General features: G+C 53.9%; 2 protein-coding genes and 1 pseudogene across 3 annotated transcripts; 1 reads left to right on the forward strand and 2 right to left on the reverse strand.

Annotated features, from left to right (window-relative positions):
- Window positions 1-880: 880 nt before the first annotated feature.
- On the reverse strand, window positions 881-30,935 carry FGD3 (FYVE, RhoGEF and PH domain containing 3). The gene is made up of 18 exons (XM_055311605.1): window positions 30,901-30,935; window positions 24,861-25,010; window positions 23,702-24,239; window positions 19,556-19,645; window positions 18,929-19,065; window positions 17,263-17,419; window positions 15,257-15,395; window positions 14,711-14,769; window positions 12,786-12,932; window positions 12,539-12,631; window positions 11,153-11,232; window positions 9,949-9,979; window positions 9,010-9,117; window positions 8,117-8,179; window positions 3,818-3,940; window positions 2,572-2,715; window positions 1,952-2,098; window positions 881-1,708 (listed from the first exon to the last, which is right to left on the reverse strand). Exons 3-18 carry the CDS (start codon window positions 24,179-24,181, stop codon window positions 1,499-1,501), a joined length of 2,208 nt encoding a protein of 735 aa, XP_055167580.1. The 5' UTR covers window positions 24,182-24,239; window positions 24,861-25,010; window positions 30,901-30,935; the 3' UTR covers window positions 881-1,498.
- Window positions 30,936-33,041: 2,106 nt separating this feature from the next.
- LOC129500032 (40S ribosomal protein S15-like) lies at window positions 33,042-55,001 on the reverse strand (annotated as a pseudogene).
- Window positions 55,002-73,976: 18,975 nt separating this feature from the next.
- On the forward strand, window positions 73,977-112,660 carry BICD2 (BICD cargo adaptor 2). Of its 2 annotated transcripts, XM_055309709.1 has the most exons (8): window positions 73,977-74,332; window positions 99,838-100,050; window positions 104,194-104,346; window positions 105,562-105,996; window positions 106,460-107,467; window positions 107,586-107,737; window positions 108,764-108,974; window positions 110,592-112,660. In XM_055309709.1, the coding sequence occupies exons 1-8, from the start codon at window positions 74,093-74,095 to the stop codon at window positions 110,595-110,597; spliced, it is 2,418 nt and encodes an 805-aa protein (XP_055165684.1). In that variant the 5' UTR covers window positions 73,977-74,092; the 3' UTR covers window positions 110,598-112,660. The 2 variants fall into 2 exon arrangements, with proteins under 2 accessions (XP_055165684.1, XP_055165683.1); XM_055309708.1 differs by having other exon boundaries at window positions 108,764-112,660.
- The last annotated feature ends 4,085 nt before the right edge of the window (window positions 112,661-116,745 follow it).

Here is a 116,745-nt window from a genome sequence, read left to right on the forward strand (position 1 = left end):
AGAGGCTGCAGCCCCAAACTGACCATCATGGGGCTCTTCCTGGAGGCCCTCTGGGGCCCCAGGGCCCTATCCCCACATGCACCCACAGGCCCCCCTGCAGCCAGCCCACTCTGTGGCCCCCACCTCTTAGACCACTGCCGAGGGAGACCCTGCCCCAGGCCTAGACACTCTTCCTGTGATACCTGCCCTGGGTGTCCTCAGGAAGGCAGTGGCCCTGGGACCCCATCCAACTGCTTCCCCCTCCCCCAGGCCTTGCTCCCCCTCCCCACAGGAGGGACTTCTTCCCCGCAGCCTCAGTCCAGGTCCACAAGGGTAGGGGGTTGTGCCTCCAGCCCTGCTGCAGCCACACAGCCTGTGGACCCGCGGCTGCCCGACACTCTCCCAAGGATGGCAGGGGACTCTGCTGGGGGCAGCAGGTCACCATGGAAACCTGTGTGCAGGGACGCCAGGCTGCAGGGCCCAGAGAACTCCTGGGGGCCAGCTGGGAAGACCAAGTGGGCACCTGCTGGAGGGCCTAGTTTCACTCCCTGCTCCACCAGAGCACCACCACACACCAGCCAGTCAGTCCCAGCTGTTCCCTCAGTCTGGAGTTATGGGACCCGAGGGACCTCCTGTGACTCAGTTTCCTTAGCTATCAAGTAGGAACATCCCGGACAGGGTGCCCTGAGGAGTCCCCTAGGCCTGCGGAGGCAGTGGGTGCTCAGTGAATGCAGAAGGAGCAGAGGTCTTCGGAGAAGCAACTGAACTAGGGGGCGGGGGGTCTGGGTGCTTCACTGCCCGCCCACCCTTGGGCGGGGACCTGCTCCCCGCAGGCCTCACTGTGCCTTCGCCCGGCTCCCCCAGACCGCCCTAACCCCAACCCCGAGGCTGTTCCCGCTGCTGGCTGCCAGCATTTATTTCCACAGACAAGCACTGCCTGCTGCCAGCGGGGGGAGACAGACACAGATGTCGGGCCCCACATGAGGCAGGGGCAGGCCCAAGGGCCTCCGCTGGGCTTCTCAGGTACACCCCACAGGGATGCCCCACGTGACCAATGACCCCCCCAAATGGGGAGGTGGGTTTCAGGGCCAGGAGTGGACAGGAGGGAGGTGGAGTCCGGGGTCAGTCAGTCCAGCTTGCACAGTACAGATGGTATGGGGGGGCAGGCATGACCGCAGACCTCCACCTCAAAGGGGGTCCCCAGGCACCCCCAGGATGCTCCTTCTGCCTCTGGAGCTGGGTGCCCCACACCTGACAGGCCATACCCTGGCCAGGCCACACTGCTGGGGCTCGGGGCAGAGCTGGGCTCCTCGCGGACACATGCTGGGTGGCTGGGCCCATTTCCTCCTCTTCAGAGGTCCCTCCAGGGTCAAGTGCCTTGTGGCCTGTCTGCCCCCAGGGGGCCGGGAGCCCCCCACACCTGTACAAAGCCTGTACGTAGTCTCAGACACCACCTCCCAGGTGAGCACAGGCCCTGCTGGGGTGGCTTCAGAGCTGGGACACCTGCCGGAGGCTCAGCTCACAGGGCCACCAGGCCCGGGTCCCCGCGGGCAGCTGCACTCAGGGCCTCCAGCCACCGCTGCTGCAGGTCCGCTGACGGGGTGCTCAGGTACAAGGACTGCTGGCCCCGCTGCAGCCGCCACACATGCCTGGAGTCTGGCCTCTCCGTGGGGTCCAACACACTCACTGTGCAGCCAGAGAGGGGGATGGTGCGTGGTGGCCAGCCATCCTGAAGCAAAGGAGAGCTGGGTGAGCACCCTGGCCTCAGCACTCCTGGCACCACAGAACTCTTCCCCATGGGGGGGGGGAGCAGAGGGGTGACCTTGAGCAACCAGGGAAACTGAGGCCCGAGGATCACAGGAGCCTGAACAGCATTGGTCCCAGGCCCCTCTGGGCACTGTGGGCCTGGGGCACTGGGCTGCAAGAATCAGGGCATCCGCCCAGCACCACTGGAGGGCAGGTGGGGACATACCTGGCTGTCTTCCTGCAGGTGCAGCACCAGCTCCAGGGGGTCTGAGGCTGGGATGGTGGCCCACACCTCGCTCCAGGCTGCACCACTGTCCGACACCTGCAGGTGGCCGCAGAGCAGGCTGGGCTGGGGGTCAACAGCCGCTGGCCCCTGGAGTCACAAAGGATGGGGTCATGTACAGCCTCGCAGTAGGTGTCATTCTCATGGGGGCGGGGGCCAGGCCTGGCCTCCTAAGAAACAGGCTGCACCAGGGCCCAGGCCAGCCTGACCCACCCCGGGGTCACCACGAGGCCTCCTGGTACAGTCTGGACCCCAAAGGACTGAGAGCACGGGCAGCACCACACCAGAAACAGAGATAAAACAGGGGCAAGATGGAATCACAGGAGGCAGGGCATGGCTCACAGGGAAGGGCTGCACACGCGCGCCACACACACACACCATACGCGTGTATCACAAACATGTACACCACCTGCACATGAACACATACACTGCACATATGCACACACGTACACACACTATCTCTCCTGGCACAGGGGACACCAAAAGCCCTGGGGGCACAGTCCACAGAGGCTGCCAGGGGCAGGGCTCCCATCCAGGACAGTCACAGGACCTGGCCTGCCTACCTCTGTGCTGTGCTTGGGCTCCTCAGGTGCCACCTCGGGGCTGGGGCTCTCAGGTACCGCCCGCTGCGTCAGGAAACACCCTCGGCAGACCCGGCTCTGCCTGCCATTCTCAGCCTTGAACTCAGAGCACTTCCCACAGATGACCTGTAAGGCAGAGGGCACCTGTGACCCCGGCCCCTGGGGACAGAGCACGTGCAGGGGAGCCTCATCAGAGGGCAGGGATCCCAGTGCTGGCCCTTGCTGGCCATCCGGGACTTGTTTCCTTTCCTGGAGGGTCCCAGCATCTGTGTGCATTGTAGGAGACTGGGAAGGGGCACCAGGTACATGGAAGGATCACTAACCACCAGGGAAACGCAAATCAAAGGGACGAGGAGGAACCAGATATGTCATGCCTGTCAGGATGGCTAGGACCCAAAACAGTGTTTGTGAGGATGCTGCTGAGGGCGTGGAGAAACCTACCCCTTGTGCGTTGTTTGTGGGAATGCAAGATGGCAGAGCTTCTGAGGAAAACAGAGATCCACCTCCAAAAAACTGAACATAGAGTTACCCTATATTAAGCAATTTCCATGATTTCTACTGGATTTGTTTCTATTTCTCTGGATGGTTGGATTAGTGAGTGGATAGACAGATGATGACACATGCATCCATCCATCCATCCATCCATCCACCCACCTATCCATCCATCCACCTTTCCATCCTTTCACCCATCCACCCATCCATCCATCCATCCCCCCACAATTCACACATCCATCACTCATCTGTCCTTCATGTGAGGATTCATACATTTCTCTCTCCTTTCCCCAGGGTTTCAAGGTTTCACACGAAGGCATGACAATAAATACCATGCCCAGCACAGTCTGCGGGGCCCCGTGGAAAACCAGTTCTAACACAGCTCTGTGCTAAGACCCACTTGCTAACACGTGTGCCATTTTAATAACTTAGCCTGGAAGTACTTGAATCAACAATCCTTTTACCAGGAAAAACCCTCCCTTTCAACACCAAGTTCAGAAGCCCATCCTCAGGAAAAAGGGCTCTGGCCTCTGTGAGGAGAACAGGGGAGATGATCACTGCGGGGGTGGGTGGCAGTGGGAGGCCACCTAGCTACAAGCTGTGCTTCCAAATCTGGCACTTTTTCACCCACAAGACTGTCGGTCCGACACCAGAGCTGAACAGGCCACAGGTGGGTCTCCCTGTCTGCTGCAGGGTGCTGTCCCTGGTCGTGGGAGAACTGCCGGCCTGGACTCACCACCCCACACAGCTTGCACCGGTGCTTCCTCTTGGTGATGGAGTTGAAGGCCTCGCCGCAGCTCCTGCAGCCCAGCTTCTCCTTGTCGCGCCCGGTCTTAGCAGACCCTCTCCTGGACTCGAGCTACAGGAGGCAAGTGTGCAGGGAAGCCCAGTGAATGTGGGCAGTGCATGTGCGGGGCAAAATGCAGAAGGGAATGAAGCCAAGGAATCATGGCCTTAGCCCCTGCCCAGCCCTGCCCCCAGGCTGCCCTGGGGTAACCGTCGCGCATCAGGAGGGTCTCAGGGGCCTGGAACTCGGCCTACACAGAGGCCAGTGGCAACCTGGTGGGTCTGAAAGGATGGTGCCCAGCATCCATACTGGGGAGGGGGCTCATGTGCCCAGCGTGGCCTGAGGCTCTGGGGATGCACCCCCCCCCCATCTCCACCAAGCTGTCTGATCCTCCCACCCAGCAGCTGACAGGGGCAACAACAGGAAGTCAGGAAACTCAATGTGGTTTGTGTTCAGAGAGCTTAAAAAAGCCTTAGACAAGTCATGAAAACACCATAACATGCATTTCAACAAGTTGTGCCACGTCTGCAGGGACATCCAACCCCACAGAGGGTGGGGAGGGAAGAGGGGGTCTCACTTCGTTCCACCTCCTCCATCTCTACAAACAACCCTGTATCTTCTTCATTGTCAAACATGTATTTTTTTAACCCTGATGTTGTCCAAAAGTAAGGAAGCAGTGCCCTGCCCATGAGGGGGTCCAGGCCACAGAGGGACGCAGATCACAGTTGCCGGCATGGCACGGCTCAGGAGAAGACCCCCCCCAGAGGGGCACACCTAGAGAACCCGGTGCCTACCAGAAGGGGTACTACCGAGTGAGCAAGTGTGGAGGCCTCCGGGGCAGGGGGGCACACCCAGACACTCTCAGGGCCACATGGGGCCCAGACCTTCCCAGCCTTGCTGACTGTGCCCTCTCAGTTGTTTTCTGGGAACATCCCGTAGAAGAGGAAGAAACACAGTAAACAAGCAGAAAGCAAAGCAGCCCACATCCAACCAGCCCCTGCCCCCTTGCCGCCCAGGCACGGGGCTCCCCCTGCACTGCGGGCAGCCATGTGGGACGGGACGCAGGGCTCTCACAGCAGCAGGTACAGCATGAGGCTTTGGTGGGGGCTCTGCGGGGTCGCCTGGCTGAGCCTCAGTTTCTCCATCTGGGTAGGACCTGTACAAGGTGGGGGATGGGCCCCAGTCCCTGCCCTGACCTCCAGTAGCCACAAGACCGTGGACAAGTCCCCTCCTCTCTGAGCCTCAGTGTCTCCATCTGTACAGCAGAGTTGGCAACCGATCCTGAAGCCCATCACAGCGCCGGGACCCTGACTGACCACCCATTTCCCCTCATATTCCCACATCTCCCTACCCCACTTGCAGCTCCTTTCCTGAGACCATCTGGGGACCGCTCAGGGCCAGACACAGGAGGGGTGCTACCTGGGGGCCAGGGCACAGGGCAGGGGAGACAAGGATCCTCCACCGTCCCTCAGGGTGGCTCCAGTGTCCCTGTTTGCCAGGTGAGGACGCCAAGGGCCCGGGAGGCAGGTGTGGTCAGAGGTCAGCTGGACCCAAGGGCATGGCTATGGGGGCTTCCAGGGCATCCTGAGGGCAAAGGGGCCAGAGGGGAGGGCTGGCCCGAGGGATGGAGGCAGTGAGGGTGCTGGGGCTGGGGGGAGGCCAGAGCCCCGAGGCTGGCAGACAGAAGGCAGTCTGCTGCAAGGCGGCTCCGAGTGTGGGTGGGGGAAGCATCCACAAATGAGGGGCTGTAGCCCAGCCCACCCACTGTGCCACCCCTGCCACATGGGCTCCCGACACAGGGGATAGGCGCCCACCTGCACAGCCCAGGGCGGGTCTTCCCAGCACTCTGGCCGGGTTATTGTTCTTGTGGATGCTGGGGCATTGAAAGGCCTAGGCTGTGTCTTCCATGGGTACAGATCGTGGCATCTGCTAGTGTCCACCCAAAGTACCCAACATGCCAACATGGGCACAGGAGGTGCCCAGGGCAGAGGGTCTGGTTCACTCGAGCGTTTTCGGACCCACAACCCAGAAGTAGGAGGCACACTCAGGTAAGAACTGGGCCCCACAAGAGGCTGGACAATGGGCCTCTGATGCCCTCCTGGTGGTCCCTGGTCTTGCAGGCTGGACACAGGCCCCACCTGGCCCCCTGGCTCCTGGTGGACAGCTCTGTCCAAAGCTCCGGAGCTGGGCTCGGGGTGGAAGGGCAGCACTAGCTTTGTGAATCCCCAGGTCCCAGCCGGGTGGTGGGGGCGGGGCCTGGCTCGGCTGTGGAGGTGTGCAAACGTCACCCTGGGTCTGAGCCCTGGGGCACTGATCTGTGAAGCACAATGTGACTTCTGCAGGACACAGGGCTGTAGCTACCTTGCAAAACTTCTGGGCTCTGGGCTGAGCTCCTCCTAGGAAGGCGCTTGCCGAACCACGCGTCTGAGGACACCAGCGCTGGGGAATGGGGCCAGCCGCCACACGGGCTTCACCTTCCTCTCTAAGTGTGTTGGGAAAAGGCCTAAATCTGTGGCAAGGATCACACTTTTGGCATCAGAATGAAACCTCATTTTTGAGCCCCGTCCATAAACGTACCCTGAACAGGTCCAGGTCAGGCCCTATAGGGCCCAACCCTCACCCCCCGCTGAGCTGCCCCACACCCACCAACACCTCTGCTCACAGGACACACCAGTGAGGAAAGCATGGGGACAGGTACTCTGTTCATCTGCTGAGGGTCCTGGGCAGGTGCAAAGGCCCTGGGGCAGGGTGGAGTAAGAGCAGGGAGGGCAAGAGGGTGAGGAAGTCCCTCATCAGGGGGCTCATGGGCTGTGATAAGGCCACCATCCCCCACTGCCCATGCCACTTTCATGCTGCCTGACTCAGTGATGCTACTTACTTGTGACCTCATTCTGCTCTCCAGTACCCATGGCAACAGGGCCCCACTTGAATAAGGGGCTTTCTCTTGTCATTGGCCCCTACCCCCATCTTGTCCCCCAACGCTCCATCCTTCTGTGAGGCCCACACTTCTCAAGCCCCCAGGAGCCGGAGGGACATGGTGGGGGCCCGAGTTCTGCTCTCATAAGGAATGGGGGCTGTCCCTGGCCCAGCCTCCCAGCGTGAGCCAAGATGGGAGACAGGTTCTTACCAACATTCAGCTCCTGACAGGAACCTCACTCCTTGTGGCCACAGAGACCACTGCCGCCCCCAGGATGCTGCATCCAGCATCCCCTTCCCCTGGCTCGACCAGACTGGACGAGCTCTGGGCCTCCACTAGATTCAGGGGACTCTCCAGCAGCTCTGGGCTGCCCAAGGGGCAGCACCCGTGGAGGCTGGAGGCCTGGAGGGCAGAGCATGGGAGGAGGAGGGAGAGGCTGGCAGGTGGGAGACTAGGGGGCCTCAGACCCAGGGGTCAGGCTGGGGCTTGGGCGGACAGCCTCAGGGTGGGACCCAGCCCTGCTCCGCCTGCCTACCCAAGAGTGCCCTTCAGCAGCCTGAAGGTGCCACACCCCCCTGGTGTCTTGGGGCACGACTGTCACTGGGGTCCATGACCAGTAGACCAGGGGTCAGTAACCATGCTCCCCTGCCCTGGATGCTCACAATGGGCCAGGCACACACCCTCACCCTTCTACCTAATCCCCCAAACCACTGGCAGGGGGCGGTCAGCATGTCCACCAGGGAGGACATGGCACAGGCTGCCCAGCCCCTTCCCCACTTGTGCTGCCCCAGGTGGACAGGTGAGCAGATGTGGAGTGGGGTCCTGGGTACCCCTGCCTTCCTGGGCTGGAGGTGCGGGTGGGACATCCCCCCTGAGAAGTCTTCCCTGGGAGTGCCAACCCCTCGCCCAGCGTCCTGCCAAACCCCACAGCCAGGGGCTGGCCTTTCCCTGGGGACAGCCAAGCTGCCTAAGGAGGAGGCACCACTGAGTCACATTTCCTCCACATACTTTTCACACGCGGTAAAAAGCACGCCTGTGTGACCACCACCCAACTGATGCAACGACACATGGGCCCCTCTCTGAGCCTCTCCCAGCAGGGCCAGAGCCTGTCCCAGGGGGACTCAGGACACATGCGGGTGGCTTACCCCTGGACCTCAGTCCGGAGGGCTACCCAACCCTCGTGCCGGAGGGCATCCCCATCCAATTACACCCCAGAGGGCACCCTGACCCTCACCCCAGAGGGCACCCCCATCCAACATTGCCCCAGAGGGCACCCCGGGCCAACCTCATCCTCTACCTCCTGCCCCTGCTGAAGCCGGAGTGTCACTCACCCCTGCAACACCCCCTCCACCACTGGCTGCCAGGGCAGGCTCCTCAGGGCTGGCACTCACCACCTGGAAGGAACAGAGACAGCCAGCATGAGCAGGGGTTCCCCAGCCACAGACTGAGACCCAGTGCAGCATGAACCACAGAGAGCACCCCGGCCCTCCCGTTTGACCACAAGGGCCCAGTGTGGGACACTCCCGGAGGCCTGCCCAGCCCACCCGGCTATAACAGCCCCCCCTCTTCATCCTCAGGCCTGCTAGGCCAGAGGGCAGCTTGGCTCCTCCTGTATCACTTTAACCACAGGGATATTGCTGAATCCACGATGCCTCTATTCAAGGCAGCTGGGGAGGAATGCAAACTTTTCTTCAAAAATATTCCCAGAAAGCAAAAAAAAAAAAAAAAAAAAAAGAGAGAGATTTGACGTGAATATTAAGTGGCCTGACATGCAGCCTGGAAAGGCCGTGGGGAGGGCCAGCTAGGCCTGGTGCTGGGGACTTGGAACAGTTGGGCATCCTTGGTTTCATGACTGCCTCTGGCAGGAGATGGGAGTGAGGGACCTTTCCTCTGAAGGTGGCTGTGCCCTCAGGAGGTGGCTGTGACCCAGAGTGCCCCCAATGAGCAGCTGCAGCTGTCGTCCCCTACCTGGCCCTGGGTGGGTACCCTGCCTCCTGGTCCCCCTTGGCCCCAGGGTGCTCCATATGGGGACAAGCGAGCTGCCCCCACTGATAAGATCACAGCCCCACCTCATGAGGCCTGGCTGCACCCATGGGCACTCAGTGAAGGACAGGCGGTGAGCATGGTCAGGGAGAGTGCAGGGACCAGCGTCCCTCCGAGATGCCGCTCTTCCACAAGGGGCCTCATCCCAACCCTCCCCCAGCCCTGGGGCACTGGTGCTCACAGAAGGATTTGGAGGGAGGGATGGGTCCTCATCCTGGCCAAAGGAGCTACTGAAGGCCTTGAAGGTCTGGCTGTTCTGCTTGTGCCTCTCTATGGTGTCCTCGATGACCTGAGACAGACCCCCAGAGAACGAGGGCCCTCAGTGAGCACATCAAGGAGGGCAAGACCAGCATACCCGTCCCCACAGACAGGTCATCTGTGGCCGACCCAGACCCCACTCCCCATGCACAGGTCCCAGGCCTGCCCTGCATGTGGTCGGGTGCCCTCCCAGCATTCCAGGCTGCTGCGGACACTTCCCGGACATTCTGTGTGGATTTTTGGATATATTTCCATGTCCTATGTCAGTATGTCCCCCTCATTTCCGTTTGAATTTCCTTTTTCTCTTCCCACCTAAATTTCTATGAACTCTGGAAGCCACAAGGCCTTCCCAGTTAGCACTCCACCGGGCTCCCTGCTCAGCCTCTGCTTTGACCTTTGCCTTCAGGGGCTTTGGTCTCCGTCCAGAGTACCCACTGTGGCTGGTCCCAAGGCAAGTGTGCTCTCGCTGCCCCAGGACACTATCAGTTGCCTCTGGAAGCACAGCACCCCCCCCAAGTCCAGCTGCTCGTCCCACTAACCCACTGTTCCTGCAGGCTGGCTGTGGGGACCCCTCGGGCCCCCCAGCAGCACAGACTCAGCCCCAGGGTGAGGGCCCCTCCCTGCTTGCCCGCCTCTAGCCCTTCATTTTTGCTTATCTACTGTGGTGCTAAACAAGTGAAAGGGCTGAAAGGCTGGTGGTGTCTGAAGGTACTTAAAGAGAGCACTTTGTCATTTCGAGGAGGATGGACAGGTGGGCAACGTGGGGAGTCAGGGGGCCGCTCCATCACTCGCTCCAACGTGAAATGGCCACACTGCACAAGAATTTGGTCATCTGATTACTTTAAAATTTTAGGAGCTTCACCTGAATCCATTCTTTTTTCTCCTCTTCTGTCCTATAAATACAAACACAGCATCTTATTAACCCTGTCTTAGATGCTGCTAACCCCCATTCCTCTCAGTCTTGTGGCACACCCCTGAGCTGCTCACAGCCTCACAATGCAGCTCAGGGCCTTGGAAGACCGTCCTTGAGTGCCCTGTACACTGTGGGCAAGAGGGGCTAGATGCAACCAGGTAGACAAGGTGTGCCCAGGTGGACTCAGGTGCAATCAGGAGACCAGGTGTAATCAAGTGTGTCCAGGTGGGGTCAAGTGTAGCCAGGTGGGATCAGGTGTAGTCAAGTGTGTCCAGGTGAGGTTAAGTGTGGCCAGGTGGACTCAGGTGCAGTCACACGAGATTTGGTAGGATCAGGTGCAGCCAGGTGGGGCAAGTGGGGTCAGATTCAGAGTCAAGTATGGCCACATATTGTCAGGTATGTTCAGGTATATCCAGGCAGAGTCAGATGCACCTACATAGGGTCAGGTGTAGTCAGGTGTGGTCTGCAGACTCCTCTGCACTGGATATATACCAACACATCCCTGGACCAGAACAGGTCATTACAAAGACCTCACATTGCTGGCAGAAATGAGATGGGATCTCCCGCACACGCCCCCAAAACAGAGCATAAGCCTGCACCAATCCCAGGGGAGTGTGGCAGTAGCCACCACAACTTAAAGCAGATGTGCTATCCTCAGACCAATGATTCTCCTTCAGGAACCTCTCTGATGGAATAAAGACAAGCATGCACAAATCTAGTGCGAGGATGCTGCTTGCAGCACCTGCCACAGTGAGACCTGGACTGAGCACAGGTGATCATGATGGAAAATTATGCTGCTTCTGGAAACGGGGCTCAGATCTGGGATGGTGCCTGGTAAACTAAATGAACAAGAAGCAGAACGGGCCGTATGGTAAACAGCTGTGTGTGATTTGAAAACCCGGGACACCTTCATGCCCAGTTCGGGAAGATCAGCTCAGAGGTAATTAAGAATGTCTGCTGGTGGGGGAAGAGGAAGCCAGGGGCTCAATTCTCATCAACTTCCCTTTAGACCTGTTACATTTTAAGTCACAAGTGAATAAAATGAACGAAAAGAACGAGTTGCAAAGTTATTCCGTTTAGAAAAGGAAGCCGTCTGCTAAAATCTCAGGTCATAGACATTTACAGCAGCAGCTTCTGGGATGGCTACCCGTACCGGGTCTGCAGCTCCAGGGACCGTTTCCTTCCCTTTATGATGAACGTGTGCGCTGCATTTGGCTTGACGATATCCTGCACCTGGAGGCACAAGGGTCAAAGGACAAAATAAAACCGCTGATGGCTTAGCTGGCCCTGAGCGACAGCCTCAAGCTGTCCTGCAGGAGGGGCACAGGTGACCTGGCAGATGGGACACCAGGGGAGCTGGTCCATGGAGGAGGGCTAGGGCCTCTCATCCTCTGCACTGGCAGCTGTGCCGGCCAAACCCTCCCACCTGCAGGGCTTCTCAGCAAGTAGGGACCAGCCCCCAGACATGGAAGCTTTCCCACCAAAGCACCTGAAGGCACGGCCCCTGAGAGAGGAAGGGAAATCTTCAAAGGGCCAGGAGGCTCTGTCCCCCTGTGCTGGGTCTGTGCTCCACCAGCCTCTGTGACGGGAAGCCACCCCTCATCCCCAATTCCCCACCCCAAAGATACTAGGCTGGATGTAGCCCACTGTCAGCCCAGCTGGGGGGAGATGCAGGCCCACCCAGGAGCTGGGATCGAGTCTCATAGCAGGAATTCCCAGACGCCTCAAAGGTGAGAGTGTCTGCCTTCGCACATCTAGTTAACCACCCACCACTGATTTCTCACACAGAAACACCTACAAAAATGATTTCTTCTAATGATGAGAAAAAATTTTTTTTCTGTAGCTTTTACTTTTGATGGTGTTTCTTAGACTTGGGTTCAAAGAATTTCAAAGTAAGAAGTATTTTTTCTTGTATCACTAAGGCAAATCTTCATATTTTAAAACTGATTTAGCGCTCAGTATTTCTGGAGAAATTCACAGCCCTCCCAGGTGAGGGGAGGCCCAGCTCCTGTGGCCCCTATGCCAGGAGACATGGAGAGGTGGAGAGGCTCAGAAGATAGGGAAGGCAGACAACATGTCGTCTGGACCCCGGGCCTGCAGAACCTCATGTGAACTCCAAGGCAGTGCAGCAGGAGAGAAGCACACACAGGACCACGGGACCAGGGTTGGGCAGGGAGGGCAGCCCGTCCACATTCACTCAGACTTTGCCTTTGGGTCTGTAAATGGGGCTCTGAGCACCAAGCCCGCAGGGACACAGGCTCGCCCAGACTGGTGCTGTCCTTCGTCCTGCAAGCACAGGGCAGCAATCCCTGGAAGGCAGGCCAGTGGAGGGACGGATCCTGCTCACACCACCCACGGTGCCAGGCTGAGTGGGCCTCAGAAACACCTAGGCCACATGTTGGCACAGAGCCGAAGCTCGAAAAGTGGGTGGGAGGCCAGGTGCAGCGGTGACCCTCCAGCAGCCAGGGCTCAGTGACCCTCCCTGTCCTGAGCCCTGCCAGGAGAGCAGGGAAGAGGGAAGAGGGAGGGCCTCACCCACCTGGAGGCCTGAAATGTCCATCTTCTCCCGGACACTGAACTTCTGGCCCATGAGCCGCAGTTTGGGCACACAGTAAAGGATCATGCTGTTGAACTGCAACAGGGACAGGCACGGGGTGAGAGGTACCTGCACCTCCACAATGGAAGGGCGACAGAGGAGGGAGGCAGGGCTCTGCAGCTGGGCTGGGCAAGGCGGTGCTCAGGGTGAGGGGGTGTGGCAGTCAGGACAGGGAAGGGCGGGGCCTGACCAGGAAGAGGTGGCGGTCCTGTGCTGAGCCACTCTTGGCTGACAACTTCTGGATGGGGCCCTCCTTGATCAGCTCGTTGGCGGGATTGACGATGTCCTCCTCCCCACCCAGTCGCTCGTACACCTCCAGGAGCTTGTGCATTTTCTCCTGTGAGAGACACAGGGCTCAGGCCTGCTGGGGTGGGGGATGGTCCAGAGGTGAGAAGAACCCCACCCTGTAAGCTGGGCCAGGAACCAGGTCACCAGGTCAGGGCAGGGAGCCCACAAGGCCGGTATCAGCTCCTGTAATTCCAGCACTCACCCGGGAGGTATAGGCCATTTTATCCCTAATTTACAGACCAGGAAACTAGGGCATGGACAAATCACATGAGCTGCTGGGGTTGTTCCTGCAAAGAACCGGGTGGGCCCTTCTATGTCAGAGAAGAGATTTAGCCCCCATCACTGCCTGTGACAACCCGGCCTGGTTTCCTGTTCCACACTCAGACCACGTGGCCAGGGCCCTCATGACACCAGACCAGTCTGCAGGTCCTTTCCCTCTGGCCTCAAGACTGGCTCTGTGGTCAGTGGCCAACCAGTGCCCCTGGGGTGTGACAGCAAAGGGGCAGCAGCCTGTGACCCCTGCTCTGAGCGCACAGACTATGGGCCCTCACCTGTCACTGCCAGCACCCAGGGCAGGAGTTGGGACCCAGGAATGAACACAGCTGAAGGCACAGCTGAGCCCACAGTAACATCAGCTCAGTGACACAGAACCTGAGCCTGCCATGTCCCAGAAGCAGGCTGGTTTGGCTAGCCCTTCTGTTTCTGGTCCAGACACAGGCAGTCAATGAGCGTGGGGTGGGGGTGGGGGGCAGAAGGGACAGCTGTGGACAGTGAGAAGAAGCAGGCAGGGAGGCCTCAGGCTGTGTCCATACCCCTCAGAGATGGAAACCCATAGGGGCTCCCTGTGAGCTCACGACCACAGACTCTGAGAAGCACCTCTTCTGCCTCCGCCAGATTTAGTTGTCGGGAGGTAGAAAGGGAAGTTAGAAAGGACCCAGAGTGAGATCTGACCTGTTTGGGTTGCAGTGGATGCCCCCAGGGGGCCTGATCTCAGGCTGGCCTGTCCCAGGGGCCCCAGAACAAACCCATGACAGGCAGTTGCAGAGGACACTGCACCGGACTGCACACAGCAACAGCCACGAGGAAATAAGTGGCTGTCTCTTGTATCTCACATTTGAGAGACATTAGGTCAAACAAATATTTCGCTTTTTTTCCTCTCAAAAAACAGCAGTGCCCATGTGAAAAGAAACAGGTCTCAAGATTGGGACTGTGGTGACCTGGAGAACTGCCGGCGAGGGCACAGGCTGGGGCGGGGCTTATGGGGCTTCCTAGCAAAGCCAGAAGTTTGGATTCTCCTGTGAACCCCCTCATCTGGAATTCTAGGCAAGGACTTAGAAATTCTGTGCCGGCACCGTGCAGACCAAACAAGGGACAAGGCCACCTGGGTCACAATAGGGTGTGGGCATGGGCTCCAGGAGAGCCTCCGAATCAGACCCCAGGCCTCAGAGGTGTGACATCAACAAGGGGATGCCTTCCCCTCCACCTCTGGACTGTCTGGAGGTGGGGCCCTCGGGAGGTGGAAGTATAGGGGAGGTCATAGTCTTGGGGCTGGGGGCTCCACGATGGGGTCAAGCCCTGACACGAGACACCAGAGAGCATGCTCTGCTTTTCCCACGCAGATATGGGAGGAGACCACCACCCACCAGCCAGGGACAGGGACAAGGGGGCCGGGACCCAGAGCTTGAGATATTCACTGTGGTGTGAGCCTGTCATAGCAGCCGTACTGGCTGAGACTGAGCTATGGGCCAGTAAGGGGCAGGCCTGTCTAGCACAGGAGGCATGCACGCTGTGGGGCCCTGACGCATCCTCCAGGAGCGCCACACTCACCATTTTCCGAATGGCGGCATTGGAGTGGTTGGCAGCGGTAGAGATGAGCTCCAAGGACCCTGTAGCAGGAGGAAGACGCCGAGTCAGGCTGCAGGGTACCCGCGGGCATCACCAGGGGTTGCCCTGCTCCCATCCTTCCCTGTGGATGTCGGGAGCTGCCCCAAGCCTGGGCCAGGCAGGGGTGGAGCCCTGCAGACATACTGTGTTTGGTGGGGAGGGGGGGGTCTGCTGGGGCTGGCACCCCACTTCCCAGGAGCTGCCCCCCTGGCCCCACAAGGCTCTTCCTGCGGCCTGAGCTCTGCCAGATGTAGCAGCCCCCTCCCCAGAACCACCGTCTGCCCATCACACAGCAATGGGGGCAGGGCGGTTTTCCTCTGCCCTCAAAGGTTCACAGTTACTTCCTGAGATGAGCTTGGGGGACACTTGGCCATCTGCCCTGCTCTGTGCTTGTGTCTGTTTCTCTCTCTCTCCTCTGTCTGCGGTTTTCAACAGAGGCCCCGGCTCCCACTGCCCAGGAGCCCTGAGGCCTGGCAGCTGGGGGCTTACTTTCTGCATCCTTCCAGTCAGGGGCGTCTCTCGGGAGCCTCTTCAGATAGTCCTTGAGCAGCAGCTCGTAGCGTGGGACCCTCTGCACGGGCTCCAGCATGTGGTGCTGCAGCGTCAGGTTCCCACACACGTCCTGCTTCTGTGGGGCAGACAGGCAGCACGTGGCACCTGCAGACACCGTGTGGGCCTCCCCTGCCCCCGCCCACTTCTGGCTGCCATTCTGCTGACTGGAGAACACATTTACAGTGAGCTGAATGAGGCTGGGAGAGACTGAACCCAAGGACCCAGACCCCCAGCACTGATTGTTATGCTCATCCTCGCAGGAGAAAAACAAGTCCTTGCAATGCCCCCTTCCCTCAGGGTACCCCCCACCCCATGTTCCCTTGCTTGCTCCCTTATTCTGGTGCTTGAGGCTGGGCCTCTTCCCTCCCTGGAAATGTGTTCTCCCGACAGGGGGACCCGCGGTCCTGCCTAGAGGCTCCAAGAGCTGCTGGGTGCTCTGATATCAATGCAACCCTGAGTGCAGGGGTGGGCGCTCAGGCCTCACATCCTGTCCCTGCCCCACGCTGCTCCCAGCACTGCCACCGTGCCACCTCTGTACTGTCCCACGTGGGCGCCCTGTCCTTGCTGCTGCTCCTCCTGCAGATGCCCTGGCACATGCTCCTTGGCTGAGAGCCTGCCTGCCTCTTCCAGAGTTCCTCTTCCCCCCTGCACCTGCTCAAGGAGGTGCACCCTTCTCCTGCTTCTCCTCTGCTTCTTCCCACCTGCCATGGCCCCTCAGTGCCCACAGCAGAGCGGCTTCCAGCTCAAAGGAGCTCCAAGTGCCTTAGACCCTCCAGGGCTAGAGCAGCACAGTCTGCAACTATCACAAAAACAGTCCTTCCTGGGGGAGAACTATCAGGAGTGATGAGGAAGCAGATGGCCACAGAATTTCAAAGTATCTCCCTGCAAGAAACTTCCTGCAAGAAACTTCCTGCGACCATGGGGGGGAACACATGCTTCCTGGGAGAGGAAACCATGGTGCAACTTGCCCTAGTGGAGTGCACAACCATCACACCTACGCCTGCCTGCACCTCCCACCTCCCGACGCTCCTGCCAATGGTGCTGGCCCACCACCTGGCCGCAGACCCCGCACACGGAGCAGTACGAGCTCCCAGTTCCTGTTGGTCACTCAGGGCTGGGGGGGTGGGGCGGCTGCGGGCACAGCCTGGAAGGCTAGAGAGGCCCAGACTAGGGGTGAGGGTGCTGCAGGGAGGAAGGGATCAGCGTCAGAACTGTCCTCTCTGGGTAGGGATAGGGTGCTGAGGAATGCAGGGGGCATCTAGGACTCCACACTAGGAAGTCACAGTGACCCAATGGCCACAGGATCTGGGGAAAACACAGACAGTCATGGAGGAACATGCGTGAACGTGTGCACAGAGGCACTGTGTGATGTTCACATGCCATGCTCAGGGTAAACAGGATTCCTACCTCATCCCACAACCCACCTGGAGACTGTTCTGAAACACCAATTCTAATCTTTTAACATGAAGCCTTAACATTAAAAAATGCATTTATAAGCATTATTTTGAAGATTTTTTAAAGCACTATTTTACAAAAAAACTGGCAAATGTTTCTGCTTAAAAACCAAAAACTCTGGCCAATATCATAAATAAAATAAAAAAAATAAAAGACTGATAAGGAAGATAACTCATAAGGTACAGGACAGGTGACAGAAGGCATTCCTAACATACAAGAACCTGGCAAACGGATAAGAAAGAGTAAGAGAAGGGGCTGTTTGCAGGAAGAGAGAAAGAAGGGGGATGAGGCCAGCTCGGCCTCCCGGGGTCCCTGGCACTGGAGGGAGGAGGGAGGCAGGGCGTTGGAATCCAGACACCACCCGACAACAGTGTGGCCCAGACCACATACCCTCCTGTGCAATGACCCTGAGGGACTAGGCAGAGCCTATCCTCAGCCTCTAGGATACAACCCAAGCGCATCCCGTGCAGCCAGTGGGGCTGCCCTACCTGGATGCTCTGCACAATGTCCTTAAACAGTGGTGAGCGCTGGGTCCAGGTGCTAACCAGCTCCACGGCCCGGTCAAAGTTCTTGACATACTCGCCATACATCTTGAGGAATGGGGCCAGCTTCTGCAGGATGTCCCCGAGCCGGGGGTTTGTGTCCCTTCGGGGGAGGAGAGGTCATCAGAGAAATGGCTTGGGCCAGTGGCCTCGAAGTCCGGGCTTTGTGTGGGACAGGGACTTCACCCTGAGTCTGTGGGGCAAGTGCACAAGTCCCAGCCCTGTGTGATGGTGGGCACACTGGTCACCCTCTCTGAGCCTTCCTTTCCTCCCCTCTACTGTGCAGGGTGGGACACTGCATGTGACATGGGGATAAACCAGAAGATCACGTGGCCCTCCAACCACACAGGCATAGGACTGCTCCTCCAGACCAGGGGTGCCAGTGGGGAGGGGAATGCTCAAATGACAGGCCACTCATCAGAGAGAGTCCATGAGACCCCATGTGCCCTTAGATGAGCAAATTTCAGGAAGAATGGGACAAGTGGACACTGGCAATGTCATGGGAAAGCAGCTGTGTTGTACCAAAAACAGTGCAGAAAGGAATTTGAAAATAAATTTCAAGAAGCATAAAAATGGTAAACCAATAGTTTCTGACCTTAAGCACAGTTCAAAGGGGAAGTGACCCTAGAGAAATCATCAAAAAGCAAGCAAGTGCACAAAGCCATTGCGCTGGTGGATATCCCTGGAAGATGGGTGGGCATCCCTCCCTGGCTCCTTCCCTGGGGGACGGGAGCAGCCCCATGGGCGTCTGTGCACCAGGAGCCTCTCTTAGGCCTTGAGGACAAAACTCATTTTCAGCAAGTGTGGACAGTGGTCTGTCTGGCTGTGGCTTTACTCCGACGGCCTTTAGGACACTGGGTAACTGGCTCTGCGGGTGGAGTGTGCTCCTCACTAAGATCCACAACCTGACAGGGATGCCTGCGGAGCCTCGCAAGCCCCTGGCCTCTGTGCTCTACTGGCCTGGCTGCAGCTGGAGACCCCAATGGGCTGAGTTCCCAATGCTCCCAACACCCCAGCTCAAGCCAGGCTGGAGATGAGAGGTTCCAGCAGAGACCCCGAAGCAAAGCCGCAGCACCAGCAATTACGGGAGAAGTGCATGGGGTGAACAGCAGGGCAAGGGCCATGTCCATGAGGTCTTACTATCCTGACTCAGTCAAGTTGGCCCTCTGCTAAGAATAAATGACCACGGCAGAGGGACAGAAGGATAGCCCCCTGGGGGCAGCCCAAGGAGCCAAGGTGCCCTGAGAAGGGGAGCATGTCATTTTTTAAAGCAAAAGAGGAGAATACATGAGGAGAGAAGAGGAGCCTGCCAGCACAGTTTCCCTGCTGTTTGGAGTTCACAGATCCCATAGAGCCTGAGTGGGTATTGAAGTCACTTTGAAGTGCAGGTGGAAGAAGCGAAAGCACGGGGACAGGAGATACGGGTCAGGGCTGGCCCAGGACTGCACAGGGAAGGCCGGGGCATGGCGAGACCGGCCTCACACGCCCGCCTGTCTCTCAGGCACACAAAGCCCAGACTTCGAGGCCGCTGGCCCTGAGAGTCCCACACGGTTGCTGGGACAAGGTCACCGGGACCCTCGGCCTGTTCCTGGGGACCAGGAGCCACACTCACCATTCCTGCGTTATCCGTGTCTGCAGCTCGGGCAGGAGGAAGTGCCCATGGAAGCGATAGATGGAGGAGATGTTGGAGAAGATGCCTGTGGTGACCTCCGATGGAATGCCTGCTTCCACCAGCTGGGCGCAGAAAACCTGGGTATGCAGAGGCCCGCAGAGAGGCGCTAAGAGGGGAGCCGCCACAGCTGCCGTCGCTGGGGTGAGGGGCTCAGCAGAGGCTGCGAGTTCGTTTTCTTAACGAACCTCTGCCTCATCAAACTGGCTCACAGCTACGGTTTTACAGCGAGCGCACTTATGTCTATACACGCGGTCCTCGCTGACCTGACTGGGACAGCCCAGCTGCCTCCGCCCACTGCTCACAGGAACCGGAGGGTCCTGATTTCCTTTCTTCCATTCTGTGAGCTACAGACAGAAGCAACGCCTCGCAGAACTCGGCTCATGAACCCCAGACTGCTAGGGGACAGGGAGACTCTAGCCCAAGACTTTGCCCAGCCCCGGGCTCAGACAGCAAAGGGGGGTGGTTCTGGAAGAGACGCATGGCTGCATGACAAGTCATCCATCCTCCAGCTCTAAGGCCCAGGCAGTGCTACACATGCACAAAGGTGAGAACCCCCATACGGGCTACCTGGTCCAGCAGGTGTAGCCGCTTCACGTACGTCTCCTCGGTGTGCAGGAGCTCCTGGGCAATGTGGAGCAGCTTCTGGGACTTGGGGCACTGTAGAGACAGGAACCACAGGTCCCCAGGGAGGTGGGGTTGGTACCAGGGCGACCAGGGGGCCTGCAGGGCAGAGCAGGCCACACGCCCTGGAGCAGGGGCTCAGTTCACACAGCTCCCACTAATCCCCCCAAAGCCTCTGCATTCCAGAGACAACCCTGCCCTCCTGAGACCTTGACCACAGAGCAGCTGCAGCAGCCACATCAAAAAAAAAAAAAAGTGGTTTGTGGCCTGTCAGCAAGACAGCCACTCAGAAAGCTACAGGCCCTCCCCTAGAGACGTGGCACTAACAACATATGGACCAGAGCACCCCAGTGAGAACTCCAGAGACAGCTGAGAAGCCACTGATCCATGTCACTGTAAAATGGGAAAACCAACAGCAACGGGTATGTCTCTGTGTTCCCCCCACCCCGGGCAGCACCACATGGCACATGCTGAAGTCCTCGCGTGGAGGTCCCATTCTGGATGGACATGAGGCTGTGAGCCATGCATCCTGCACCCCAGCACATCGAGTGACAGCCCAAGGGGCCATCAGCTTCTATGTGGCCTGTGGCCCAACTGGGAGCGCCTGACCTGAGCCCGAGTTTGAAAGCCATGGAAACAGGCCTGCTGCGAGTGAGAGCAGACATTATGCAGGTACGGTATAGAGTAGGATGTTCCACCTTTAAGGTGTTTTAAGTAATTTCAATGGTAACCATTAGGAAAATATCTATAGGATACACACAACAGGCAACGAGAAGGGAATCAAAATGTAGCTTCACAAAAACAGTGATAACTAAGAAACAGCCAAAAAAAAAAAAAAAAACCCACGAGACACGCAGAAAACAATGATCAAAATGGCAATGGTCTCCCCAACAGTCATTACTTTAAATGTAAATGGATCAAACTCTCTCATCAAGAGGTAAGGACTGGCTGGACGGATTGAAAGAACAGCAGCCAACGGTGTGCTGTCCACAAGACACTCACTTTAGACTTAGGGACACACAGGCTGGAAGTGGGAGGGTGGGAAGACCCACCATGCGAAGGGAGACCAGGAGAGAGGCACCAGGCAGCACGGACTACCAGATGCAAGGAGCATCACACAATGATAAAAGGACCAGCTCTCTGAGAAGGTAGAACAGTTACAGATACAAACACACCAGGGCTGCCTGCTGGCTCTGTCAGAAGAGTGCAGGACTCTTGATCTCAGGGTTGTGAGTTTGAGCCCCATGTTGAGTGTAGAGATGACTTAAATTAATAAAAAGCTTTTTAAAAAGTTTAAACCAATATTCTATGCACCAAAGCTCACAGTTCCTAAATATGTGAAGTGAATTTTGATAGAGTTGAAGGGAGGCCCAGGAGACCTCAGTCCTGTACTTCCAAGCCTGGACAGGTCCTGCAGACAGAATCCTAAGGAAACAGGGTGTAAGTGGCACCATCCACCACACAGACCAGCACCCTCTGCCCAACCACAGAAGGCACACAGGGTATATTCTCCACGACCCTCTTCATATGAGGCTACAAAACAAACACCAATGAACCTAAGACCGAAATCATATAAAATATCTTTTCCAATCACTGAGAATGAAATTAGAAATTAACAGCCCCCCCCCCCAAAAAGAAAGAAATTAACAGCCCAAGAAAAACCAGGAAAGCCACACAGAGGTAGAAATCAAACAACACGGTCTTAAATAAGTGGCAAAGAAGTCACAAAGGAAAACAGAAAACAGCCTGAAGTGAAAATGAAAACACAAACACCACAACTTGTGGAATGCAGCAAAGGCTGGAGGAGGAGGGATTTGTTTGTTTGTAGCTGTAAATGTGTGTGTGAAAAAGGAAGAGAGATCTCAAACCAACACCCTAACTTTACACTTCAAGAGAACACACCAGACCTAAAGCAGGCAGAAGGAAGGAAACAACAGAGATCAGATCACAGATAAATGAAACAGAGAACAGAAAAACAATGAAAAAATAATCAAAACTAAGGGTCATTTCTCGAAAAGACCAACAGAATTCACAAACCCTTAGCTAAATTAACTAAGAAATAGAAAAGCCTCAAATAAGTAGTGTTAGAAATAAAAAACGAAACATTACAAGCGACACCACAGAAATAAAAAGGGTCACGAGAGACCAACGTGAACAAGTACACTCCAACAAATCAGACAGTCCAAATGGATAAATTCCTAGAAAGGCACCAAGATGAAGATGTGAAGAAACAGGAAATCTGAAGGAGCAACAATAAGTGGATTGAATAAGCAATAAAAAACTTTCCAACACAGAAAAGCCCAGGACTACGTGGCTTCACGGGAAAATACCAATCTTTCTCTAATGTTCCAAAACATCAAAGAGGAGAGACATGTCTGAGCTCGGTGAGGCCAGTGGGCAGATGGCTCACAGAGAAACTGGGGACAGGCGACCCTGACACTCACTGACGTGGATGTCCTGACACGATGGGACCCCACGCCCCAGGGAGGTTTATTCCAGGACTCGACACACAGTGAGAAACCCTCATGACAACCTGAATCTATGCCGAAGCAGCATCTGACAAGACTCAGTGTCCTTCTGCAACAGAAACAGCAGTGGCCGGGACCTCCTCACATGACGAGGGCTGACTTCCCACAGGAGCACGATCTCACACCGCTGGGTGGGGGACAGCAGGCACAGGATCCCCGAGGACGAGGACGGGCCAGCATGTGATGGGGAAGACAGACGAACCCACAGTGCAGGCATCTCCGTGTCTCAGACGTGGAGACCGGGCCTTCCGCAGAGCCCATGTGGGCAGGATGGGAGGTGGGCCTGGGTGTGCACCGGCCCCCACCACCTGGAGATCAGGGTGGCCCGCGGAACCCCCAGGGCCACACCTTGAGCGTCACAAGTGGTGTGGCCTGTAGAAGCCACATCAACTGGCTTCCGTGTTGCAGGATGTCTGCACATCTTAGGACTTCGCTGACGCTGGAGGGAGGGTGCCCCCAGGGTCGGCTGAGTCCTAGAGATGTAAAGGACCACGTACTGTGCCTCTTATGCTACCAGCCCCAAAGAGCATGGCGGGCACCTCCATGGGCTCGCCCAGGTCCCCTGCCTTGGTCACCCAGCCCCAGGCATCACACCTGGGATGGCTCCCTGCAGCTCAAGTCATTCAAGCCGATCCTAAACCTGATCACCCTGCTTTGCCTGCTCCTTCCCCCAGAAACCATGAGACAGACTCTCGCTAACAATTCCCACCCCCTCTACCCCCTGACCCACTGGTCCTCCCCGTGTGGCCCTGGGTCCAGGCCCACCTCTCTTCCTGCGGGCTGTAAGTCAGAAACTACCCCTTCGCTGGCCTTCATCTCATCTGTTGGTGTTACTGCACCCGGATATAACAAAGCCACGGCTTTAGGACATGGCTCCCGCCTGCCCCCCAACAGTGTGCCCTCCAGGCCTGTCTTCTGCCCCATGCACTTTAGCAAGGACCATCTCACCAGGGCCAGCAGGTCTGGTGTCTCCTGTGCCCCTCATGGGAGCTGGTCACTTACCCATGCTCCCTGTGCACAGGGGGTGTCTGGGCCGCAGCCCTCTGCCTCGTTTCCATCCCCACGTGTCCCAGGGCAGAGCCCAGATGCTGCTGGGATGCACACGGGCTCTCCCACAACAGACCTGCCATGCTGTGGGTACACCTACTTCCTGGGCCTTCTGCTCAGGGCTCACCCCTGCCCAGGCTCCCTTCCTGCCCGTCACGCCCCCTAGCGACCCTGTGGATCCGTGTCCCTGACACAGGTGACACTCATGCTGCCTTCCTCACAGGGGCTCTGTGAGGTGGGTGGCCAGCACCGTGGAGCACGTGGTGGTGGCTCTGTGAGCACTGACCTCTACCCCCACAGCCGCCAGGGCTGGGGCGCCGTGGGTACAGTCACCCAGGCTTGGGAGTGAGGTCGTTGCCTGAGGGGCCAAGGCCCTGCCCTCTCCGCCACCCAGCTGCCAGGCCTCTCCAGTGTGCTGATGTGTACCTGTTACTGAAACCAGGTGCAGCTGATGCAACCACGACATCACAACCCCTGAGAGGAGCCCAGGCCACCCCAGGACAGGAGGGCGGCCTACCTTGACTGGGTCCACAGGGGCCCTCAGGGGGCTGCTCTTGGGGTCAGGCTCCTCACTGTTACCTTCGCCCACATCGCTATTGGCCGCCTCCTGCACGGCCTCGCCTTCTGGGGATGCCTCCAGGTGGCCCAGGACTGCGGGGCCCCGGCTGGCCTCGACACCCTCCTCACAGGGGAACTGCTCACTGACCACACTGCACGACGGGCTGTCAATCCCGCTGTCCCGGTTAGGGAGCTTAGCACCACCGTTGGGCCCCCCCAAGGGCCCTAGGTCCAGGGGGCCATCCCCTGAGGTGGTTGGGGTGCCAGGGCTCCCAAGGTCAGGGTCCTTGCCATGGGCTCTCGGCCCGAGTGGCAGTCCTTGGAGCTTCCCTGGGTCGGCCCTCGAGAGCTCCAGGGATGCGCAGCCAGGCCCAGCATCTGGCTCCCCCAGGACAGCACCGGGAGCATGGGTTGTTGAGGATGTCCCTTCTGACTCCATCCTCAGAGCTGAGCTCCTAGGGCCCCGTGGGGAGCTGGCAGGGCGGGGGGCAGGCTTCCTGTGGGGAGGAATGAGCAGAGTCAGGGCCAGGCTGGGACCAGTCCCCCAAAACATGCCCCCCAGGGAAGGGTGGAGGTGGGAGGGGCTGTGCATGGAGGGAACAGCCCACAGGGCTCCAGGGAGTCCTGCCCAGACAGGCTCTTGGGGAAGGACAAATGAAAAGCATCTTATTTGAAAAATAAATTTCTTCCATGTTAAATTAAAAACAAAAAAAGGAAAAAAAGTCAAGAGACAAAAAGAAAGGAACGAGCAAGGGAAGGAATCCCATAATGTGAAGCCACCTGCTGCTCAACACATTTAAACTATATACACAACAACTGCTGTGAGCACAGTGGGTCAGGTCACTGGGGGCTCCGCACCATCACTGTGACCTGCCACCGTCCACAGACCTGGAGCAGGGAGGCCAGGGCTGTGCCCCAGATTACTACCCCCCTCCAAAAAGCCCTGGAGCCCCTTGCTGCTTCCACTGCCCTCTCCCCCTCCCCCGGCTCTGCCCAAGGAGAGGAGAGTGGAGGAGAGGTGAGGAGAGGGGAGAGGAGTCTAGTCAGGAGTCAGGATGGGGGGAGGGGGCACCCGGCCAGGAGAGATGGACATTCCCCGGAATCTCCCTTTGGCCCACCTGATGCCCAGATCTCCAGGGAGGGCTCTGCCTGGCTCCCCACTGGCTCTGTCCGGAGTGTGGGTTGGCCGCCTTGGGCCGTGAGCGTCAGCCGGGCTGGGAGGTTGGCTGAAAATCTCCTTCCTGCCCAGCAGGTGTGCAACAGGGGTCCTGAAACAACACGGCAGGAGCTCGAAAGCTGCCTCCACCGCAGTGCCAGGCGCCAGGCCAGCTCTCAAGGCGGGGGTGGAAGGCAGCTCTGCGGCCCCGCCCAGCACGGCCAGTCCCGCACAGGCGACCGTGAGGGCAGACAGGGCAGCAGGGCAGCAGCCATGCCCGAACCTCCGGGCCACCACTGACCGCCCCACCTGAGGCACCCACACTGGGAGGCCAGGTCTCACCAGGGTGCAGAGAGCCAGCGGTCACCACCCAGCCACGCCAAGCACCCACCTGACACCTCCCAACATGGGTGCCCAGGGCTCACATCCACAATCGCCCCGCAGCCAGCAGCCTCTCCACACACACCCCTCCTCCCTCGAGAAACAGGCTAAAGCAGCATTGATGGGGACACAGCCCCTCACGCTCCCACACAAAACCTTAAAGGTGTCGTGGGCAGGACACTCTGGGCCCCTGCTCCGCCCATGACACCTGCCACACCACTCGCATCTCATGTGGTCAAGCTGCTCTGGGCCAACCTGGCAGGGGGATGTTCCCCAGGTGCCACATTTACAAAAGGGACAGGTCCAGGCAGAGCCCAGGTGGCAGGCACACAGCCTGGGGAGGTCTAGCAGCGCGGATGCCCCCTGGGCATTCCCATCCCGAGCGGGTGCAGCCTGCCCCTGGAGACTGTGCACCATGACCACTGTCCTTCCCAGGACAGCAGAACCTACTCAGCCAGAAGGGAAAGCCCAAGGCTGCACATGAAGACGTCCCCGGGGAGCGGAGTGTGGGGGCAGCAGCAGAGACCACTGCCCTGGTCTGATTCAGGAAGCCACAGGATGCAGCCCGTGGCCTTGTCTTCCCACTGCCCTTCAAAGCCAAGGTCAGCAGCAGGGAAGGCCAGCCCCATTCCTGCTCACCCTCCACATGGCTCAGAGGAGCAGGGGGCTTCTGGGAGGAAACGCACATATGCACACGCACCCACACATGTGCTTCTATAACACAGGGACGCACGCATGTGCACACATACACCCCACATGCCAGGAGCTGTGCTCAACACACTGTATGCTTGCTCACAGGTACCAAGGTGGGTGATGTGTTTCAGAGAAGGGAGCCAAGGCTGCCCTGGACCACGTGGGCCTGCAGAATGCCAGCACCTGTGAGCCAGACCCGCCAGACACTGCAGGCTCATTCTGACACGTCCAGATCCTGGGGTTGAGGGTGTGTGTGACCATGGAGCCACAGAGCTGCCCTCAGTCACCTCTACTGGCCCTGGCTCCTGCCTTACAAGCGCTGAGTTGCCCCAGATGAGTGAGGCTGGCTCCTGCCACCCCCTGGTGAGCGGCAACCGTGGTACAACCTGGGCCCCTGACACCAAGGCTGCTGCCACCCAGCATCAGCAGCCCCAACACTGAGGCTGTGAGAGGCTCAGAAAGATGGAGAAATCAAATGCACCCCAACACAGGGTGCCATGGACCATCTAAGGGGCTCCATGTGCAGCAGCCCCCAGATGGGACAGCAGGAATGCTCGGTCCCCGACCTGGAGCCCAGCCCCGCCCAGTGGCTGCCAAAGACAGAAAGGGATGGTCCTGCAGATGGACCCCGAGGGTGGCCAGTGCCCAACTCCACCTATTGCCAGCTGTGCCCTCCTCAGGAACAACACAGAAACCCCTGCTGGAACCACCACCATCCCCGTCTCTTGCCGCCTGGCACCCAGCACCCTGTGTGTGGTCCCTGCAGACTGAGGCCACCAGAGGCATGAGCCTGAGCAAAGACACCTTGGACACCATGACCCTCTGACCGGCAACAGCCCCGGAGAAACCTGCCAGCCCCTGTATTGTGCTAGACGATGACACTCGGCAGGCTTGCTGGTCTGTGCGGTGGCGGGTTACGCACAGCCAGCCATCTGAACAAGCCTAAAGATACACAGGGTGACATCAGGGAGCGTCCCAGCTGGGAGCCTAGGCTGCAGCAACCTGGAAGCTGCAGCACAGTGAGAAAGGCCTGAATCCCAGGGCTACTTGGCCCCAGGGTCAGGCTCCAGAAGCACAGCTCTCACCCTGAGGCCTCAGCCCGGGGTCTCTGTCCTGTCTGCCGAGTTCATGGGAGCACACGGAGATGGCGGGGTGGGGCGCAGGGCTAGCTGAGCACAGGAAAGGAGGTGCCACCCCGCATCGGCTCATACCAGCACCCGAAGTTACGTGCTCTCAAAAGCTGCATGAGTGACATGTCCCTTTCAGAAAGCTTAGAAATTACGGAAAAACAAAAAGGAAAGAAAGTGACCATCACCGTGGCATGGGATGCCTATGCAGCAGCAGCCTGCAGGCTGAGTTGTCCCGGGGGCTCCTAGGTGAGCCACAGCTTTCCTTAGAGACGCTGCTTTCATTCCATGACTGAATTCTGACACTTGGTCCTCAAGAACACCTTCTTCCCAGGAGAACTGAAAGCAGAGAGCTGAACAGGTACCTGCGCCCCCGTGGTCCCAGCACCACTATTCACGGCAGCAGGCAGCAGGCACGGCCCATGGCCATGGCGGGCACATGGACACAGCCCTCAGGAGGATGGACACCCTGACAGCAGTCACAGCATGGTCAGCCTTGAGGACGTGATGCTGCGTGCCTGTTGCAGACACACATGCCACGAGGGGTGCCTGAGTCGTCCAATCACAGAGACAGGAAGTGGATGGGGGGTCGGGGAGTTAGTGCTTCATGAGGATGCGGCCTTAGTTATGAAGATGGAACATTCTGGACATGGATGGTGAGGATGGCTGCACCATCACGCAAACACACTTCATGCCAACAAACTGGATGCTTCTAAGTGGCTTAGACGACAAATTTTATGTCCTGTGTGCTTTACCACAAAAAAAAGCAGCTTAAAAAAAATGGGTCTTACAAAATTCTCGTCAGAAGTTGTGTGAATGACACCCAAGACAACAGTGACTCAAAAATGCCCAGAACTCACCTCCGTGGGGACCCTACCTTTCCCCACACACCCCCAGAAGCGCCTGGACCCTGCCAGAAACACGCTCTGTGGCTGAGGCTTGGCCGACAGCCAGCGCTGCCTGGAAACCTCTAGACCTGCTGCTCTACACATGCCCCCCACCCTGCTGCCTGCCCCTCCAGAAATCTGGCCCTGACACAGACCTGGGTGGTCCTGATGCAGACCTGGAGGAGGGGGGGTTCTGACACAGACCTGGGGGGGGTTCCTGACACAGACCCCAAGAGGACAGATCGCAGCCCACACCCATGTGCCCCGCTTTGTGTCCCTCCCGTGCGCCCTGACCCCCCCATCACCTCCAACCCCCAACCCCCCCCACACCCAGGCAGTGAACGACACCGCGGTGGGTCCTCCCATGCGGATCTGGGGAGGTGGTTGTGCCGCTGGGCTGAGCGGCCAGCACTTACCAGCTGGACCACCACGGGCCAGTTGCATTGGCAGACCCTCAGTTTCCTCCTCTGTAAAATGGACACACCTTCCTGAAGCCCGAGGTGGAGCACAGCCTGCAGACCCACTGGCCACGTCCTGCGTGTCCCACAGCCCAGCACACAGACACGGCCAGGCTGATGGGCATTGGCCACGGGCGGGCCTCGAGCTCCCAGGCCCCTGTCACCAGCTCCATTGTGAAGGCCTCAGGGAGCCACGCCAGGGCACAGCGGGACCACCAGCCCAGAAACGTACCCGCTCCAGCACAAGGAGTCATGACGGCGGAGCCGGCTCAGGCGCACCGGCCGCCCGGCGCACAAGTGCACAGCACACAGGGTGCAGGGTATGAAGGCCGCAGAGTACAAAGGCTGCATGGCACCGAGGCCACATGCGCACAGGCCTGGGGGGCCTGCAAAACCGAGTACATGCACTGCTTCCCCTTTACCGTCTCCCACAGAGGTGTGCTCCCCGCTCCCCCCCCCCCATCTGTTTTCTCACTGTAAACTCGCACACTCCTGAGCGTCATTGTACCTCGCTCTGGGGCAGAAATATACCTACAGGCACCACAGTCACCAGCACAGTGGCCCACCAAGACAGGGGACCTGGTGTTCGGCCCAAGTGCATGGGGGAGGGGTGCTCGGGGGCCAGGGTTCGAGGCTGACTGCTGGCTCCCCAGGGACTCCCCCTGTGCTTACCGTCCACTATAATATCTAGAGAAGCGAGTGGACGAGAGCCCAACAACAGCTCCCAGCGGACATGCTGCGAGCACAGGCAGCGCTGCCCAGGGTTCCGGGTGTGTAGCCTGGCCCCCACCCCCAGGGTCAGCGCCGCAGCCGTGCAGGGGAGGGGGGTCCGCTCTCACTGCCCCTGGGGGAGGACCCACATACACACACGGACCCTGCCCGGGGTCACTCTCACTCTATGCAGCCTCACCTGACTGCAGTGACCTTCCAGGTTATTGCGGGACAGGGACACCAGGCAGCAGGTTCACCCTCCCAAAGCCACACTGGCAGGGGGCTAGTGTTCTGCGTCCTGGGCAAGCTGGGCTTCATGGGGGCCCATGAGAGCCCCCAGGGCCCACCTCTGAGATGACCAATCATTACCACCATACATGGGACCCCAGACAGATGGATGTGTCCCAGGTGGAGGGAACAGTGTCCCAGGCAGAGAGAACAGACAAGGATCAGGGCCAATGAGAATCAGCCAGGCCATGTGGGAAGGGGCTGTGTGCCCAGGGATGAAGGCGGTAGAACACTGGGGTTGGTGGCAGGGGGTCTCCCAGCCATGGGCAGCTGGGGGACCATGTAGGTGAGTGATGCCCCACTTAGGACTGGGCTTCACATGTGTCCTAGGGTCTGACCTCTACACTCACCCCCATTTCTCAGGTGCCTAACTCTCCTCATGGGTCATTGGGGGTCATGAGAGCCCACCTGGGACAGGTGTGGAGGATGGGGGGGCACTCCCAGTTGGTGCATTACAGTCACTGTTCTGAGTCCAGGGACATCTCCACCCCTGGGCTCTTGAGGGGCTCAAGGCAGCAAGGGCCCAGGTGTCCTCAAGGCCTCTGTCAGCACCCCCATCTGAAATGTGGCCACTGAGACCAACTGAGAGTCAGAGCACATGGTCCCATGCAGCTTCAGGGGCCCCTAGTCGTTGTGGGGAGACAGACAATAAGCCGGAGGAGCGGAACCAGGGCCTCTGGCCTCCTGCAAACCCCCAGCTGGAAACAAACCACTTCCTCCCTGTGCACCGCCCTGCCCGGCCCCAGTAAGCTGTCAGGCTCTGGAGGTTGGTATTGGGTGTAGTGGGGCAGTTCATAGGTCAAGACCCAGGGCTCCTGGGTCTCGTCTTCTTCAGGCCTGGCCCAGGAGTTGGCCGGGCAACTGCAGGCCCCGAGGGTCGAGGGAGCCAGGTGCTCCGGGGCCCAGAACACAGCCCTGCTCTGCACAAGCACAGCGGCATCCGGCTCCCCACACTGCCACCGTGGCGTCCCCCCATCCCCTGCCCGGAGTCGCGGCACCGGGATCCCACTCCCCAGTAGCACCACCACATCCCAGCCCCGCCAGTGTCCAAACTGCAGATTTCAGGGGAACCTTCCAGAGCCACATTCTGTGGGAAGGCCTGGCCCCCCAGGAACTGTGCAGACCAGTCACCCTTCCTCCCCAGGACAACACCCAGGGATTCGGTGGCAGGTGCGTGGGCTGGGCCCCTCCCAACCTCAATTCACTTTAGCAGGAGTCTCAGGTGCCCTAGACAACATCCAGCGCTGTCCCGGCAGATGGCATGCCTGCCGCTGGATGTGGCCCACCAGGTGCCGGCAGGGGCACCTGAGAGGCAAAGGACAGACCCACCGCCATGCAGCAGCACATGCTTCCCACCATGGAGCAGCCACCCGCAAGCCGCACCTGCTCTGAATGCCCCCCACGCGAGCGGGGACCCTGGCAGGGCCGGCAGAGACCCCGGGGCCAGCTCCACTCACCTGCCCTCTGAGGGCGTGCTTCTGCTCCGTGCGGACTTCAGGCAGCAGCAAAACACAACTTCCTTTTGCTGGTTTTGCAAGACGGGCCACCAAGGACTGTGCCTTCGCATTTCCGCAGCGTCACACGCCCCAGCTCACTGGTTCCCCAAGCTGCCTCCTTTGCGAAAACACAGCCCAGAGCAGCCGGAAAGCCGTCTGGGCCCCGCTGGTCCTCAGCATCACAGCCTGTGCTGTTGGACCCAGGCAGTGAGCCGTCAGGGGTGTAGGCGATGGAGGCCACGGCCTTCCTGCCTCCCCTCGCCTTTTGGGCTCCTCCACACAGACCTGCAACCCCACGACCCCGGGAACCTCCAGAGGTCCCGTGGGCCTGAGCCCCAGGGGCCACTCACTGCAAGGAGGCCTGTGGGCCATCAGAGGAGCAGGGACAGGGCCAACCCTGGTCACAGGGCAGCTCGTGACCTCCTGAGAAAGTAAGTGCACAGATGAGCAATCTTCTGAGCCCAGGCCCGGTCCCACTGGTGGCTTCTTCCTGCCTTGCATGCTGCTTAGAAACAAAGTGATTTCTCTGAGTCCTAGTGTCCTTGTTGCTGGCAGGGTCACTAGGGAGCCCCCCAAGGCAGTGCCTCATGCACAGGAACTCATGAATGTGAGGATATCACCCGGGTCCGTGAGCCAGGGCATCCCTGCAGCTCCTGTGGGCCTGCCTTACACGTCCCAAGAGTGCACCTTGGGGGCGCTGGTCCACGCACTTCCACGTGGTGTCCGCACCGTGAACCCGCTCCCTGGGGCCGTCAGGCTGCAGGAGCATGCTCGCCCTCCCGGTGGCCCAGGTTTTGAGGGTCTGAGGACCAGCCACAGGACGAGGATGTGATGACCTGGGCGAGCATGCAGGCTGCAGAGGACTCAGAGGTGCCGAGGCTCACATCCCGGCTTGTGCGCTGAGAGCTCTGTGCCCCAGGCCCCCAGCCATGGGATGGGGAGGATTCGGAGTGCACAGAGCTTTTAGGAGGACCAGGGTCCTTGGGCGCCTTCCCACAGCACCACCCTTGCCCACTGATGTCCCTGAGGCAGGAGACCTGCAGTGAGACCCCCATGGGGCCTGAGGACCCAGGCCCAGAGCCTGCTGCACGCAAATGGCCCAAGGATGTGGGACTGCATGAGGGCAGTTGCCCAGGTGTAACACCCAAAAGGCGATGGACAAAATGCCAAGTGGCGTGCGGCCTGGGAGGTGGCACCGTCTCCCAAGGAACCCCCGCGGCAGCCAGCTCCCTAGATAACGCAGGGCCAGTCACAGCCAGGTGTGCCCTGGGCATGGGGCTGACCCACCAACATGGCCCCTGGGTAACCAGAAACATGGAGGTGACCTCCAAGGTCCCTCCCGGGCCACCTGCTCCGGGGGCACCATGGAGACCCCCATGTGGGCAGGCATGGACACCCCCAGCCAACAGCCAGCACCAGTGAGGGAGGGAATCTTCTGGAAGTGGGTGCCCACCCTGTTGAGCCTCCAAGTGAGACCCCGAGCCAGAGCCAAGCTGCACCCAAATTCCTGAACCACCCAAACCAACAGAATCGGTATGTTTATGGTCATTTTAAGCCACCAAGTTTCCGTTATTTGTTATGCAGTAATAGTTGACAAAATGTGCTCATGGGGAACAGGGGCAAGGGGTGACCTGAGATCAGGGGTGCCAGCTATGCTAGAGAGATGTCTGAAGGGAGTTAAGGCACCGTTTTCCTCTCTAGTTATTTAATTAATGATCCAACAGACCAAACTGGGTCTTCAGCCCCGAAGGGAGAAGTGGGGGAGACCCCATGTGGGCTGCTCAGTCTCGTGACTCTGAGGACTTCCCAGGGCCAAGGCTCCTGGGGGAAGGCCGCAGGCCCCCTCCCATCGTCCCACAGCCGCCCTCCCTGCAGGCTGCCCACGCCTCCCTCAGCAGCTCCCAGGACAGGGCTCTAACTTGCTTTCACACCATCAGCTCAAGCCAAGTGAGGCACATCCTGGACGCCTTAGCCGCATGTCCAGGTTCTGGAAATGTCTGTCGTGTACTCATGACCGGGGCTGTGAGAGGCTCCAACCTCAAACAGTGTCGCCATGTCTGGTGTCCTTTTAGCGAATGCTGCTGTGCTTTCTTGAGCCCAGCTCACAGGGTGCCCACGGACCCTAGGGCCTCAGACAGAGGCAAGAGGTGAAGGCAGGTGTGGACAGGTGCCTTGGAAACACATCAAGACAATGTATGTTATAACCCGCAATGATGGTTTGAACACACTCTTCCAAAAACAGGTGTTGGGGGGATGCCTGGGGGGCTCAGCGGTTGAGCATCTGCCTTCGGCTCAGGTCATGGTCCCCGGGTCCTGGGATTGGGTCCCACTTTGGGCTCCCCGCATGGAGCCTGCTTCTCCCTCTGCCTGTGTCTCTGCTTCTCTGTGTCTCTCATGAATATTTAAATAAAATCTTTAAAAAAAAAAAACGGGTGTTTTTATAGTATAAAATATCAAGCAGCATATCATGGCCTCTTGGGATTTTTGTTTTTGAGATGTTATTTATTTGAGAGACAGAAAGAGAGAGCATGAACAGAGGGAGGGGCAGACGTCCTGCTGAGCAGGGAACCCGATGGGGGACTGGATCTCAAGACCCTGGGATCATGACCTGAGCCCAAGGCAGAAGCTCAACCACTGAGCCACCCAGGTGCCCCCCTGGTTGTTTTTCATCTGCATTTCTTTGAATGCAAGAGCGAGAGGCAGTGTTGCTGCTTCCACTTTCTTCTTTCTGGGGAGTGCGGTGACCATGTGGCAGTGGCTGAGGCCACAGGACCCAGCCCAGGATGACGGGAGCCACGTGTCCCCTCCATGCTGAGAATTAAAGTGTTTATTTCTTTATAAAAAAAATGTATCAAAAAGATGTATCCAGATAACGAAATTCTCTCTCCTCTCTTTAACAGAATCCTGGGCACAAATGACATTAACATTCGGTGTTTACCGAGCCCCATGGTGCTCTGATTGGGCAAGGGGTGCAGTGAGTGGGGGGCTGGCAGGTGTGGGGATGTGGAGGAACCGGCTCCGGCTGTACTGTCTCCACGACGTGTCTGCTTGGCCAGGGTTATTACAGGGTCAATGGCTTCTCAGTTCCACGTCTCATGCCCCCGAGGCTGGAGCCGTCGTGCAGGGACCACAGGCCCCAGAGCTGCGCACAGAATCTCATTTCTTCTAGCATTCATGTCCTCCAAGCTCCCTGGCTCCTTGTCACCCAGTGAGGTGGCACGAGGGCGGAGGACGGCGGTCACCAGACGCAAAACAGTTGGTCTGATGTTTACATGTATGGAGCTGCCTCCACTCAGCCCAAAGTTGGTTTTGTTGCAAAACGGCCCAGTTTTGTGTTTTTACGATTCAGACGTTGGCCCCCGTCGGGTGAGTCATCTCCATCATTGAGTCTGGCGGGCTAGGGGGCCATGGAATGATCCGGAAATGGGCCAAGGTCAGGAGCCGGTAGCTCACGCAGATGTGCTGAGGCTGCCACAGCCGACGCCCGGTGGAGCACCCACCGGATCAGGACAGACCCCGCCACAGGATGGGGGATGGAGGGGCCTTTGCCCTTGGAGCCAGCGCCCACCCGCCAAAGCCATGCCAGGCATACCTGCACAGGTGACCAGGCCAGTCAGCACAGGGCCGGAAACAACCAAGACCCTGCTCGAGGGCACCAGCCGGTTGGCCGTTTGCCTGCTGCTCAGAAACACCTGCCTGACAGGAGGAGCGGCAACACCTCTGGGGGCAGACACCCCGGTACCAGATATCTTGGTTGGGAGCTCTGCAAACTCTTAAATATGGTTCTGGGGAAACACGCCCACCTCTGCATGTGGGCGACACACAAACAATGAAACACTTGTGCTTGATATGTGAATTCCTGCATCTTTTATGCAAGTTTGAAAAACTTAAAAACTGCTCAAACTGTTTAAAAAGTATCCAATGCCTGTCTTATGAATGGAGCCAGGTGAGAGTGAGAGCTCTCTGGGGTCTTTTTATAATTACATAACCATATTGTCTATTTCTCAATTTAATAATTTTTATACAAGGATGAGAACAAACACAAATTTTAAAATTCCCCTTCTTCTCATGCCTCTTCCTCATGGCAGAGCACTGGATGATGCTGCACAAGCACAACACAGGGGTGGCATGCGGGGTTTGGGGCAGTGGGGCACGGGATTCCCCCACAGGGGACCAGGGGGAGGGTGAGGAGAGGACAGAGCAGGAGGGAGCCCAGGAGCCTAGGGTGGAGCACTGCCACTCCAGAGGAGAAGGGAGGCCTGAAAAGGAGCCAACAGTTCTTGAGAAGCATGTTCCCCCGCACCTGACAGGAGGCTGTCTGGAGTTGAGGTAACAGAGAAACCCTCCAGCTCACAGCCCTGCCCCCGCCACAGCCTCTCACACTGCAATCCTTCATCCCACAGATGAGCAAGGACATGCAATACAGCGTATTTGTAATGAGGAGAACTGGAGGTGTGAGTGTCCAACTACGGGGAGCTGCTCCAGTACATTAGCCCGGGACAGGGGCCCAGGGGTTCTGATGGGGAAGTGTCTGCCTTGGGCTCAGGGTGTGACGCTGAGGTCGTGGGATCGAGTCCTGCATCGGGCTCTCTGGAGGGAGCCTGCTTCTCCCTCTGCCTGCTTCTCTGCTGTGTCTCTCATGCATAAATAAACAAAATCTTAAAAAAACAAATCCATAGAAGCAACAGAGGAAATGCATTCTGTCCTGTCCCGGAGGTGGGAAGTCTGAGGTCCCGGCGTGGGCAGGGCTGGTTCCCCCGAGACCTCTGTCCTGGGCTGGGAGATGGCCACCTCCTCGTGGCCGAGCTTCTGTGTCTGTCTGTGTCCTCACCTCCGCTTCTTACACGGACACCAGTCACGCTGGATGAGGGCCACACGTATGACCTCCTTGAGGGCTTGGTCCCTAAATGAGGTTGTGTCCTGAGGCACCTGGGTTTTCAGCATAAAACCCAGTTTCCCCCCAGTTTCTCTGGGGACATGGTTGGTCCCATGACATTGGTTAAGGGTGGGGCCATGCAAGGGCATCCCCATTCTTGCTCAGAGTGGCCAGTGTTCCAGCCACGCAAGGAGGCGAGGCCAAGGATGAAAACACATTCAGAAGAGGCGGAAGGAATAACAGTGTCCCTGTGTGAGAGGACATGAAATCCTGAGAATCCACACACACACTGCTAGAGTGACCAGGTGAGTTTAGAGGGTCACTGATGCAAGATCAATCCACAAATTCACTTGAATGTCTGCGCTGGTGGCGAACAACACACAGACACCAAAACCTGAAAAGTGCGATGCCATTCACACTAAAAGAAGAAAACACCTCAAATGCAAATACCACAAAACATTTACTGAGCCTGCATGCTGAAAACTATAGCATGCTGATGAAAGAAAGGGAAGTCTAGAAAAAAGAGGCATGTTGTGTTCATGGACCAACGAAGTGGCATAGAAAGATGTTGTTTCTCCATGGATACTATGCAAGTTTCATTCAGTTTCTTTAAAGTCCCAGAAAGGTTTTTTGTGGGTCTGAGACGAGCTCATTCTGGAACCTCCCTGGATGGGCCTCCTGGCAACCATGACCATGAGGGACCCTCTCCCGACAGTAGAGGGTCCCTCTGTCCCCACAGCAAAGGGAATGAGGTGGTGCCAGGGGGACAGACAGGACACAGGGATCCACAGGACACACAGGGTGACCCCACAGGAGCCTCACAAGGGCGCAGGTCGCTGCCCAAGGCACAAAGCGAGGACAGACAGCCTTCCCATGAGCACCACTGCAGGAATGGGAGGTCCTCAGCAAACCAGGAGCCTCGACCCAAACTGCATGCCCACTAAGATCTCCAGCTCAAGATGGATCGTAGATCCAAACGTAAAATGGAAACTACGAAACTTCAAGAAAAAAAAACATAGGAAACAACTTTTGGGACATGGGGCCAGGTGGAGTTTCTAGAATGGACACAAAGAGCATGAGCCCCTGGTGGTGGGGACGTAGCCCTCACACCTGCCCCGTGGCCCAGGGAAGGCAGGACTGCGCCACCGGTGCAGTCAGGGCCGGGCCAGTCGTCCACGCCCGCAGACGGTAGGGCCACCTGGGAACAGCTGGGCAGGATCGCAGGAGGACCTGCCGGGACACCCCGGACACTGCTAGGGCCCCGGCGTCCCATAGAAGTGCCCCCTGTGCTCCCACGGGATCTCACCCGTGGGCCCCACGCCACCCAACATGGCCACACCCAGCGTGGAGCAGCCACAGCTCCCGACAATCCGGGTGAGCCTCCGACATGAGCACCACCTGAAAAGTCCCAGATTCCACTTCAGAGCCTTTCCCGAACGCCAGCCATGTATGTGCTCCTGGCACAGATGAGCAGGATGGGGCAGGGGATCGTGGGGATGTGTGGGGTGTCACCGCAGGGAGGGGCAGGGCTCCTCAGCCTCCATACAGCTGCATGCAACCCCCAGCACTCACAGCAACAGTAAAAGCTCAATGTTTAACAAAGGGCCGAGGGGGTCCCTAGACTCTGAAGAGCAATGAGTCATCCAGGGAAACGCAGCAGTTCCAGGGACCCTCGGCATAACCAGGAGGGAAGGTGGGGGCCCCAGGCCTCGAGGGCACAGGCCTCTGGGGGCAGCAGAGGCTGAAGGAGCCCTGTCCCAACGCCACCCCAGGGTTCAACCGATTCAGTCGATCAAGGCCTTGCTGGGCACAGCTCCCAGGAGGGGAGATCCTGGGCTGCCCCTCCTCCTCCCTGCCCAGTGCTCCTTCCCCTCATGGGTCCCAGGGCTCCCGTGCACAGGGGTGGGAGGGTGGGGGGCAGGACCCCACGGGCTTCAGATGGGGCCCCTGACACCCTGCCACAGACCAGACCCCAGACTCAGGAAAGGGGTGCCCCCCAACACCCCCCCCCCAGACTGCTGACCTTCCAGCTCTGGGCACGGAGCCTCTGGGGCCTTGCAGTTTTCTCTCCACGCTTCTCAGTAATACATTTTTGCAAAGAACATTGATTACATTTGCAACTGGGAGAAAATGTAAGACGGTCACATCTCCTCTGCTGCTCATTTGAGACTCCAAACCTCCAGCATCTGCCCTCAGAGCCAGCTGTCTCCGTGTCTGTTTATATGTGGAAAACTTAATTTCTACTTAGCTGTCCTAAATTTCTCTGAGGAAAAATGTGGTTAAGAAACCCAAAAGGAAGGGAGGCAGAGTCTAATCTTGCTTTCTGAAAACACTTTTTTTGCAAAAAGTTCTCTGGTTCCTTTAAACCAACACTGCATTTTGTTCAAAGACAGAAAATGCTCTGTCATTTGGGTCAGGCAGCTCCAAGGACAGCCAGGTGGGCCGGGTGACCCAGGGGACGGCCCGCGCGGACAGCCATCCATGCCACACCTGGCTCGGGGAGCCTCGGAGGCCAGCGTGAGAGCAGTGAGGGTCTGACTGGGGAGCACTCACTTTACCTCCTTATTTAAACAAAAGAGAAGGAGAATTGCTCTAAAAATACCTGACGGGGGCAGCCCCGGTGGCGCAGCAGTTTGGCGCTGCCTGTGGCCCAGGGCGTGATCCTGGACCCTGGATGAGTTCCATGTCAGGCTCTCTGCATGGAGCCTGCTTCTCCCTCTGCCTGTGTCTGCCTCTCATTCTCTCTCTGTGTCTCTATGAATGAATGGATAAAATCTTAAAATAAATAAATAAATAAATAAATAAATAAATAAATAAATAAATAAATATACCTGACGGTGTAGACATCTCAGCCCAAAGGAGCCTTTGTGGTTGCTCTGGAGGAGCACTGCGGGCCTCTAGCCCTCAGAGGGGGTAGTGTTTGAGGGCTTTGCACACCACACAGGACAGGAAGTGGCCCCTGACCTGTAACAAGGCGCCAAAGGGGGTGCTGTGTCTGCAGTGCTTTTTTTTAAAATCCTGTAAGAAAAAAAAATCACTGTGTATATACACTCCGCACCCCCTGTTTTACTCAACTCTGCAGACACTGCATTTTTTTTTTTTTTACACAAATTGAAGGTTTATGGCGACCCTGCGTGGAATCAGTCTACTGGCACCATTTTTCCAACACCATTTGCTCACTTCATGCCTCTGTGTAACACTTTGGGAACTCTCAAAATATTTCAACCTTGTCCATTATTATTATATTGGTTATGGTGATCTGTGATCTTTGATGTCAACACCGTAATGTTGGGGTACCATGAGCCGTGCCCATAGAAGACTGGCAACATGACTGATAAATGTTGTGTGTGCTCTGACTGCTCCAGGGACCGGCCATCCCCCCCATCTCTCTCCTCCTCTTGGAGCCCCTCTAGGCCCTGAGACATGACCCTATTGACATTAAGACAATGGATAACCCTACTGTGGCCTCCAAGTGTTCAAGTGAAAGGGAGAGTTGCACATCTCTCACTTTCCATCAAAAGTTAGAAACGATGAAGCTTCCCCAGGAACGCCTGTTGAAACCCAAGACAGGCCAGAACCAAGGCCTCTTGTGCCAAATGAGGAGCCCAAGTCTGAAGGCAAAGGAAATGTTCTTGAAGGACATTCCAAGGGCTACTCCCTTGAACACTCGAATGATAAGAAAGTGAAACAGCCTCACTGCTGACATGGAGAGTCTGGTCTGGATGGAAGCTCAAACCAGTAACAACATTCCCTTCCGCCAAAGCCTCACCCAGAGCCAGGCCCTGACTCTTCAGTTGTGCACAGGCTGAGCAGCTGTGAGGAAGCTGCAGAAGGAAAGCTGGAAGCTGGCAGAAGGTGGCGGGGGTAAGGACAGAAGCTGTCTCCATCACGTAAACGTGCAAGGTGAAGCAGCGAGTGCTGACAGAAAAGCTGCAGCCAGTGATCCCGAAGATCCAGTGAAGAGAGTACACGTTGGTGCTCACACTCAACTACAGATTTTCCATACAGATGAAACAGTCTTCTGTGGGAAGATGCCATCTAGGACTTTCACAGCTAGAAAGAAGGCAATGTCTGCTGCAAAGCTTCAAAGGACAGGTAGACTTTGTTAGGGGCTAATGCAGCTGGTGACTTTAAGTGGAAGCCAATGCTCATTGACCCTTCTGAAAAGCAGCCCTTGGCAATCATGCTAAATCTCCTCCACCGATGCACTTCACATGGAACAACAAAGCCGGGGACAGCACATCTGTTTACAACATGGGTGATGGAATATTTTAAGCCCATGGTGGAGATTTACTGCTCAGGAAAAAACGTTTCTTGCAAAACATTACTGCTGGATGGCACTGCACCTGGTTACCCATGAGCTCTGAGGCAGATGGAGAAGATTCACATCACTTTTGTGCCTGCTAACGCAAAGTCCATCCTAGCCCATGGAGCAACAGGAAATTTTTTTTTTAAGATTTTATTTATTTATTCATCAGAGACACAGAGAGAGGCAGAGGGAGAAGCAGGCTCCCTGTGGGGAGCCTGATGTGGGACTCGATCCCAGGATCCTGGGATCATGACCTGAGCTGAAGGCAGATGCTCAACCACTGAGCCACCCAGATGCTCCTAAATCTGACTTTCAACTCTCGTGATTGAAGAAAGACTTTTGGTAAAACGACAGCTGCCATAGATACTGATTTCCTCTGATGGATCTGGGCAGAGTCCATCAAAAACATCCTGGAGGGCAGACCCAGTGGCGCAGCGGTTCAGCGCCGCCTGCAGCCCAGGGTGTGAGCCTGGAGACCCTGGATCAAGTCCCACATCAGGCTCCCTGGATGGAGCCTGCTTCTCCCTCTGCCTGTGTCTCTGCCTTCCACCCCCCCCACCCCCTGTCGCTCATGAATAAATAAAATCTTAAAAAAAAGAAAACATCCTGGAAAGGATCCACCATCCTAAATAGCATTAAGAACATTCGTCAGTTATAGGAAAAGGTCAAACTATCACATGAGCAGGAGTTTGGAAGAAGTTGATTCCAGCTCATGGACGGCTTTGAGAGGTTCAGGACTTCAGTGGAGGAAGTCACTGCAGATGTGGGAACAGCAAAAGAACCAGAATCACAAGGATGGTTTGAAGATGGGACTGAACTTCCCCTATCTTGTGATAAAACTTGGACAAGTAGTTGCTTCTTATGGCTGAGCAAACAAAGTGAATTCTTGGGATGGGACCTACTCCTGGTGAAGATGCCGTGAAGACTGTTGAAATGACAATGAAGGATTTAGAATATCACATGAACTGAACTGTAAAGCAGCGGCGGGGTTTGCGAGGAGGGACTCCAGTTTTAAAAGAAGTTCTATTGTGGGTAAAATGCTCTCAAACAGCAGCCCAGGCTACAGAGAGGGTGTTTTTGAAAGAAGTGTCAATCCATACAGCCAACGTCAGGTTGTCTTATTTTCAGAAATGGCCACAGTCACCCAGCCTTCAGCACCAGCACCCTCAGGGGTCAGCAGATGAACATCAGGCAAGACCCTCCACCAGCAAAAAGATCAAGGTTCGCTGAAAGCTCAGATGAGGGTTGGCATTTTACAACAATATTTTTAATGAAGGCGTGAGCCACTTCACAGACTATGGGACCCTGTAAACACAACTTCATGTGCACCTGGAAACCAAAAATTTCACTTGATTCACTTGATTGCAATGTTGGCTTTATTGCCCTGGTCTGGAAGCAAACCCATAATATCTCCAAGGTCTGCCTGTAGAGACAAGAATTAGGGCTCTAAGGGGTGGCCACCCCACACTCAGACTCAGATCCCTAGCACAGGGTCCACCATCATCGGAGCCACGGTCATGGGTCCCGCCGTCTCCCATTAGGGCCTTTAGTGTCAGCTCCTGATTAACCAAAGGTCAGACTTCACAGCTGATTCTGTCAGGCTAGGGAGGGTGGGAATCTGCTCACAGCCGCCCTAGCACGGGTGGGGGGCGGGGAAGAGGAGGGAGGAGGAAGAGATGGGGGATGGGAGGGCGAGGGGTGGGGAAGACGAGGGAGGGAGGGGAGGAGAAGGGGGGGTGCAGGAGTGGGAGGGGAGAGGGAGGGGCTCACTGGAAATTAATTACTGGCAAACAAAAGGCCGTCACTCATCCTTGGAGCCCTGTCTTGCATAAGCTCATTCTAAAAGCCCCAGCTGCAGCTCTAGAAAGCCAGTAGGGATTCCGTCCAGCTCCAGCCTACCATGCAGGCAGGGGGCGCCAGCCCTCGCCCATGCTGGGCCCTGTCCCTTGTTCCTGCAGAGACCCAAGGGACAGAGGGATGGGGAGGATGGACCCACAGGGCTGGGGTCCCTGGGAGGGCAGGAGCCAGGCGGGCCCTTCCTGTGTAACAAGGCAGGGTAGCTCTGTCCTCGGGTCCACAGGTCACTGAGGGGCTCCCGACCACAGCTCTGCCCAAGGAGGGGGCTCTGGGCCTGCGGGACCCAGAGGAGGCCCTGTGTCTAAAGCCAGGGGAGCTCCAGCTGCCCATCGCCCCACTGCCAGGCCAGCAGGGAACCCAGCTCCAGATGTGCTTAGCTGTCTGTCCAGGCCTGGGCCGTCTTACCATAGTACAAGATGTGATCAGAGTGCGTGTGCACACTCATTCTCTTCACTCCATGCCCCCCGCCCCCCAGGAAGTCGCCCTGGCACCTGGTGCCCTGATCCATGCCACTAAAGGGCCGGGGACACCCTGGTGTCTTTTTTTTTTTTTTTAGATTTTGTTTACTTATTCATGAGAGAGAGAGAGAGAGAGAGAGAGAGAGAGAGGCACAGGCAGAGGGAGAAGCAGGCTCCATGCAGGGAGCCTGACATGGGACTCAATCCCGGGTCTCCAGGATCACACCCAGGGCTGAAGGTGGCACTAAACCGCTGGTGCACCAGGGCTGCCCCAGCCTGGCGTCTTAAAGAAAAGTTCCCCCTGCCCGCATTGGGCTGGTTTTCCTAATGAAAGAAAGTGAGTAAGAAAGAGGGAAACGTGGGAAAATTAATGGATATGACTAAGGTGACACCCTGCATGGTCCCCCGCTATGTGATACCCTGGAGAAAGCCCGTGGTCAGTGGCTGCCGGGGGCACAGAGACTCCTGGCCCAGTAAGTACAGCCACGTGTCACGACACCCCTGTCCCAAGGCCCCCAGGAGTGACCCTGACAGTGTGGGCTCTGGGCGATGGGTGAGCATGGGTGGGTCACCTGTGCCAGGCTTCCCCTCCATTGAGGCAGCTGCCAGTTAGGGAGGCAGCGGTGGGGGGCACATGGGAAAGCTCTGCACTTCCCTCCATTTTCCTGTGAACCTAAAATTGCTCTCAAAAATCGTTTTTGTTTTTAAACAACCCAGCATCTGAACCAGGGTCCCCATTCCTGCGGCAACCTGAGGCAGTGGCATTGGTAAGGCACACACCCCCTCCATCTGTGTAAAGGCCAAGGGAAGAGCCGGCTGGGGAGGCCCAGGGATGACAGGTCCCGCACAGCACCAACCCGCGCACGTATCGTGGACGATGGTGTGCAAGGCCAGGACACCCCGGGACTCCCTGGCCCCCGCCTGGATGAGGGAAACCTCGTCCCCGAGTCACACATCACGCAGAGGCGCTCAGTCTGCCCCGCCATCCTGGAACCTGAGGTTCCCCAGGATTCTGGGACGTGAGCCCCTAAGATCTCCCCTCGGACAGCAGCCTACTCACCTCCTTCCCTGGGGAGGAAGAGATGAAGCACCAAACAGGCAGCGCCAGGATTCCCTTTACTGGAGACACGCCTGAGCCTGCAGCCCTGGGTGGGCGAGGCCTCCTCAGACGCCACCGCAGGCGGTCCCCCTGCCTCACTCCCCTGCCTCGCCCCCCCCTGCCTGGCCCCAGGCCAGCCCCACAAAGCCCCAGGCTCCCCAGCCAGCAGGAGGTGGAGCAGCAGGGATGCCCGCCATCACCATGGCAACAAGAGGGGCCGGGCAGGGTGCCCTGGGACCGCAGCCGGGCCTGTGGTCCACAAAGACTGGGAGACATCCTACTATTGTCCCCCACCCTCTGCTGCCCACCCTCACTCTACAGATTTTCTAGAAGGTCCTGATGAAGCTGGGAGTTTCAAACACTCTATCCACAGTGAGCCCTTCTGTGGGGTGTGGGCACTGAGCAGAGGCCTCAGGGTATTGAGGTGCCCATTGGGTGCCAGGGGCTTTGTGTGGAGGCTTGTGCCTGTGATGGTGTGTGTGTGATGGTGTGTGTGAGGTTGTGTGATGGTGTGAGTAAAACTGTGTGTGATGGTGTGAGTGTGATGCTGTGAGTGTGATGCTGTGTATGTGATGGTGCATGTGTGATGCTGTGTTTAATGAGTATGATGGTGTGAGTGATACTGTGTGTGTGATGGTGTGTGTGTGATGGTGTGTGTGGTGTGAGTGTGATAGTGTGTGATGGTGTGTGTGTGATGTGTGAGTGTGATGGCGTGGGTGTGATGTTGTGAGTGTGATGGTGTGTGATGGTGTGAGTGTGATGCTGTGTGGGCCAGAGCCAGGGCCCAACAAGACATGGGCAGCCATGCTGGGCCACCGCAGGCCGGCTCTGGTCTGGTCAGTGGGGACACACACACGCACATGCCCACATGAGAGCGACACCCTGCCGAGTCAGGGACAGGAGCCGCAGTTGGGGTGAGGCTCTTGGTGCCTGGGAACCCGGGGTCGTCCCGTCCTCCCTGGGCTGGGCCTGGCAGGTGGTGCAGGCGCTCCCCAGCCGCTGCAGCCTCGGGCACAACTCGCCTGCTGTCCTGCAGCCCTGGGTGTCCCCGTGTCCTCACGCTGACTTGAGCCTGGGGCGCCTGGGGTAGACTGAAACCGGTGCCAAGGAGCCGGGATGGGGGGGACTGGGGCTGCAGCGCCCATACCGCAGGTCCGGATGACCTGTGGCAAGAGAGCAGAGAGCTCGAACCTACGACCAAAAGGACCTGAGTCCACTGGAATGAGTGGGGAAGACCCCCAGAACCCTGGGGTGCAGTCCTGACGCAGCTGCTCTTCGCTCCAGGATCTAGTCCGTGCTGTTTGGAACCTGTACGTGTCAGCTGATGTGATGTGGTCACCAGAGAAAATGAGTACAGGCTTTTTCTCGGAAGTAGAGAAACTGATTCAAAAATTCATCTAAAACACTAAAAGTCCAAGAACTCAGATCAAAAAACAACAACAACAAAGTCCAAGATGGGTACAGCAGGTAGAACTGTGGCCCCAGCGAGGAATGGGCCCAGGGCCCAACTTGAACCCATGAATGGGACGCACTTGGAGAAAGCATCCTTGCAGGTGTGATTGAGTGAAGGACCTGGACTGAGCTCCTCCTGGCTGAATGCTGATGCGGGTCGTCTCCAGAGAAAGGGGAGCGGTGCCCAGACCTCCATGGGGAAGCCTCAAACCCCAGGATGGCAGGGAGATGCAGGGAGCGGCCCTGGCCCAGACCTCTGGCTCCCGGCCTCTGAGAATAGGTTGATTTCCATCTGTGTCCCCAGGTTTGGCGGGGGGGGGGGGGGGGGAGGATTCACCGCTGGCGGCCACGGGAACACACATGGTGGACAATAGCCTCTGTGTGAGTCCAGGTGAAGCGAGATAAGCGGGAATGAGGTTCTGGCAGAGACGCAGATAGGTGACAAGCAGAACGGGGGGTGGTGTGGATGAAAGCAGGCTGCAGTGACCTGGCAGTGGGAGTGGAGCCCACCCCGGGGCAGCGGCAGGTCTTCTGGGTGCAGGGGTGGGGCAGGAGCTGGCACTTGCTCATGGGGCCGCTGGGCAGGAAGGTTCACTGAAGTGCTGCTTTTCATTGTCGCAGTCACACATCCATGATTTGGAGACGACATGAAGGCGCTGCGGTATTTTAACGCAATGGAAAGCAGCACAACAGCAGGAAATGACCAAGTACCAAATCTACACTTGTCATCGCAGATGAATTAACAAAGGTAAGCTGGGGGTAAAGCAGCTTGCAGGGGCTTGAGCAGAATGAACACGTGAGCCTAGTGTTTAAAAGGCATGCAAGAGGCAGCCTGGGTGGCTCAGCGGTTTAGTGCTGCCTTCAGCCCAGGGCGTGATCCTGGAGACCCGGGATCAAATCCCACATTGGGCTCCCTGCGTGGAGCCTGCTTCTCCCTCTGCCTGTGTCTCTGCCTCTCATGTCTCATGAGTAAATAAAATCTTTTTAAAAAATTAAAAAAATAAAAGGCATGTAAGAGAAGAAGGCCATACAGAGCTTTGTCCTTTCTGCCACAGCCGCTTTGTCCTTTCTGCCACAGCCGACTCTTCACTTGTCATAATATCTTATATTTATTATTTAATTTCATTCAAAATAAAGAAAATTTAAATTTAAAATTATTAGCATGACTTCCACTTAGAGTGTGTGATGCCGGCTTCAAATGCAAATATGAGAGCATTTAGCTAACTCCAGGTACGCAAAGTCATGCAGCCTGTATGTTGAAGCTCATTCCTGGCAGAGTCCTGCAAGCCAAGCCCAGGATGGCCGCAAGGGGGAGGAAAGGGCCCCCTGCTTGGAACTAGCTGCAAAAATGTCCCCAGACAGCAGAACACTCAGCCAGGTGCATGTGCAGGTGCAGACAGGTGCAGAGGCCTGACAACTGTGAAGGATGAGTGGGCAGTGCAGAGGGTTTGTGGCCCCCGGTGTGCATGGAGCAGAGCAGGTAAGGGCAACCACACAGGTATACAGCAGTGGGCAGAGCCGTGCAGCAGGGGCAGGGGCACTATGCCAGCCTGGCGTCTCAGCCTTAGCTCCTGAGTCTTGATGATGAGCGGTCATTAGCCAGAGGACTGGGGGACAAGCATTCTCAGGTGGGAACAGAATGTGCGAAGACAGAAGCCAAGTGAACAGTCTTGGGCCAGATGGTGAGTGGGCATCCCTGTGAGGACAACCGTGACTACTACTGGCTGCCTGGGGGCTGCAAGAGGGGCCCCTGTGGGGCCGAGGAGCCATGTCCACCCTGACTCCACGTCCAACAGCTTGTACAGTGATGAGCCAACAGTCAGAGCAGAGCTCGGCGCCAGGGAGCAGCAGGATGCACATCTGGAGACAGGCAGGTAACGGGGGTATTGAGACCACCCACCCTTCAGAGATCCCCTGGCTGGGCCCTGACCTGCCCAATGCCTGCCAGCCTCCTCCCAGAGCTGGACTCTTCCAGTGAACCCTGCACAAGGGGTAGTTGAGCACCCGTGCTTATCACCTGTAACCTGTGTGAGGGAGTGACGCACATCCCACGGGAACCTACGTGGGTTCCCGGGACCCAGCGTGGCTCTACGCTGCTGCCCAGTGCCAATGCCCAGGGTCAGTTGCACCCCAGGCCCCAGCCCCTGCCCCAGTCAGCGTGGTCAGCACAGGGTCTCCTGCTCCCCAGCAGGCCGCACAGAGCCCAGCCAAGGAGACAGGGTGGGGCACACTTCCTTCCCCCCAACATGGTGTCCAGAGGCAAAAAGGTGTCAGGCCAGACTGTGGCTGTGTCCATCCCCAGTGAAGACACTTGGTGTCCTCAGGAGGTGAGAGTGAACGGTACGGCTCCATTGCACCTGTGCGGGCTTCTGCGGCATCTGCCCTGCACTGGGTACTGTGACACAGGAGCTCTAGGCCCTTCCCCAGAGCCAAGAGGCCCTGCACCAGAACCACAGAGGCTCAGAGACGTGAGCAGAGCACCCCAGGTCACACAGCCAGGAAGCAGCGTAGCGGCCACCTCCCCCCTCTACCTTAGCCACTGTGTGGTGTGCTGCGGCCTGGAAGGGAGAAAGCAAACACCATCCCTTCCGAGGGGGAGCATCCCATGTCCCACGGCGACGTTGTGGGTGGGATGGGACTGGTCACCACCCAGTGGGACCCCACGGACACCTGCAAGGTAGGTCCCATTGTCTACCACACACAGATGGGGACGCTGAGGCCTGCAGAGCTGCAAGGAGCCCCTGGGCCGGCTGCTGGGGGATTGTGTGTGTGCTCCATGTGGCATCCAGGAGAATTTATTAATTTGTGATTGCAATAGCTCATCAAACTACTTGGCAAAATACAAGTCTGGTAAGAAAAAATACTGTGAATTTTTTGTGAGTTACATAAAACTGAAGTTTGACATAAAACAATAATTTATATAATAGTAGTTAATGCAGATCATTTATATCAGCCACAGTTTTAAAAATCAATTATATAGGGGATCCCTGGGTGGCGCAGCGGTTTGGCACCTGCCTTTGGCCCAGGGCACGATCCTGGAGACCCGGGATCGAGTCCCACGTCGGGCTCCTGGTGCATGGAGCCTGCTTCTCCCTCTGCCTGTGTCTCTGCCTCTCTGCCTCTCTCTGTGACTATCATAAATTTAAAAAAAATTTAAAAAAAATCAATTATATAGGGATGCCTGGGTGGCTCACTGGTTGAGCGTTTGCCTTCGGCTCAGGTCGTGACCCCAGGGTCCTGGGATCGAGTCCCACATTGGGCTCCCCTCACAGAGCCTGCTTCTCCCTCTGCCTGTGTCTCTGCCCCTGTGTGTGTGTGTCTCTCATATAAATAAAATACTTTTTAAAAATACAAATAAAATAAAAATCAATTATATTGAGGATCTCTTCTAGATCAAAAACCCAAGTGAAAAAAATTGTAGAATAAAAAAGAAAATCGGTAGTTCAGACACATGGATAAGAAATTATGCATTCTCAAAAATCACAAAAGCTTTCTAGAATATGTAGAAGAAATCAGCATAGTTACTGATGCTCCCTGAAATATTATAATTTCCAGCCAGTGAAAAACTTAAGCATTCAAAGTTAAGTGGAAATGAAACAGACTTGCGTAAACTGTTTTGTCACTAAGTTACTTGGTCATTTCTCCCAGATAAATAAGCTTTGACTTGTGGTACAGTATTCTTTTGAGCTGCACACCAGAATTTACTGAACAGATACTTATTAAAACTAGAGTTATTTGTAGGTGGAGTTTGCAAAAATTAATTGGCTAGTTGATATGCTTCAAATATTAATTGTTTTAATTTTTTAAAAGGTCTACTGTGGAAAAATTCCCCCTGGCCTTTTCACTTATAATTTTTCTCATATTTTACTAAAAATAAGTTTATTAGCTAGATATATTTTTTGTACTCCATTTACAAATAACTTCAGTTTTAACATCTCCCTGTGTCCCTCTGTTCACCTAGCTCCTATCCCTCCATCAGGAAACACTGTTATTACTCTATTTTTCCAGAGATTGTCTCAGGGTAGGTATACACAATGATATATGATTTAATCATTTCCCCATTCCCTTTTTCACACAGATATTCATGTACCCTACACAGCACTGTGCTTTCCTTTTATCACTGGGCAGATATCTTGGGGACCTTTCAGTACCAGTAATCATGGAGCTTCTTTAATCTTTTTTGTTGCAGGCAAACCCATTTATGGATGGGTTAATTAATCCAGTCACCTCTTTTTTTTTAAAAAAAAGATTTATTTATTTATTCATAGAGACACAGAAAAAGAGGCAGAGACACAGGCAGAGGGAGAAGTAGGTTCCACGCAGGGAGCCCGATGCAAGACTCAATCCTGGGACCCCAGGATCACGCCTGAGACCAAGGCAGATGCTCAACCACTAAGCCACCCAGGTGACCCCCAGTCACCTCTTGATGGATGACATTTAGGTTTTCAATCTACGGCTTTTACAAAGAAACAAAAAACAAATACTGCGGTGAATTCTCATAGTGTGTTCTCACAGATACATTTATCAGCTCTTGCCACGGTATCACTGATTAACATACCATCCCCAGACTCCTGGGGTCACAGCAAGTGAGTCTTTCTTGCTTGTAGGTCTGGAGATCAACTGTCTACTATGGTGGACACAGCCTGGGCTCAGCTGAGTAGCTGCTTCAGGCTGCAAATCACCTATGACTAACACTAGTCTGCAGAATGGTTTCAAGTTGGCCTCAAAACTCTCTCACCCTCCTTGGACCAGGGCTGGCCCAAAGCACAGCAAACAGCTGAGGTGCAAGCCAACCAAACCACTCAGGCACTAAGAATAGTCATGTCTTTTGTCCAGTTTTCCATTGGGTATTAGTCTCCATGGATTTATAGGAACTCTTGCTTATTAAAGATATAGCCCTTTAAGTATAAAATAAGTTGTACCTTTTCCAGGTTTGTCGTGTCTTTCAACTTTATGGGATGTTTGCCAAGTAGTATCTCACTTTGATGTAGCCAAAGGTATCGAGCCTTTCTGTTCAGAGCTTCCAGGCTCTGTGACATCATTAGAAAAGCTGTGTCCATACCAGGTCATAGCACAGTGAGCTTTATGATTTTTTTTCATTTAAATCTTAGATTCATGTGTAGTGTATCCTCTGTATATGGCATGATACATGAATTCACTTTTTTTCTTGAAAACGTAATTTCTCTAGCAGCATATGGATTTGAAATGCAACCTTTATTGTATTCTAAATTCTGTGTGTATCCGGGACTATTTTCTGACTGTTCTGTGCCATTTGGCTGTCTATTCCACATTGTCTTAGGTACTAAGCACTATGCTGTGTTTTGATGTCTGAGGTCCCCAGTTGCTGTTCTTTTTCAAAAATGTCCTGGCTGCCCTTGTTTTTCCTCTCCTACCCCCAATTTAGATTTTAATATCATCTTTGTAGGCTTAAAATAACAAACAACAATTCCTAATAGCGTTTTTTTTTTTTTAAATCAGAGCTGAGTTAATCTAGGAAATAACTCAGAGGGGCTTGGCATTTTTATTCCTTTGAGTCTTCCTGTCCAAGAACTTGGTAGTTTCCTCTTTGTTCAGATGTTGTTGTTGTTTTTATGTCGCTTAAAAAAAATGTATAGGTCTTTGTGTTGGGGGGTTCCCATGATATGTTCAGGTTCAAGGATTCAAGAGGAAACACTGTTATGCACATGGTTAGTGTATATTACAGAAAGATGATGTGGATCAGCATCAGCCAAAGGGCAATAAGAAGTCTTAGTAAATTTTTAAGGGTTAAAATCATAGAAAGTATCTTTTTCATTCTAAATGGGATGAAACTCAATCAATAATATAAACTAATTTTCACAACCATCTGGAAATTAAACAACTCACATTTATTTATTTATTTATTTATTTATTTATTTATTTATCTATGATAGTCACAGAGAGAGAGAGAGAGAGAGAGAGGCAGAGACATAGGCAGAGGGAGAAGCAGGCTCCATGCACCGGGAGCCCGATGTGGGATTCGATCCCGGGTCTCCAGGATCGCACCCTGGGCCAAAGGCAGGCGCCAAACCGCTGCGCCACCCAGGGATCCCAACAACTCACTTTTAAACAACCAATAACTCAAAGATAAATCACAAGGGAAATCAGTATCTTGAGACAGATGAAAACAAACATGGTGTTCAGAGACCACTGGGCACGGCACCAATGCCATGACAGAGATGTACAGCTGGACATCCACACATCAAAGAACAAGAGTCTCAAAAAAACAACAAACTGCATGTCTTAAGGAACTAGAGAAAGAAGAACCAACTGAACTCAAAGCTCATAGAAGGAAGGAAACATTAAAGACAAGAATGGAGAGAAACAAAACAGAGAATGGAAGAATGGGAAAGAAAATGAGTGAAACCCAAAGTTGGTTCTTCAAGTTGTTTTTAATGATTTTGTTTTTAAGAAATCTCTAAGCCCAACATGGGGCTGGAACTCACCACCCTGAGACCAAGAGTCTCATCAACTGAGCCAGCCAAGTGCCCCCAAAAGGTGGTTCTTTAAAAGATCAACACATCTGACAAACTCTCAGCTAAAAGGACTAGGATAAAAAGAGAGAAGACTCAAGCCACTAGCACCATAAATGGAAGTGGTGTCATTACTACCTGTTCTACAGAAACAAGAAGGACGAAGGCTCCATAGAGGGTGCCTGTGGGAGGTTGTCGAGTGCAGCAAGGCTGCAAAACACAAAGTTGGGGGCCTCTGAAGTGTGCAGGATTTGGGTGTCCCGACCCCACTGGAGTAGCCCTTTCCTGGCCAACCCCCACACCCCGCCCCCTGCCTGAAGTCCTCATTGCCCATCACCAAGGCATCCTAAGGAGGCTTTCAGTCAATTTTCCTATATGTTTGATCACCAGCACCTGTGTTACTTACCTACACGGGGCAGTTGATTCACCAATGAGGCAGACCACATCACAGGATGCCCATGGTTCTTTGTTAATGAACAAATCTAGTAAGAATCACAGAGGACATTCTCAACAGAAGACAAGTGGTGGCCATGTCGATGTTCAATTTAGTCTGTCTAGGCCACAAGGCCTCCTGCTGCCTGCCTTATTCAGGGTGGGTGGCCCCCCCAAGGGCATCGGCACCCCCCACATGATCCCCATTGCTTCAGCCCTGTCAGGAACCCCCTGGGTCCCTATTCTGTCCTTCAGCTGTCCACCCCAGGAAACGGTGACTGTGCACGTGTCACATCAGCTATGACTCTGCTGCCTGTGTCCATGATTACCAGGGACCTCTCTGTCCCATCACCACCATTTGAGGTCGAGTGGTAGTCGTCTGCTGGGAGTTGGAGGGCTGCACAGTGGCCTGGCAGGCAGCGGCTCCCACACTTTCAGGAAATGTAGCCCAACAGTCACACCACTGGGATTCCACTGGGACAGAGGGCAGTCCTGGTCACATCACATGGTGTGACCACAGTGAGGTCACCAGGTTGCAGGCTGTGGCTGCACCTCGTCAGGTTTCTGGAACAGACGCATGAGTCCACCCTCGCAAGTGAGCTCACCAGAGCGTCCACTTGCCCCTTCTGATAACCATCCAATCCTGGGAATGGATCTTCATATGGGCATTGACGTGTCCTACTTTTGTGTGATTTCATAGGGCCGTGTTTACACAGACCTCTCTTTAACAGTCCAGTTTTCCATGGCCCACCTGCCTGACCATGTGGCTGAAACATTGGCCACAGCCTCTCAGTCAGTAAAAACCCACACGGAGTGACATTTATTGGTTAATGTTCAGTTCTTCCACCAAGGTGAGCACCATGCAATTCAGCAGAGTTGATGCATGCAACACCAGAGTGTCTCCAGCACTCAACTGTAGTGCACTGACCTTCCAACCAGGACGTTAGTGGGAAGCCGGACCCTGAGCTGCCGTCTGTAAACCAGACAGCCGTTTGTTGGTGAATAGAGACCTGCAGACCCAGCCGCTCCTGAGGCAGTTCCGAAGTTGGCTCACCTGCAAATGAGTATGAGCACCTCCTTGCACCTGCAGCAGCGTGCTCCTGTGTAAACCATTCCATGTTGTGTGGAGCACTTCCGGGTACTGCCTTCCTTATTGAAGGGTGTTTCTGACATCCATCCAACAGATTATGGGTATTTCAGGTTTCAGGATTATTTTACACCTTCAGTCATTGGGGCGGTTTCAATTAATGCCCAATGGCAAGCTAGTAGCCTTATCTCAAACAGCGTAGATCTTATCTCCGAATGTGGAAATGTTCTGGTCCAAAATCCCTGTGGCTGCCACTGGGTGGCACTCATGTCCTTTTGCCATAGCTCCCGTCTAGGCTCATCTCCTAGAGCCATCCTCCTTCTCCATGGACCACACAGCACTATTGTGCAGAGAACTTGTGCCATCACTCTAGCTTCTACTATGTCATTAGTTAAAGTGGGAATCTCTTTTGTCCCCAGTATTCGGGACAAAACAGTATTGTATACTGTTTGGAATTAACAAGTTCTATGGGCTCAAGCAATTCCATGGGTTCCATTAACATGTCCAGTTGTCTTGTTTTTCAGTATTGGGGATAGAAAAAATAACTCCTAATCAGACATAACATCTATCAATTAGCACATTTAGGTAAAGGAAATGCAACCACTTCACATAAAGTCTATATACATATTCCAATTTTCCTCCAAACTGACACCATAAACCCATCAACCTGTCAATCACTGCATCTTCATAGCCTTCCCATCTAACTGTAGCCCCATCAGGACCTCACCACCAGGAGTGGGAATCACAGTGCATTGGGGTCTCCCATCAGTGTCCTAGAAAAATTCGTTCTCCAATACCCAGTTATCTTACCCACACAGATGCAGATGGCCTTGGGCCCCTAGCTGGAGATTGGGTCAAAAGACCCTGACTCTTTCAATAACCCTGATCTCAAATAATTTGCTGGACTGTTACCCTTAGTGATTCCAGCCCATATTTCTCATTGTCATCTGCCTGCCTTCTGGCTTTTCCAATTCCTCCAAACTAGAGTAAATAGGACTCTTTTAGGGATTTTCACTGTGGGGGGACTGCATAGGGTCCCATCGGTACACCCAACCTCCACTAGTGCTGCATGAAGATATTTGTTTCAATCCCACTGAAGTCTGCTTTATTAATAACAGTTCAAAGATTTCCATGCTGCTGTGGAAAGTCCCTTGACTATACTCTTTGTCATTCCCCAACTCTCATTATTCTAATTATCTTTTTGGTAAGACCAAAAAGGGAAAGGTGATGACCCTAATCCACACAATGGGACAATTCCATCACATTATACTCCTCAGTTTCAATAATTTCTTAATTTTGTCCCGCAGCCACCTGGACTACCTTCTTGGTGGCCAGAAGTCTTAGAAGTGCTTGTTATCTGTTGTCCCAACATAGTCTCCCTCTTTGGTAGCATTCCAGAAGCTAGCAGCTGTAGCTCAGATCAGCAGAAATCCAAGTTTGGCATGATGAAGTTCCCCATTAAACACTCTCCTTCACATCCTTTCCTCTTCTCCTTCCCCTCCTCCCCCCTCTCCTCCTCTTCCTCCTTCTTTAGAAAAGTCTGTGTCTTTATTGGCCAAATAGGATACTTGAGAGGGATGAACCTTGAGGAGTGAGTGACCTGATGCCAGGCCTGCCATACTTCACAGGATTGCAGGTGTTGGAGAACTCACCCTGGTAGTGGCCAATCATCTCAGGCTTGATTTCCACCTGGTTGAAGATCTTGCTGTAATAGACACCAAACATGCTGGCCGCCATCTTGGGCAGCATGATTATATCCCACAGGTGTGTCTTAGCCACCTCAGGCTTCTCCATGAGAGGAGCTTCCTTCTTGGCCTTGGACAAGTGCTTCAGCAGTGAGGGCTGCTTCCTCTGTAAACCCCAGTTCAGTATCCACCACTGCTGGGCACTGTACAGTTGGATCAGCTGCTCAGGAAATATGTCCAACAGCTGGCCAAGGTCCATGCCGCAGTAAGTGAACTTGTGAAAGATGCACTTCTTCTTCTGCTCCACTTCCGCCATCTTTGTCAGGCTTCGGAAAGGACCACCCGCACTCTGCAGACAACAACAACCAAAGAGTTATATATATAGCTTGTTTCTTCTTGTTTTGCATTCTCTTATATCTCTAGTGAGGCTGCTTCTTGGGAGTTGGGTCTATCAGTCCTAAATTCCATTGGTAACTTTTATGTCTAGTAATTGATCTCAGCACAGCTACTGTTTCATACCCTGAATGACTCAGTAGCTACCAAAGGCTAAACTCACTCTTCCTTTTCCCAAAGAACACTTTCACTGTGTTTCAGTAAGCTAGGATTAGTACAGCAAACCCCACTTAAGGCACCAACTGTGTCACGGGTCCCCAAGGCATCCCTCAGTTTTGATGATTTGCTAAACAGACTTATAGGACCCAAGAAAACTGTTATGTCACAGTTATGAGTTATTATAGGTAACAAATACAGATTGAAATCAGCAAAGAAAAATAAAAAGGGGAAATCCAAGAAAACCAGACACGGGCTTCCAGTTGTTCTCTCCCAGGACAGCACTTAATTCTCCATAATGATAAGTGACAACATGTGCAAAGTGTTGCCAACCAGGGAAGCTAACCCTGGAGGCTTGGTGCCCAGGAATTTGACTGGAGGTCTGTCATGTAAGCATGAGGCACCCTAACTACTTGGCTCCAGCTGCTCCAGAGACCAGATTGACAGCAAGGTGCAGAGCTCCAAGCAAACAGAAACAGGCAGGCCCCATAAATCATGTTGTTAGCATCAAGGATCTAGCACTGCCCAAGACTCCAGGGAAGTAAAGACATTCTTATGAAACCAGATATTCCAAAGGCTCAGAGGTTATCTGCCAAGAGCCAGTCAAGGGCCATTGTTTTGTGCACCCCACACCCACTGAGTCAATCCTTTACTACATGGTCTTGCACATTTTTGTTAAGTTTCCAATTAGAGGTTTTTTTTAAGTCACTCTTGTAAATGGGATGTTTAATGTATTAAACCTGTTATTCATATTATAAAACTATCAGTGCCCATCTGTTAATGTTGCACCATATAACCTTCCTGAATTCACCTGCTTATTATTAGGTTTGGTTTTCATGGGCTTTCCAGATGCACATTCTCGTCACCTACAAATAATCATAGCTTTCTGATTGCTGCTATAATGATCCAACTAAACAGTTCAGCAGGTATAGTTCCTGATTTTTATTCCTGATAGTCATTATTATTATACAAGTTTATAGGATACCAACTAGTACTTTCATCCATTAGAAACTCGGGCTTTAAGACCAGCATGGTTTGGGATCCCTGGGTGGCGCAGTGGTTCGGCGCCTGCCTTTGGCCCAGGGCGCGATCCTGGAGACCCAGGATTGAATCCCATGTCAGGCTCCCGGTGCATGGAGCCTGCTTCTCCCTCTGCCTGTGTCTCTGCCTCTCTCTCTCTCTGTATGACTATCGTAAATAAAAAAATAAAAAATAAAAAAAAAACCCAGCATGGTTTATGAGCATTTGCTACCATTAGCTCCTGTTGGAACAGCCATTTTCCTCCTTTTAAGATCAGCCAAAGTCTGTGTATTTAACCTAAGGTGGATGAAAATAAACCTTTAGGAAGGTTACCTTGAAAATAACAAGCTCTAGGAGCACCTTGGGGGCTCAGCCGGTAAGCGTCTGCCTTTGGCTCAGGTTGTGATCCTGGGATCCCGGGATTAAGTCCTACTCAGCCTCCCTGCATGGAGCCTGCTTCTCTCTCTGCCTATGTCGCTGCGTCTCTCTCTGTGTCTCTTATGAATAAATAAATAAAATAAAATAAATAAAATAAAAATAAAATAAAATAAAATAATAATAAAATAATAAAATAAAATAAAAAAATAAAAAAATAATAAATAAATAAATAAAATAAAATAAAATAACAAGCTCTAAATACACAGAAGAACGTCTTAAATACACAAACTACTTGAATATGCCATCTGCATCATGGCCTCCCTCCCCAGAGTCCAGACTCACCCTGTTCCAGGCAACCAGACTGCTGTCTGATTAACCCCCCAACCTTTAGGCTGTACCCTACATGTACAGCCAGAGTTTTTCTTGAGGACAGGACCCAGAGCCCCACAGTGGGCACTGAGGGCTGTAAGGCAGGGAGCCCCTCATCTGAATTCTGTTTGACGGATGTGGGCAGCTCCTGGTGAGGCATAGAGGGGCAGAGCGGCAGCCCCTGCCAGCAGCCTGGTTGGGGAGGGAGCTGTAAGAAAGGGGGTGCAGGGGAGGCCCGTGCCAGCCCACGTGGGCTCCACAAATATGTGGAGAGTGATGCGAGAAGGTCAGAGCTGTCCACTATTTCTCTCTGGGGATACTTCCTTTCCCAGGTGGACAGATTGTTTATACATAGGTGTCCCCATGTTTTATTTTTATTTTTTAAAGATTTTATTGATTTATTCATGAGAGACACGGAGAGAGAGGCAGAGACATAGGCAGAGGGAGCAGGCTCCATGAGGGGAGCCCAATGTGGGACTCGATCCCGGAACCACGGGATCATGCCCGGAGCCGAAGGCATACGCTTAACCACTGAGCCACCCAGGTGTCCCAAGTCCCCATGTTTAAATAGTTTACAGTAGGCCACTCTGCTTTTACCAAAGACCTACATCAGTACCTGCTTTCACTGAAGAAAAGAAACCTGAAGAGAACTGTCACTTTTAGGGAAAAAAAATCAAGACTCAAAAATAGCTTTCCATGTTTGTATTGCAGCGACCACCGAGGGTGGCCCTGCCAGCTCCTGGGAAACCACACTCAGCACATCAGCATCTGGCCGCCGGAGCTTTGAACTGTGTCTCCATATGCTTTATGCATCTGTTAGCAAGATGTGTCCCTAAAGCATCAAAAAGGGCTTAGAGGGGTTATTTTTTGAGTCTGGGAAATTTTCAGGAGTTTCGGGGTAGCCCTCTCCTTTTGGATAGCAGGACACCCGTGCTCCTGCTCTGTGTCTTCTCTGTGGCTCCTTCCTCCAGAGCACAGCTGGCCTGCCTCCTGTTTTGCTGCCACGTCCCCCACTAAAGTAGCTCTTACATTTAGAAATGGTTGAAAAAGATTAAAAGAAGAAGGTTCCATGGCACACATAAATTATATGAAATTCAGATTTCAGTGTTTATGAATACTTATTGGAACACGGCCACACCCATCCATGAGTTGTCTACACCACTTGGCAGTAAAGGGACAACCTGAGTACTTGCAACAGAGACTGTGTGGCCCTCGATGCCCAAACATCTACTACCTGGTCCTTTGTAGAGACTTTGTCAACGCTGCTCTAAACACTCCGAGAAGGCAAAGCTTCTCCTCACTTGGTGGTGGCCACCAGCAAACAGGCAGTCAGGGCGGGCTGGTGCAGAGGACAGCGTGAGCTGAGTACTGTTGAGGTGTCCCCTGTGCTGCTCCCACCCCCCGCCCGCCGTCACCAACAGGACTTAGTACCCACCCTGATTGCAGCGGCATCCTCCTCAGGAGTGTTGGTGTGGGACTCCCCAGCCAGCGCCATGAGGTCCTGCACCTAAGAAGACCCTTTTGTCCCCCGAAAGGAAGTGGTCTTGCCTGAAATAATCTGTGTGACTCTGTCCTGCTTTTAGAAGTCTTTCCTGTTTGTAGCCCCCTTGCTGCTCCTTCCCAGTTGCTAGATAGGATGCTTCCCAATTCGCCAATTGTTGAGTAGAGTCAATCAGATCCTCAGATTTCCTCAGTTGGCTTTTGTTTCTTAAGGGGCCTGAGGATGGCAGTCAGGGCAGGCCTGCTCCCACGAGAAGCCCGCGGGCGAGGGGCCGTGTCATGGGGCAAGACCTGAGAAACTGAGGCCACGGTGCCATCTGTGTGGATTCTGGAGGTGTCGGAAGGTGTCAGTGTCCCTCCAGGATGACGGGAGGTCCTGGGGACAGAGGGGAGCTGCTCCCAGAGTGGAAGCAGTTAGGGACCCAGACCCCAGCTGATGGCCAAGGTGAAAGAGTAGGGTGAACCGACTGCTTCCCACCCGCTTCTGCTGGGGGCTAGGCCCAGACACTTCACGGAAGTGGACAGGAGCCCACACGGAATTCCGGGGACACTCGCTCAGAAAGGGTCACTGCTCCTGGGGGCCAGGACCTGGGGCACAGCGCACGCTCTATGGGGGACCAGACGGGGGAAGCCGTGGAGGGAGGACCTGGACAGGGTCACAGCACAGCGGAGTGGGGTGGCCCGGGGGAGCCGGGGTTAGATGGGCCAGGGAAGCACAGGACGCTGAGCGCCCCTCACTAACCTGAAGGTCAGACTTCTAGTCAGCCTCCCCCTCGGAGGAGAGAAACAGGGCAGAGCTCAGGGTTTGACTCTTGTTACTAAAGTCAATAAACTCAGAGGATAACAAACCGTAGACTTCCGTGACAAAACACGGGGCAGAGATGAGCTCGGAGTGAAGGCTGCACAATTGGGAAACCACTTCACCAGACCTGAAGCGACTCAGCCAGATACACGCCGCCTTCACTGCCTGGCCCTTCAGCTTCCAACGGGCTGGGTGTTACAGGGCCGCGGGGGCCACATCTCCCGGAGCTGAAGAGCCATCCCGTGACACCCAAGGGTGAGTGAGCATTTATTAAATGCAGGTGAGAAGAGGGAAGAGAGACAAAGGCTGTAGGGTGAGCGCAGGGAATGGGGCTCAGAGGGTGGTCACCATCATCTTTACGAGATCTCACCAGGAGCGTGTGGCCTCCAATTCTGGTGCCGTGTTGGTTTGTCCCGTCTCTTCCTCCCTCGGTCTCAGCATCTCCACTGCCGGGAGCAGCTTGGGAGCAGAGGGGTGGGGTGCCTTAGGGGCTCCTATGTCCCAGCCTGTCCCCCACCTCCTCGGGGGACAGGACCCTGGCTGGACCGACTGACATACCTCCTAATGATGAGCGGGGCTGCGGGAGAGTGTGCGTCTCCGAGGAACCTGGAAGGAGGCTCGAAGGTGCTGAGGCAGCCACGGACCCCTCAGGTCTCAGGGATCTTCCCAGGGTTGCAAGCTGCGCGAGACCTTCACTGAGGCCTGCTTACCCTTGCCTGTTTTCTGTATCGATAGTCCAAGCTGAAGAGTTTAGGCTCAAAAGTTGGAGAAGAAAGTAGGAGGTGATGAGGGTCAGACCGGGGTCACAGGAGGTGATGACAGTCAGACCGGGGTCACAGATGCGGGAGACGGAGTGACAAGAGGGATTCCTCACTCTCAATGGTTGGTCAGGTTTGCTGAAGCCCGCGGGGCGCCCCACACTCATGACTGCTGTGGACTGCTCGCGGCAGAGGAAGTGAACAAGTTGTTTCTCTCCCTTCACTGGATTTACTGCCTAACGTGCCACGTTTATTATTTTTTTTATTTTTTTAAAGATTTTATTTATTTATTTATTCATGAGAGACACACACACAGAGGCAGAGACACAGGCAGAGGGAGAAGCAGGCTCCATGCAGGAAGCCTGATGTAGGACTTGATCCCGGGACTCCAGGATCACACCCTGGGCCAAAGACAGGTGCCAAACCGCTGAGCAACCCAGGGATCCCCCACGTGCTGCATTTATAACATAGGACCCGTCTTCTCCGTGACTCTGAGAAGGAACTTAATACACAGATTTAGTTTATAACCATGCTACCTAGCTTTTATTGATCCCATAAGACCAAGGGACTAAGGAGGAAAACAACCAGGTCCAGCATAAAACTTGAATTCCAAATGACTCTAGTCTTAGCAAAGTCTGAGAGGAACCAGGTTTCCCTGAGGATCAGGGAAAGGCTAACCTCCTCAGGTTCTACGTCTGAATCTGGAGAGGAGCAGCCCCGATGGGGAGGGTCCTCTGGGTCTCACTTACAACACCCGGCCTTTCAGACAGTACTCACAGGACTAGTCAAGCTACCAACATAGAGACTGTGTTTCCAGTAAGTTCTGCCAACAGCTCTTACTGAACAAAATATCCACCATCCGAACTGAATTTTGTTTGGGCCCAGGGGGTTTGTTATCATTGTTATCAACACCTTGGAGTGCCACCCTGATTAAAAGTTTCATACTTCTCTCTGCTTCCCAAAATCTAGACAGACATGATAACGGGGAAAATGTACAAACTAGTAATTGGGGGACGGAGAGAGCTCGTTCGAACACCACCTACCACCCTAAGATGGTCAGGCAGTGACTGCTCCTTTGATTTATTTTTGTTTCCTTATTGTCTGTAGTCTTCAAAAACGAATCATATTCCAGCTGCACATATTAAAACCCTCACAAAAACACTGCATCTTATTTTAACTTAAAAGGAAATGTGTAGTTTGGAGCTTTAAAGTAATAGGGACCCGAGTCTTTGTGTTGTGCTTCAAAGCCGAATGTGCCTCTCCTGCACCAAGTGAGGCCAGCCATCAGCCCGTCGGGTACAGCAAGTGCAGCTCCAGATGCCACTAGGAAGGAAGGCAGCTAGCTGTGTGTGTCTCAGAAAGAAGGTGCACATTACTGCAGAATTCATCTAGAATTCTTACATGGAAGTTGGACATTTAACATGAGGTATATTAACCTGCAGAGAGATAACTGTTTAACCTACAAATACTCACAATTTATTTCCTATACTAAAGTCTGCCAAAACCTGATCAGATACCCCCCTTGTTAATTTTAGGCATTTAAGCAAAAATACTAAAGCTGTCAGATTTTTGAAAACCATGCACACTTTTAAAATTGTGCTTAGAAGCTACATAGTTCTATACAAATATATTTAAAGGTGGAAATAGGAAACAGTTATAAAAAGTCATGTAGAAATTAAAGTTAAATTAAAATTAGTGTTTTTATTTATTCATGAGAGACACACAGAGAGAGGCAGGGACACAGGCAGAGGCAGAAGCAGGCTCCCTATGGGGAGCCCCATGTGGGACTCGATCCAGGACCCCAGGGGCACACCCTGAGCCAAAGGCAGATGCTCAACCAACCACTGAGCCACCCAGGTGACCCAAAATTAAGCATTTAAAGAATGATTTCTGCTTCCAAAGCAGAGTAAACATAAGAACAGATGAAGTCTAGGAAACAATTGCTTTCTGACACTGGCTCGCAGGTGAAGGGCAGTGACCACAGCTTACTAAGGAGACAGCCAGGGTGCCCCCTGGAAGGCAGGTGGTCCACCTGAGTCAGAGGCAACCACGTGCTTAGGGTTTGCAGGGTAGAAGGCAGGGAGAGGAGTGAGTTCTGAGGGGTGGAGGGTCACCTGGAGTGCTGAACTCTGAGTGGTATGTGAGCAGAGGGAGCCACCAGCAAGGGGCCGGGATGTCACCAAGGTCTGTGGGGCCGGGAGCCATCTCTTCTCCACCAGGCAGAGGAGAAGACATGCTTCTCCCCACAGGGCAGGGTGCTGGGAGGGGCATTCCTTGGGGGTGCGGCAGGATCAGCCCTAAAATAAAAGTGCTCTGGCCCCAGAAAACATTGCTTAAGAGCCAGCCTTGAAAATTCAGACCACTCCAAGGGACTCAGATGCATTCCCAAGGAAGACCCACTGATGTTCACAGAAACCCAAAAATAGCTCCTGCCCGACAAGGTGAGCCTCACTGTGTATGGCACTGCAAGGAAAAAAAGTCAGCTAATAAAAAATGTAAAAATTAAAAATAGTAATGACACAGATATAAGGATTAGCAGATAAGAATATTGAATAAATGATCTAAGCATATTCCTCATGGAGCAAACATGTTAGGAGAGAGAGGGGAAATATGAAAAAACCCAAATCGAGCTATTCAAGATGAAAATACACTGGATGAGATTCATACAAGATTGGATAACATGGAAGAAAAGATGGATGAACGTGAAGAAATAGAAGTGGAAACTATCCAAAGTGAAGCATGAAGTGAAAAGACTGACATCAGGGCTGCATCAATGAGCCAGGGGCGGCCCCGGTCACTGGAGCACAACCGTTTGGCATCCCCCAGGAGAGCAGAGGAAGAGAGCATTACAGAAAAAGTAACACAGCAAAATTTCCAAATCTGATAAAAACTCTAAGCCAGTAATTCCAGCTGGGGGTGATGTTATCCTTGAGGACATTTGTCAGTGTCTGGAGGCGGCTAGGAAGTAGCCCTGGCACCCAGAGGGCAGGGGGCAGGGAGGCCGCTACACATTCTGCAAGCTGTAGACACCCCCAGGCCCCTCGGTGTCCACACTGGACCCAGAGGTCTGAGAAGCTCAGTCAGCCCCAGCAGGAAGAGAAAGGGGGGGGCGGGGAGAAGAGCACAAGACAAGTCATAAACAGATTGCTCATATCAGTGACATTGGGAAATCTCAAAAACGGTCGGAAGTAAAATGTGTTACATACACAAGTACTCAGAAAAAATGACTGCGTACTTCTTCCAGAAACAAGTGGGAGGCAGAGCCACACATCCTTGAAGCTCTGAGGGCAACGGCGGGGCTGACACCCCATGTTTTTAACCCAGCAAAAGTAATTTGAAGACTAAGTCAAACCAAACACTGTTTTAGATACAGTAAAACTGAAAGAATTTGTCCCCAGAAGACCTGCAGCACAGGCTGTGTTGTTTTACGTTGTTCAGGCAGAGGGAAGTCAGGCCAGATTGAAACCCTCGAGGAGAAAGGATGAATCATGACAGTGATCAGGAGTTTCACAGAAGGCTTGAGCTCTCTGACCAACCGCTCACCCTCTGGATGTTTATAAGCACTTCCTCCAGCAACAGCAGAACCACGTTCTTCTCCAATGCACAAGGAACTTAGACCAGGATACACCATGTTCTGGGCTATAAAACAGGTGTCAATAAGTGGAAAATAACTTAAATCACACAAAGCATGTTCTCTGATCACAATAGAGTTACATTAGAGATAAATGTTAGAAGGATATCTGGAAAATCACCAAAATACTTGGAAACTAAATAATGCACTTCTAAAAACAGCCTGTGGGTCAAGGAAGATGTAAAAAAGAAAAGCATAAAATATTTTGACCTGAGTGAAAAAAAAAACCATGCAGTATATCTAAATTTTAGGAATACAGTTTTCAGCAATCCTCAGAAAGGAATTTACAGTACAAAAACTCTTATTAAGAGAAAAATAGAAGGGACTCAAGTCAATGACCCACTCAGCTTTGACCTTACAAAAATGGAAATAAAAGAAGATCAAATTCAGCATTAAATAAGCAGATGAGAGGAAATAATAAAAAGCAGAAACTGTTAAGACATAAACAAGAGAAAATATAAATGAAACCAAAAACTGGTTCTCTGAGAATAAAATTGAAAAACTTCTGGACACACTGATTTGGTGGGGGAGAAGGAAACAATAAATTACCAATATCAAGAATGAGAGAGGTGATATTCTTACAGATGCAACAAATGTTTTAAAATAAGAGAATAATATAAAACATTTCATGTCAATGTGTTTGACAACTTACATGAAATAAAGCTACCAAAGATGACTCAGGAAGAAAGAGTTCATTAGGGTAACCCTGTAGGTATCTGAACTTGTAGTTAAAAACATTCTCACACCAACTGCAGGGCCAAACAGCGTCACTGGGGAATCCAGCCCAATTTTCTTTTTCTTGAGAGAGAGGGAGGGGGGGCGGTTTGCACATGTGCGTGAACAGGGGAGGGGCAGAGGGAGATGGAGAATCTCAAGCAGACTCTGAGCTGAGCACAAAGCCCAATGCAGGGCTTGATCCCACAGCCCCGAGATCACAACCTGAGCTGTAACAAAAAGTCAGATGCTTAGCTTACTAAGCCACCCAGGCACTTCTGGGGAATCCAACCAAATCTTTAATGAAGAAATAGCACCAATTATACATAAGCTCTCTCAAACATGTGAACTAATGCAGTCCACAAGGCCAGCGTTATTCTGACCCCAAAACCATACTAAAACACAAGATATGAAAACTACAGATCAACGTGTGAAAATCTGTAGCAAAATTTTAGAGAATCAAATAATATATAAAAAGACAACACATCACAACCAAGTAGGATCCTCCAAGAATGTACAGTTGGTTAAATGTTCAAAAATCGTTCAATATAATTTACCCCATTAACAGACTAGGAAATAAAAACTGTTCGATCATCTCAATAGATGCAGAAAGAGCATTTGGCAAAATCCAACTGTGAAAATTAAAAATCCTTGACAAAGTAGGAATGAGAGGGAACTTCTTCAACACGGGAAAGAGCACAGGCAGAAAACAACCAACATATTTCATAGTGAAAGACTGAATGCTTTCTGCCTGCAATCAGAAACAACATGAGAATGTCTGCTCTCGCTACTTATGTTCCCGTAAAAGATATCCATACTGGAAAGGAAGACGTAAACTACCTTTATTTGGAGTCATCATGACTGACTATATAGAAAATCCTACATAATCTATAAATCCTACATAATCTACAAAAAAAGGAACTAAATGAATTTACTACAGTGGTGAGATACAAGATAAATATACACAGATCAATTATTTATATAACAGCAACAAAAAATGGGAAATTTTATATTTTAAAATGCTATTTACAATAGCATCAAAAATAGGAACTACGTAGGGATACGTTTAACAAAACATATGCATGACTTATACACTGAAAACTATAAAACAGTGCTCAGAAAAAAAAGTCAAAGACTAAATAATAAATAGATATACTTTGTTTATGGATCTTAAAGCTCAATTCTTCCCAAAACTGTTGTATAGTTCAACCCAATCCCCATCAAAACCCCAAAAGGAGTTTTTGTAGAAATTAACAAGATAATTCTAAGTTTGAAAAAAAATACAAAGGACCTAGATTAACCAAAACAACTTTGAAAAACAATAACAGAAAGGGAAGACTTATACAACCTGATTTTGAGATTTATTATATAGTTATAATAATCAGGGTGGTGTGATATTGCTGCCTTGGGACAGAATCAAGAATTGACATAGGGCAGCCTGGTGGCTCAGCGGTTAACACTGCCTTCAGCCCGGGTGTGATCCTGGAGACCCAGGATTGAGTCCCATGTTGAGCTCCCTGTGTGGAGCCTGCTTCTCCCTCTGCCTGTGTCTCTGCCTCTCTCTCTCTGTGTCTCTCATGAATGCATGAATGAATGAATGAATGAATAGATAAATAAATAAAATCTTAAAAAAAAAGAATAGACATAGATCCAGATATAGATAGTCAAATGGTTTTCCACAAAGATGCCAAAGGAGTTCATGGGGGAAAGATAGTCTTTTAAGCAAATTGTTCTCTGAAATAAATGTCAGAAAATGTGATTATGGATTTCCATGGTAAGTGTATATTTAGAGTTTGGGGGGTTTGGTGTTTTTTTTTTTTAAAGCATTTTTAAAATTTTTTTTTTAATTTTTTATTTACTTATGATAGTCACAGAGAGAGAGAGAGGCAGAGACACAGGCAGAGGGAGTAGCAGGCTCCATGCACCAGGAGCCCGACGTGGGATTCGATCCCGGGTCTCCAGGACCGCGCCCTAGGCCAAATGCAGGCGCCAAACCGCTGCACCACCCAGGGATCCCGGGTTTGGTGTTTTTAAGAAACTGCTTAACTAATTTTCAGAGTGGTTGTGCAACTTAAAATTCCTTCTACTAATGGACCAGGGATTCAAGTTCTCTGAAACTTGTCAGTGGTGAAGTAGGTTTTCTTCCCTTGTTCCCATGTCAGGGGGGGGAGCATTCAGTCTTTCATTTTCCTTCTACTCCTGCATCATTGGGACTTTTTATTGTAATGTGTGCTGGATTTCCCAAATGTTTTATTTTCTGCATGAATTGAGATGAATATATGATATTTTATTGTATCACATTAATTGATTTTCAGATATTAGAATTATCTTAGAATAAACCTCACATGGTCATGGTGTATAATCCTTTTCATGTATTGCTGAATTTAGCTTGGGGATATTTTGTTAAGAAATATTGTGACTAGGAGATGGCCCCGTTGTTGAGTGTCCAGCTCTTGACATAGTTAAAAACTATGTAATCCCAGCTCAAGTCATAATCTTGAGGTCTTGAGATGGAGCCCAACATGGGCTATGCACTCAGCAAGGAATCTGCCTGAGATTCTCTCTCCCTCTAGCCCTCCTTCCATCCATTTGCATGTGTGCACACTCTCTCTTTAAAATAAAAAAATAAATAAATCTTTAGGAATTTTGTGAATATGATCAGACTGGATATCATTCTAAAAAGTTTTTTCTTATGATGTCTTGTCTGGCTTTGGTATCAGGGTCACAATGGCCTCATTGAAGAGGTGGGAAGGCTCCCTTCTCACTTTTCTAGAATAACTTTTGATGTTTTAATATTCCTTCTTTAAATGTTTGACAAAATTGGCTAGTGATGTCATTGGGGTCATGATTTTTTTTAATTTAATTTAGTTTTAAACTAAATTATATTAATTTGAATTAATTAAACTAGTTTTCTTGTTACAGGTTTATTAAGATATTCTACTTCTTCTTGAGTCAATTTTGGTAATTTGTGTTTTTCTAAGAATTAATCTGCTTTAATAAGTTGTCTAATTTATTCCATTTTTTAAAAGATTTTATTTATTTATTCATGAGAGACAGAGAGAGAGAGAGAGAGAGACAGAGACACAGGCAGAGGAAGAAGCAGGCTCCATGCAGGGAGTCTGATGTGGGACTCAATCCCAGGTCTCCAGGATCAGGCCCTGGGCCTGGGCTGAAGGCAGCACTAAACCGCTGAGCCAACCTGGGCTGCCCCATGTCTAATTTATTCCTATAAGTAGTTCAGGATATTCTCTCACAGCCATGTTGATTTCTGTAAGGTCAGGTTTCTTTTTTTTTCTTTCTTTCTTTCTTTTTTCTTTTTTTTTTTTTATTTGACAGAGAGAGGGAGGGCAAGAGAGCACAAGCAGGGGGAGTGGCAGAAGGAGAGGGAGAAGCAGACTCCCCACTGAGCAGAGAGCCGGACATGGGACTCAATCCCAGGACCCTGGGATCATGACCTGAGCTGAAGGCAGACGCTTAAATGACTCAGCCCCCCAGGTGCCCTGTAAGGTCAGGTTTGAAGTCCATTTTTCCCTTTCTGGTTTTGGTAATTTGTGTCTTATTTTTTTATTTCTCAGTTAATATATAGCTAAGGGTTTGTCAATTTTGTGGTCTTTTCCTGGGATCAACTTTAGGTTTCATTGATTATTGATTTGTTTTCCTATTGATTTTTGCTTTTAATCTTTATTATTTCTTTCCTTCTATTTGCTTTACAACTGATTTGTTCTTCCTTTTTCAGTTTCTTATGGTGGATGCTTGAGTTGTCAACGCTCCTGTCTCCCTGGTCTCTGGCCCCACAGCTTACTCAGCCTGGGACTGAGTGTTTCTATCTCAGGCATGCGACCCTTCTTTCGAGTCTCCAAACCCTTCAGATCCCTGTAGTGTGCACCTGTGCTGCCCCTTCCTGGGGGGCGAGGAGCAGGGAGGGGGCGGCTGGCTGCAGTTCTGTGCTTGCGGGACCACAGCTCGGACAGCGTTTGTCGGACCGCCTGGCGGTCCGAGGCTTGTGGCCACATGGAGCTGAAAGCCCACTCCTGGGCTGATTGCAGCTGGTTCCCCTGCTCTGACACCCAGGCACCCCCGTTCTTTCTGTGACCCTAGGTATCCCGGACCACGCTGTCCCACCTCGAATTCCACCCTTGTTTACCACCTGAGCGCCTTGCAGGCAGGGATGTACTTGCTCCAGCAGATTTCGCAGAGTCCTGACTCTGTGCCCCATGGCTCTATCACTTTTGGGTGCCGGCTAACGGAGGCTCCCGGTCCCGCAGTTTATCTTCCCATATACCACCTCAGATTCACTTCTCCGCACCTCCTACCTTGCAGAAAGTGGTCACATTTCCACTTGGAGAGTTGGAGCAATTCTTAGATCCCTGGCTGAGTTTGCAGGTGTTCCAAATGCTGATAGCTGTCTAGCTGAATTCCTGTGACCAGATGACATTAAGATCTCCTATTCCCCCACCTTGGACTCCTCTCTATTATTCCTGTTGCTGTGGCCTGACTTGTTTCCAACTAAAATTCTTAAGTCCAAACCCTAACCCCTGGTGTGATGGCAGAGATAGGGCCTAGAGGAGGTGATAAAGGTTAAATGAGGTGACTAGGGTGGGGCCTCAATCCTAAAGGGTTAGTGCCTTTAGGAGAAGAAGGGGCACCAGAGCTCACTCTCTCTGCTGCAAGAGGACACAGGGAAAGGCTGGAGAGGCCTCACCAGATCCCAACCATGCTGGCACCCTGATCTTGGACAGCCTCTTGGATGGTGAGAAATAAAGGTCGGCTGTGTAAGCCGCCCAGTTTGAGGTGTTTGTATTGAATGGCCCCAGCTGGTGTGGACATGCAATGCTCCCAAAGGAAGATTTCTCCTCCTTCTACCCTGTTCTCCCTCCTACACCCCTCTTCTCCTTCCCCCTTGGAACCCTCTATCCCCAGCCTCCTAGGTCCGCAGGTCCACAGCTGTGTGCAGCTAGCAGAGGGCACTGGCAGCCAGAGTCCCCAAAGTTGGCTTCCAAGTCCACCTGCATTCAGGAGTTTTGGAGGTCAGACCTCATCATTTGAAAGACTTTCTCCCTTCTGTTCTTAACAGTGTCCTCTGGAGCACAGATTTTAAGTTTGATGAAGTCCACTTTATTTATTTATTTTTCTTTTTGCTTGTACTTGTGGTATTGCACCTAAGAAACCAAAGTCACAAAGATTTATACCTATGTTCTCTTCTAACAGCATCGTAGCTTTACTCTTCCATTTAGGTATTTGATCCATTTAATTTCACATCTGGTGTAAGACAGGATTCCGACTTCATTCTTTTGTGTGTGGATTTCCTATTGTCCCTAAAGGATTTGCTGAAAATCGATGCACCATAAAAGTGTAGGTTAATTTCTGTATTCTCGATTTTATTCTATTGATTAATTTCTGAAGAAAAAAAAAAGCCAGCTGGAATTTTTAAAAACATTTTTAAAAGATTTTATTTATTCATTCATGAGACACACAGAGAGAGAGAGAGAGAGGCAGAGACACAGGCAGAGGGAGAAGCAGGCTCCATGCAGGGAGCCTGATGTGGTACTCAATCCTGGGACTCCAGGATCACACCCTGGATCGAAGGCAGGTGCTGAACCGCTGAGCCACCCAGGGATCCCCACCAGCTGGAATTTTGATAGGGATTGTGTGAAATCTAAGATTAATTTGAGGAGTATGTCAGAGCTTCAAAAGGCAAAGGGGCTCTTTGCAGGAGTGGAGGTTCTTGCAGACGATCTCAACTGTTGGATGATAATCCCCATGCGATGGCCCCTGCCAGAGCCGTCCTGGCTCAAGCGAGAGAACCCCCCCACACACACACTGGCCATCTGAGAGAGAGGAGAGGTCCCAGCAGGAAAGCTCAAGGGACAGAGGGGTCCCAGGCAGAAGGCCAACTGGGAAAGGCGCCCAAAGCAGCTCCCTCTCAGCAGCTATATCACTGCAGTCGTGACAATATTAACTCAGCAACTTTACCAACTGTACTGTCCTCCTTCCAATACAAGAGAGTTGTGTCAGCCCTATAGGTGGTGGATGAGCACACTACTGCTACACTGGTGTATTTGTAAAAGACCAGAAACAACCTACATGTCCTTCGGTGGGGTGGACAGATGGCTCACGTAAACCACGGAGAAGTATGCAGCCATAAAAGTGTTTGCTGAGAGGAACCGGTGAGCATCACACATTATCACTTTTTTTTAAATGAGAAGAAATATATGCTTGTATATCATCTCTTTGAGGGGGGGCTTACTTTTCTCCATGTTATTTTTTCATGTATAAATATGCGTAATTTTCATATTATTAGTTTTTTTTTATCTCTGACAAAAATGAGAACTTTGAGACCTTGCTCATCAGATAAAAGCCATAGTGTATTTTCTGTTTATATTTCCCAGTTATGTTTCTCGTAACGCTAGTACAATATCACCACCAGGAGGCTGGGATGGATACAAGCCACCCATTTAATTCAGATCTCACTATGTGTACTTTTATGTGTACTCACTGAGTGTGTGTTCTGTGCAATTTTATCACGGGTATTTGTGTTACACATCAGAGCAAGAAACAGAACATGTCCATGACCACATCCCCCATGTTGCCTTTTATATCCTCACACATCGTCCCCAACCCCAACTTCTGGCAACATGTTCTCCATTTCCTTAATTTTGTCACTTCAAGACCATCATATGAATGGAATCACACATTGTGAAACCTTTGGGAGTGGTTTTTTTCACTCAGCGTAATTCTCTGAATATTTACCCAGGTTGCTGTGTGTTGCATAGCTCATTCCTTTTATTACTCAGTAGTATTTCATGGTACAGATGTACCACAGTGTTTTGTTTTGTTTTTTAACCATTAACCTGATGGAAGATATTTTGGATGGTTTCCAGTTTGGGATTTTTACAAATAAGGCTGCTGTGAACATTTGTGTGCACAATTTTATATTGAATACAAATTCTCATTTAAGTGTCCAGGAATGAAATTATTGGGTCCTGTGGCAAGAGCACATTCAGTTGTATAGGAAAAGGACAAATAGCTCTCTGGAAGGCAATGGATGAGTGATCATTTCTTTGCATCTTTGCCAGCATTTGTTGCTGCCACTGTTTTTTTTTCCATATTAGCCATTCTGATAGGTGTATAGTTTATGTTCTTTTATTTATTTATTTAATTTATTAATTAATTTATTTATTTAGAATTTATTTATTCATGAGAGACACAGAGAGAGAGTCAGAGATGCAGGCGGAGGGAGAAGCAGGCTCCATTCAGGGAACCCGATGTGGGACTCCATCCTGGGTCTCCAGGATCACGCCCTGGACTGAAGGCAGCGCCAAACCGCTGAGCCACTGGGGCTGCCCATGTTCTTTTATTTTTTAACATTTTTTTAGATTAAATAAATTTTAAGCAATCTCTACACCTAACATGGGACTCGAACTCACAAACCTGAGATCAAGTCACATGTTCTATCAACTGAGCCAGCCATGTGCCCCTATTTCTAAAAATATGCATATTACCTAAAACCATAACAGCATTTTCAAAATGCTTATGTAGGCAGGCACATGAGAGCAACTGATAAATGGGATACCAATAGATTAACTTAAAATAAGAAGTAGGTCAAAGCATGAGGTCAGATCATGTCTGCTGGTCATGCATCTATCCCTGGCATGGGCAGCTTCCTAGAAGTCAAGGGATACTCATATGGCAGCCTGACACATCAGAGCAGACACAGGGAAATGATTCTTTTTTTTTTTTTTAATGAAGATAATGTCATTCCAACATGGAGACATATGAACATTTTTATTAGAATTTCAAAATAGATACAAAAGTCTAGAGCACAACAATAGTGTGTGCACTCACTCCACTCCAACTGCCACCAACAAGTGCTTCTTTCATCAACCTCATTGCCCCTTTTTCTGGAATAAACTCAAAGCATCCTGTGCTCCACCCGTAAGCACTTTGGGTGCATTTATATCCCAAAGGGCATTTTCTTATGTATTAATCACACCTAAAATTAACAATAATTCCTTTTAAAGAATGTTAGAGGAAAAATGACTCCCCATACTCCCACCCTCATTCAAACCGTGGTGATTCCATGGCTCCTCCGGTTGTATGGGCAGCGTGCAAGGACCCAGCAAGGCTGGCTCCAGAGATGAGTGCACAGGGACCCTCTCTTCTGTTTCTGCCTCCACTTAACATTGTATGACATCCAGTTCCACTTAGCTCCATCTTCTTAACCAGGAGAGCTGGATAATTTTCATACATCTTTAAGAATACCTTCTTTATGAGTCTTTTTTTCATTTATTTCTTTTGAATGCTAATGTAAAAATCCTCATCAAAACACTAACCAACCAAATTCTGCTGCTTATTGAAAGAATTATACAGTCCGACCAAATGGGATTTATTCCCATAATGCAAGGATGGTTCAACATAAGAACATCAACCAACGTAGGGGGCGCACCTGGGTGGCTCCGCGGGTGAAGCGTCTGCCTTCAGCTCGGGTCATGATCCTGGGGGTCCTGGAAAGGAGCCCCACGTTGGGAGGAGGTCCCTGCTTAGCGGCGAATCCGCTTTCTCCCTCTCCCTCTGCCCGTCCCCTTGCTCCTGCTCTTTCTCTCACATGAATAGAATCTTAAGAAAAAAAAAGAAAGAAAATCAAGCAATGTAAGACACCACATTACAGAATAAAGGGGGAAATTCACATGATCATCTCAATGGACGCGGAAGACCATGTAGTCAAGTCCAGCACCTTTAGGATAAACAGGCTAGGAGAAGGGAGCTTCCTCCACACGGCAGAGGCCACGCGGGAGGACCCAGGGAAGCCCGCTGTCTCGGTGTACAACTGAGCGCTCCTTCCTGAGGTCAGACGACAAGGACGCCCGCAGTCCCCACGTCTGTCCACCGAGTACAAGTTCCGGCCACAGCAGTCAGCCAAGGTGTCCACACCCGACAGCGAAAGTAAGATCTTACAGGGAGAAAGCCCGGACACGCTGTCAGCGCTCACGAAGGAGTCCAGCACCGTGAGAGGACGACAAACCAACACACGCAGGAACCCCGCGCATTTGCACACACAGCCCTGCACGAGCTCGTCGGAAACGAACAAAACAGCGCCACGGACAACAGCATAAACACGACTGACGGAGTAAACCAAGGACGCAGGGGCTTGTAGACTGAAAACTACGACACTGCTGGAAGAAGCGAAAGAAGATACCCTGTACCGGCCAGCCTCCCCCGGCAGCGGCGCACCACTCTCGGCTGGCAGGACAGTCGCCCACTGCGGCCTGCGGCAGGACTACAGCCCCCACAATACCTCGGGGGGCGGCGGCGGAAGCCACAGCGTTGGTCAATCACGGCCGGCGGTGGCGTGGAGCACGACGGGTCTTGTAGTGGGCGCGGGGCGGTGACTGAGGCAAAAGCGTTACAAGGGGCCCGCTCGAGCGCAAGCCGCAGGCCAATCACGGCCGAGCCCGGCGGCGCGGGGCACGACGGGCCTTGTAGTCGGGGCGCGCGGGACTACGGCCCCCACAGTGCCCCACGCGGCGCGGCGCGCACTACGGCTGCGCGGCGGCGGCCCGGGCGCCGTCGGGCTGGGCGGCGGCGGCGGCGGCGGCGGCGGCGGCGGCAGCAGCAGCGGCGGCGGCAGGGGTCGAGAACCCGGCCTGAGCTTCGCCGGCAGCAGCGCTAGCTGGCCGCTGGCCACCATGTCGGCGCCGTCGGAGGAGGAGGAGTACGCTCGGCTGGTGATGGAGGCGCAGCCCGAGTGGCTGCGTGCCGAAGTGAAGCGGCTGTCGCACGAGCTGGCCGAGACCACGCGCGAAAAGATCCAGGCGGCCGAGTACGGGCTGGCGGTGCTGGAGGAGAAGCACCAGCTCAAGCTGCAGTTCGAGGAGCTCGAGGTGGACTACGAGGCCATCCGCGGCGAGCTGGAGCAGCTCAAGGAGGTGAGGCGGCCGGGCCGGGACCCCCCGTCCCCTGCCCGCCGAGCGGAGCCCCAACCCCGGGCCGGGCCGACCCCGGCCAGCCCTGCAGCCCCCGGGGGCATGGTGGACGGGCCTCGGCGGGCAGGGGCTGCGGGCGGGGCCGTGTCTGCTGCGGCTACAGGCCTCGGCACGGGGGGTTTGGGGGGGTGGGGGCGTGGGCTGCAGGCAGGGCCGCGGCCTGGGGAGGCCAGGCCTGGACTCCGTGGCCTGGGGGCAGGGCCGCGGTAGGCTGGCCTCCGGTGTGGTCGTCCACGACGGCCGGGGTCCCCCGGTCGCCCCTGGGCGCAGCTCCGCCACGGCCCCCCGGTTACCTCTCCCGCCTACTTCCTGCCTCGGCTGCCTTGGCTGCCGTCCCAGGGTCGGCGACAGCTCTGTGGGTATTTATCCGCGGAGGAGCCTGTGTCTCCGCTGTCATTTCGGCCCCGGGCTGAGGTGGGACCCCAGGCTGTCCGTGAGCCCCTGGGGAGAGCTGGACCAGCCTTCATGAAGTCTTTCTGGTGACTTGAACGGCGGGGCTCTCCGGGGTCTCCCCGCTTTGCAGCCCTCTGGAGCGGGGAGAAGTTGCTTTGTGGGCGGAGCATCCAGGTTTGGATCCAGGCCCAGCTCCTTGCTGGTGTTGATTGTGAGCTGGAGCCTTGGCTTCTCCTGCTACAGCATTGCACCCCCACCACCACCACCACCACCACAGCATCCAGGGTTGGTCTGAGGATTGTATGGTTGAAAAGGCGGGGCCCCTTTCCCACCTGACACTTCCCTTTTCCATGTGGCCCTTGGTCCTCGGTCTTGGGGTCCAGCACTCTTGCTGCCTCGCTGATGCCCACCTCTTGCCATGTCTGCTCCCAGGGGCCTCAGGCAGGTGCCTGTCCTATCCAGAGCCTCCCTGGTTCACTGAGGACACTGGTAGGGTCCCCTTCTGAGAGCGAGGAGGAGAACGTGTCTGCACAGGTGCTTGGATCTGTGCAAGGTAGAGCAGGTGTTGGGTTATTAGTATCAGGAAGCTGACTGACAGTGGGGCAGGGGACCCATGGCCCATCACCTGTCAGCAGGTCTTGGTGCCTCCTCCGAGCCAGGTTTGGCTGACACTTTGTCTGCCAGAGGGGTGGCACCGGCCCTCCCACAAAGGCTCCATGGTAGAGGGGACGCACCTGCAATGGAGGGGGGCAGGGGAGGGGGGAAAGAGAAGGTGGAGCAGGAGCACCTTGGACCCTCCCCTCCCCCAGCCTGCTGAGCACCTCCCCACCCCCGCCCAGCCCCAAGCACAGTCCCTGTCTGTGTTCACAAGTTCACATTCATGTCCACTCAAAGAATGGACGGGGACCGACTGCAGCAGAGAACCAGTCCCCACGTGGGGGCTCTTCCATCATCAGCTCCTTGCTGTGACAGACACAAGTGTTTGACCAGCGCAGGAATGTTGGCTCTGTTTCGTGGGGTGTGTCTGGAGGGTGGGTCCCGGGGAAGGGGGGGTGTTGGGAAGATGGTGTGCCAGTCTCCACATGCGCTCATCCAGCACCTGCCTGCTTCCCTGGACGTCCCCTCCTAGCTCCTGCACGAGTGGGGCCCTGGGTCTCGGACACATGGCTCTACTGGCCTGCCCCTGTTCCCTCCCTCATCCCCCTGCTGTAGGTGAGGGGCACACCGCACAGCCTAAATCCTGGCAGAAGCCGAGGAAGGCGCATCAGAGTGAGGCATGATGCGGGAAACAGCCGGGTCCCTCTCAGCTGTGCCAGCGCAGACTCTCCTCAGCCAGTTTCATTGTAGTCGGGTCTGGCCTGGATTGACTCTTATTTTAAAAATCAAGTTTTAAGGAGACAAATTTTGTTGAGTCTTTTTTTTTTCTCTTGTACAGAGGTGAGCTTTTTTTGTTCTTTTAAAACAATTTCTGGAACTAAAGTTGTTTCAGTCACTGACAAATTGTATTTCAAACAGAGGTGTTTGTGCTCTTGCAGGTGGTCCCGTCTGGGGGGAGGGGAGCAGGCTGGTTGCTCACAGGTGAGTGACTTTGTGCTGGGGCTCAGGACAGGGAGGGGGCCATGTGGTGGCCGTGCAGCCTCTGTAACCTGGCAACTGTGTGTCCTGACACCATGGTGTGTACGTGTGTATGTGTAGTGGGCCGGTACCTGCTGGCCCTTTGGGCCTAAGCATTTTGCTCGTTATTGAATGTGTCCTGATAAGGCCCAGGCCACCCTGAGTCCCACTGTCCCCTCCCTACTCTAGGGAGAGACTATCAGTGGCCTGTGGTCAGCCGTGTGGTCAGCCATGTGTTTCCTGTCCTGAGTGGCCGTGTCCTCACCTCACTCTATCTGCCCTGCTGTGGACAAGGGGGCCGTTGTGCTGGCTCAGGCAGGTACCCCAGGGGTGTGGGGGCTGGAGAGCGGGCCTTAGGCCAGGGCCCCAGGTGAATGTAGTCTCAGGGCAGGAGGGTGGGGTGTGGACACTCTCGCTGCCTTGGGGGCCACCCTGGGATCTCGTGTGTGCCATGTACTTGGGGCCCAGGATGCAGCAGGTGGAATTGGTGAGCTGTGGTGTGTCACGGGCTGGGCACGGTGCCCAGCATACAGTAAGTGCTTACTTAGTGCTTGCCATATAGCATTGTCAGCTCCTTCCCTCCACTTCCCTTGGGCCTGCTGTCCCCACGGTCCCATGTCCTGGGCGGCAGAGCCTGCTGCTGCCTGGGGCCCAAGTCCTGGCTTAGCCTGCCCTCAACCTCCACAGCCCTCCCCCTCCCAGCCCTGGAAGGCAGCCGCCCGCCCTGGAGGCCTGGGTGCTTCCCTCTGGACTCGCCTGAGCCTGGCTCCCCGAGTCCCTCTGGTCCTGCTGAGCTGAAGAGCCAGGGTGGAGCTGGTGGGGGCAGCTGCTGTCTCCGGCACTCAACTCCTTCCTTCTCTGTCTGCTCTCAGCAGATGGTGACAGTGAGGTGACGCCTAGGATGGGGTCCTTGGCACAGGGTTGCATTGGGCTCTTTGCTGGGAAGCTATGGATGTGGGTTGGATTCATCGACAGAGGAGGGTGCTGGGAACGCCTCCCTGTGCCCTACGGGCGGCTACAGCCCCCACACCAGCCCTTGGGGCCACCACCTCGTCATGTCCATCCTACAACTGGGGAAACCAAGGCACAGAGAGTCGAGTTTTGCTCAGGGCTGTGAGCCTGTGTGACTGGTCCCTGTTCCTGCTGAGGACGAGGTGGTTAGAGTCCTCGTCGGGTGTTTGCATGGGGATTGGAGGAGCCCTGACTTGGCTGAAGCCTGTGGGGATGTTCTAGAAGGTGGAGCAGAGGCCTTGGGCTGGAGTCTTCTGGGGGACCCATGCCCTCCAGTGCTGGCTGCCTGGGGGTATGCGGGGTCCCTGGGGGTGCTGGCTGCCCTGCCCACGGGAGGCACTGGGTGTCCGAGGACAGGGACCACTCTGCCCTTGTGGCTGCGCTGCTAGATGTACCCACCTTGCTGCTTATGGAGCTGTGTCGAGCAGGAATCGGAGAGCAAACTGAAGGGCCCTCCCGCTGCCCTAAGTGCCAGGGTCCTGCGTGGCCCTCGTGGCCCCTCCTGTCCCATCTGGTGGCTTGTGTGACAGAGCCACTTCTCAAGAGGAGGGGTGGGCAGGAGCCTCAGGGCTATGGCCCCAGCAGCGGGAGGTGCTGAAGTGACATGGGCGCAGCGTCTGCCTGGCTTCAGGAGGGGTGGACCGGAGAGCCGGGTGCCCCTCACCCACAGCTCTGCCTGCCAGGCGGGGCAGGTTCCTGTGGTCCGGGCAGGGAGCCGGCACCCCTGGAGGGCATGGGCAGGTGCACATGGACTTGCTGGGCACCCTGGCCCTTCCTGTGAGGCAGGAGGACCTTCTGTCCTGTTCGTGAATCGCTTCTCCACGTTGGTGCACCAGGTGACGTGCCGCTGCACGCATTGGGGTGCAGAGAGACTGGCTTCTCCTTAGTGCTGTGGAGTGCCTGGTGGGCAGGGGTCACCAGGGGCTTGCAGGCTCTGCCCTGAGGGGGACCAGCGCAGCATTGCTCAGGCAGGCGGCGGCAGGGAGGTCTGGGGCCTGGCCTCCTTTGTAGACCATAAATCACTGTGAGCCAAGCGGGCGCAGGATAGGCAGTGTGTGCTGGGGCGTGGGGTGGCAGTCGTGGGAGGAGAGAAGCTGGGCCTATCATGGCTGCGGAGGCCCCGCAGTGTCACGCTTGGGCTGTGGGCAAACAGGCTTCGCTGTCGTGCAGAGCCCTGGTTTCCGCCAGTTCGGAGGACGCTGTGCATTTCCATTCCTGGCGCTGTGTCCATGGACTCGGTCGTGGTGAAGGCAGTTGTCTGCCTCGTGCCCCTGCTGCAGAGGACATCCCGGGCAGAGCCCGGGCAGAGGGATGCATGCGGCTGGCTCTTGGGGTCTTTTGCCTGCGGCTCCGGCTCCAGCAGCCTCTTCCTGGGCCTTGCTTCTCTGGAAGGAGGAACTCTTTTTTAATAAAATGTAAGTTAAATGTTTGATAGCCCTCAGGTAAATCTTCACACCTGGCAACATTAACAGCCCCTTAGCATCATCACAATCCCCTCAGGTGCAGTCAGTGGTGGGACTTCCCTGTATGGCCCTGACATGTTGTGGTGCCGGCACCCTGCTGGTGTCAGGAGCCAAGCAGGGTCCTCTGGATGCCCGTCCTGGGGCCCCCAACTGCCTCCTGTCTCCCTGGGGCCCCACGCTTGTCTTTCTGTTCCTTTTTCTTCTTTACAAAGTTGACAGGACTGTGCCCTCAGCCAGTGCTGGCCTGGCTCCTGGGTTGCTGGGCGGTTGTGGCCTGTCTGGCACGTTCATCAGACTGGCCTTGTGCATCCCGCCTGCCCGCCAGTGCTCATGAGCACCCAGGGTGTGCCCTGACTGATGCACAGAGATGCCAGCTCCCTGTAACCCAGCACAGTGGGGCCATGCTTGTCCCCATTCCACGGGTCTGGGCCTGGGGTGGGGGAGCCCACAGCCCAGCTGTATGCCAGCCAAGCTTGATGTGACCCCCGGCGGTCCCCTCCCTAGGCCTCAGTCTCCTTGTTTGAGGCCAGCGCATCCCTGAAGTCCTGGCAGTCATGGCGTGGGGAGGGCCCTGGGACCTGTCGTGTGCTGCCTGGGGTCCCCTGGGCCCTCCTCTCTCCTTCCCCCTCGCACCCCAGCCCATATGTCCTGCTGGAGTCCCACTTGTTCAGCCGCCTGGGGGGTCCCCTAAAGGTCCTAGCACTGTGACCCAGGGTGCTCAGAGGGAGTGTCGGCCCTGGACGGAGCAGGGCTGAGCCAGGCAGGCTGTGTGCTGTCCCCCTGGCACCTGCTGCAGAGACTTACCCAGGTTAAGGAGGGCAGCCCCCCAGAAGTCCCCAAGCCAGTTCTCATCAACACCCATGTCCCTTTGCCATCGTGGCCAGCGTGGTGACACGGTCCATTCTGCGACAACAACCTGCTTTGAAAATGCGAATTTGTTCCAGAAATGGGTGATGTTTGAGGAACAGTAGGGGCTGGTGGGAGTTCAGCCTTCGCTCATGTGCAGTCTTGTCCCCGGAAAACAGCAGCTGTCCTTTTCCTACTGCAGGACCCAATGTGGGGTCCCACAGGACAGACCTCACTTATCCTCAGACTCTTCCTGGTTGGGTAGTTCCTCAGGCTTCCCTTGTTTGTGGTGACCTTGACAGCTTTGAGGGGTGCCAGGCAGGTGTTTTGCTGGATGTCCCTCAGCTGGGATTTCTCATGGTTGGGATGGGGTGATGGGTTTCTGGGAGGAGGGCTGCAGGAGTGAGGTGCTCTTCTCCCTGACTGGAGGTGTTGAGTCTCCACAGCCAGGGCGCCCCCCCCCCTTCCAGAGCCCTCCTGGCTGGGAGCTTCTACATATCTGAGTGGGAGACCTGTTTCTTCCCATTCATTTAGGGACCCGTTTCCTGGTTTATATTGCTGTTGGCCCACAGGTACTTTGTGATGTTTGTGTTATGATCCAGTAGCTGCTCTACTTTGTTGTCCACTTGTTCAGCTTCGGCCCCTGGCACTCTCCCGTCTGTCCTGCACCTGGTGGACATACTCATGGTCGTGATTGTTCCGTTGCTCCGTCCCTCCCTCCTTCTCTCTGGTTCTGCAAGGTGCTCCAGTCCTGGGTGCTGGTGCTGGGTGCTGCTGACCTGGAGCACAGTGCCTCTATGCCTTTGGTCCTCTACACTCTGCTTATTGCCAGGTCAGTTGCTTGAGCCAGCACCGTGTCCCCTGTCCCCTTCGGTGAGGTGGCTTCATCCATCTGAAGTACAGGTAGATTGTTTAAGCACGTTCTGCATTCCTTCCCAGGGTCCCCCAACCTTCTAAATGATATTTTAAAGTTTGCACACATTTTTTCCGTGAATGTAACCACAGTTTGTTTATCCATTGAAGCCGGGCATCTTGGTCACTTCCAGTTTTGCACGATTACTGGCTGGCAAAGCTGCTGTAATCGTCCGTGTGCAGGTGTTTGGGTCAACACCTGGGCATGCAGTTGCTGTGTGGAATATGCTCAGTTGTGCAGGAGACCACCAGGCTCCTCGGAATGGCTGTGCCAGCCAGTGTCCCACAGCCTGACTGCACGTGCCTGCTGTTCTGCATCCTCACCAGCGCTGGGCATCATCAGTGCTCCAGGGTTTGGCCATTCCAGTAAGCGTGAGTTGCATCTTACTGCCACTTCCCTGATGACACCAGATGCGCAGCAGCTTGTCTCAGGCTTATTGGCCGTCTGTGTGTCCCTGGTAAGATATAGCGCTCATCTTTTGCTATTTTGAAAACTGAGTTGTTTCTTACTGTTTAAGGACACAAGTCCTCATTTGCAGGTCATTTCTCCCAGTCTGCAGCTGGTCTTTTTTTCTCTCAAAACCACGTCTGGAGTGGTTTTAATTTTTGTGTCCTTTTTCTTTTGTGGGTTGTGCTCTCAGTGCTAAGATTTGCATCACTAAAACCAAGATCACACCGACTCCTCCGCTGCATTTTTCTCTGGAAGCTCTGAGGTTTGCCTTTTATGTTTAGGTCAGGCCCAGACTTGCTTTTTTGCATGGGGTCTCTGTTATTGAAGAGACTAGACTGAGTTTTGCTCTGTTGTGTTTCCTGTGCTCCTCTGCGAGGTCCAATCGCCATGGATGGGCCTATTCAGTTGCTCTGTTGTGTCCATTGATCTGTGCAGTTATCTCACTGTCTTGATTGTGTGTTACTGGTTTTATCAGGTGTCCATCCTTTAGTGTGTCCCCTGAGCCGTGGGGATGTGTGTGTGCCTCTGCATGCCCCGGTCTTCAGCTCATGAGGTTGCTCATGGTCTCTTGTCAGTTTAGGGTAATCCTTTTATTAGATCTTGACAGAAAGCAAGAGAATGCACGTGGTTATAAAGCAAAATAACCAGCACCTCTCTGTGTCCTTGTGCCCTTGTCTTTGAAGGCTGCCACAGGACAGCGTCTTCATGGGATTTTCCTTCCCTTTGGGTCCCACTCAGTGAGAGTTGACTTTACTCCTGATAAACCAGCCCAGTGATCAGCTTACTAGCCTGTGCACTTGACCCAGGCAGTAGTTGGGAAGGGTGTGGAGTAGCCAGTGGCTGGACCTGACACCCGTTCCTCCAGGTGTCCCGCGGGCTACTCGCCCCACGGGCTGCTCGCTCTCTCCAGAAGGGTGACATACACACACCTGTTGAGGTTTGGTGCCGCCACTGTCATTCATGTGGCCACCACCCTCTGGAAACCTCTTTCCAAACCATTAGGCCCCTAGGTCTGGCCCCCTTGGGTACCGGTGCCGGTGCTGGGCTCCACCCTGAGCCTGCTCCTCGTCTTCACTGGCCTTGAGACAGGTCTTCAGGAACACCCTGCATTTATGGTTGGCCCAGGCGGGGCTCCCACATGCTCTGGCTGCCCAGCACACATCTTTCCCTGTGCTCTGTGGAGTGCCTCACTTCTACACTCACGGTTGTGATTATTCCATTACTCCGTCCCTCCTTCCTTCTCTCTGGTGCTACAGGGTGCTCCAGTCCTGGGTGCTGGTGCTGGGTGCTGCTGACCTGGAGCACAGTGCCTCTATGCCTTTGGTCCTCTACACTCTGCTTATTGCCAAGTCAGTTGCTTGAGCCAGCACCGTGTCCCCTGTCCCCTTCGGTGAGGTGGCTTCATCCATCTGAAGTACAGGTAGATTGTTTAAGCACGTTCTGCATTCCTTCCCAGGGTCCCCCAACTTTCTAAATGATATTTTAAAGTTTGCACACATTTTTCCATGGATGTAACCACAGTTTGTTTATCCATTGAAGCCGGGGCATCTTGGTCACTTCCAGTTTTGCACGATTACTGGCTGGCAAAGCTGCTGTAATCGTCCGTGTGCAGGTGTTTGGGTCAAGCACCTGTGCTTGCACCAGCTCAGGTCTGGAATGCCTCCCTATTTTTAGGACCTAGTTGTGGCCATGGATCTTGGAGAAGCCAGAGGAGCAGGGCAGTGGGCTGAAGTTGGTGGGGTGGCTGCTGCATGTGAGCCATGCTGGTGCTGTTGTCACAGGCTGTACAATGGTCCCCGACATCTTGGAGGGTGAGGGTGGCTCGTGTGCATGTATGTGTGTCACAGCACAGGAGGGCTCTGCCAGCCTTACCCCTCTGCCCAGTCCCAAGGTGTGTGGCATGGAGGGTGAGGCTGTCTCCCCATGTGGAGCAGTGTCCTCTCTCCTTAGGCGTGGGAGCCCCTCGTGGCCAGTGATCCTGCATTGGTTCCTTGGGGGCACGTGGGGCCAACCCTGCCGGTGACCATGACAGAGAGCCAGGTGTGAGGGTACTCACCCCTGAGGCCTACTGTGTCCCTCTGGCCAAAGCCGTAGACCATCTGTCCCAAGGTTGCAGAACCCTGGGTCCCAAGGTGGAAGCTCTGCCCACTGGCTAACCCTGTGGCTTGCTGGGTGTCCCTTGTACATGGGGCTCATCATGGAGATGCTCAGATTCCCAGTGCAGACTGCTCTCCTGGTATTTCTAGGCCAAGCTGTCCTGAGGGCTTGGGGCAGATGGCCACTGGACCACTGCCCTTCCTACCATGGCTGCAGGCTGTTGAATGAGGTTTGTGTTGGGCACCCAGTTGCTGCAGGAACACAGGGGCTTGTCCCCTGGTGCTAGGACTGGCCTCTAGGTCCCCGGGTGGTAGAGCCTGGGTCCCAGGGGACCGTTGCCAGCCCTGGGGCTCAGCTGGCCAGGAGCCTGCCTGCTGACACTGAGGCAATTAGGGTGTAATCTTCTCTAAATGCACCCGATTCTGGCTAAATCCCTCCCGCCCAAGAGTGGATTCCCAGTGTTCTAAAAGCAGCTTAATGTTTGGACGCTGCCCAGGGCAGCTGGGGTGCGTGGTTGGCGATGGGACAAATGTGGGCGGGTGGGGGGTGACATCCATCCGAGGCAGCCACGTTCTGTTCCCATGTGGGTGTCTGTCCTCAGTCTGGTTTGTCTGACCCCCACAACCAGTGTATGGGTGCTCCAAGGGAGAACTGAGGCCGGAAGCGACCCAGTGGGAGGATGGGGTTGATGGGGGCAGATGTCACACATGGACTGCCTGGGACGGGAGGGGTCCCTGGTCAGCCAGGCCAAGTTTGTGTGAGTGTGCATACAGCGCCCCCCCGCCCCGCCCTCCAGCTGCCCTGGAACCCCCAGTAGACTGTAACAGGCCCCTCACCAGCCATCCCAGCTGACCTGCTAGCACCTGTCTATTCACTGGCCTGTAGTCCCCACCCACCCACCCACTTCTGGTATGGGCCCCCCACCCCACAGTGTCCCCATGTCTAACCTGTTCTTCATCCGTAGGCATTTACTGAGCATCTGCCACTTGCCAGGCATGGGCGCCCTGACCCCACCGAGGAGGTACCCACCAGCCGCCAGGCACAGGTGCCCTGACCTCACCGAGGGGGTGCCCACCAGCCACCGGGCACAGGTGCCCTGACCCCACTGAGGGGGTGCCCACCAGCCGCTGGGCACAGGCACCCTGACCCCACTGAGGTGGTGCCCACTAGCCACTGGGCACGGGTGCCCTGGGCCCACTGGTGTTTGTGTTCCCATAGGCCAGGTCTCCCTCCCTCCCACAGTGTATGTGGGGGTTTGGGTGCCCCCTCCCCAGCTGTGTCCTCTGTGATCTGGAATGTTAAGAGTGCTGGCCTTAGGCTGCTGTTGGACTGGAAGGTCCCAGGGTGGGGCTCACTGCACTTGAGCCCTGCCCTCACCCCAGCCGCCACATAGACTCTGCTGATACCCTGGCTCTGAGAGGTGGCTGGTGGGGACCCTGCAAGGGTGTCACAGGCCTCTGGGTTCTGTCCTTGTATGGGAGCTTGGCCCCCCCTTCTGTTGTTTCTCTCTCTGGGGCTCCCGGAAGCTGCTCAGGCTGGCTGTCTGGTCTCCCACTTGTTGGGATTAACTAAACGCTTCTTCCAGTGGTGGACTGCATTAGTCAGGGTCTGATCTCATAGATGGAAGATTCCAGAGCGACTCTAGCTGCTGTCCACAAGATTGTGTCCTGTAAGCCATCTTGTTTCTGACATTGGTGTGTAGCTCACCTGTGAGGAGACAGAGTAGTTTGTGGTCCCATGGCTGCCCCGGCAGGAGGGTCACCAGCGGGGGCCATCCACCCCGCCTGGCCCCAGCAGCCCTGCTGGCCCTTGGCAGGGTTAGCTTGTCTGTCCACTGTGGGCTTTCTGCCTGAGCAAGGTGCCAGGTAGGTATCAGGGTCATCAGCACCTGCCCCTGGGGGTGTCGGAGTCACTGGTGTGCCAGGCTCTCTGCACCTGCGCTCTTACCTCTTCCAATAGACTACACAGATAGCCACCTGGCCCCCTGGGACCAGGCCCTCCTCAGGCTCTGCTGCTTCCATGACCCAGCGCCTGGGTGCAGGGCTGTGTGCTAGGAGGAGATAATCTCCTCCTGAGAAGTGGGGCTGAGGACCAGTGTGACCAGCCCCAGCCAGATCTGGGGATTAATGGGCGCTGCCCTGGAGAACTGCAGCATTCCAGGCCCAAGCCCCTGAGATGGGAAGGGCCACCTAGCAGGTGAGCCTGCACCTGTGAACGCATGTTTCTGGCTCCCCAAGTGATTTGAGTCAAGGCTATCATCAGGGCCAGGTGATGGTTGTGCCTTCCCAGGCAGTGCCACCTGGGACATGACAGGGAGTCAGTTGCTCTGGGTCTGCTTCCCCCCTGTGCAGGGAGGTGTTTCCCATGAGATCGAAGCTGATGGGCTCCCGTTGGCACAGACTGTGAGGTGCTCAGGCTCCCAGGCCTCTCCATCTGTGGCAGCTCCTTCCTAGACAGAAGCTGGAAGGGGGAAAAAAAAAAAAAGCTGGAAGGGAGCAGAGCCGCTGTGCTGAGTGGGGCTGGGGGCAGGGCTTTGGAGCCGCCCTGTTCCAGGTGCTACGTGAGCACCATGTCCTTGGGCCTCCCTCGGGGATGTCTGTCCTGGACGCTTACTGGCTGCAGCACTTCTCTTGCCCCCTGCCCCAAGCCTTTGTCGCCTGGCCATTTGGAGGCAGTCCTTTGTGAAGAGCCTGTTGGGGACCCTCACCAAGGTTTCTGTAACGTGTCTGCCTTTCTCTTACTGATGCATTGGAGTTTGTAGTGGTCTGGGTACAGGTCCTCCCGTCATCAGGCCGTGAGTGGTTCTGATGCTGGCACAGAGGGAGGAGCGGCCAAGGGTTGAGGTGGCCCAGTGGTCCCCTGCCGTGGACAGCTGCCAGGTCCTCCCCTGGGGCCTTACTTTCTTCCTCCAAAAAGACATGAGCTGGAATCCTCCTGAGGACTTTGAGACTGGTGTTAAGGGAGATGATATGGCGAAGGCACGTTAGTGAGGACCGGTGGCCAGTGTTGTCAGTGTTTGGGTCTTTAACAGGAGGGGCCCTCACGCCCCTGGGACAGTGCATCAAAGACCGAGGCAAGTGTTGATGATGATGTGGGGACATCAGAACCTACCCTTTGCTGGTGGAAAGTGGTATGGTGCGACAGCCTTGGCAGACAGTGTGGCGGTTCCCTGGGGCATTAAACACAGAGTTAGCGTTGCTCCTGCGTGTGTACCCGTGAATACAGACGCCGCGTGAGTGTTAATAGCCACATCATCCCAGGCAGCCCCGAGGTGAAGCGCTGGTACCCGCCCCTCGTGCACCATCCTTGGAACGTGATGCTTCATGAGAGGCAGGGTACAGGGGTCGTTTCGGGTGAAGTTCCCCCTCCGTGAGAGATCCTGAATGGGCAAACCTGCGGACACAAAAAGGACACTGGTTGTTTTGGAGTTGGGGCAGGGGAGCTAGGGGGTGACCGCTAGTGGGTGAGGAGAGCATGGGAAGTCATGTTGGTGGTGGCCGCACCCCTTGGGGAATATACTGAAATACCCGGAATCATACCCATTGACAGAGTAAGTATGACGGTACATGGATCACACCTTTCATTCGTCTTAGGAGGTACAGGGGAGTCCTGCTTGCTAACGGTCAGGGTAAAGTTAACCATGCTCTACAGTGACCCCGGATGGTTGGGGCAGCTTCCTCCAGTCTCATGGAGGTGCTGCCTGTGGCGTGGCGCATGCTCCCCATGACCCTGTGGGACTCACACCTCTCCCATCAGAGTTGTCCTTTCCTACGACTAAGTCTTGTGTTTCTAGGTGAAGTAGCATCCAAGGGTTAAGGTTTTCTGCTGTTGGAATTATACATCAATTGTCCCTGTTAGGTGCTCCTCAGCAGTTTACCTGGGGAGGCTTGGGGATTTCCTGGGGCTGCTCCTCCGTGCGCTTCCGAAGTAAAGCCGTCCCCTTGCATCCTTGCCTCCCTGACCCAGGACAGATTCCCTGGCCTTGTCCTTTTTAGGGCCAGGACCCCAGGGCCTGTCCACTATCTTTACATCTTCCCCAGGTGGACTTACCTCGGCTCAGGTGCTTGTGTTAGGATGTAAAGACAGTGACCACGTGCATTCTTGCAGAGGTTTGCTGGAGACGCCACCAGTCGTACTGAGCGTGCCTTCGTGCGGCTGCTCTCTAACTTCCCTTTCGCACGTCAGTTTTGGCTGTGGCAGGAACGTCTGTAGCTCACCTTGCGTTGCACTGCATGGTCGACTTCTAGCAGGCTTGCTGAAGCTGACCCTTCAGGTGGCCCATCTGTGTCTTTGTAACTGAATGGTGTTGATGCCGCTGGATTGGCGCTCCCAGGGCAGGTCGATGTGTCCTTGGGCCCCCAGTGGGAGAGGGTGGGAGCTCCTGTAGGAGTTCTGGTGTGCTCACCGAGCTCTGGGTGACTGCCCCTTGTCCCCTCTCATGCTGGTAGTGGCTGTGGCCATGGACACAAGGCTCAGGATGCAGCCCTGGCCCTGCCCTGGTGAGCATACCCTCCTGAGGTACACGGGGCAGGCGGGGGCACTGGCCTCTGGTTGCCTGATTCAGAGGCAGGTGCCCCACGTAGGCCACCACTCTGGGTAAGACCGTCTCCAGGTGGACAAAATACACCAGCCCACTTGCTTTTGCTTTTTTATTGTGCTTTGAACCTTTGTTGTGACACCTTCCTTGAGAAGGGTCTGTTTTCCTTATTGAGTCTGTGTTTGTGTTTATCCTTACGGGGTATTTTTAGTGCATCCCCCTCCCACAGCACAGTGCTGCTCGGGTGGCGATCCCCATGCGCTGAGAGGATACATTTCCTGCTGTTTGTCCTATAGGCCCTCTTGGGTATGAATATTATTGAAGAGATCAGTTTTTAAGTGTTTGGGTTCTGTCTCCTCACACAGACCTGTTTCTGGGCCCCACGTACATGTGTCAGAAACCAGGGGCCGGCCTCCATGGGCCAGGGCGGTGGCCAGCTCATGGTCGTTCCCTTTGGGGGACAGACTGCGTGGCTACTGCAGAGCAGAATGCCCTCCAGGGCCCCGGGGACTGGCTGACCATACGGGTGGGGCGGTCCCTTGCGGGGCTGCTCTTCTAGCTTCATGAGGCCTCTTGCATCGGCATGGTTCCCAGCTGCCCCAGCCGGGTCAGACATGTCGCACGGGCCCAGGGTGCAGCGATCACCCCCGTAGTGATCCCCGCTCCCCTGTCGGCCAGGTGCTGGGGTTGGCCATGGCTGAGGGGGAGCTTCTTGTCCAGGGCTCCTCCCAGTCAGCTGAGTCCTGCCTCTGGGCTTATTCCTAGTGCATCCCTGACCCTGGAGCCCTCCCGCTCCAAGCCTGACCGATACACAGCCCTGCCCAGGCTGGACTTGGGAACAGACCTTCTATGTACGCTTCTAGGTCTTGTATAACAAGCCACACAAGTGGCTGCGGGTGATGAGGTGCTGGCTTAGACCAGGGGTCAGCAGACTACATCTTGAGGCCACATCGTGCCGTTCAGCCTGGACTGGCAAGAGAGTTTACAGCTCTGTGCCATTTGTGGCTGCTGTTGCCCCACAGGATGGAGTTGGGAGCCGTTGCCACAGCTCCCGGGCCTGTGTGGTGATGATTTCATGTGTCCCTTTGGCTGAGGGACATCTAGCTTCTGGGAAACATCACTTTTGGGTGTGTCTCTGGAAGGGATGAGCTTGGATTCAGTGTGGGCGGCAGCGGAACAGGAATGGGCGGGGTGGTCTGGTTTCTGCCCTCCGGCCTCCTAGGCCTTCAGCCTGCAGACAGCACTGGGACAGACAGACCTTACCTGCAGTTAAGTCCCTGCTCTGGAGCTACAGGTGTTCCCTGGGGGCCTGGCAAGCACAGATCTGGTGCCCAGAGTGCAGGGCAGCTTGGGGTCTCTTCCTGCTTGCCCCCACATCCCCACCCTCCCATCCTTGTCCCCTACACCCTGCGGGCAGCCAACTCTCCACGCCCATCGGGATCACTGACCGTGTGTGGACCTGGGGCTCAGAGACCCTCCAAGCCCTCCCTCTAGTGCCTGTGGACCCAGGGCAGTGACCCCAGCTTCCGTTTTGGTGCAGCTTTGCCTACAGAACCAGGCTTGGGCAGGGGTGGCTGGCAGGGCTGCAGCAACCCCCCCTCCCTCCCAGGGCCAGGCTGCTTGTCCCCTGCTCAGCAGAAGTGCTTGGCCCTTATTGTCTGTACATCTCAGCCACACTAGGGTGTGGGGGCCTGGTGGGGGCCCAGTGGGGGCCAAGGGTCTGGAGCCTCCTGTGTGCCAGCGGGGACCGATGGAGGCCTGTGCTCATGTGTGTATCCGTGCTCAGGATCACACGCCCCTCGTGGTCACTGCCCACCCAGCTTGTGAGGAGGCTGTGGCATGCTGGGCCTGCAGTGGTTGCGTACCAGGCAGGTGAGGACGGTGTGGGGAGGGCCTGCCCCTTGCTATCCCACATCCCCTGGGCCCTGGTCCTCCCACGACCCTGCGCCACCGTCCAGCCCCCTGGGGAAGGTACTCCCCGCTGCTAAAGTCTCATGGCCCCTGGGGATTGCCCTGCCTGACATGTGCTCCTGCTGCCGCCCCCCCCCCCCACTGCCCCTGCCCCAGGAACCCCTCCTTGCCTGGCAAGCCCAGCCTCCCCTGCCACATGTGGCCCTGAGTGCAGTTGTGTGTGCTGTGTCCACATGGCAAGGATGAACGTGTGTACAGCTGCCCGTGACCTCACGCCTGGGCATGCCCGGCCACGCTGGGGCTCGCCTGGCCCGGGCACTTCAGGACTGTGGGCAGGGTGTGCCCCTCTGGGAACATCATCCCAGCATGGTTTTGGGTACCTCCAAGCCCAGACGTGCATCCTGCGGTCCAGGAAGGCATCAGCTTTCTTCCTCATAGCAGCCAGGGAAGTTTGGGGCGTTCAGTGAACACTGGCCTGAGAGGAGCAAGGCAGGGCAGGATGGGCACGCCCACAGCCTCACATGCCATCAGGGTGCACACTGCTGCTCCGAGCACTTCCTAGGGGGGAAGCAGGTTTCCAGGAGGTGCTGGGTGTTGGGGCATGCTTTGATCAGAAATTCAGGTGGTGGGAGCGGGACAGGGGCATGGCTTTCACCTCAGATGCCCGGCCTCCGGCCTGTGAGCTGAGCAGTGAGCACAGGGATGGGGCCTCCTAGCTGGGGTAGGACACCTGGGGTAAACAGCTGGAGGGGTGTCACTGACGGAGAGGGGCCGGCATGGATCCGAAGCCCTCCCCATGCCGCTTCAGGAGGATCGGCAGGTATCACAGGCCTTCCTGCGGTACGCTAGTCTGCACACCGTTGTCACTGCTCTTGGATGATGACCTGGGGTGGACGGCTGTGCCTCATATCAGGTGTCTGCATACCCCTTGAAGAAGTTGCCAGGTTGCCTGCCTGTCCATACCCTGGCAGCAGGGTGGCGTGTGCCGGCCTCAATTGGGGCAGGTGTCTTCATCCCCAAGTTCCTGGAGTATGGGGGGCATCTCCCCAGTCACTGTCCTCTGAGCATCTCGTGTCCTCCTTTCCCACACATGTGTCTTTCTACAGGAAACATCTGTTCAGTTCTTTTGCTCGTATTTTATGGGGTAGTTTCTCTTACTCAGTTTTGAGAGCTCTTATATTTTGGAAAGAAGTCCTTTATCAGATTGTGATTTGCGTAGATTTTCTTTCAGTTTGTGTCTTGTCTTTGCATTGTCCTTTTAAAAAAAATGAAGAGTTCTGGAGACATATCGTACAGCAGTGTGAATGTCATCAACGCTACTGGACTGTACACTTAAAAACGGTGAGGATGGTAAATAAAGAACTTAAGGAAAACTCAATACAGTTAGCGTTTTTTTTTTGTTTGTTTGTTTGTTTGTTTGTTTGTTTTAGCTTTTTTAAAATTGCTTTTTGTAGGGGGATCCCTGGGTGGCTCAGCGGGTTAGCGCCTGCCTTTGGCCCAGGGTGCGATCCTGGAGTCCCGGGATCGAGTCCCGCGTTGGGCTCCTGGCATGGAGCCTGCTTCTCCCTCCTCATGTGTCTCTGCCTCTCTCTCTTTCTCTATGTCTATCATAAATCAATCAATCTTTTAAAAAAATTGCTTTCTTTTGTTTTTTAACCTCTGCCTATTTCAAAGCTCTTTGCCTTTGGTAACCACTAATCCATTCTCTGTATCTATGAGCATGGCTCTTGGTTTTTTTCAGATGCCACATAGAGGAGAGATCATGTAGTATTTCTGTCTGATTTACTTCACTTCACCTAATGCCCTCTAGATTATCTGTTTCTTCTTGAGCAGACTCAGTGGTTTGTCTTTTAAAGAATTTGTCCGTTTCAACTAAGTTGTCAAAGTTATTGGTGTAAAGCTGTTAATAATATTCCCGTATTAGTTATAGTGTTTGTAGTGCTGTCACCATTCATTCTTGGTATCCATCATCTGCCCCCAACCCCCATTAGGCTGGGTAATTTATCAATTTGACTGACCTTTTCAATGAACTTGCTTTTGATTTCATTGATTTTCTTTATCTTTTTTTCTATATCACTGATTTCTACTCTGGTCATTTTTTTTTAAATATTTAATTTATTTATTCATGAGAGACACAGAGAAAGGCAGAGATAAGGCAGAGGGAGAAGCAGGCTCCCTGTGGGGAGCCTGATGAGAGACTCGATCCCAGGATCGAGGTTCGAGGAAGTACATCAAGAATTGGAACACTCCAGCCTTACAAGCCTTCCTCGAGGGCCCATCCCAACCAGAGGCCACCCCTGTCCAGACTTCTAGCAGCATAGATTCATCTTACTTATCCTTAGAGCTGTGTGTATCAATGGAGTCACACAGTATTTGCTCTATTTATTGTGTCTGGCTCCTTCCAGCATGATGTGAGATTCATCTGCTGTCTGTGTAACAGTGACCTACTAATTTTAATTTCTGTGTAGTATTCCATCATGTGACTGGATCACATACTTTCTATTGACAGACTGCTGGGAGCTGTCTGGTCTGAGACTTTTGTAAATCATATTCCTATAAACATATCTTTTCAGGGATCCCTGGGTGGCGCAGCGGTTTGGCGCCTGCCTTTGGCCCAGGCCGCGATCCTGGAGACCCGGGATCGAATCCCACATCGGGCTCCCAGTGCATGGAGCCTGCTTCTCCCTCTGCCTATGTCTCTGCCTTTCTCTCTCTCTCTCTCTCTCTCACTGTGACTATCATAAATAAATAAAAATTAAAAAAAAACATATCTTTTCATACACACATGTAGCTATTTCTCTCCCAAGTGGTAATTGAGGGTCATAGAACAGGTATGTATGTGCTTGCTTCAGCAGCACATATACATAGTACAGGTATGTGCTTAGCATTAGCACCTGCTGTTTTCCTGAGTAGTTGGATGTATGACTCACACACAGCCCCACCAGAGGGTGAGTGCACGAGAAGATTTTAGGCAGTGTGTGCTCATCTCTTTCTCTGTCCCCCGCCCATGCTGTCCAGTGTTGATTGAGTGTCTGAGTTAATACACAGGCACCTAGCTGAGAAGGGAGACCATGTGACTGGCTAAACTCTTGTCACACAGCACATGGGCCCAAAGACCCACCATAAATGAGAAACCATCCTCCCTGAGGAGCACACAGCCTGTGGAGAGGGTGCAATCCATGCTCCTCCAGTAGGGTTGTTAGTTCTGTGTTCAATACAAGGGAACCTGATACCTAGGATGAGGAGATAAGAGGGTGGCAGCCATCAGGCAGGTCTTGAAAACCTTTATTCCTTGGCCTGGGAGGCCCTGGGACCATTTGGGCAAAACTCTGGAGAGAAGCAGGTTTGGGGAGCTGGAGTGAACACTGGACACTACTCCTCAGCACTGCAGGGCTGTTAGATCTGCCTTCAAGCCCCATACACATACCTGGTCTAGTTTGTAATATGAAAGCTAAGGTTTTGGATTGTTTTTTTTCTAAATAGTCATGTAGTGCTGTAAATATCCTAAATACTTGCTTTAGTGGAATCCTACAAATTCTTATATTCATTTCATTTTTATTCTGTTAAAAATACTTAGAAAGGGGATGCCTGGGTGGCTCAGTGGTTGGGTGTCTGCCTTCAGCTCAGGTCGTGATTCTGGGATCCAGGATCGAGTCCCGCGTCAGGCTCCCTGCATGGGAGCCTGCTTCTCCCTCTGTGTCTCTGCCTCTGTCTGTCTGTCTGTCTCTCTCTGTTTGTCTCTCATGATTAAATAAATAAATCTTTAAGAAAAAATACTTAAAAAGTATTTCATCTTTAATCCATGCATTATTTAGAAGTATGTTGTTTAATTGCCAAATATGTAGGGATTTTCTTTTTTTTAATATTTTATTTATTTAGTCGAGAGAGAGAGAGAGAGAGAGGCAGGCAGAGACACAGGCAGAGGGAGAAGCAGACTCCATGCAGGGAGCCTGACGTAGGACTCCATCCTGAGTCTCCAGGATCACGCCCCAGGCTGAAGGCGCTGCTAAACTGCTAAGCCACCAGCCCTGTGTAGGGATTTTCTAAACAGATCTTTCTGTTACTGATTTTTCATTTAATTTTCTGTGGGTAGAGCACCTACTTTGTATGGCCTGAATCCTTTTAATTTTGAGATGTGTTTAATATCCCAGAATATGGCCCGTCTGGGTCAATGTTCCATGTGCCCCTGAAAAGAATGTGTGAGCTCTTGCCATCGGTTGAGGTTCCTTACATGTCCCTTGGGCCAGTTTAGTCAATAGTGTTGTTTGTATTGTTTATGTCCTACTACTGATACTTTTGTCTTCTCAGTCTGAGTAACTGAGAGAAGACTTTGGAGGCTTCCAACTAAAATTTTGGATCTGTTTATTCTTGCAGATCTATTAGTTTTTGCTTCATGTATTTTGAAGCTGTTATTAGGTGCATACACATTTAGAATTATATTTTTTGTAATTAGCCTCATTCTCATGAAATAACCCTCTATTTCTGGTAATATTCTTTGCAGTGAAATCTACTTTATCTAATATCAATAGAAGCATTCTAGGTTTCTTTTGATGGGTATTAGCATAGTTTATCTTTTTCTATCCTTTAATATTTGTAAACAACTTTATTTTTAATAGCTTTATTTATTTATATAATTAACATGCCATGCAGTTAACTCATTTGAAATATACAACTCAAATAAAATAAAATAAAATAAAATAAAATAAAATAAAATAAAATAAAATAAAATAAAATGTACAACTAAGGGCAGCCCGGGTAGCTCAGCGGTTTAGTGCCGCCTTCAGCCCAGGGCCTGATCCTGGAGACCCAGGATCGAATCCCACGTCAGGCTCCCTGCATGGAGTCTGCTTCTCCCTCTGCTTGTGTCTCTGCTGCATTCTCTCTCTCTCTCTTTCTCTCTCATTAAAAATTTTTTTTAAATAAAAAAAAAATAAAATGTACAACTCAGGGATACCTGGCTGGCCCCATCAGTGGAGTGTGCGACTCTTGATCTCGGGGTTATGGGTTCAAGCACCATGTTGGGTGCAGAGATTACTTAAAAATAAAATCTTTTTTAAAAATGTACAATCCAAAGAAATGTACAATTTAGTGGCTTCTAGTGTATTCACAGAGTTGTGCATTGATACCATGACCAATTTTAGAATATTTTCATTAGTCAAAAGATACCCTGAGCTGGGGCACCTGGGTGGCTCCGTCAGTTAAGCCTCTGCCTTGGGTCAGGTCATGTTCTCAGGGCCCTGGGATTGAGCGCTGAGTCAGGCTCCCTGCTCAGTGGGGAGTCTGCTTCTCTGTCTCCCTTTGCCCCTCTCCCCTTGCTAGTGCTCGCAATCTCTCTCTTTCTCTCTCAAAAAATAAATATCTTAAAAAAAAAAAAAAAAGATATCCTGAACCTTAGCTGTCACCCCTTCCAGCTCCAGCTCCAGCCTTGAGCAACCACCAATCTGTGTACACTCTCTATAGATTTGCCCAGTTCGGATATTTCACATAAATGGAATCATACAATATGTAGCCCTTTGTGACTGTTTTTTTTTTCATATAACAGAATATTTTCAGAGTCCATGTATGTTGTACTATGTATCAGTAATTCATTCCGATTTATTACTGATATTTTATTGTATAGATAGGCCACATTTTGTTTATCCATTTATCAGTTGGTAGATTTTTGCATTGTCTTTACTTTTTGGCTATTATGAAAATTAGCGTTCAAGTTTTCATATGGATGTATATTTTAATTTCTTTTGGGTTTATGCCCAGGAGTGAATTGTAGGACCATATGATACTCTGTTTAACTTTTCGAGGGTCTGCCAGGCTGGTTTTCACAGCAGCTGCATCATTTTCCATTCCCACCAGCAATACATGAGGGTTCTGGTTCTTCCATATTTTTGCTAGCACTTGTTATTTTCCTTATTTTATCCTCCATTACAGCTATCTCATTATGCTTTTGACTTGCCTTCCACTTCCCTATTGTCTGCTTACATTGAGTGTCTTCTCTTGAGCTTATTTGTCTTTTATTTATTTTTTTAAGATTATTTATTTATTTATTCTTGAGAGAGAGAGAGGCAGAGACACAGGCAGAGGGTGGAGCAGGCTCCATGCAGGGAGCCTGATGTGGGACTCAATCCCGGGTCTCCAGGATCATGCCCTGGGCTGAAGGCAGGCGCTAAACCGCTGAACCACCCAGGCTGCCCCCTCGTTTATTTATATTTTGGAGAAATGTCTATTCAAATTCTTTGTCCATTTTTAAATTAGGCTGTGTTTTTATTGTTGAGTTACAGGCATTCTTTGTATATTCTAGACAGTAGAGCCTTATCAGATAGAAGATTTACAAGTATGTTCTCCTGGGCCCCTGGGTGGCTCAGTCAGTTAGGTGTCTGACACTTGATTTCAGCTCAGGTCATGATCTCAGGGTTGTGAGACTGAGCCCCATGTCGAGCTCTGCTCGGAGAGGAGTCTGCTTGAGACTCCCTTTCTCTCTTTCCCTCCCCCTCCCATCCTCTCTCTCATAAATAAATAAATGGTTTTCTTTTAAAGTATTTTCTCCTATTGTGTAGCTTGTCTTTCCACTTGATGATGTTCTTTGATACCATATTTAATAAACGTCTGATACCAAATGTTTTAATTTTTATGAAGTCAGTTTATTTTTGTTGTTTTTGCTCATGCTTATGGTGTCACATGTTAAAAACCCATTGCCAATAAGTTCATGAAGATTAATCCCTGTTTTTTTTTTTCTGAGAGTTTTTTTTTTTTAAGATTTTTTTTTTTTTATTTATTCATGAGAGACCGAGAGAGAGAGGCAGAGACACAGGTAGAGGGAGAAGCAGGCTCCATGCAGGGAGCCCGATGTGGGACTCAATCCTGGGACTCTAGGATCACAACCTGAGCCGAAGGCAGATGCTCCATCGCTGAGCCACGCAGATGTCCCTTTTCAGAAAGTTTTAGTTGTAGTTCTTGCATTTAGGTTTCTGATCCATTTTGGGTTGATTTGTGTATATGATGTGAGGTAGGGATTCACCTTCATTGTTTTGCATGTGGATGTCCGTTTTTTGAAAACTATTCTTTCATCACTGAATTATCTTTTTACTGTTGTCAAAAATAATTGGCCGAAAAAAAAAATTAAAAAAAAAAAAAAAGGGATCCCTGGGTGGCGCAGCGGTTTTGGCGCCTGCCTTTGGCCCAGGGCGCGATCCTGGAGACCCAGGATCGAATCCCACATCAGGCTCCCGGTGCATGGAGCCTGCTTCTCCCTCTGCCTGTGTCTCTGCCTCTCTCTCTCTCTCTGTATGACTATCGTAAATAAATAAAAAAAAATTAAAAAAAATAATTGGCCGCATATGCAACAGTTTATTTCTGGACTCTTGTGTTGCATTGGTCTGGATTGTCTTATGCCACTACCACACAGTCATCGTCACAGTAACATTAAAGTTTTTGAAATAGAGAATTTGAGTCTTCCTGTTTTGTTTTCAATATTGTTTTAGCTGTTCTGGACCCTTTGCAATCCTATATGAATTTCCATTTCTGCAAAAAAAGCCATTGGCAGTTTGATTCAGATTGCACTGAGTCCCTGGTTAATTATCTTTTAAAGGAATTTAATAAGAACAATAAGTCTGTTATATTTATTCCGTAATTATCAATTCTGGTGCTTTTCACTCCTCTTCCTAAATCTAGATTTCCATCTGGTATTGTTTTTCTTCTGCCGGAAGGATTTTATTGAATGTCTTGGTCATGCAGGTCTGCAGGTGCTCAGTCCTTTCAAGCCCTTGTCTTCATCTCATGGCTGTTTGTGGAGGTTCATGGGCAGAGCGCTCTCGGTAATGGGTTTGCTTTGTTTTTTCTCAGGGTGATTCTGCTGTGTCCCATAGCCGGAGAAATCTGATGTCATCTTGTACTGCTTATCCCTCTGGGTGGTTTTAGTGTTTCTTCTGCTATGCTGGCTTTAGGGAGTTTCGTGTGGTTTCTCTCATGTTGCTTGTGCTCAGGGCTAGACGCGCCACTACGTGTAAGTCTGGATGTCTTAGACCATTCTGGGTTCTAGTGCGTATTCTGTCCTCACCCTCCTCTTCCCTGGGGCTCCGCCTACCCTGGGTAACCCACAGTTGTGTCTTCAGCCTGCCAGTCTATTCTGCATCGTGGAATCGGCTGCTAATCCCTGCAGTGCTCCCCTTGCATCACTCTGTGATTCCATCTTGCATACCTTCCATGGCTTCAGGTTCGCCGCCCCGTGTGTGCCAGCTTCGTCCTGCATCCTGAGCCCCCAGCTACCACGGCGCCAGTCTGAGCCATGCTCACTGCTGTGGCCTGCTGGTTTCCCTGAGTGCGAGATGATGCTGTTGTTATTCCTGTGTGTTGTTCGGGGATGTGGTCTGAAGCCTTCAGCTGTGTAGGTCACAACCTGCTCCACCTCCTTGCCTCCCCTGCCGGTGGCTCCATGTGGTCCACCTGGGTGGCGCCCTCACAGGTTCGCACTGACTGTCCTCTCTGTCCGCAGGTCTGCTGCCTTTGCTGCCTTGTCCACCGTCTTGCAGCACTGCCTCCTCCCTGAAGGCCTCCTGGCCTGCTCCCCACCGTCTCCTCCAGCACCATGGCCACGGGCCCTTTGAGGCAGATGAGGGCTGTCCTGGAGCTTGCTTGTGCCCTGTGCCTCACTACTTGGTTGTCCCGTGACTTGAAAATTGACACAGTTCCCAGTTAATGATCACTTTTGCACGAGGAGCCACACCTAGTCCCTGTGACTGTCCTCTTAGCTCAGCAGGAGGTACCAGTCTCTGGGCCGTGGCTGGCAGGCCTGGATGGCTGGCAGGCCTGGACGTGCATGTGTACATGCTTGCATGCATCACCGCGTTGAGCTGTCTGGCCTTGGGACAGCCTCTAATGGTTGACCCCACACCCAGAGGGATGTCCACACTCCAGTTTGAGGCTGTGTGTGTAATTGGCCCTGGCCACCTGGTTGGGCTCGTCTGCAGGCTCGAGGGGAAGTCCTCAGCTGGCCGGGGCTCTCCAGCACACCTGCCCTGTGGGTCAGGTCCTTGCTCTGCTTCCAGAAGTTTGGTAGGTTTTGCTCACCCCAGGCTGCTGTGCAGCTGGGGGTCAGGGCCGCTGCCCAGACTGGGCAAGTCCTGTGTAGACTTTTTATCTGGGACTGAGACAGAAGAGGACAGCACCCGGAGTCTCAGAGCAGAGCTGACTTGGTTTGAAAAGAAATGGGCGTTTTCACAGAATGCTGACCCCAACCAGACCGCGCTTCCTTTAGCCAGGCCCCATCAGCTTTCTACGGTTTGGTTCTTTATGTCGGAAGGTGGTCCTGTGCAGTAACAGCCTTCCCCTTATGCCTGTTTTCCCAGTTTTCTTGGACAGAATTCCTAGGTTTCATCTCAGATAGTGAAATAAGTGAAAATGCCCGTTTCTTTCAAGAAATAAAGACATCAACTCTTCCTTCTTCAAGAGCCCTCCCAGTGAGCGGGGAGGCTGTAAGGAGTCTGCATGGGGTAGCCAGTGAGGGGGGAGGCCAATGGGGGTTGTCCTGGTGACTGGTCTTGGGCCTAGGCTGAGACTGGTTGGCTACACCACGCCAGGTGTACCCGCCTCCTCCCTGGGAGCCCTCCCTTGGCCTGGGGTGGAGGTAGGGATGGGGATGGGGTGGGGATGGGGGCATCCTCTCCCCTCTGGGCCTGGTGGGGTTAGGGCGTCCTCTCAGCTCTCCTCCAGACACTGGGCAGGTGGGTGGGGTCTCCCGCTGGGGCACACACGCTGGTCTGTCGACTGGTTCACCTTCCCATCTCCTCCCTTGGCCCACACCTGGGCTCACACCCTCCCAGGCCGCTCTGGCCTCAGTTTCTCCATCTGGAGTGGGGCAGAGGGTTGCTATGTGGGCCTCAGATCTGCCCTGGTCCTAGGACAGGACTTCCCTGCCCCACTCCTGGGTCAGCAGCCTGACTCCCGAAAGGGTCCGTGCTGCTGGGGGTCCCAGAGCCACCTCATCGTCTGGGTCATTCCTTGCCTGGCCCCACTTGGCCATCAGCCCCACCTCACTCCTCCCTGGCTCTGTTCCCACCTGACCACTAGCCCTGCTACCCTGTGTAGCCCTCAGGTGTCCTGCACTCCCTCGTCCATGGCCCACCCCCTGTATCCCCCCCAACCCTAGTGTCCCCACCGGGGTGTCCTCCCCAGGGCTTGCAGGCGGCGGCTTCTGTCTTACGAGCATCTGGTCTCTGCGCAGGCGTTTGGACAGGCGCACACGAACCACAAGAAGGTGGCCGCGGATGGTGAGAGCCGGGAGGAGAGTCTGATCCAGGAGTCAGCCTCCAAGGAGCAGTACTACGTGCGAAAGGTGCTGGAGCTGCAGACGGAGCTGAAGCAGCTGCGGAACGTGCTCACCAACACACAGTCGGAGAATGAGCGCCTGGCATCCGTGGCGCAGGAGCTGAAGGAGGTACCGGCAAGCCCAGGGGAGGGCAGGGCAGGTGTGTCGTGCCCTCCGCACGTGGCCATCCTCAAGGGGGGTGAGCGAGCTCGGGGACAGTGGGTGTGGCCTGGAGTCCGTGGGGGCTGTTCTGGCCGTGGCTTAAGGCCCCTGGCTTCTCATCAGCAAGAGCAAGGGGCCTCGTTCTGGGCCACGGGGACCTGCTCTCTGCCCTGTGTACTTGGGGGGCAGGGACAGCTGACCAGATGGACAGGCAGTTCTGAGGTCCACGCTTTGACATCAGGGCCACCCGAGGCTGGCAGGGGGCTCCTGTGGTGTGAGACGCAGCCCAGGGGCTGGCAGCAGTGGAGAGCGGTCACCTACCCCGGCTTGGGGTCACAGTTCATGCAGGTCTGCGGGCCTGGGAAGAACTGGGCTTGGATCCAGGGGGTGGGCAGGCCTCAGATGTGTGGAGCCAGAGTTTGTGAGTTAATTTCTTCCCATGGGATTACTGGGATTACCACGGTGGGGGTGGGGGGAGGGCCGCTGGGAATGCGGGGTGACCTCACCAAGGTGGTTGTAGCCTCGCCCCACCAGGTGGCCTCACCTGGCCAGGCCTGTTTGGCTCCTCATGTCTGAGCCGTCGGGAGAGCCCCACTAAGCTGCTGACTCCTGGCTTTGGGTATCAGGACATGAGCTCAGCTGGTCCTGTAGGAAGCAGGTTTGTGGGGCTGGGATTCCTGCCATTCCTGTTGGTGCTCCCTCCTGGCCTCTGAAGTGGCTGTCCCCTCTCCCCATGAGGCTGGCACCCACGGCCAGGCCTGGTGGAGGAGTCAGGACTACATGCATGTAATGACATGCGCTGCCCCCAGGAGGCCACTCTCCACCTGCCTTGGTGTGATGTGCAAGCCGTGCGGGGTCACCCCCTGGGGCATCCCCTCTTTGAGGGTAGCTGTAGTTCCCAGTGCCCGGTCCAGCTGCCATGCCCATTTCATGCTATGCCAGCTGTACCATGCCCTCTGACCAAACCCCGACAGCTTAATGCCGGCTTTCCGGGAGGACCTCGTGGTCTGTGTAGTGCAATTTGTGTGAGGTGTGCTCAGCACATGGGATGGTTCCAGCTGCTCCAGAACTTGTCCTTTTGGTGACCCTGTGGGGGTGGGGGGAACCAAGGAGCAGGTGGTTTGTCCGCATGCCTAGGGTTGGGCTGGCAGCCCTAGGTCCTGACCTCTGACCTCTTCACTTATGTGGATGGGCCCAGCTAGCATCTGTCCTGGGACAAGGCCTTGAGACCCATTTTGGAGATGGAGAAGCAGAGTCTGGGGTGGCTGGGGAGCAGTTGGTTGGAGGCAGTCAGGTCTGGTGCACAGACTGAGGCCTTCCAGGGATTCGCTGGGGGAGGGGAAGGGGGGTCCTTGTTCGGCAAGGGGGGGCTGCCCTTGAGAGGCTGGACTGGAGGCAGTCCACCTCACCTGCCCAGTGGGGCCCTACCAGGTGACCTTTCTGCCCAGGGGCCCTGTCCTTGCTGCCCCAGGTGGACTGCACGTGCCTTGAGCCCTGGAGTAAATGACAGACATTCCAGTGGAATTCTGTGCCCTGGAACCCAGGGCAGGAGTCAGGGAGGCTTGGTTGCTGCCTGGTGGTGCCTGGAGCTGCCTGGAAGGAAGGGCGGGTAGGGGTCAGGAGCAGCCTTGCCAGGCTCCAGGTGGGGGTTGTGGTGTGTAGGTGAGGCAGCAGGGATGGAGTCCCACACAGAGGAGGAAGGGGGTGGGTCTCCTGGGAACCGACTCCACCAGGAGGTGCACAGCCCCCAGGGGGTTGGGGGTCTGGGCGGCGTGTCTACAGGTGGACCCCCTGCCTGGATGGCTGGCACAGGTGAACTCAGGCCAGCCTTGGTCTCTGCAGCTGCACATGGGACACACCTGCCAGGTGCTTGGGGGTCTCTGGACCAGGAGAAGGTCCCTGGCTGCCCCCTCCTGTCCCCGCCAAGGGCCGGCCCTCCTCCTGGCCACAGCGGCTGTGGCAGCATCCATGTCCCTGCAGATGCCACATTGCTTGGCCAGACCAGCTGCGGTGTCTGCCTGGAGACAGCAGGTCCCGCCTGGGCTGTTGCTGCTAACCTGCCTAGAACCTGCTGGGGTGGGAGGGGAGGACCCCCAGCCCCAAGACCCCTCCATGTCCTTTGGCTGGCTTGTGCAGTTGTCACAGGCCCCTCGTCAGGGCTGGGCCCTGCATTCCCTGTCCTGCTACTCTTTCCCCACCACCCAGAGTCCAGTGGCCATGCTTCAGGTGGCAGGACCCATGGCCTAGGGCATCAGCACTGCTTTGGAACCTTCCAGGCAGGGAGTCTCCTTGGCATGACCTCACTGCCCACCCCCCATACACCCACTTGGGGGCCTCAGTCCTTCTTGGGGTGGACAGGGTTGGTGAGTAGAGGCCTGGCTTGGCCCGTGTAAGGACAGCATTTTGCCCAGGGTGCGTGGGTATGTGTTTGTCTTTGCACAGTTCCATGTGTCCATGCGTTCGTCTCTGCATGGTTTCCTCATGGAAGGGGAGGGTCTACTCCCACTCAGGGCGCCTGGGGGCTGAGGCATGAGTGTGCCAGGTGCCGGGTTGGAGGCTCTGAGGGCACGGAGAGGGAGCCTGCCAGGCCCCCGAGTTCTGGTCCTCCCGCGCCCACCTTCTCCGGCCCGTCAGGACAGGATGTCCCCTGCTTTCTGCCTGTGCCTGTCCTCAGGGCTGCAGTTGACAGGCCACCTGGAAGAAGATGCTTCTTTGGGGGAACCAAACCACCCAGTGGCCAGTTGGAACTGGTTTGAGTGCTCAGAGTTGGTCGTGTGCTTGGCAGAGTTGCCGTGTCCAATTTGGGCCCAAAATGCAGCCATCTGGGTCTCATGTCAGTGGATGGCGCTCCCTCGCCTGCCCTGCCACGTGGTGTTTGGGGCCAGCTTGTGAGCTGGGGGCTCCCCTCGCTGCCCACAGGGCTCACGTGCCCTCCGTCAGCCCCAGGGCTTATGCTTGGAGGCTGTGCTGTCCCTGGAGGAGGGTGGGGTGACTTCTGGGGACCCCATAGACCTCATCATGGGCGTGTCACACTGCATGGGGAAGGCTGGATTTGCCCAGGCCACAGGGGGAGCTGCTCATGGGTCTCACCACGGCCTGTGGGTCGTGATGTGCAAACCTGTGGCCTGGGTGGGTTTCAGGCCTTGGCTTCCACCCCTCCAGGGGCCACGTCAGGCCTTGTCCCACGAGTGTGGGCAGAGGCAAGGGAGAGGGGCCAGCACGTACTCGGTGTGCACGGGAAGTGAGGTAACTCACTGGGCCTGCTGAAGCCACAGCGCGCCATTGGCAGATGCTCTGCAGCACGCAGGTTACGTTTCGGTCAAGGGCAAAGCCAGTGTGCAGCTTCCCATGTACAGCCTGGTGCTTGGTTCTGGGGTGCAGAGGGTCCAGGAGGTCAGGGTGGGCGGTCAGCATGGCCAGTTGTTTCGGCACAGAAGGGAGCTGGCCCAGTGGACAGGGCTCGGGGAGCCACTCACTGCCCTGAGACACAACAGGACAGCCCAGAATGTCCCAGGATGGAGGCCAGGGGACCCAGCCAGGCCCTGGTCAGGGCGCTTGTGGCAGCAGGCTAGGAATCCCTGAGTCCTGGTTGCCACACTTGCCTCACATCTGTGTTGACCCTGAATCCTCAAGCCCCTTCCCTGAGATAATCCACATCCCTGACCACTCACTTAACCTGTGCACACGTCAGGCACCGTCCCAGGTGCACTCAGGATGCTCCATCACTGCCCCCGGTGCCCGCCCCTTCTCCTCCTCCTCTGCCTGCAGGTCGGTCTGTTCTGAACACCTGGAGTCACACGACCATGACCATGCATCTGGTCTCCTTCTCTTGTGGTGGGGGTCCCAGGTTCCTGCGCGTCACAGCTGTGGCAGTGCATCACCTTCTTCTTATGGCTACATGACACCCTGTTGTGTGGACCGACCACGTGTTGTTTCCCTGTTTGTCAGGCGGGCTTCTGGGGAGTTTGCGTACTTGGTACCGTGTGGACCTGCATTTTCGCTTCTCGGATACAAGCAGTGGGGCACGGTGCTGAGTCCGAGGGCACACCTGGGGCACACTTCCCGGCTCCCCAGGGCCCTAAGGCACCTTCGTGGCCACTGCCCACACAGATCAACCAGAATGTGGAGACCCAGCGTGGCCGCCTGCGGGATGACATTAAGGAGTACAAGTTCCGCGAGGCTCGCCTGCTGCAGGACTACTCGGAGCTGGAGGAGGAGAATATCAGCCTGCAGAAGCAGGTGTCTGTGCTTAGGCAGAACCAGGCAAGTATCTGGCTGCGGCCTCCGTGCTCCATGGCACGCCCCTGCCTTCCCCACAGCCCAGCTCAGGGCCGCGCGGCGTGGATGCGGGGTGGGGGGTGGCCATGGGGTCCCAGTCAGCCCCTGAGGAAACAAATACCAGAGGCGAAGCAAAGGGGATACCGGAGCCCAGGGGCAGGCTGTCCAGCTCCATCTGTCTGCAGCAGTAGCAGGATGCACCCATGACCCCTGGAGCCCTGGGCCCGTCCCTCCCATTGTCCGTGGTCTGCCAGCCCCTTGTCTGAGGTCCTGGCCAGGAGGTGCCGATGGGCACTGAGGACCAGCAGGGACGTGTCAGGGCTCGGACACCCCGGCAATAGGTGGGATGAGAGGCTTCTCTGACAGCAACGGGGTAAGGAGGGTCACTGCCACTGATGATGGGACATCCTGGTGGTATCCTAGGGCCACACCTGCCACCTATGTCCCCAGGAGCCCCTAACCTCCCTGGACGTTTCCATCTGTGTGGGGAGCACGGCCTGGGTGTTTATGTCGGCAGCGTGACACCAGGCACAGAGCGCCTGCTTCGGGCCACACAACAGACTTGCCGTGACGCTGGACTAGGCCCTGGTGGCAGGTGGTGGAGGCTGGCCCCTCCCCGAGTCTCCCCCTGCCCCAAGTTGTGAGTCCCTAAGGTCCTCTCGGGCCCACATATAAGTGGTCTGTTCCTTATTTCTTGCACCAATATGACAGAATAAGAAATGTTTTTGTTTTTTTGGAATAAGAAATGTTTTTTAAAAATTTCCCATAGACTCCCAAGTCCCCACTGCAGGCACTGGTGTCTGTCCGCACCTACCCCCTCATCCACCTCCAGATACATGCAGCTCTGGATTCTTTCCCCACCTCCGCTTCCCCTGGGGAGCCTCCGGGTCCGGGTCCCTCTGGATTGGGGAGTCTCTTGAGATCGGAATACAAGTGCTGGTCGTGGTACATGTTTTATATTTCTTAAAATATTCAATTAACAATGTTCACTAAGTAACTTTGTGGAATCTACAGTCAGGACGCAGTTAGTAACATTGTAAGTAGCCTGACATCTGCAGCATTTGCAGCAGAGACATGCGTTCTGGTTTCCATGGCATCTGTGGCTCTGAGGAGCATCCTGGCTCTGCTGACAGTGGCGCTCTGAGCCCTGTTGTTGCCTCCCCTTTGCACAGGCACAAGACGCTGTCGCTCTTTCCCCAGGTGGAGTTTGAGGGCCTCAAGCACGAGATCAAGCGTCTGGAGGAGGAGACCGAGTACCTCAACAGCCAGCTGGAGGATGCCATCAGGCTCAAGGAGATCTCGGAGCGGCAGCTGGAGGAGGCGCTGGAGACCCTAAAGACAGAGCGGGAGCAGAAGCTCAGCCTCCGCAAGGAGCTGTCACACTACATGAGCATCAACGACTCTCTCTACACCAGCCACCTGCATGTCTCCCTGGATGGCCTCAAGCTCGGTGACGACACAGAGGCCCTGGCCAATGGCTTCGAACATGCCAGCCTGGCCAAGCTGCCGCTGGACAACCGGACCTCCACACCCTCCAAGGACGGTCTCGCCCCGCCCTCCCCCAGCCTGGTGTCTGACCTCCTCAGCGAGCTCAACATCTCTGAGATCCAGAAGCTGAAGCAGCAGCTGATGCAGGTGCGGGTGGCCGGGGTTGTCCCAGCCCCAGGGCCTTAAGGCAGCGGTGCACATCCCCTGCTCCAGCTCTGCCCCCGTGGTGTCCCATTCCCCTCTTGCTAGTATTTATTATGGAGTCTACACTGCTAGCATCAGTGGAGCTGCAGAGCTGAGGGGAGGTACAGCCTGGGTTTCTGCAGGTTCCCTCCTGTTGCCTCATAGGGCTCAAAGGCGATCTGCGGCTGCGTCCTCTGGACATGTCATGTCAGAGTTTCCCGCCCTGGACAGAACAGAGTTCTGGGATCTGTAGCATGGCCCACCCCCATTTACCACACATCTCCAAGGAGGGGCCCATCGAGGCCCCACACATGGCACCCTCATTACAGCACAGACCTGCAGGGGGACAGCTGTGGCACCAGCGGGGTCACCACTGGGTCTGTCTGGGTTCCGGTGGGCTGATGACAGGGCTCTTGTGCTCTTGCAGATGGAGCGGGAGAAGGTGGGCCTGCTGGCGTCACTGCAGGACACACAGAAGCAGCTGGAGCAGGCGCGGGGGGCCCTTTCGGAGCAGCGCGAGGAAGTGAGCCGCCTCACAGAGAACCTCACCGCCCTGCGGCGCTTGCAGGCCAGCAAGGAGCGGCGGACAGCCCTGGACAGCGAGAAGGAGCGTGACAGCCATGAGGACGGGGACTACTATGAGGTGGACATCAATGGGCCTGAGATCTTGGCTTGCAAGTATCGTGTGGCCCTGGCAGAGGCAGGTGAGCTCCGCGAGCAGCTGAAAGCCCTGCGTGGTGAGCATGAGGCCGGTGAGGCCCGGCATGCTGAGGAGAAGGGCCGCCACGAGGCTGAGAGCCAGGCGCTCACTGAGAAGGTCTCCCTGCTAGAGAAGGCCAGCCGCCAGGATCACGAGCTGCTGGCCCGGCTGCAGGCAGAGCTGAAGAAGGTGAGTGATGTTGCGGGTGAGACACAGGGCAGCCTGAGCGTGGCCCAGGACGAGCTGGTGACCTTCAGTGAAGAGCTGGCCAACCTGTACCACCATGTGTGCATGTGCAACAATGAGACTCCCACTCGCGTCGTGCTGGACTACTACCGAGAGGGCCCGGCTGGCGCTGGCCACTGCAGCCCTGAAGCCCGTGGACGCCGCTCACCCGTCCTACCCAAAGGGCCGCCAGCCACGGAAGGTGGGGCGGGGGACAGCAGCCCCTCGCCCAGCCCCTCTCTGCCCTCCCCTCTGAGTGACCCACGCCGGGAGCCCATGAACATCTATAACCTGATCGCCATCATCCGCGACCAGATCAGGCATCTGCAGGCGGCTGTGGACCGCACCACGGAGCTGTCGCGGCAGCGCCTGGCCTCCCAGGAGCTGGGCCCTGCTGCAGACAAGGACCGGGAGGCACTCATGGAGGAGATCCTCAAGCTGAAGTCACTGCTGAGCACCAAGCGGGAGCAGATCACCACGCTGCGCACGGTGCTCAAGGCGAACAAGCAGGTGTGCAGCTGGGCGGGCGGGTCTTGTCCCTCCCTGGGCCTCGGACAGCAGCTCGAGGAGACGGAGGGCCCCTCCCCATGTGTCTCAACCCCCTGCCCTTTGTGTGTCTGACCCCCAGACAGCGGAGGTGGCTCTGGCCAATCTGAAGAGCAAGTACGAGAACGAGAAGGCCATGGTGACCGAGACCATGATGAAACTGCGTAACGAGCTGAAGGCCCTGAAGGAAGATGCGGCCACCTTCTCCTCCCTGCGAGCCATGTTTGCTACCAGGTAATGCCCACGGCTCTGGCCCCAGGTGGAAGCCCCCAGGGTTGTTGTCTGCAGTGTCGCCTGCACTTTGCATGCAACAGGAGGAGGCTGAGAGCCCAGGGCCCAAGGTGGGCTGGCAGTGTGAGGGCTGAGTCCACCCTCAGAACCCGGCAGAAGTCTACAGATTCCCCAGGAAGGTTCCCTGCCTGGCAGCAGTGGACCCTGGGGTGTGAGCTGCCAGCTGGGATTGAGCTGGGGAGGGCAGCCAGCTGTGGACACGGCAGCCCAGGTGCCTGTGCCAGGAAGTCAGGGCAGGCCTGCCCGGGGGCCTGGGTTCAGGTGTTTGCACTGAGGGGCACGATGCCCCCTGCTGGCTGGTGTCGGGCAGGCACCGGCCCTTGTGGTCCAGAAGGGCCCTTGAGGCTGTGGGTGAGGTGGGGCTGGAATCTGGTCAGAGGCTGCTGTTCCTCATGTTGTAGGATATTCCTGGCTTCCCCGGAGGCTCCCTTTCCTGGGGGCAGAGCTTGAAGGGGCCTCACAGTCAGCGCCTCACCCCGGGTGGCCTGGCCACCCTCGCTTCCGCGCCATTTCATTTAAGAACTTGGCTTCTCACACACAGCTGAGGTCACAGACTCAGGGAGGAAGGACAGGTGGAGGTGAGGGATGGACCTGGAGGGGGCGTTTGTCTCCCAGCCCTGTAGGGTGAGGGGACATGTATGCACCTGCCTGTACTCTGCTTAGCCGTTGGGTCACTTGCTAAGTACCTACTGTGCACCCATGGTTCCAGAAACAAGCTGGATCCTGCCTGGGCTCACCTGTGAGGGCCAGGCACCCCTCGACCACCTGGGGCCTGAAGGGCAGGCACTACCTCCCAGCTCCCATGGTGGAAACCAGCTGGGGCGCACTTCCCAGAGAGCTGGGGGGCAGCCGCTTCCCTCCAGCCCACTGAGTAGGACGCTTCGGAGCCCCCTCCCCCTGCCCAGACCTCCCTCTGGTCCTCAGCCTTGCGCTGCTTCAGCCACGCCCTCGCCCCTGGTGCCCCCACAGGTGTGACGAGTACATCACACAGCTGGATGAGATGCAGCGGCAGCTGGCGGCCGCAGAGGACGAGAAGAAGACACTCAACTCCCTGCTGCGCATGGCCATCCAGCAGAAGCTGGCACTCACCCAGCGGCTGGAACTGCTCGAGCTGGACCACGAGCAGACCCGGCGGGGTCGCGCCAAGGCCACCTCCAAGGCCAAGTCAGGCACCCCGAGCGTAAGTCACACCTGCGCCTGTGCCAGCGACAGGGCCGAGGGTGCCGGGCTTACCAACCAGGTGCTCTGTGGCGAGAAGTATAACATTTACTGCGATTAGGGTCACGGGGGCCGCAGCTGCAGCTACCCTACCGCACGTCACCCTCTGCTTCACCTCCACTAACCCAGCAGCAGTGGGACCGCGGTGCTAGGCTGGTCTTAACCGTGACTAATGCACAGAGGGAAGGACTTGGCCGAGGCGGTGTGCTCTTCCACCTGGACCCTGTGATTTCTGTGTCTGTCCTCAGCCCTTGGGACCCCTCCTGGCAGCCACTCTCCTGGTGGGGAGAGGGGTCACAGGGGTCAGAGCCGCGTGGCTTCCCGGGGCCCATGCGCCGTTGGCTCCTGTGGGGTGTGGGGGGTGGACAGAGCCTGAGAGGAAACTTGCATGTTCCCTGCATGTGTGTAATGCAGCCCTGGTGCCAGAAGCAGTGTTAGGGGCCCCGGCCAGAGAGCCGGGCACAGTTTACAGAGAGGATTCCTTTGCAGTTTGTGTGGCATCTCACTGCACATTGTGTTTGGGACACAAGTCCACAGTCCTCCCCACACCCCAAGCCCCGCATCCTCCCGCCCAGGCACACATGCACACAGCACTACTCCTGCTCGCGTGGTGCACAGGTGCCTAGGCACCCAGGTCCCGAACTCAGCAGGTGCAGCCTCCCTGAGATCGCACACCCGTCAGGTGGCCTGCGGGGTGACGCACTGGCAGGACCAAGGCCTAGGGTTTTCTCATGAGAAAACCTTTGTAAGTGCCTGGCCAGACCCTATCCTCGCAGGAAGCCCGTCCCTTCATAGGTAGGGTGTCCCTGGCCATCCGGGGGTGGGGGGAAGGGCTCTTCACCCTCTACCTACCATCAGACCACCCGAAATAGGGCTCTGGACACCCCCAGTGAGGGGCTAAAATGAGGGACTCCCACATCTGTAGCCAGAGCCTCGCCCAGGGCAGGAAGGGATCCTTGACAGCAACACAGACCTGGAGGTGGGGACAGGCAGCAAAAGCAGCTGGACACCCCATCCCCAGAGGCTGCATCAGACAGAAGCAGGACTTCTCAGTATTTCTCTCCCTGTGGCCCTGTGGGGGTTAGAGGAATAAAGCTGCAGTCATTTCCCTGAAGAGCCCTGTGGCCAGAGGGCATCACGCAGCCCCTCACCCCACTCCCCCTTTGGGCCCCACCAGCTTCCAGGTGCAGTTCCAACCGCCTTGGCTTTGGCTGACCAGCAGTCAAGAGATGCGGGCCAGGTCGCGCCTGTCCCCAGCTCTGTACTGCTTTGCTGATGGGATGTCAGGTCTCAGATGCCCCCACCCCCTGGAGGGGTAGGCCGACCCCTCTGCAAGCAGGTCTTCCGGGGGCATGGCTGCCCGCTGGCCCCGCACGCCGCTTCTGCCCTCTGCCCAGCCTGGCTGCAGCTTCTCTCCATACCTGCAGGCGTCTTCCCGAGGCATCCGGGGCTGGCGGCCCCTCCTAACACATGCGGGTCTTCTCTGCCGCCAACTAACGCACCACATCCTGCCCAGCCAGAGCTTCGGTTGTCTGACTGGTGCCAGTTCTAACGCTGTCTTGTTTTCTCCCGTTTTCAGCTGTAGAGTAGCTGCCGGGAGGACTCGGCCGCGGCCCTGTCACGCTGCAGCCCCTCCCCCTCCCGTGGGCCCACGCAGAGGAAGGAAGGGCAGCCCAAAAGTCCACTTAGAAACGTGTTTGGATATGCCACTGCAGTTCTTTCCAAATTAGCATTCCCTGAGTGTTTAATGGCAGAGGAAAAAAAGCTTTAATTGAGAATGCCGCCAGCTGCTGCCTGGAAGGCCTTTGTGCCGCGCTGAAGAACCTGCTTGGACAGCGGCCATCAGGCTCGCTTAGAAACCCGCTAGAAACGCTCAACACTGGGGTCTCCCTGTTACAGATACCCTTTTTTATCTGATCAACCTGTGCACTTTTGATATTTTGATATTATATTTGCTTCCTTAATCCCCCCATAGAGACGGTCTCAGATGCCGTGGTCTGTCTCGTGGTCCTGTAGCGCTCCACTTAGCTCCCGCCGTGTTGATCTGACATCAGCACGGGGCCCGGATGTGTTTTCCTAGCATATAGCTCTAGGTTTAGGTGAAGGCCTCGACCCGGCAAAGAGCTCGGCGAAACGCATCCACGCTGTGGTTCAGCAGCCTTTTAGGTCAAACGGCATTATGGTTCACGTTTGAAATTACAGATTTTAAATGCCATGTTCATTAAGAAATCCAGGGTATTCCGATTCTGGGGTTTTTCATATTGTATTATTATTATTCTTAGGAATAGTTCAATGTAACAAGAAGAAAACTTGACCTTTGCTCTGGTTAAACAGTAATAGGCACTTGAAAACAAAAAATAAATTATTGAGTGAGTAGTATTACCTACAAATTCCAGAATCTTCTGGGTTTTAGGACATTGGGAAGCATGACTGATTAACAGAATTTTATACAACTGTACCAGTGAAATTCCAAATTGGAATTGTTTTGTTACTCTGGTTTTTGTGCCAGATTGTGGTACACTTAGAAAATCCTACAGCCGTCAATTTTCAGGGTGTTCTGTTTCAACGCCTTTTTGTTAGTAATTAATCATCGCCAGCAGTGCCTTCATCAGTGAAGGGAGGTGTCCCAGCACAGGGTGAGCTCTAAATGGACAGTGCAGAGCTAGACGGGGATGTTGAAGGCCAATCTGGAGCAGCAGGTGTGAACAGGCGCACGCCTTCACGCCGGAACCTGGGCATCTTCATCGAGGGAAAGAAAACAGCAATTGTGCAAAATTCTGTTAGTCAGTGATTCTTTACCGTGTGGATCCTTGCAAATTCAGGAGCTGAGAAAAGGAAAGTGAACACACGCCCGCCGTGTGTGCTTTGGGAACCAAATGGACCTGTGGGACAAGCTGAGCAAGTGGTGTGAACAGCAATACCACGTTTGTGAAGAGCGGGGGGCGGGGCGCCGGCAGGGGCTGCCACAGCGTTCTTTGCAGATGTGAGGGAGAGACGTTCTATATTCTCTTGCTTGGTGTAACTAATCACTGTTAGTTTCAGGAAACAGAACTCGATAAAGCCCCCGGGCAATCCCGGGCTGTATCCCGTGGGGTTTGCTGAGTGAGGTGGTGCCTCGGGTAAAATTGGTACTCAGGGAGGAAGAGCACATCCTCCCCTCCTCCAAAATAAAGGACAAATTACAATAATATAAAAGTAGCAAGAATAAAAGAATTCTGTTTCCTGGAATAAACATTTCTTATTCCTAGTTCTAGGGGCCCCTGTTCTCACCTTCTGTTACAGCGTTGATTCATAAGAAATAATGTTACATTTATGATAACTTCATCTGTATGGGGTATTTATTTGCAATGACGTCTGAGTACTGTATTTTTTTCTGTGCATTATCTTAGTGTCAGAATGTTGTCTTTATTTTAAGATCATATGCATGTTCTCCTGCCAAGGAACCTTTACACAGACATAAACAAACATCCTTCAGATTCTGAGAAAGTGAGGCAGAGCATGGAAAGGAGTAGGAAGGAGCATTTGGTCTCGACTTGGGACATAGCCGTGTGGCACAGATGTCTGCAAAGCCAGTGCACATAGGAACCGTGGGCCTGGTAAGGGTCACGTTGGTAGGACCAATAAATAAAGAATAATACAAAAGCACAAGACTTGTTCTCTGTGGCTGCTCTGACCCCTGCTTCTGGTGATGGGGGGTCCAGCCAGGCAATGTGATTCCAGGGCCTGAAACACAACCAGTGTGTCAATAACCCTGGGGTAGGAAGTGGAAGCAGCCTGGGGCCCATTTCAGGAGGTGTGGGCAGAGGGGAGGCATGGGCCTTGGGTGTCATGAGTGCCCAGCAGTGTGGCACTAAGGACACTCCACCTTCTCTGTCCCTCCCAAGGAGCAGAGATTTGGATGAGGTGGGGTCCTTTGCTGTCCAGATTTGTGCTGTGTGAGCCCGGGGGTCAGTAGAGTCAGGCAAGAATTCCTGGTTGTTGCAAAGCCATGTTCACCTGCAGGAATGTTTGTGAGGCTTGCTGAGCCTGTCCTGGCGTGAGCTGATGGGCAGATCCTGGCTGAGGGAACGGGGTCCTGGGGGCGCTCTGGCACCGGTCCTTCTGCCCTCATCAGTCAGGCCTGAGGGATGGCCTCTTTCCAGGATGCCTCTTTCCACTCAAGGTCTCCACTTGACTGGTGCTCGCTGCAGGGCTCCTCCCTCAGGATCCCCCCGTCTGGCTTGGGTAGTGGCTGCCTGAACCCGTGTTCAGCTTGAAACCTTTTGAAAAAGACTCATTTTTCTAATTCAGTAGCTAGAAGGAATCTTGCTCCCCTGCTGCCCATGCCGCCCACCAGGCCCCTAGAACCGGTGGAAGACAGCCCATGACAGATCTGGAGGAGGAAGGGATATTGGCAGTGGGCTGGGCCGGGCAGGTACCATCTTGTGCACGGCGCATGTGACTGGCCCAGTCCCATCATTTGCGTATTTGACCCACAAGCACAGATGATGAGGCCTTCTCTATCCCTCAGCATGCTCTGGTTCTTCATTTCAGGGGTGGAGTGGCAGCCTCTTACAGGGGATGGGGGGAGGGCAGTTGGTCTTGGCCTTCCTTTCAAGAAGGAATGTCTCCATTCCCACTGCCTCCTCCATCTCCCTGCAGTGGTTTTCACCCCAGTCCCTAGCCAGTTCCCAGAGCTAGAAACAACAGCTCCAGTTTAAAGACAGACCTTTGGTTGAATTGCCCTGCTCACATACCAGGCTGACTTTTTTCTGAGCCTGTTTCCCTTCTGTAGGTTAGGGATGATGGTTCTTGGCTCAGAGGTTACTGTGAAATTTCATCAAGCCCTGGGTAACTGGCATGCGGAAGGTGCTCAGGTGACAATGATGTGGTTCTTGCTGTGACTGTCGTCTTCCCCAAGGTCTGGGGTGCCAGGCCATGGAGCTGGGCCTTTGTCCTATGGGAGTATGAACTTAAGTCCGCTTTTTAACCAAACCGTTGTTGGCATTTAGGAAACGGCACCCGGGATCCCTGGGTGGCGCAGCGGTTTAGCACCTGCCTTTGGCCCTGGGCGCGATCCTAGAGACCCGGGATCGAGTCCCACGTCGGGCTCCCGGTGCATGGGGCCTGCTTCTCCCTCTGCCTGTCTCTGCCTCTCTCTCTCTCTCTCTCTCTCTCTCTGTGTGTGTGTGTGTGTGTGTGTGTGAGACTATCATAAATAAATAAATAAAAATTTAAAAAAAAAAACAGCACCCATCCTAAAGTACAGCCCACATTTGCACACAGTGAACACGGATTGTGTGACCAGTAGCTACAAATTTCCCTGGGCCCCCCCACATCGTATTATCAATAGGATGCCTCCGTCCGCCAGCCCCAGTGAGGCTCTAGGCTGCATCCTGCCCTTAGGAGCCTCCTGAGACAACAGATGTGCCTACATTCTGATGTCACCTGGTGGGGGATCATGGCAGGAGTGGGCTACTGTCAGATTTTCCTCTGCACATGCTCACCCTTCAGCTGTGTATGAACAGTGGGGCTGGAAGGGCTCTGTGTTACCATTTTGTCAGATTTCTTATAGGCAAGCACCCTGGCTCTTATGAGTTCACCTCAGTCATCTGTTAACCTTGCTTTTGTAAACCCGGGTCCCTGAGGTGGGAAAATTACCCCCACACAACACACACACAGAGAGAGCTGCTTCTAAGCAGGAAAAGGCAATGCTATAGTACCTCACCCAAAGAAAAGGTCTCCTTGCACTGATGCCATGCGCACACCCCCACCTGGGCCTCCTAGAAGGAGACAGCAATAGAATCCATCACATACTCACATGTCAGGATCCCTTTTGTTCATCTTACTCTCAAGTAGGGAATTAAGATTTATTTACCCAAGGGTGTTAAGGGTAACACACAATATAGAAGAGTGCAAAGAAGTGTCCACGACTGGAGTTCTGTAAACTGCACACTCTACACCCACTCTTCTCCTAGGGGTAACTCTGAGTATCAGCAGGCCGCACTATGTATTCTACATTATTAAGTGGAAACATACAACAGAGACCAGAGCTGGGATAGATTTACTTCCCATGTTGCATTGATTTCTCACACTGTGATTGAGCTGTGCATTCCTAAGTGACTTGCTTTAGATTTAAAAATACATACCAGTTGAATGTAAAAGAATGGAAAAAGATATTTCCTGCAAACAGTAGCCATATAGTAATATCAGACAAAACAGACTAGAAGACAAAAATTATGAGAGATGAAGAAGGTATATAATAATAAGAGTTAATTCACCAATAAGATATAACAATTATAAATGCACCAAACAGAGCCCAAAAACCTACTAAGCAAAAACTGCCAGAATTGAAGGGGGAAAGTTCAACAAGAGTTGGAGACTTCAGTATCTCACTTTCAATAATAGAACAAGATGCAATATCAACAAAAAAAAAGAAAAAAAAATACCAACTCTATAAGCCTGCTGGACCTAATACACCTAGAGAACACACCAACCCACGACAGAATACACATTAAGTGCGTATGGAATTTTCTCCAGGATATCAATCACATGTTAAACCACAAAACAGTAAAGATTGAAATCATACAAACTAAATTGTCCAATGATAATAGAGTAAAATTAGGAATAATAATGAAATTGTGAAATCCACAAATAGGTGTAAATGAAACTGTACTTGATAATGAGTCAGGGACGCCTGGGTGGCTCAGTGGTTGAGCATATGCCTTCGTCTCAGGTCGTGATCCCGGGGTCCCAGGATGGAGTCCCACATCGGGCTCCCTGCAATGGAGCCTGCTTCTCCCTCTGCTTGTGTCTGCCTCTCTCTGTGTCTCTCATGAATAAATAAATAAAATCTTAAAAAAAAATGAGCCAAAGAAGATATGAAAGAAAGAAGACCTCAAATCAATTACCTAATCTCTTAAGGAAATTGAAGAAGAGAACAAACTAAGCCCAAAGCATCCAGAGGAAAGGAAATGGTAAGGATAGAGTGGACATAATGAAATAAGCAGTGGGGGGAAATAGCGAAAATCAACAAAACCAAAAGCTGTTTCTTTGAAAAGATCAGCAAAATGATGGACCTTTACACCATGAAAAAAAGACTACTAAAAGTCAGAAATGAAAATGGGAAAATTACTTGTGATTTTACAGAAATATAAAGGATTATCAAAAAGTTTTATGAACATTTATACACCAAAAACAGATAACCTAAACCAGAATGCAGCAGAAAGAAGGAAATAATAAATAGAGCAGAGATGAATGAAATAGAAAAGTCAATAGGAAAAATATCAATGAAAACAAAGTTATTTCCTATAAAAGATGGACAAATTGACAAACTTTTAGCTAGACTAGAAAACAGATGACTCAAATTACTGACCTCAGTGATGAGAGTGGGGATATTACGGCCTGGTGCGAATAAAGCAGATTATAACAGTGCTAACAAATTAGGTAATCTTGATGAATTGAAAAGTCACTTGAATCACACCAAATACAAAAACTGACTCCAGAGGAAATAATCTTATGTAAAATGAGAAATTGAGTCAGTACTCAAAAAATCTTCCAAGAATCGGGGGATCCCTGGGTGGCTCAGTGATTTACTGCCTGCCTTCGGCCCGGGGTGTGATCCTGGGGTCCCGGGATCGAGTCCCACATCAGGCTCCCTGAGTGGAGCCTGCTTCTCCCTCTGCCTGTGTCTCTGCCTCTCTGTGTGTCTCATGAATAAAGAAATAAAATCTTAAAAAAAAAAAATCTTCCAA

This window comes from Nyctereutes procyonoides, unplaced genomic scaffold (assembly GCF_905146905.1).
Source record: "Nyctereutes procyonoides isolate TBG_1078 unplaced genomic scaffold, NYPRO_anot_genome, whole genome shotgun sequence".
Taxonomy (NCBI): domain Eukaryota; kingdom Metazoa; phylum Chordata; class Mammalia; order Carnivora; family Canidae; genus Nyctereutes; species Nyctereutes procyonoides.

Coding starts and splice junctions, on each gene's coding strand:
- FGD3 (XM_055311605.1), bottom strand. CDS start 24,181: ATGGAGTCAGAAGGGACATCCTCAACAACCCATGCTCCCGGTGCTGTC. Junction 9,980..11,152: donor TCCCTGGAGCTGCAGACCCG/GTACGGGTAGCC, acceptor TTGTATTTATAG/GACAGAAGAGGAGAAAAAAG. Junction 2,716..3,817: donor GGTGCAAGCTGTGTGGGGTG/GTGAGTCCAGGC, acceptor TCTGCCTTACAG/GTCATCTGTGGGAAGTGCTC.
- BICD2 (XM_055309708.1), top strand. CDS start 74,093: ATGTCGGCGCCGTCGGAGGAGGAGGAGTACGCTCGGCTGGTGATGGAG. Junction 74,333..99,837: donor AGCTGGAGCAGCTCAAGGAG/GTGAGGCGGCCG, acceptor GTCTCTGCGCAG/GCGTTTGGACAGGCGCACAC. Junction 104,347..105,561: donor CTGTGCTTAGGCAGAACCAG/GCAAGTATCTGG, acceptor CTCTTTCCCCAG/GTGGAGTTTGAGGGCCTCAA.